The sequence below is a fragment of the Idiotropiscis lumnitzeri genome, chromosome 10 (assembly GCF_059441095.1).
Source record: "Idiotropiscis lumnitzeri isolate Australia: NSW breed Sydney's pygmy pipehorse chromosome 10, RoL_Ilum_1.0, whole genome shotgun sequence".
Lineage (NCBI taxonomy): Eukaryota > Metazoa > Chordata > Actinopteri > Syngnathiformes > Syngnathidae > Idiotropiscis > Idiotropiscis lumnitzeri.
In genome coordinates this window covers 3021302-3162098 of record NC_142400.1, presented here as the reverse complement: position 1 = coordinate 3162098, position 140797 = coordinate 3021302, and the positions used below count along the sequence as shown (strand labels likewise).

The 140797-nt window shown below is 42.5% G+C and overlaps 8 protein-coding genes, 2 long non-coding RNA genes and 2 other non-coding genes across 28 annotated transcripts; 8 read left to right on the top strand and 4 right to left on the bottom strand.

Moving 5' to 3' along the window:
* The first annotated feature begins 13978 nt into the window (after positions 1 to 13978).
* gnl2 (G protein nucleolar 2) lies at positions 13979 to 19979 on the top strand. Its single transcript, XM_088305930.1, has 16 exons — positions 13979 to 14247; positions 14806 to 14887; positions 14983 to 15077; positions 15305 to 15444; positions 15560 to 15744; positions 15839 to 15905; positions 15987 to 16145; positions 16220 to 16333; positions 16412 to 16540; positions 16910 to 17014; positions 17102 to 17260; positions 17340 to 17447; positions 17529 to 17989; positions 18400 to 18464; positions 18974 to 19062; positions 19348 to 19979. The coding sequence occupies exons 1-16, from the start codon at positions 14184 to 14186 to the stop codon at positions 19492 to 19494; spliced, it is 2169 nt and encodes a 722-aa protein (XP_088162056.1). The 5' UTR covers positions 13979 to 14183; the 3' UTR covers positions 19495 to 19979.
* On the bottom strand, positions 18486 to 21544 carry dnali1 (dynein, axonemal, light intermediate chain 1). Its single transcript, XM_088305934.1, has 6 exons — positions 21449 to 21544; positions 20915 to 21033; positions 20676 to 20845; positions 20373 to 20551; positions 19765 to 19929; positions 18486 to 19706 (listed from the first exon to the last, which is right to left on the bottom strand). Exons 1-6 carry the CDS (start codon positions 21527 to 21529, stop codon positions 19671 to 19673), a joined length of 750 nt encoding a protein of 249 aa, XP_088162060.1. The 5' UTR covers positions 21530 to 21544; the 3' UTR covers positions 18486 to 19670.
* Positions 21545 to 21836: 292 nt separating this feature from the next.
* Positions 21837 to 24200, top strand: snip1 (Smad nuclear interacting protein). Of its 2 annotated transcripts, none has more exons than XM_088305931.1 (4): positions 21837 to 22172; positions 22359 to 22488; positions 22874 to 23418; positions 23729 to 24200. In XM_088305931.1, exons 1-4 carry the CDS (start codon positions 22027 to 22029, stop codon positions 23985 to 23987), a joined length of 1080 nt encoding a protein of 359 aa, XP_088162057.1. In that variant the 5' UTR covers positions 21837 to 22026; the 3' UTR covers positions 23988 to 24200. The 2 variants fall into 2 exon arrangements, with proteins under 2 accessions (XP_088162057.1, XP_088162058.1); XM_088305932.1 differs by having other exon boundaries at positions 21842 to 22172; positions 22877 to 23418.
* Positions 24201 to 25088: 888 nt separating this feature from the next.
* Positions 25089 to 38416, top strand: LOC148328625 (mitogen-activated protein kinase kinase kinase 5). 4 transcript variants are annotated; one of them, XM_088305928.1, is made up of 28 exons: positions 25090 to 25705; positions 26691 to 26830; positions 26966 to 27153; positions 27373 to 27541; positions 28274 to 28380; positions 28482 to 28652; positions 28711 to 28823; positions 29017 to 29176; positions 29464 to 29614; positions 30070 to 30174; positions 30441 to 30490; positions 31534 to 31629; positions 32395 to 32479; positions 32644 to 32777; positions 32850 to 32977; positions 33753 to 33889; positions 33971 to 34076; positions 34212 to 34369; positions 34559 to 34757; positions 34825 to 34996; positions 35129 to 35294; positions 35351 to 35533; positions 35604 to 35709; positions 35767 to 35974; positions 36045 to 36151; positions 36995 to 37092; positions 37194 to 37270; positions 38122 to 38416. In XM_088305928.1, exons 1-28 carry the CDS (start codon positions 25345 to 25347, stop codon positions 38216 to 38218), a joined length of 3972 nt encoding a protein of 1323 aa, XP_088162054.1. In that variant the 5' UTR covers positions 25090 to 25344; the 3' UTR covers positions 38219 to 38416. The 4 variants fall into 4 exon arrangements, with proteins under 4 accessions (XP_088162052.1, XP_088162051.1, XP_088162054.1 ...); XM_088305927.1 differs by having other exon boundaries at positions 36992 to 37092; XM_088305926.1 differs by having other exon boundaries at positions 25089 to 25705; positions 35604 to 35974.
* trnai-aau (transfer RNA isoleucine (anticodon AAU)) lies at positions 27616 to 27689 on the top strand. Its single transcript has one exon. It is a non-coding gene; the product is annotated as a tRNA-Ile (tRNA).
* Positions 29643 to 29716, top strand: trnai-aau (transfer RNA isoleucine (anticodon AAU)). The gene has a single exon. It is a non-coding gene; the product is annotated as a tRNA-Ile (tRNA).
* A 5014-nt stretch (positions 38417 to 43430) lies between the features above and the next one.
* map7d1a (MAP7 domain containing 1a) lies at positions 43431 to 67465 on the top strand. Of its 9 annotated transcripts, none has more exons than XM_088305952.1 (19): positions 43431 to 43753; positions 50436 to 50597; positions 53366 to 53434; positions 53797 to 53817; positions 55498 to 55661; positions 55865 to 55970; positions 56322 to 56426; positions 57864 to 57986; positions 58540 to 58688; positions 58756 to 58886; positions 60215 to 60456; positions 60666 to 60903; positions 61003 to 61183; positions 61813 to 61917; positions 62766 to 62816; positions 62907 to 62976; positions 64694 to 64751; positions 65013 to 65221; positions 66818 to 67465. In XM_088305952.1, exons 1-19 carry the CDS (start codon positions 43723 to 43725, stop codon positions 66829 to 66831), a joined length of 2229 nt encoding a protein of 742 aa, XP_088162078.1. In that variant the 5' UTR covers positions 43431 to 43722; the 3' UTR covers positions 66832 to 67465. The 9 variants fall into 9 exon arrangements, with proteins under 9 accessions (XP_088162078.1, XP_088162083.1, XP_088162080.1 ...); XM_088305957.1 differs by lacking the exon at positions 43431 to 43753 and adding an exon at positions 48816 to 48947; XM_088305954.1 differs by lacking the exon at positions 43431 to 43753 and adding an exon at positions 49168 to 49445.
* Positions 46823 to 50280, bottom strand: LOC148328624 (uncharacterized). Its single transcript, XR_015845547.1, has 2 exons — positions 49527 to 50280; positions 46823 to 49435 (listed from the first exon to the last, which is right to left on the bottom strand). It is a non-coding gene; the product is annotated as an uncharacterized LOC148328624 (long non-coding RNA).
* On the bottom strand, positions 66730 to 115855 carry LOC148328620 (uncharacterized). The gene is made up of 3 exons (XR_015845546.1): positions 115659 to 115855; positions 100609 to 100759; positions 66730 to 66900 (listed from the first exon to the last, which is right to left on the bottom strand). It is a non-coding gene; the product is annotated as an uncharacterized LOC148328620 (long non-coding RNA).
* Positions 88839 to 102301, top strand: thrap3a (thyroid hormone receptor associated protein 3a). 4 transcript variants are annotated; one of them, XM_088305946.1, is made up of 11 exons: positions 88839 to 88973; positions 94595 to 94758; positions 96524 to 97393; positions 97515 to 98159; positions 98251 to 98423; positions 99185 to 99296; positions 99506 to 99590; positions 100372 to 100535; positions 100656 to 100791; positions 101057 to 101188; positions 101267 to 102301. In XM_088305946.1, exons 2-11 carry the CDS (start codon positions 94622 to 94624, stop codon positions 101492 to 101494), a joined length of 2682 nt encoding a protein of 893 aa, XP_088162072.1. In that variant the 5' UTR covers positions 88839 to 88973; positions 94595 to 94621; the 3' UTR covers positions 101495 to 102301. The 4 variants fall into 4 exon arrangements, with proteins under 4 accessions (XP_088162072.1, XP_088162070.1, XP_088162071.1 ...); XM_088305944.1 differs by having other exon boundaries at positions 100626 to 100791; XM_088305947.1 differs by lacking the exon at positions 88839 to 88973 and adding an exon at positions 94896 to 95069 and having other exon boundaries at positions 94638 to 94758; positions 100626 to 100791.
* On the top strand, positions 103807 to 114000 carry mnmip1 (manchette microtubule inner protein 1). The gene is made up of 17 exons (XM_088307616.1): positions 103807 to 104369; positions 105111 to 105268; positions 105359 to 105416; positions 105485 to 105594; positions 105883 to 105973; positions 107142 to 107203; positions 107278 to 107317; positions 107704 to 107798; positions 108134 to 108235; positions 108762 to 108813; positions 110826 to 110876; positions 110961 to 111078; positions 111670 to 111835; positions 112128 to 112196; positions 112280 to 112476; positions 112924 to 112987; positions 113079 to 114000. Exons 1-17 carry the CDS (start codon positions 104366 to 104368, stop codon positions 113109 to 113111), a joined length of 1470 nt encoding a protein of 489 aa, XP_088163742.1. The 5' UTR covers positions 103807 to 104365; the 3' UTR covers positions 113112 to 114000.
* Positions 115856 to 116369: 514 nt separating the features above from the next.
* eva1ba (eva-1 homolog Ba (C. elegans)) lies at positions 116370 to 136375 on the bottom strand. 2 transcript variants are annotated; one of them, XM_088305958.1, is made up of 5 exons: positions 136164 to 136374; positions 129182 to 129476; positions 120779 to 120936; positions 118795 to 118877; positions 116370 to 118451 (listed from the first exon to the last, which is right to left on the bottom strand). In XM_088305958.1, exons 4-5 carry the CDS (start codon positions 118859 to 118861, stop codon positions 118006 to 118008), a joined length of 513 nt encoding a protein of 170 aa, XP_088162084.1. In that variant the 5' UTR covers positions 118862 to 118877; positions 120779 to 120936; positions 129182 to 129476; positions 136164 to 136374; the 3' UTR covers positions 116370 to 118005. The 2 variants fall into 2 exon arrangements, with proteins under 2 accessions (XP_088162084.1, XP_088162085.1); XM_088305959.1 differs by lacking the exon at positions 129182 to 129476 and having other exon boundaries at positions 136164 to 136375.
* Between the last annotated feature and the right edge of the window lie 4422 nt (positions 136376 to 140797).

Sequence of the window (140797 nt, the reverse complement as noted above, 5' to 3'; positions counted from 1 at the left end):
CCAAAAATCTGCTGCCAACAAAGAACATTGGGTGAAACGTGATCAATCAGGATACTCTCTCTTATCTCTTTGCTTTTAACGGCACTCAACGCAAAATCCAACTGGAAATGCATCTGAACGGAGAAGTCTCCTGCTTTGAAGGGGTCACAAATTTCAACATTTGACAGAATAGGACCATAAATGTCAAGACAACAGCAGCAAGTTGAGTCATTATCAATTATATGCCAAGATGTTATCTCAATTATCAAAATGTAAATGTCACGCTCAAATCTGTGAGGACTCGTTACGAGCTGGAGCTAGCTATGTGCTGTTTTAATCCATCTTGAATTCAATGTACCGTATTTTCCCGACTATAAGCCGCTACATTTTTCCTAGATTTTGAACCGTGCGGGTTATACAGCGGTGCGGCTTTTCTGTGGATTTTTTTTTCTTTCTCCATTAGGGGGCGCTCTATAGTTCAGAAAATACGCTAAACAAATCTCGATTATTATTATTCTTTTTTCCTCTTGGGTCTGTTCTGTTTTAATGAGCAAAGTTTTTGCCGTGTTATAAGGCACTGTTTTAAGAATCTTATTATGGACCTTTATGTGCATTCACAGTACAAAATTGTTCTGTACATGGAGTAAACAACAAATTTTTTTCATCATAGAAAAAAAAATATATATATATATATAATTTTTTTACTTTTTTTTTAAGTCTTTTTTTTTTTTTAAAGAGTTGCTGCGGTAGATACAGGTGCACTTATAGTCTGTGCTTACTGATTTGGTCTTTTGGAAACTAAATGTTCGCATTTAAGCACAACTCACGTACTCTGTATTTTCGTGTGAGTTCATTTGATTGATGTTACGATAACAAAAGGGAAAATCAATCTTTTTTTTTTTTTTACATTTTCAGCCTGCTGCTTTGCTGTCATAAACATCAGGAGTACAGCATTTTATCGCAATTATTCAACCTCATAAAATCATAAAATGCCAAGTGAAAATCTGATTATTTTTCTTCTTCTTTGGAATCATTTCCCGTCCAAAAAGCACATTTTTTATCACATTTCAAACGACGTGCCCAGGAGACTGCTAACATGTGTTTGCCATATTGGCGTTCACGGACTCGAGTATCGCCTTACTGCGAGACGTGCTGCTGGCCCTTTAAATGTTGCACTTACTGTTCGGTCCGGTCACATCTCGTGTCAAAATCACTTAAGCTTTTAAAAAAAAAAATAGGCGTTTTGACTGCCAGTAGACGTCAAAACCTTGAGGCTTAAAATGTATAATGTATCATAGCGGACAGTTTTTTGTTGGTTTTTTTGGGGGGGGACAATTTATTTTCTGAAATGACTAATATGCGGTTTGGCTTTGATTTGTTCAAAGAGAAATTTTATTTTAGTTTACACCAGGTGGAGGGAACTTTAATTTCTTAAAGGGGACGTGTACGCTATGATGAAACATGGTCTTTTTAATGTCTTGAATAAAAAAAAAATAATAATAATAATTGGTACCCTGACTGAAGTCAAGGCATAAACTGAAATTGATTGAGTCTCTGGGATGTCTGCTTTCTGTTTAACAACCAAATAAATATTTGTTTGTACATTTTGCCAGACTGTGGTTTCACAGGTTGGCTAATTTGCATAACACGGAATGTCTTCACCCAAAAGCACGATCGTGCGCAAGGTGAAAGGTAAGCAGAGCTGCAATTTTAGCCCCGATTAGCACTAGTTAACATCTTGTCAACGATATGTATGTCTCGCTCTATAATAACCACGCCGTAAATCACATTCATTGTCAAGTGTAATTCGCCGGCTTGGTTTTGAAGCGCGGCACTCTACCAGTGAAAATACGCTCAACTGATAGAATTTCTCTTGCGGTTAAGACTGCTAACGTTGGGTCAGTACGATATAACTTTGTGCAATTCCTGAGCTCATAAAGCAATGTGTAAAACAAGTGATTGCATAAGTGAAGCAAACAGGTCACATTTAATAACTGGTGAATGAGAAACAAGTGGTTTTAATGTGTTTGAGTTAAAAAACAAGGCCATCGCCATAGGACGGATTACATTTTAATACCCTACTCGATTACAATACCCCAGATGTTTTCATGGCTTTTCTTGGACTTTTTTTTTTCCCTCTCTCTCTCTCTCACACTATTTACACTTTCTTTTACCGTGTGCCTGAGTTCTTGACACTGTAGTATTATCCTTACGTAGTCTCCGTCGAGCTGTAGCGCGCTTTGTTGCCGTTACTCTGACCTCGGATAAAACAAAAAAATAAATGAATCCCCTTACCAAGAATAGCAAATATAAACAAAGACTGATCATGATTAATTTTTTATTATCATTCTTTTTTATTTCCAATTGACTATTGTTGTTCAAATTAACTCGTACCAGCCGAGTTAAAAAAAAAAGAAAAATGTATCTTTGACGCCTTTAGCCGTCAATGGTAGGAAATGTGTTAAGAATTAATTAATTACTTTAATTTCTTCTTAGAGCGGGTTTGTTACTTGTTGTAAAATAAAATCCCAAAATACTTTGTTGTAGTTTACTTTTTATTAGTTTTAGTATTTATTTTTTTTTTTTTTAAAACTATCAAAGATTCTTTAAAAAAAGTCACCCGTAGTATTGTTATAAAAAAAATGCCCAGATAACCAAATATTTTGTCGTCACACCGTTCGGAAGTCAGCCCCGAAAGCTCAAATCTGAAATTAACTGACAAAAATAAACAATTTCCTGTAATTTCTTAGACTGAGTTTGTTTTGTAAACTTAAAATGCCGTTTGTTTTTGTGAAATTTATTTTTTGAAAATGTTCTTTCCAATTTTAATTTGAGTTATTTCACATTTCGATAGCAATAATAACTTTGCTTCTTATGGCTATTATTATTAGCCATGCATAAACTACAGGGCAACTGGCATATTGTGATTTATTTTTATTTTTTTTCAAAAACCAAGGAAAAAAAGTGTTATGTGGTAGAAACAAACCACAAAATTTAGCAAGTAAAAGAAAATATTTGAAATATGAAAGAATCAAGGCCTGAAAGAAAACACCCGTTCCTGCAGACAACAACAACTGCAAGATTCAAACAAACGATTCCCCATGTCTTTTTCCACAATAATCCTCCTCAAGTTTTGCAAAACTAGCTCCAATTACACCTGTTGTGTATCTTGCGTGATTTATTTCATTTTTTGATGATTTAATTGAAGTTTCTTCTTTTTTTTTTTTTTTCATGATTTGCTTTTAAGTGAAGAAAGACGTACCATACTCTGCCAGATGTGAAGTAAACGTCTATAAACAGCCCGGGTGAGTCACACATGTAGCCTTTGTATCAAAATTGGATGGTGTTGTGGTCGTCTCTCTTTGATTGAAGATGGCGTGTACAGATTAACCGGCAATTAGCTGCCCCCTTTTGCCAGAAATCTATTTTCCGCCTTTTTTTTTTTTTTTCCCCCAAATGTTGTCCGGATGGATTATTGATCCAAAAAGGATGAAAGCCAGTCATGACATGAAAAGGATGACGTTTTGCTTGGTGTTAAGGAAGGAAGACAATATGAGATCAAGGTTATATGCAGTATAAAAACAGACAAAACGTCATGTGACCGTCTCCCTTGTGCATGTTTAATAAAAACAAAGGGTCAAGCAAATCAATTTTTTTTTCTTTAAAGTAATGACTGAAATCCATCCATTGTCTCGTTAGCATAAATTAGTTTAGCACCCCCCCTCCACATATAATTGACACCCTGTTGAAATGCATTTGGATTTTATATATATATATATATATATATATATATACATATATATATTTCAGCAAACTCAAAAAAAAATGCTGACAAATATTCATCATCTGTTGCTATGAGAAATGCAAGTAAATGTAATAGACGACTTGGGGGGATTCGTACATAAAGTTCCTCCTTGGAGGGGGGGGGGGGTTGTTGGGGGATGAGCAATGTTTTCACCAAACAACTTTTGGAATTATGGTAAAAAAAATAAAAAAAAATGACCTTGGTTTCATCGCCCCAGAACAGCCAAACACATGTGTGGGCAAAATGTTCCTGCAGCCTGAGATTTAAAGCCATGTCTGGTGTACAGCTGAAATAAATCGGATGTCTTAAAATCTTCAAATTGGCTGCCTCTTGCGTTTGAAAAAGGATGATGTCATTCATTTATTAAAGACAAGTCAATTCTGTGCTCCTCCAAATGGGTAGATTTCACTCGAGACGCGCTTTGTTTCTCCCAAAAATCAAGCATTAAAGCGCTTTGCGTCTTGGCGTGTCGTCCAAACCGAAGTCTTCCCGCCATATCGGTTTGAAATGCGGTGCGGTTTTACGCGCTTGACAAAAATACTATACATTTGAAACTTGAGATGTTTTCGTTATCAACACGAGCGAGGAACAGATGTTCACTCTGGCTTTTGAATTTCAAGCATCTAAAAAATGCCCATTCCATTTCAACGCGGGTGGAAGGAAAAAAACAGAGTTGCTCACGTATAGAACATGAATTCATTCGGTCATCTGCAGTCTTGTTGCTTGGCGCCAAAGGAATGTTTGTCGAATTGATCAAATTCACAGTATTTGTTGTTGTCATCAATAGACCTTTTACGAAGCCAAATTGTCGAACAATAATGCAATATATATGTTGTATATATTCATTCATTCATTTTTTCCTATTATATTAAAATTTACATTTTAATACAATACATTTTTGTCACACCTGCACTGCTTTGTTTGTTTTTTATTATATATTATTATTATTATTGTTATTATTATTATACATTATATATATATATATATATATATATATATATATATATATATATATATATATATATATGTGCGTGTATTTATTTATTTATTTTTATATATTATAATTTTACTTTGAAATTAACAATTTAACCACATAAAAGTGCACTTCAATCCCCCCATTTATCATGGGCAAGAATTCTTACTGTAACCAACTTTATATGTTAAAATTCAGTTCCAACCTCAAAGCTGACAATTCCAAATTATTTGTTGCCTTGTGTGTGAGTTTTTAAATCCCAGCAAAGAAACACAAAAATCTTCATTGTTTTAATGTTCCCGGAAAGAGATTATGAGTCACTTAAATTGTCGACAAATTGCTTCCAGGCCAATAATGGAGGAGCCCAAAGTACTGCATAAGAATCGAATGATTACATGCACATGAGAGTACCGAAGAATAGAAGTCCAATTTGCACAAAAAAAAAATAAAATAAAAGTTCCCCGTGCATATCGTTTAAGCATAATTACCTTTTAAGAAGAGAAAATGTACGGCTGGATTCAACGGAGCACTGCCCCAAAATGTGTCAGAGGCTTTTCTGTATTGCGTTATGAATGGTTGGTCTGCCATTCAGGGTGTGACTTTGTGAAAAACAAACAATTTTTTTTTTTTTTTGCCAACTTTAAAAGTGTTCACAACAGCCAATTTAATCGCCCTGCCGGTTAAACGGTTCGGCCCTAATTTAAATATCAGGAAGGTGTGATGTACTGTAAAAATGTCGATATGCTTACAATGTGTTTTTAAAAATGTGTTTTACTACTTTTCAATGTAATTACAGAGTGTGGTTGCAATTTTTTTCCCATGCTTAACCTCTAAAACAAATATTTTAAAAGGTCTCTCTATTATCTGGAACGCATTCCCCACGATGAACGGGGATCACTTCACAATGCAGACTGTTGATTTTCTTTAGAAGTCTAGTCACTCGATTTGTTGATCATTTGCTCACTGCACTGGCCAAACCTAGAAGCCTGGAAAGTGTGATCTGAGAAATTTCACGTCCGTATGCCCCAAATGAAATGGCGCACAGATAATGTAAGGCTTCTGACCGTAGTTCGGGCATGAACGAGACCATAAATAGGCAACCGAGCGAGGCATATTAGGCAAAGTTTAACAAAACATGACCCCAACGCAGGAGTACGAGAAGCAGCAGCACCAAAAAAACAAAACAAAATTATGGCACCCTGCAGAGACAATGGCAGAGTTTGCCAAAAACTCTGTTGCATCCAGCTCGAGAGCGCGTTGTTAGATCGCTTTGGTTTGGACTTTGAAGGCAGCAAGTCTAATTTACAGGTCCTCAGGCCCACCGTGGAGAGTGTTGTCGTTGGCCAAATGGCCGTTCCCATCACCACGGTTCGGGTCAGGCAGACTGAGAGGAAGGTTCGCAGCAGTAAAACAGCCAGGAGTTCACGCGAGAAACGCGAACCCTCCGAACCTCGGTGTACACCAAACCCGGACCGAGACGACCTAAGAGGTGGTCTTGGTCCATTTGCAAACAATATCTGGTGAGATTCCTCTCCTCGCAATCAAGTGTGAACCCTTGGAACCCTGATTGTGCACTAAACATACGGACCACTACGCTTCAAGAGGTGGTTCTGGTCCATCACTCGTTCTCCCATCGAACCCCGACCGTTAAATCTAGTGTGAACCCATCTAACCTTGGTGCGGAACAATCATGCCGTCCAAAACCACTTCAAGAGGTGGTCTCATTCTGATTACAATTTCTCTGATCTCAATCAAGTGTCAACCCTTCAAACGTTGGTGTTCACCTAACCTACAGACCAAAACCATTTTGAAGACGAGATTAACCCTTTGAATGCTGGTGTGTACCAAACATGTTTCAAAATCACTTCATCGCTTTGAACGTTGGTGTACGTCAAACTTACGGACCGAGACACTTCAATCGGTGTTTCGCATAGTTTGTAAACAAACTCCAGTGCAAGTTTGATGATCGTCATAAAATTTGAACCTGGTATGCGCCAAACATACCAAACAAAACCACTTCTCTCGTTTAATCCCAGCCGTTTTCACGAGAGGAAACATCTCAATCACAGCGTTATTTTTTTTCTGGATTTTGACTGATTTTGCAAGTCCTATAGAATAATAGGGCGGAGAAAAAGACGTAAAAATACGTCTTTGGGAGGCGAGGACTACCATTTTGAAAACGTATCTATACGTCTAATGGATTAAAGGAGTTGAATCAGTTGAGTGCAGCTACGACATGGACCAAGGACAGAAATTAGGAGAAAGTCATACTCGTCATTGACTAGAAATATTTTGCATTGGGATCAAAAGATTTTTTTTTTTTTAAATCATCTTTTATTCTCAGGTCATTGCAGGAAAAACAATATTCATTCAGTCGTGTTGTGTGTTGAACCCATACAGCCCATGCAAATCCAATCAATTTTTCCATTTAAAACATCTGGAGGGATTGGTCACTCCCTCTTGTGAGTGCAAAGTGCAAAGATGACGCGTTTATTTTGTCACGATCACCTTGAGTGCGCTCGTTAAATGACTTCAAATGACTTTAACCGGCACGGGTCTTTGCTCAGCCTAATTTCAATGATTAGTCAGTTTTCCATCGCCATTACCACGACTTCTTTCCAGGACTTCATCTTCTTCGTCCAACTTTCGTTCCACTCCGTAAAACGGTCACAGTGGCCTTCCACCGCCGACTCTTCTGGCCGCTTTCTCACCACCACTCAAGAGTACCTACCTCACAATAGGTCGTGAAAATCAAATGGCCGTGCAAAGTGGCCCGCTGGGTGTCGTTTCGCCACAGAAATATGAGCTGGCCCGAAATGGCATTTCTGAGCCGGGAAGCCATAAAAAAAAAAAAAAAGTGCGATCAGGGTCATTTCTTCTGTGATGTAACACTGGTTAGATGCTCAAGGTCAGAAAGTAGGGTCGGAAAATAAGCTGATTTTGCTGTCTTTTCTCAGGCCGCGAGTACAAAATAATATGTTTCCTTTCCACAGGGTCCAAACGTTTTAATTAACAAGCCAGTGAAAGCTTGCCCGGCCAGCAGGGGGTGCTACCTTCCCAAACAGTATGGAACTCCATCAACTGAGACGCCCACACTAGAATTCCAAAGAGTGTTCATGGTAATGGTGATACATTGCATCTCGATTTTAAAAGTTGTTAACAAGTGTTACAAAAAAGAAATCGTAAAATATTGCAGGTACGCCAAGCTACTTTCGCACTTGTTTCCCATTCTGATCATGTTTTTTTATTTTTTTTTATTACCGTATATTCCGGACGATAAGCTGCTACTTGTTTCCTCGATTTTGAACCGTGCGGCAAATACAATGGTGCGGCCTTTCTGTGGATTTTTCTTTGACCACTAGGGGCGCTCTATAGTTCAGAAAACACGCAAAATAAATCTTTTTTTTTTTCCTCATGGGTCTGTTCTGTTTTAATGAGCAAGGTTGTTGCCGTGTTAAAAGGCATTGTTTTAATAATCTATTGATGTAGCCTTATGTGCATTCACAGTACAAAATCGTTCTGTACATGCAGTAAACAATTTTTTTTTCAACACTGCAGCTTATAACCTGATGCGGCTTGTATATCTTTTTTTTTTTTTAAAGCTGCTGCGGCTTTAAAAGTTAAACATTTTTAACCACGCTGAATGGGCAAATTTTCGGTGCTTCGACCCATCGCTCCAAATGCATTGTTCGCGTTGCCTCCGCGTGAACTCGATTGACTTGAATTCAATGGCGTCGCTGGAAAACACTCGCAACGGATTTGCCGTGATTAGAATTAGAGCACATTAGAAAAGATTTCTTGTCAGCCCTCCGCTATTCCCAATGGATCTTTGACTTTGAATGTGTTGTTTGGTCGTCTTTTCTGTCCACCAAGACCAGATTCATGTCAGATCTCATTCTTTTGTTTTCATAAATAGTCAAAGAAGCACGTTGAACTCTCCCTTTGCCATCCGTGTCGACCTCCTCTTGCACAAAACTCTGTCCCAGGCCAAAGTACACTATTGGCCCGAGCGATAGGAATTCTGGCCCGAAATGTTCCAACGCATTCACTTGCTCTTGTTACAACCCTTGGCAGAATATTTTTAGACGATTTCCTTTCATAAACATTAGTGCATTTGTCGATATGTCGAAGAGGGAGAGCTCAAATAAATACATTTCAAATGTGCCGTCGACGTTTATTTATGGAGCTAATAATCGATCCAAAGTGCTTTTCAATCAACCCGAGAAATTAAGCACGAATTGCGAAGTGACGCCGAGAAATTGCCTTGTCCTCTTCTCCACTCCGCTGGGGGAACTCAACTTTATTTTACTGACAACGCTTTGTATCCATCTATCTATCTACCTATCGGTCGAGCAGGAAATAGAAGCGCCTGTGACTGGATGCCAAGAAACAGTCCGCTCTTCACGGTCGCTCCCGAAAAGGAGGCTCCTCACTCACAGCGCCTGCTTTCTCACAGACATCAGAATGGAGAAGTGGCTTTTCCCAGATGCCCTCGACCCTCCGCAGGCCGCGTCCGGTGCCAAGACAGCCTCCAGGTGGTCTCGCTTTTGATCCTCACCAGCCCGGATCTCTTGGAAAGATCAGCCGGTGTAATCGCTTGTGTTTTTGTGGGCCGCTCGGAGGAAACGGTAGCGCCTGGCTTCCCCTGACGAGGCATGACCTCAGCAGTGGCAGCTCGCGGCCTCGCCGGGACGTGGACCCGCCCACAAGTAGGCCTCTCTGTCAAGTCTATCTAATCGAAAGGGCAGCGGAGAGACGCTGAAAATGGGATGCCGCCAGGGAGAGGAAAGAGTGAACACTGGTTGCATTCAGCTCGAGAACATTGCTGGCAAGAGGCAATCTGGCATGCAACACAATCTTCAACTTGCTGTTTATGTTACCGACAAATACTTCGGTACTGTACTGAAGTTGATTTTTCATGTCTGGGTTTTGTGCATACCTTCATTTGAAAAGAAAAATGGGTGACTGGAAAACGTTTTGATGCCTATAGGTCAAGGTAACGCTCGCTCGATGGAACGTGATTAGAGTGTATCAATTCATCTATTCATCGACAACTAATTGTTTATCAATAATTGATTGAGAGATCGTTAAGCGAATGTAAAATTCTCCAAATCCTCACAATTTTAGCCTCTCAACAGTAAATTATCTCAGATTTCTATCGTCTTCAATTAAAACCTGACTTCTTATGTTTGTGGGGTCTTGTTTCCCAATATAAGGTATTTGCAATTTGGAAAACAAAAATTATTAACATTTTTGCTGATTTTCCAAGTGATATTACGACCAAACTCGTAACTGAATCGGAATTAGTTTGTTTGTTTTTTTTATCAAATTCAACGATTAATTGACATAAGTTAGTTGTAGTCCTAAAAAATATTTTTTCTTCTCCTTTTTAGCCTGAGCACTATTTTAGTCAACGAAAGAGGGAAACTCTTTTATTTTGCCAAGGTACCAAAAATGGCTATTTGATATAAATGACAATGAAAAAATTAATGAATTTTTTTGGTTTGTTTGTTTTTGTGAGTCCTTGTCCCATCTCTGCCGGCTAGTCCCTGACATTCAACTCCCTAACCCCTCGCCCATACTAGCTCATTAAGATTCCGGGACGGAGCAAACATCACGACATAACAAAAAACGACAGCCGCAGCTCATCTATGGACTTCGGAATTAGAGGAGAGGTTTTCTCTTGGTCTTGAGTGAAAGTAAAAGAGTCATTCCGAAGAACTTTGTTTTAGTGTTTCTGCCAATTTGGACAATTGTCGATTTTACAGGTGTTGCTTGAAAATTAGTCTTGACTCAGTCTCAGCCACTTCAATTTAATTATTGTGAGTAGTTCTCAGTCCCTCAAAATCAAGATCTTAACTTAGTTTCTTGTTCTTGGTCTTGGCCACAGTCTCAGCCTCGAAGCTCACAAAGCCTGTCGAGCTGCTATCATTGTTAGACTGGACTGCAATATTATTCCATTCATATTGTTTTCAACTTTGGTTGTTTATGCTGCATGCTCATTTATTAATTTCCCGATGGTCAAGCTAAGTCTTAAAAAAAAAAACTGTTCGAATTTGATCACGGAGTTCACCTGGAGGACTTGATGGGGCTGGTTTCGTAATGAAAGATTTCTTTAACTAACACCAGTCCTGGCTCACAGTCTGATCGTGACGATGTGCTTAAAGAAGTGCTCTGTAAGTGATTAACAACACATTTTCCACTTTGTCACAAGTACTTGCCTGGACTAACTCTCAAATAGTCCCAGTTTGTTTTTCTCTCATGGTTCTTGGTGAGCTCACAGTCAAACAACTGAATTCTTTCATACCAATCACCAACATGTAACCTCACTTAAGATTTGAACATCACTAATGGTCATACAAATAAAAGATTAATTTGAGTCTGAGTGTCAATCCCTCAAAATTTTGGTCTTGACAACTTGGTCTCAACCAACGTTGGTCTGGTTCTTAGGCTCAACTTGTTATGGTCTTGCTATTAAATCTCTTAAAGCTCTTGAAGGCCTTAAAATCTTGCTCTTGACTTGGTCTCATCTTGGGTCGGTCTTTGGCTCAGTCTCAAGCCCCTCCAAGTCCCGGTCATGACTGGTTGTCAATCTACCTTGGTCGTAGTGTCTTACAACCCTTTAGATGTTAATTAACTTCGTCTCAACCTTATGGCTTTCATCTTGGCTAGCATGCGCGAGCTAGCATGCGCGAGCTAACATGCGCGAGCTAGCATGCGAACACATTCCAAGTTTTATATGGAATGCTTTTTATGTAACAGCGTATTGGTAATATCCGTACCGTATTATCATCTAAAGTACTACTGCTTGGTCGAATTAATATTTACTATGAATTGATAACGCATCGAAACAATTGCTTTTACTGGCAGCAGTTTGCTATGTTGCAATCTAATCCTTTTAGCCACTCACTGTACTGAAATTTCACATTTAGATTTTGTACAAAAAGTCCAATTTTTTTTTCATATTTTGGTCAGTTTGACTTTGGACGTTTAATTGTATTGTATGTTACGAATTAGCAAAGTATTTAACAGAAAAACATGTATCGCATAATCTACCATTTGGGTCATATCAACATAATCTTAATCGATCATACCTGTCATGATTCACAGCTCTTTCGTCTCATTATTTTTTTTTTCTCAAGTACAGTCAATTCTTGAAACAGTGGGTGGTATCGCCGGACACAAATGAGGTGTCACAGATAAAGACAGGAGCTCTTCGCTTTCCAGTGCTTACAAATGGTTGGGGGGGTAAAAAAGCCTTTCCAATGAGTTATGTGTCCGCTGTCAAGGAAATAACACTTGGATGGCGTTACAAAGTGGCTTTTAAGTTTAAAAATACTGAAAGTTGATTTGTGGTGTTTTTCCTTTGAGAGCTCCACAAATTGTTTGATGCAACGTAGTCCAAAAAAAAAAAAAACACTAAGACACATTGGTGACTGTCAGTCTTTCTGGTCCACAACGGTTCTTTAATTTGGAACCGATACAAAGCTCATGCTGAATTTGTACCGTTGTTAACTTAATATAAGAAATGAGTCACTTTGAATGATTCGGTTAACGAAGGAATGAATGATTATGGCTGCTTATCAGATATATAAAATATCAATCAAAAAATATAATACAGATAATAAAATGTTGAGCCTTTTATTGAATTCATGAAGTAAAACAAAGCAAAACGTGTTTGTACTTAGTGGAGAAACTCTTCTTAGCAATTTCAGCGTTGACATATTTCTTGTAATTAGTCACCAGATTTTCGTCTCACTCCTCTTTCCAAAAAATCTCAAAATCTTTCAAGGAACGCCAAGCTTGCGCTAACTCCAATCACTCTATTTCTATTGGGTTGAAGTCTGGGGATTGACTATAGGCCACTCCATGACTTTAATATGTTTCGTCTTGGTTTTAATTTTGAATTTGTTTCATTTTTGCTGATGGTTTAGTAACTCGTTCCCCACTTGACGACTTGTGACATCTCTTTTGCTTTGTTGTGATCGGATATTAATCGTCGGATTGTATACAGCTGTGTGCCACCTGGGCACCTGCCAATCGTGGTCGTCATAGTTCTGGCTGACTCGTAAGGGATCAAATTATTGTATCCCGCTCAATAAAATGCACATTTCAAAGCATTTATATTGTGTTTTTCATGCATTTTTGACTGACTCGTTGTACAATCATAAAAATTAAACAGCCATAAAAAGTAAGGTGACTTTCCCTTTTTTTTTAAGTTAACAAACTCCGCAGAGGAATGACATCATTATTTCCCCTCACTTTGTATGCTTTTCATTTCAAAGGCGTGCAGTACTAAGTGGCCTTCATCAGCTGTCAGTCATTGTTTAGTCCAGCATGTCTGAGCCCGCCTGCGCTCCCCTTTTTTGACTCAAAGCAGAGACTCTGCAAGGGCTGAAATATTATCCACAAATGCTCATTTTTACTTGTATTTTAATGTCACACTGACCTTGTGTAACTAAACTGCCGGCCACAACGGCGTTGGGATTCCCAGTACCTCTGCCACACTGAAAAACATCTGGATCATCATATGTTTGTCATATGTCCTATACTGTTTCCCAAGCAAATTCCCACTGTAGTAAATAATGTCCTAACTAGGAGGCATTCCACAAACTGCTGTTAAACTGCGTTGTTTATTATGCCTTGTGTGCTGGCTGTAAATTTGTGGCTGTTCACTTACTTGTGTTCTCATTATTTTATTGAAAGTTGCAAGTATGCACGTATCTGCGCTATTGAATTAGAATTAGAAATCCCTTTATTGTCATTGTACTCAAGTGTGCAACGAGATTAGAGGGCTCCCCCCTCCAGTGCAATACAACAATAATACAGACAAATATATAAATTAGATAAATAAATAAATATAAAATATAAAATACAATATTGTGGTTCATATGTGATATGCTTATGTTGAGGCATTGTTATTCAATTGAATAAATTTTTTAGAAGAAATTAATTGAGGAAATAAATATGTAACAAATATTTGCAAAAATGTATCATTAGCAGCAATAATAAAACCTTCGAGAGAGAGAGATTTCTATGTTCTTCTGGATTGGGATGGTCTTTATTATACTGGTTTACATTATATATATATGAAACAAAATAATTATGTATTACTGATTTTTATTATAGATACAGATATCTATATTAGTTTTGTTATTTAAAGACAAATTATTTTATTTGTTTTTGTTTTTTTCTGAACAATTATTTGCGTTCATTGACAGGCTCGGTGAGGCTTGCTGCTGTCTGATTGGCCGTCTTGTCGTCGCTCTTGGATGACGTGTTTCCTGCTACATCCCCGTACACGTGTGTCGCGCTGCCTCACTGACGAACGGAAAAGGGGGACAACTTTGTCTTTTGGGCACATTTATTTGTGTGCCATTGTTTTTTTTCTATATCGTTGACGGCGTCGCCGGATAAACGGTCAAGATGGTGAAGCCTCAGTTCAAGGGGAAAAGCTCGATCAATCCCTCGTCGTCCAGCAGCAACCCGGGTAAGTAAGCTAACTTCATTAGCCACACGATTTGTTGATAGTTAGCCGACTGACATTTAAGATAAAGTAACAACGATGGGCAAGATGACAACGTTTCTGCAGCAACGATGGATATGGGAAATTTCAAAAATGAGCATGTAAAGTGGACAACTAAAAAGATTAAAGTTACACGCTTATGTGGTTGATTGTAGCCCATCGTAGTTTTAATAAAGTTCACCGACTAATCTTACCTTGTTGCCACTTTAATGGAATCTGGCACTGTCGATTCTGTACTGTTTATGTATTTTAGTTTGCAAACTGACAAACATCTGTCACGTACACGCACAGCCAGCACACAGCTATCTCTTACACATAAACAAAAACAATGGCTGCTGTGTTTATTTAGTGCTGTGGTCGTGTAGTTATACACTACTGCAAATTACAACCACGACATCTTTGCGATATGGATCATTCATTTGAAAAGTTACAATATTGTTATTACAACAATTGTTTTATTATTGCTATTCTAATGAACTGATAATTATAGATGGCATGAACTAATTTATTTGTTTTTGTTAGATCGGGTCAAGGGTGGCGGCAGCCACATGAGGGACCGTGCCACCATCAAGCGTCTGAATATGTACAGACAAAAAATGAGATGGTAATTGATTTGTTCTGTTGTGCCATTTATTAGAAGCTCCTGCAGTTGTGCGATGAGTGTTCATGTGCTTGACTTGAATCTGTCTTTGTTGCCAGTAACAACAGAGGTAAAGTCGTCAGGCCCTTACAGTACCAGTCAACTGTAACTCCCGGGACAGTGGCTCGAGTCGAACCCAACATCAAGTGGTTTGGTGAGCTCACTGACAGATTTCCTATTCTTAATTTCATTCACTTTACACCAACATAATTGATTGGTGCTGATCATTATGTGATTTTTTTTTATTATAATTATTAACATACTCTACAAGTTGCATTGTGTCATCTGTTTAAATTGTATTCACCAAGGTATGTAAGACATAAGAAATTTCATTCGTTTGTATGACAGGTCAAGTTTAATTTGAAACGTTTTGCCTTACAGCAAACACACGCGTGCTCAAGCAATCGTCCCTGCAGAAGTTTCAAGATGAGATGAACGCCGTGCGAAAAGATCCGTACCGCGTTGTGATGAGACCAAGCAAACTGCCCATGACGCTCCTGCATGACCGAGTCAAAGCGCACGTGAGTGCAAACCAAGCTCATGTTATAAGTGGAACTTCAAAGGCCCAACACAGTTCTTTTAGAATACGTACTAACACGTGAATAAAGTTGTGACCTCCATTGTTTGTATTGACAGAACTCCAGGGTGCACATTTTAGACACAGAGGCTTTCGAGACCACGTTCGGACCCAAGGCTCAGCGGAAGAGGCCCAGTATTGTGGTGTCCGACATCAAGGATCTCTTGGAGCAAGCCGAAGCTTCGGCCATGAGCTACAACGCCGACAAGGACAAAGACTTGGTGACGGAGGACACGGGCGTGCGGTAATGAATAATTGCTTTTTCGCTTTATCTTGTGGGTGAGTAAAACACTTGATTTGTGACGACTTTTTTTTTTTTTTTTTTTTTTTTGCAACAGGGATGTAGCCCGTGAAGAGATCTTCAAAAAGGGTCAATCCAAAAGGATTTGGGGAGAACTTTACAAGGTATTGTTTCATGCAGATTATTATTTTAAAGCTTTATGAGCATCCCAGCACTCTTGTTTATCGTGACGTGGGCCTCAACAGGTGATCGACTCGGCCGATGTCGTCATCCAAGTGCTGGATGCCCGCGACCCAATGGGCACACGCTCGCAGAGCATCGAGGCTTACATCAAGAAGGAGAAGTCGTGGAAGCACTTGATCTTTGTGCTTAACAAGTGCGACCTCATCCCCACTTGGGTCACTGTAAGACTTCCTTTCTTTAAAACACTTGACTCTTGATCAGCTTTGACTGTAACGTTTGGCTTTTGTTGAACCAGAAACGTTGGGTGGCGCTATTGTCCGAGGAGTACCCCACCCTGGCTTTCCACGCCAGCCTCACCAACTCGTTCGGTAAAGGCTCGCTTATTCAGCTCCTCAGGCAGTTTGGAAAGGTAAACCCACGAAAGCCCTTCGAACACCGCCCTGGTTAACTGAAAATTGACTTTTTTTTGGTTTTGTTTTCCCTGCAGCTGCACACGGACAAGAAACAAATCAGCGTGGGCTTTATCGGTTACCCCAACGTGGGCAAAAGCTCCGTCATCAACACGCTACGCTCCAAGAAAGTCTGCAACGTGGCGCCTCTCGCTGGAGAAACCAAGGTAATGGTTCCGTTTTAAAGCCCAAATTACTCGAAAGCAAATAATCAAATGAATGAATAATATTTAGGATACATTTTGTTATTGTAGAATTCAACTCAAATTTATTTATAGCGCACGTTAAAAGCAATTGTGACTGAAATAAAGCATTGATCACAAATGATGATTGACTAATGAAATAATACATATATTTTCATGAAAAATCTTTAAAGGGGCGGTCAACTCTAAAATGAAATGTTTCAATAATACGTTCGATGCATTCCCACTAGTGTGAACAAAGCATTCTAATTAATACTGCCTTTGTGGAATATGAATCGAGCGGATACGATCGGCCAAACATTCATCAATTATTTGAAAATGGCCTCCTTCCAGGTGTGGCAATACATCACTTTGATGCGCCGAATCTATCTCATCGATTGCCCCGGCGTGGTCTACCCTTCGGAGGACAGCGAAACTGATATTGTTCTCAAAGGAGTGGTACGTTTCACTCCCTCACATTTGTGTTGTGTGAAAAGGCTCATGGCTTAAAACTGCACTCCTTCACCCCGCCCTCTCTTCATGAAGGTGCAAGTGGAGAAGATCAAGAACCCAGAGGAGCACATCGGGGCGGTGCTGGAGCGGGCCAAGCCCGAGTACATCCAGAAGACGTACCGCATCCCCTCGTGGAGCTCGGCGGAAGATTTCCTCGAGAAGTTGGCGCTCCGTTCTGGTAAACTTCTGAAGGTATGGGAAGGCAGTTGGAAATGACACATCTGTATGGAAGGAGGGAAACCATGATCTTTTTTTTTTTTGTATTGTGCAGGGCGGCGAACCGGATCTGCCCACGGTGTCCAAGATGGTGTTAAATGATTGGCAGAGGGGGCGCATCCCTTTTTTTGTGAAGCCTCCAGGCCCTGAGGGTGACCAGGAGGTAAACCTTAACCCTATTAAACCTTTTCTATGACCACAGTTCATTTGATTTGATTTATTTATTAAATTGCCCTTTCGCCAGGAACCTTTGCCAGTAAAAGCTCCCCCACTGGCAGTGGAAGGCGTGCAGGAAGTCCAGACAGAGGAGCCCACCCTCACCCCCGCCGCCCCTGACGACGAAGAGCAGCAGAAACAGCGGCAGAAGGAGGAACTTCACAAGATTTTGTCCAACGTGCGGCAGAACTTTGGCAAGATCAACGTGGCGCCCGAATTCAACGATGAGGACCTGATCCCCGTGGAAATGCCCGACCTGGACATCTCCGGCTCGGAGGCCGAGGATGACGAAGGGGAGGAGGACAGCGAGGAAGAGGAGGGTGTAAATGAAGAGGAAAAGGAAGAAGGAGGAAGTGAGCCGGCCGCTGAGGAGAGTCCCGTCGCCGGGAAGAAGAATTCCAAGCAGGTGATCCGAGAGCTGGACGAGAAGATCGCCAAATACAAGCAGTTTCTGGACCGGGCTAAATCCAAGCGCTTCTCTGCTATCAGGTGAGTGAGCCCGTAACCAAACGTTTTCCTTTTCTTGGGTAGTAGCCATGCGAGACATGTGGGAGGATGGCACATTTGAACTACAGGAAATACGAACTAGGAATGTCTGATGTGGGACCCGACCGATTAATCAGCCTGAATTAGCTCTTTTGAAATGGCCCCCAAAAAATATTTATATTAATAAATCGGAAAAATTTTATTAGAAATGCTGCAGGCATGCACATTATTCTGTTAAGTAATGCAAAATCTTTTTTTTAATTCAATCAATGAGATAATTGGTAAAATTGTTAGCTGCTGCCTTATTGAAGCTCACAGTAGCTTGTTTTCTTCCAGTTGTTCATAATTTCAAGAAAACGCAAATGGAAACTAACTTTATATTTTTTTATGTATTTATTTATTTATTTTTACAGGATACCAAAAGCTGATTCAGACAAATTGTTCATGAACATCAAGACACAACAAGCGCAGATGAAAGGTAACAAACATGATTAGCGTTTCTGGTCAGGATAACAATTATGACCACAGTAAAGGGGAAGTGTTGCCATTTATTTCTTCATTTTTATGTCTTTTCATATATTTTTTTACATTCTCATTCACTTTTAATGTGTTTGTAACCACTTGGAAGTTCAACGCCAGCCAAAAATTGTCTCTCTTGATAACATTTTTTTCCCTCTCATAGTCGTTTAAAAAAAATGTATGATTGGAACAGGATTGTTTGTCTGAACTTTAAGGTGTGATTTTCATTGTCCACGAGTGTTACGTCAGCTCCCTCTAGTGGTAAATGAAGGAATCAATGCCTAAGTTCTTTTTGAAGTTCAATACATTTGCATTTAAAAACTGTTTATTTTACAACATTCATTGAAGTACAATTTTTGTTGGGCTTTTGCATCGTTATTTAGTACCCCCACCCCCATTGAGTTAGCATTTTTATTGTCATTTAGTGAATTTGCTCATATCATTTTTATTTTTTTATTTTTATTCTAGCCGCAACTCAGAAAAACCGAAAGAGGAAAGCTGACGACGACGAGGAAGATGACCAATCTGCCCGACAGCCCAAACTGACATCCAAAGAGGTAGAAAACACATTTTCACCCACTCCCAATTTATGTTTTAGTAAATGTCTATACTTGAAATTATGCTTGTCCATTCATTTGTGTAAATGTTTATCACAAAAAAAGGGGAAATAGGATCTATGTATTATGCCTAAACATATCTGTATTTGTATATGTAAATATCTTTATATGTAGGTAGTGTTTGTGTTTTTTTACAATGTTTTGTTTCTGTGGTTCTTGAAGAAAAAAATGACCGAATTAAAAGAATTTTACTATCATTCATTCATGTATATTTCTCCTCAACAGCGAAGAGCGATGGATCGCGCCCAGCGGCCGAAGAAAGTCGGGGCGCGCTATTACGAAACGCACAACGTCAAGAACCGGAACAAGAACAAGACGAAAGACACCCAAGCAACATCAGAGGGCAGGAAAGCTAAAAGAGCGAAGCGCTAAAGGCTAGCAATAAATTATATTTTCCCCAAAATAAATAAGACTTTTAATTATGTTTTGTCCCTAATCCTTTTTTTTTTTTTTTTCTGGCCTCAACTTTAAACGAAACCTACAATCTAAAGATTTGCCTCCATTTCTAGTCACATAACGTAGCGACAGGACGCTTCGCAGCTTGAAGGCTACTTCTTGGGGATGACCATCGCTTCCAGCTGGGCCTAAACGGGAATGTAGATGTCAGGAAGGGAAGAAGTGAAAGGTCGTCGCGCTCTCTACCTTGAGCTGCTGGTTGGTCCTCTTCAAAAACTGAATCTGCTCCGTGTGCTTCTTTTCCTGGGCTTCCCGTTTTTCCTCATCCCTCTTCTGGCTGGCGACACTTTCGGCCTTCTGCGCATTCAGTCGCGTCGTCAGATCTTGTTTCTCGTTCTCCAGATCGTCTATCTGGATGTGTAAAAAGGGGGGAGGGCAATAAATTCTGTGTCATTTACTAACAGAGATACTTTATGCTTTTTTTGCAGAATAAATCGTTTCCCAGTTGTCTCAAGAGGCTATGTGTGACAGTCATCTGCAAAAATAATCCAAGGATCAAGAATTGTATCACACTTGACATATGTGATGTCCTCTCTCTGAAATGAGCCTGTTTTTGGCCCTATGTATACATAATTTGGTTACCATGGTACCTCTCTGCATAAAGACAGTATAGCTGCTTAAAAGTGTCTCAGGATCCTCAGCCAGCCTCGCCCCAAGTCATGAGAAGAGTGTTGGGTTTACGTAAAATAAATTAAGGCTACCATCTGCTGGCCGTGCAAGGGAACTGCAGTTAATAAATCCCAGGGCCAGGAATAAACCCTTTCTAGTATCTAGACTGAAAATCTTTTGCTTACTCTTTGCCGCATGTCCACCTTGTCCTGCTCGGCCTGCAGGGCTTTCCTCATGCCGAAGACCACACTGCTCTCGTACAGGGTCTGGTAAGCGGCGATGGTCGTTTGGATCTCGTCGCGCACGCGCAGCAGCAGGAGGCCCCGCTCCGCACAGTTGATGCACACCTGCCGGATCAGCTCGTCTGAAACCACCGTATAAGGAATTGTTATTTACTGTACGTATGATGGGATGCATCACCGCGCATTATATGATTTCTTTGACGTGATTTGCAACAAATCCTCAAGGTAATTGTCATAATTAGTTACCAAAGCACTGAGAGTACAGCTCCCTGCGCACGGGGCAGATACCCGTCTCCAAGGCCCGCCTCTGCTGCAACTTCCTGTCCAACAATTCCTCCAGGTTGACCACATCGGCACGTGTACATGGCGTACTGGACACCCGCTGCGCCCACAGCTGGTTGCCCTCCATCCATTCCCTAGGAGGTTACAATGTCGGTGGTCGTTTACGGTGCTGTAAAAGGGATTGTTGGAGGGGGGGTACTCACCTGGGCGGGAACATGACGTTGAGGATTTCCTCATTTTCAGGTGACCCTGATTTGGTTTTAGGGGGAGGGGGCACAGGTGAGTCAAGAGGCTGATGCGGACTCACTTTGAATGGACGACCCTGCAAAAAAAAGTCTTTTCAGTTAGTTAATAAGGTTTAAGTGCTTAAACTGATTGGATCATTTACATAAGAGAAATTTCGCAAAGCCCCCTGAACATAACTTCCACGTGTACCTCTAAATGTCATAGATGAGAATTTAAAAATGTACATTGTTCAGACGAAAAAAAAGTTGAAGTATTATGAGAATAGTCATATTTTCAAGGGAAAAGTTGAAGACCGCAATTTGAGCACCACTTTACAATACAGCTCACGCTAACAAGTGTTAAACATTAAACAATCACGATCCGCCAGGAAAAAATGTTACATACAATGCATTGACCATTTATTATTAGATTTAAGCTATATTTTTCAGTTGTTGGAAAATAATATAGTTTATTTCGTATTTTTCCATCATTAAAAAAATGTATCCACTTACCTTTACTGATTTCCTAACGGTTCCTTTGTTGATTGAAACCGGAGTGTCATATTTGAGAAGGGACTCTGTGGGCTCACTCATCTTGGATGATATGGTAAAATATGTTTTTCTAGTCAAAAACTCCAGCAACAGGTTAGTTTCGATTAAAAAAAAGTTCGCGTTGACGTTTTCTGTCGTCATGGCAACATTCTCCTACTGGTGTGCATTTTATTTGATCCGGGTGGGGAACTTTTTTTTAAAACCACTCTTTTATTTCGTTTATATCCGACATAAATCAAAACAAAAGTCGGTTTGTATTTATAAATGTAACATGTTTTGGTATCGTATTTAAGTAAGAAGAATTGTATTCATTTTAAAATATTATGAATGTGAAACGGAACCTTCACGACACGTCGTGATTCGCCAATGCATACCTCGGAATTATTTTTTCCTGTTTCAACCGGAAGTGGAAGTAAAGCGTACATAACGTATGCTAGCAGAACTGCTCTTCTCTCAATTTGTTTTCGAGGAAATGGTCACGTACGCCTAAGCCAAAGTGCTTTACAACTTATTCGAGTGATTCTTTTTCCGGAAAGCAAATGGCCAAAGAAAAACGTCACAAGAGACGGGACTCGCCCGAAGTGAAAGTTAAGGTGAAGCAAGAGAAGCTAAGCCCCGCGAGGCCGCACAGAACACGCCGCTCGCCCAGTGACAACAGAAGCCCACAGAGGAGGAGAACCAGCAGGTTCGTTTCTTTTTTGTTTTAAATCTCCTTTTTCGTTCATCTAAGATACCGCGTGGGGATTAAAAAAAATGACAATATGCTGACCAAGTAGTTAGCTTGGCTAGCCTTTAGCATTTGTTGCGCAACAATACAAATGAGTCAATGTTCCGCTCTTTAAACTTGTTTGGTATGTGCATGTTAATGCAGGTCGCCTGTCAGGACAAGGGACGACGACCGCACGGCCGCCAGGAGAGAGACGTCACCCCCTGCCCGGCGAGGCAGCAGATCCCCTCGGAGAAGAAGTCCTCACCGCAGTGCCAATGTCAAGTTAAAGCGGGTGATTTTTTTTTATTTTACACAAAATGAATCCGTGTTCACTTAAACATCAGTATCCTAAACAGTTCAGAACACTGTAATTATGTCTGGTTACCCACACATGCAATTATACATTAACTGTTGGCTAGCTGAGAATTTGGGTAAAATACTCGCACTACAAAAAAACTGAAAACGTTAGCACAAAATGAAAGTTACCAGTATTTAGGCGTAGGGCTGCTCGATTATGATTTTCGATTCATCGCACAGCATCTATTTTAGCCGGGTTTTTTTTAAGTTTGCTGTCGTTATCTAGCAGTGGAGTGCTGAAGCTGCCAAAGCAAAACCAACCGAAAGATTGTTTCATCGCATTTAAAAAAAAAAAAAAAAAAATTTTATTTATTGCAAAGCAGGAGCGCGACGAGCATCGTTCTGGCGGAGATGAGCATAGAAGACGAAACGAGCAGCCAGAGGAAAGGCGCAGCAGATGGGAATCGGAGCGGCCTCAGGAGAGAGAGCGTAACGGCGAAAGACGCTGGGAGCGGGACGCTGCCTCCTCACAACAAGCAGAGCGGCGGCGCCACGACGAGCAGCGGCGAGAAAACCGTCAAAGGCGCGAGGAGAACCAGGAGGCGGATTTTGGCCGTCCGGAGAGCGCGGGCAACAGCCCGACGGAGCCCTCCGCCGACAAGGAGAAGCCCAACTTTGGCCTGTCGGGAGCGCTCACGGAAGACACCAACACGTTCCGCGGAGTGGTGATCAAGTACAACGAGCCGCCTGAGGCGCGCATTCCCAAGCGGAGGTGGCGGCTCTACCCGTTTAAGAACGACGAGCAGCTTCCTGTCATGTACATCCACAGACAGAGTGCCTATTTGTTGGGGAGACAGCGGAAAATCGCAGACATTCCCATCGATCACCCTTCCTGCTCCAAGCAGCACGCAGTATTTCAGTACAGGTAAGGCCGAATACATTAGACTAGAAGCTGCACTATAGAATGTCCTGTAAATGGATCAACTTGGTATTCAAACATTTTCTGGGGGGTAAAATAACCTTAGAGTTGTCTCACGTTCACACCTACGGACAAATTAGGGGACGTAAACACAATTGAAGACTGTTATTTGGTTTATTCAGGCCCGACCGGTTAATCAGCCGTCTGATTTAATGGGCCTATATTAGCTATTAACATTTTTTTTAAATTTACATTAACAAGTTAAACTATGGCTTTGTGGCAATCTAAAATGAATTTTTATCCTCTACTTGTTCAGAGTGGCGGAGTTCACACGAGCGGACGGCACCACGGGCCGCCGGGTGAGACCATACATCATCGACCTTGCTTCGGGCAACGGCACTTATCTGAACAACCAACGCATCGAAGCGCAACGCTACTACGAGCTCAAGGAGAAGGACGTGCTCAAGTTCGGCTTCAGCAGCCGCGAGTACGTCCTGCTGCACGAGTTCTCCGACACCAGCGAGGTGGACGCCAAGGAGGAGCCGGAAGAGGAGGACGAAGGCCTGGATGAGTAAAAAGTTGATGAAATATGTGACATTTTAGAACGTCATCTTTTGTGTTTCAAGACGGGACCTGATTAATGATGCAGTCAATGGTGACGCGCTTGTGTATAGATAGACATACACCCCCTTTTTTATTTTCTCACATCAGGTGGGGGGGGTCTTGCCGCAGTCATGTAAATTTACATTTTTGTACTGTAAATAAAGACTGTCAACTCTTGGACCGACCGCCGCCAGCAAATTATTGACTTGTGCTATCTAATCGTGAAATAACTAGATTTTCCCTTTTGGCTTACTACCGAGGCCACTAGCAACAAAAATGAAAAAATTTGCACATTTCTCAAAATCAAGTTTGAATAAAATGGTTTAGAAGGAACGCGTGTAATATATATATATATATATATATATATATATATATATATATATTTTTTTTTTTTTTTATTATTAAATTATAACCCAGGTTCTAGTTGTGTTCAAGTCTCTTGGATGTGCAATTTAGACGTTTTTTTTTTTTGTATTTCCCTTATCCTTGGCATCTAATCATAACAGTAGTGGGCAAAAAAGTGCTTACATCGTTGGACAACCACATACGTACAGTACCATTGAACTAAGTATGGATACAATTTAACACTTCAAACCGTTTAAGATTTAAAAAAATATATTTTTGTATAGTAATTCAGGACTGTTATGGGTATATTTTGGCTATGAAAAACGCATAACAAATGTATATATATATCATATATATTGGTTTATTTTCGGCCACAGAAAAACAGTCATGCTGGGGAGGATGTCGTTGAAACTAATTATAAAGTTCAACTTAGTTTTCGTGTTTTAACTGTGCTATTGTTCTTAATCACAATATGTTCCAATTGTCTTATGGATTATAGTTGATTTATGCATAGCTCTTTGGTGCAGCTGCAGTTGTTTTAGAAGTACTCTATAAGTAAAATGGAGTTGAATTTAGATACATAAATGTAATTCAAAGGGAGTCAGTTGAGTGAAAGAAAAATAATGGAGTGAGGTAACATGTTCAGAGCCAAGAGGCACTCCCTAAGTATGTCGTCTTTTTCATGTGAAAAGTAGCAATTATTGCCCAATCCACCACCACCCAGAACAACGAAAGGTTACCGCGGAAGTTAACAATACGAAAAAACTTTATTGAAACATTGTGCCAAAGGAGAAAGAACACAAGAAGCCCGGGCATCCGGTTTCAGGATATGTGACGTCACACCACTGGGGTGGAGTTTCGGGAATGTTCCTCGATTTGACAGAACCCGAGCCTTGTGGGCGGCCACTCACGCACCTGGAGGGTCTCAAAACAAGAGAGAAAAGCTGAGCAAGACACAGACACGAAAGAAAAAATAAACGACAAATGTACACGACGGAGCGGAGGCGGATGAGCCTCCGGCGGGAGCCCGCCGCCTGCCTACAGGCGTCGGCGGGAAGTTTGTGGCAGGACCCGCTGGCCATAGAGCTGAGCGCCCGGAGCACCGCCTCCAAGAACAGCGTCGTCTCGCCGCGGAGCCGCGGCCGCGCGGTGTCGGTCGCATACATCGCCAACGACGAAGAGGACGAGGCGGCTGCGACGGCGCAGGCTGCCCCGGCCGAGCGGCGCTCGTCCCTGGCGTGTCTGAAGGAGGCGTGTGCCGACACGCGGGCGTCCTTTAAAAGCATCCCCTTCGAGAGGATCTCCATGGCGACCACGGACGTCCTGGATAGCTTCTACAACGCAGGTGACTTTGGAAAGTTTTAGTGAGCCCAGGCTTCTGGTGGCAAAAGTATTCGAACAATGTACTTTAGCTGAAGCAGTAATTGTGTAAAAAAAATGGGACAAGCTGAAGTTTCGAAAGCTCCTTATATGAAATTTGAAAAGTACAGACTAAACTGTTGTCTAAGGCATTAAGTTGGGACAGTAATATTCACACTTAATTTAAGTGGAAGTGATAAGTGTTAAGATAGAAAATACTTAGAGTACAAGTACTTTTTACTCAAGTAAACAAGTACATTATCCGAAATGTACAAACGATTTTCTTTCGTGTCGCTTACAATGGTGTAAAGTAACGAAGTACAAATAGGTTGAGGTTAGGTGAACTCCAAATTTCAAGTTGGGCGATTCAACAAAATATTTTAAGTTTTGTTAATGTGAATATTGGCTTTCCCACATTTTCAAATAATCAATTGAATTGCCCAAGAGCATCAAGCTATAAGGAAAAGCGACTCAGCAAATTGTTTTGGAGTGAAACTTGCTTGCTTTATTGTGCTAACATTGTTTCCATATGTCAATAGTTGATATTTTAAAGTTGTTCCAACTTAAATTTCAGTTTTACTTAAGTCGTGTTTTTGTGCCAGTGTACGAGAGTATTTTTCTCCCCATGTTAGAAAACGCTTATCTGTTTTTTTTAAACTAATTTGGGAAAAGCGGCTTGTAGTTTTTTTTTTTTCAACCTCTGTCGAAGACAATGCTACAGACTTGTTGTGCTGGTCAAACTTAATTCCCTTCTACGCAACCAATCGGAGGACAAAAAAAGGCTGACGTTATTGTTGACTGACAGCTGACGCTATGAGGCAAGTTTGAAATCGCTTTGGTTAAAGGAAAAAAACAATCCTATTGTTAATACACTCATTACATCAGTTCAGTTCAGTTCAGTCCAGTCAGCAAAATATTTATTTGCCAACACTGCCTATCTCCACCAAATTGTTGACGACATTCCCCAACAGATGTGGCCGTGGTGGAGATGAGCGACTCTTTTTGCCAGGCATCCCTCTTCTATCACCTGGGAGTGAGGGAAAGTTTCAGCATGACCAACAACATCATCCTGTACTCTTATAAGGAGGACACAGACCTGCAGGCTGTCAAAGTAAGATGGTGTCCCTCAAGGATCACTTATAGGGGCTTTTTTTTTTTATATTCGTCAACCAAATCTTAGCTTAATGCTCTTAAACTGCGTTATAATATGCAAAGGTTTGAAAAAAAAAACAATCCTGTCTTTCAGGAGCAGTGTGGAAGCTACACATTCCTCCCTTACGTGGTGACGCCTCAGGGCAAGGTTTTCGCATGCGACGGGACCGTCATGACGGGCATCAAAGAGCTGATGCAGCCGAATTTCCAGCTGGACTCGCTTCTCACCCCTCTGGCGGAGAGACTCACCCATTTGCTCAACAACGTGGATGTGCAGTCCAGGTGAGCCATCTCAAATTACGCCCACCGTTTGTATTCCTCTCACTTTTGCTGTCATTGTATATTTCGCTACCAGGGACTGTGTGGGTTTTGCAATAAACTGTTATGTAGATTTTTGTTGTGCGAAAATGAGCTCGTGGTGGTTGTGTTCAATTGGCGTCGGAAAATGTTCTCCCACGTGGCCTAAAAAAGCTTTGCCAACCGCTCTGTATTCTCCGACAGCGAATATTTCCGGGAGTCCATTAGGCACGACATCCGCATGGCAAGGGAGCGGTTCAGCGGTCGGGCCCTGAGCGAGGAACTAAGTCGCATCCAGATGCGCCTGGACAGCGTGGAGCTGCTCACTCCTGATATTGTCATGAACCTGCTGCTGTCCTACAGGGACATTCAGGTTGCGAGTTCATGCTTTTGCGTAATTGCAAAATGTGGTTGTCAGAACCCTGCTGTAAAATAAGAGAATCATATGGCCGGTTAGCTCAGTTGGTTAGAGCGTGGTGCTAATAACGCCAAGGTCGCGGGTTCGATCCCCGTACGGGCCACAAGCTTTTCACGTGACTTTGCCTAAAACTGGATGTTAGAATAAGGACATTTTTTTACTGATCTGGATAGCCTTATTTTTTCTAATTAACCAGATGTATTTTGTAGTAACTTAACATGACCCGCACTTTGTTCCATTTCATTCATTTCATTTACCACAGGGTTCACTTGCTAACGCGCTGGCAGTGGAACTCTATTTCGTGCAAAAGTCAGAACGTATCGTAGTCTATCATAAAACTTACAAATAAATGGCTAAAAGTTCATTTGAATAAATGTACAAAGAATGTGATCAAGACTTTAATCTTTGCTGAATGTAGCGCACCCTCAACGTACATCTCTGAACAACAGACTTCCTTGACACCAATTGCTACCTTGGACATGAAGTTAACATCACACATGTTGCTTGTCCTCTGCATTTGCGAATCACATTGATCCTTCAAAACGTTGCTCTTCCGATGCCGAAACCCGGGACCTTTAGATCTTCAGTCTAACGCTCTCCCAACTGAGCTATTTCGGCTTGCCGTCACCGTCGTGCATATTCATTTTGGGGAAAAGGTCGCGTGTCAATTTAGTCTTTTTTTCGCAGGACTTTGATGGCATGATAAAACTGGTGGAGATGCTGAACAACCTACCGATGTGTGTCGTGGCCAAACACCAAAATATTAAGTTTCACTATATTTTTGCTCTCAACAGGTACATTATTTGCATTGCATTGTTGCATCATCACATGTCATCGTCTTATCGTAGCTTTTTCCATATTTTCATATGCCTCCCCTCCGCTCGCATGTTAACAGGCGGAATCAACCGGGTGATCGTGCCAAAGCTTTGGAGGAGATCCTTCCGATTGTGGAATCGGGAGGCAAAGTGGTGTCGGACGTCTACTGCCTGTGCGGTCGCATCTACAAAGACATTTTCATCAGCTCGGGCTTCGCCGACCAGCACAGCCGAGATCAAGCTTGCTACTGGTGAGTCTTTTATTCGTCTGGCTTTTGCACGGAAATGCCTCTTGGTTTTTTTTTGTAGGTATGGAAAAGCCTTCGAGACGGAACACACTCTTCACTCGGGTATCAACAACGTGGTCCTTCTCATGGCTGCTGGGCACGAGTTTGATACGTCCATTGAGCTGCGGAAAAAAGGTGTGTGAATATTTAAGCATTTTTATGGACCTAAGGAAGGTTGTATTTCATCACAGATAATCTTCCTGTGGTTGAAATGAAAATTTCCCCAAAAATGACTTTTTTCTTTGAGACTGCGCCGGAAAATCCGAAAAATACAACCGCATTGAATCAAATGACAATTTCTATTTTTTTTTGTTTGGTTGGTTTGTAGGTGTGACCTTAAGCACTCTGTTGGGTCGGAAGGGGAGCCTGGAGAAGATGAAGGACTACTGGGACGTGGGCTTCTATCTGGGCGCTAACATCCTGGCTAATGCGCACAAGAAAGTCATTGAGGCTTCAGAGAAGCTCTACAAGCTCAAGGCTCCCCTTTGGTGAGACCAATCAAGATTACAACTACCATAAATACAGATTGAATAAAAAAAAAAAGCTACGGTAATTCAACTCACTTCACAAGCAGAGTTTTAAAAACTCGTCCCAAAAAATTGTTTTCTGTTTGACTAAACATAAAACAAAGACAATCGCATTTTGTTTTTAAAAAAAAAAAATTGCTTTAAAGTCTACTGGCTTAATGCTAACGCATAATTCGAAACGCCCAGCAAGCAACGGCTTAAACGAGTGATGTTGTTTTCCTTTGCGTGTCAATTTGTTCTTCTTTCAGGTACGTAGCATCCGTGATGGAGACGTACGTTCTGTATCGACAGTTCGCTAAGCCTCCGGAGGCGAAGTCTCCCAAACAGGACACCGTCGACTTCTGGATGGAGTTTCTCTCGCAGTACTCGAAACCCAGCGTCTGCACCGACCGCTGCCCGGTAACACGACACCGTTTTGGGCATTCGTGGCCGGTTAGCTCAGTTGGTTAGAGCGTGGTGCTAATAACGCCAAGGTCGCGGGTTCGATCCCCGTACGGGCCACAAATATTTTCAACGCGTCGAAGGTGGTTTATTTTGACTGGTGTCCAACGCAACATGGTCAGAGGTTAAAACTTGTTGGGATTATGTCTTCAATTCAGAGTGTCAAGTTTCCAAAAACACACACTCATTGCATGTTTTTTTTTTTTTTTTTCCACGCATAATCACAGCAAGTGCCGTGTCGATGTTGAACAACGTCCAACAGATGATGCCCAACGTATTTTCGGCAACAGTTCCTCTTCGTACCGCCAACTTTTCACAATTTCACAATAAACGTCCTTCAAATTGTCACATGACATGGTCGCACAAGCCTCCACTGATTTTGAATCTTAACAATCATCAAACGTGTTTTTCAGGTGCTCATTCTGGAGCCCAGCAAAGTCCTTCAGCCTGCTGTGGTGTCGGTGAGCGAGGGGGACGGAAGTCGCACTGTCCAGTTGAAACACGTCACACCCTTCAAGGTATGCCGACCATGTGACTGCACACACGCTAAACGCTTCAGCTCATGCATTCTCCTTGCGCAACATAAAAAAAAAAATTGTTACAAGGGACCATTTGCAGTTCAGTGACGCGAGGGCGCGGTTTTGGTGTGTGGCAACGTGTGTCATACCTCAGGATGTTTACTCTTTTCCTCGTGTGTACACGCGACACCTGCAAAACACTTAAGAATCTGCCCACATCACATTTTTCATTTCATTTCTTATTTTTTCCTCTTTTGACGCAACAGAAAGGCTTACATCAGTGGACTTTCCCGGCCGCTGCAATCCGGGGAGTGAGGTATGCCACTGCGTGTGCTGACAACTTTCAAATACCTCCTCTCGTGTGTGTGTGCGCGCGTGTGTGCGTGTTCAAAGCCTGCAGCGACGCAAATGGTGAAAAAATGTGCTGGTTGTCAGTGGCAAACTCTTGACTTGTCTGACCGCTCACGTTGCTGGTTTGATGTTGGGAGCAAAAACTGTTCAAGAGGACACCAGTGGGGGGATGTGTCTCATCAAAAACAAAGAACCACAGCGAGCCACCTAATTAGATTGGAATCCGGCCTCTAATGCCAGCTGGATGTCATCCAAGCACACCGAAATGTGACACCTGCGTTTGCCAAAATGACAAATAAGTGTGGTTTAAATGTACGATATTCAACGTAGGACTCAACTGAATTCAATAAATGAAGTCTCTTTGTGCAAATAACTTTTTAGAATTTTTTTTTTTAAGAGGCTTTAATGCAGTGGTGTCCAAACTACGGCCCGCGGGTCAAATGCGGCCCGCCGTCCATTTTTAATTGGCCCGCTTGAATTCTTAAAAATAGAACCGAATATGGCCCACTCTTCAACTTTTGCCCGAGTGTATTGCACTTCTCGGTTTTAACACCAGGGGGAGCTACTGTTGATCAAGGCAGTTGCTCCAGCAAAAAGGACCAGAGGTCAAAGAAGCAGAGAAGAATCAGTTAAGATCCATGCTTTGTTTTTAATTATATTCAAAATTATAACATATTTGTCCACTTTTAATTGATTTTTCCAACTTTCATACGCTAGAGTCAAGGCTATATCGCCAATTTCTAGTAAGTGGCCTAGTTCCTTGAATATTTTTATGCATGTGGCCCTCAGGGCACCGCTTTCACTAAGTGACGATTTGGTTATTATGTGGTTTGGTAACTTTTCCATTCCAGCAGGTCTGGTGACGCGTTCTCCCAAAAAGTTGAATTCCCTCTAAGAAGGAGACACCATGAACGGAATCATTGTCTTTCATATGGCAAGAAGCGAGCCAGTTGGAAGGAATCAAGTCTGCTCGATGTTGTCAGTAACACTGCCTTCTCCTCCCTCCAGTGCGTCCAAGATTGACGAGCGGAGCTGCTTCCTGTACGTGCACTACAACTCGGATGACTTCCAGCTGTGCTTCCCCTCGGAGCAGCACTGCAAAGGGTGAGCGGCCAAACAGATTGATTGACGAATGGGCCTGCAGATTGGCTTGCAGTGGGATCGGGGAACATTTGGGGGGGTCTGCGAGGTGTAGCATGGGGGTCCACAAAATAATTTGAAAGAAATAATTATTTTTTTAAAAAGTGCAGATGGAAAACAAACTTCTCCCTTTAGTTTAAAATTGTGTTAATTGTGGCATAGCACATCCATCTAAAAATCCCTGCGTTCATTTTTTTAATTACATTTTTTTTAGAACAAAAAAAATTCTTATTACAGGAAAGAAATCCCATTTCTTTTTAATAAAGTTTATTGTTTTTTTTTTTAATTTTCTCATTATATCATTTGATTTTTAAAATATGTATTTATAACACCTGTTATTACAACTTCATCTTGGAAATATATTTTATATATGTATATATATATATATATATTTTTTTTTTTCATCCCGCCATCTCTTGAAATCTTGAAAAAAAAAAGACTTAATTCTCATAATACTACAACTTTTTTTTTTCTGTAGACATTTCTGCATTTATCGTAACATTTCAACTTTTTGTTCTAATTTCATTGCATTTATAGTGGATTGGGAGGTGGTGCTTGGTAAAATATCCCCTGTTAGGCGACCCAAAATGTTTGAGAAGCGTTGCCTTCAATATTTGTCATTATGTTGAATGCTTGTTTTAATAAATGACTCACAGATATTATATGAATCGATTCTCCAGTCGTGCGTCGTGAACTTCGTTGAAGTGTCGTTTCCTTTTGTCTCCTCAGTTTCTGTGATCTGGTCACTTCTCTGCTCCATAAAGCTGAGGACTCCTCCCAGGATTTGAATCATCTCAGTGAGGGAATACTCGAGGTCGGGTCACCACCCACATTCCCGTCATTCCTGAGTTGTTTTGAAAATGAATTCAATTGGATTGCGTTCGAGTGACGCAGCATTTGACCTACTGCGGTGTTTCCCAATCTTTACTTTCCATCCCAGAAAAAAAAAAAATTCTAATTCCATTCTTCTTCTCACAGTACGTCTACGAAACCAACGAGAACGGCGACAAAGTGGTCCTGGGGAAAGGCACGTACGGCGTCGTTTACGCCGGCAGGGACGTGAGCAACCAAGTGCGCATCGCCATCAAGGAGATCCCAGAGAAGGACAGCACGTGAGAGGATTGTTTTGTTTCCTCTTCAAATTCTCTTTTTAGTGCACACGCTAACGAACGCTTTCCTCACAGTTATTCGCAACCTCTTCATGAGGAGATCTGCTTACACAAGCGGCTGAAGCACAGGAACATTGTGCAATATTTGGGCTCTGTTAGTCAGGACGGCTTCATCAAGATTTTCATGGAAGAAGTTCCAGGAGGTTTGTATCCAAATGATACAAATCACGATACAGTATAATGGAGTGAAAAAAAGTCTCATTAAAAAAAAAAAAAAAAAAAAGGGAATTAAATTTCAACTTAAAATGCCTTTTTTTTTTCGAATTAGAATCAGATTTATTTCTTGAGTATTGAAGAATATTTGTATTGTTTTATAAATTCACTTTCTCGCATATTTTTTTATGCAACGTCTCTCCGGCTATTCACGGAAAAAAAAAACACCTCTTTACATTTTCGGGCTCTTCTGATACGACCTGATAATTGGTCCAAGAAAGTCTGTTGGAGTGATACATCTTCTCAAGAGACAAGCTTTGTATGTCTCAAAAGTGCCACATTTATTTATATATATATATATATATATTTTTTTTTTTTTTTTAATAAATCCAATTATCCGTAAGGAATTGACTTTTGTGGGTAATGTTGTAAAATGAGTTAGAATTTTTTTTTCCTTTTTTTTTGTTTATTTATGGTTCAAACTACTATTAGTAAACGCAAACTCATTTTGAAGTGTATTGCAATGGGGAGCGCTGAGACATTTTTGAAATGTATTTTGATGAAGAACACGTATGTGTTTTTTTGGGTTAGCAATATATTAACGCATGTATTATTTTTGCTTTTTGAAAAATTTCACATTTCTGTTTGATCACATGACAAAGCTGAAACCCCAAAATATTGCGTAATTTAAGAATCCCAGCGAAAGATGGTTGTTTCATCGCTGAACAAAAAAGATTTCAATCCAATATCGTATCATCCCGGCAGGAAGCCTTTCGTCCTTGCTCCGTTCCAAGTGGGGCCCCCTGAAAGACAACGAGGCCACCGTCATCTTCTACACCAAGCAGATCCTCGAAGGCCTGAGATACCTCCACGACAACCAGATTGTTCACAGAGACATCAAGGCGAGACTCTTTGGACAAACATGTCTTCTGTCCCTGCGTAACTTCTACTCATGTGTAGAAATGTGCGATTGGTCGCTGCAGGGTGACAACGTGTTGATTAACACGTACAGCGGCGTTTTAAAGATCTCCGACTTCGGAACCTCCAAGAGGCTGGCGGGTATCAACCCCTGCACTGAAACCTTTGCCGGTAAGACTGCTGCTTGAATGAAGTCTATCCAAATAATTGAAAGGAATGGAAACGCCATCAAGACGTTCCAACCCCAACAAAAAAAAAAAAAAACATCATCACGTTTTGGCATTTTTCTTGATGACTCGTCAATAGGAACTCTTCAGTATATGGCACCGGAAATTATTGACCAGGGGCCTCGGGGCTATGGCAAGCCGGCCGACATTTGGTCCCTCGGGTGCACCATCATCGAAATGGCAACAGGCAAGACGCCCTTCCATGAGCTGGGGAGTCCACAGGCAGCCATGTACAAGGTCAAGACATTTTGAAACAACCGTTCAAAAGAATAGAAAGCTCGCCCCAGTACGGGACGATTAATTTATTCAGGCTCCAAAGATGAAAACGGCAATCAAATTGTCCTTAATTTATTATTATTATTTTTTTTAGCCAAAAAAGAATGAAAATATCAATTATTACTTTTTGTCACGTGATCGTGCTTCCAGGTCGGGATGTTTAAGATCCACCCCAAGGTTCCGGAGTGCATGTCGGCCGAGGCCAAGCGCTTCATCATGAATTGTTTCGAGCCCAACCCGGACGATCGGGCCACGGCCGCAGACCTGCTCAGGGACGCCTTCCTCAGGTTGTCCCCCAGGAAGAAGCCCAGAGCCCCGCAGGAGTGTGACCTGGAAGACACCTCCGCCGGTGGGACGAGTACACGTAAAGACGCTCTTCACGAACTCGTCGGTGCCATTTTTGTGGTGTTTTCCAGGTGACTACCAGCGCAGTCTGTCTGTTCCGGTCTCCATCCTCGTGGAGGACGCCGACTCCTACTCGGATTCGATCGACCTGTCCTGCTCGCTGGACTTCAGGGGGACGCAGCGGTCTGTGTTTCGGGCGAACCATATCTCAGAGAGCCCCCCCGGCAATAGACGATTCCTGCCGTGAGTGACCGTACGATATTTTGAGAACGCCGTTTTAAAATTCATATCTTTAAATCTTCAAGTCAGACAATCATGAATTGTCGGAAACGTGCGAGATGGACTTTTCGCTCCCTCTCTCTGCCTTGTGTCCAGCGTGCCGGAGGAGTCGGCGCTGGACATGAGCAGCCCGGCGTCCACGGACGAGAACATGGGCTTGTTCATGTTGAGGAAGGACAGCGAGAGGCGGGCCACGCTGCACCGGGTGCTCAGCGACTACATCGCCAGCGTGGTGGCCAACATACAGGAAGCCTTGCCGCCGGTACGCCACTGCACTTCATTCCTCAACAGAACCTTTTCTAATCTCTCGTCTAACAGTGGGAGAGGTCGTCGCTGACGTCGGACCACATCACCGAGCTTGTTTGCTGCCTACGGGCCAACATTTGCTCGCCAGACAAGAAGCGGCTGACCAGCAGCCTGCGGGATCTTCGAGGCGCGCTGCTGTCCGCCACCATACCCCTCAACGGCCTGCAGGCGGTGCTGTTCAGCTTCCAGGATGCAGTATGTTGACTTGAGAAGAGTGGTCAAGCTTTTCGTTGTGCACGTGATGACGAGCTTCTGCTTTGCGCAGGTGAAGAAAGTGTTGAGGCAACAGCAGGTGAAGCCTCATTGGATGTTCGCTCTGGACAATTTGCTGAGACAGGCCGTGCAGGACGCCATCACCGTGCTTCTCCCAGGTTGGAATTGTTGGCTTCAAATGTCGCGGTCATTATACTTCTCCTCGTGCCGCTTAGAACTGAAGCTCCAGCTGCAGTCGTCATTCGAGACGGAGGACAGCACTCCCGAGGAGTCGCCGGTCGACACAAATGGCGTCCACCGTGAGGGGGAGGCGGCAGAATGCCAAAGGTCCGAGTCCGCGGACAAGAGCCCCACGGACGCCATCTTGGACAGCAACTGCCCGCTCAGTGACGAACTGAGGAACCTCCGATTGGAGACCAGAAGGTGAGCCAGATGTTTGATTGTGACCTGAATCTGAGTTTCACGTTTTGTGTACTTTTTTTTTGTTTTTGAGACTGCTGAGGCTGCTCAGTGACAAAGAGAGAGAGTACCAGGACCTACTGAGGACTTGCGTCCAGAAGAAAGAGGAGGACATTGATGCTCTCAGGGGACACACTCCAGGTACAACTTTGGCATGTTTTCGTTTTGTCACTTGTTTTATAAATATAAAAAAATATTGTGTACATCACACAAAAACATGTGCAATGCAATTTGTATCAAATTTTTATATTCCCATATTTTTTATATATTTATTATTTTTTTGAACATTTTCAGGATTTTACACACCGTATATTTATGTAATATTATTCAAATGTAGTAATTTAATTATCAATACATATGTAGTTATCCCTTTTTTTTTACATTGGTTGTTTTAAAGTTGAGTTGAATGAATATATTGTATTCATTTGATGTCGTATTTTCTTCTCCCTTTATTGTAGTCGTTACAATATAGTGCAACTTTATTTATATAGTGCATTTCACAACAGATGGAGCTGTAACAAAGCGCTTTCATCGTTTTAAAAATATCTAAGAATGTTCAGGAAATATTAGGAAAAAAATTTAATATTATTAAAAAAAAATGTACGTATATTAGTTCTTCTTTTATTTTAAATTTTTTAAATGATTGCCATCAAATATATTTCAACTTCATATTGTATGATGAAAAAATATATATTGAATTGGATTTTGCAAATTTTTCAGGCCATTTATATTTTCACTTTCACAGCACTGCCACCTGTTGGTCATTAGTGGAGATGTAAAAGCAGAAAACAACTAGTTCTTTCTTTTTTTTTTTTTCCTCTTACAAATTATTTGCCTCTAAGCTTTTGTTTGACCTTGGCGGTGCGCCTCATTATTGTGTATCCGTCACTCACCTCAGGGCTCCGGGCTTCTGCCCGACCGGTTTCTGGCTCTTGATTATTCCGTTTTCATAACATGATTTGTTTGGATCATGTATGCAAGTAGATGACGGGTCGACTGCACAGACGTGCCGTGATCCGGACGTGAAGGACATGGTAGCGTGGCTGGAGACCATCCCAGTCGACCAGCACACTGTTCGGAAGGTAACTCGGCTCCACTCGCAGCGTGATAGCTGAGCTTTGATTGCTCGCTCTGTCGTCGACTTCCTGTTTATTCTCGGTGTGCGTCATGTTGTTTTTCCCAGTTGGTGGCTCACGAGTTCACGTTGGATTGTCTTCTGCAAATGGCCTGCAGGGACGACTTGATGTACTGCGGAATAAGGTGAGCGTGCGCTAGCAAAATTATTTAATTATGATGCCCGGAAGAAAAAGATCCCGCTACTAGGACTTCCTTTACCCCTCCTAACAATAAGGCCTAATTTTTGTCTTCAGAATATGACAAATTTTCAAGTTTTTCACAATAAAATTAAGACTTTATTCTTGTAATATAAAGACTTTATTTTGTGAAATACTTTTATTGTGACATATACGTTACGCTCATAATATTATACGTTTATTATTTTTTTGTAATATTGTATATTTATTTTTATAAGAACTGACTTTCGTATTGTAATAAATACTTTTACTTTTTTTTTTCAAATTTCCCAGAATAATAAAACTTTTTAATCAAAATCGTGTAACTTCTGTCTCGCAATATTATTTATTATTATAATAATAGTAATTCTATTCTCATTCAATTACAAATATATTCTCTGAATATTAAGACTTTAATTTTAACTTTATTTTTTTTCAGAATATTACAACTTTTTTCCTCCTATAAAGCTGCAATTTTACTATGATAAAGTTATTACTTAATTCTCAGATTACAATTTATTAAACCACATCATTTAAAAAAAAACAGTTTTTTGCATTTTCTAGTAGTGTTATAGTTTTAGGTGCAATGTGACATTTTTCTAGTCATTATTAATGTTATTTTGTCATTTAAAAAAAAACATTTTTCTAATTATGATGACATTTATCTCACAATATTTAATCTTTTTTAAAAGTCATTTTTATATGAGAGAAACTTTTGTCCACTTTTTCAATTCCCTTGAAACAAAAACACTCCCAAACTCTCAGAAATCTTGACATTTCTTTCTCCCAGACTTTGAAGCGTCACTATTTGTGTTTCAGGGGAGGCATGCTGTGTCGCATGTGGGCGGCCATTACGGCTTACAGGAAGTCGCAGCGTGGCACGTTTGACCACGACAGCCACGGCGCTCTTCTTTGACACGTTTTTTTTTTTTTTTAGTTTAGTGGACAGGCTGGAACTGTTTCACTGTGATTTTTTTCTTACTTGCCTCTTTGTACATTTCAATGAAAATATGTGACATTTTCATATACTGTATACCTCAACGTTGCCTTAAACTCTTTCGCTCGAAAGTTAGTACTGCATATGGTGGGAACAAATAAACAAATATCAGGCCGATTGCTGTGTCACGTCTGTTCAAACTCATCCCAGAATCAATCAATCATTTCAACATTAAAAATAGTTCTTGCTCGACAACATCTCGTCATTAAAATCTTGGCCAGGGGAATCTTGAAATAAGAATTATTATACATGAAATCAATAAAACAAGGAGGCACTCTTCCTAAATTGAGTCAAATATTCAAGTTGCATTCTACGCCACCACTTACTTTTTCTTTCCGATACTTTGTTTTTGTTAAATTACTTGTGTGACGTAATTTACAAAAATGACGAGATTTATTTTTTTCCCCTTCAAAATATTCAAACCGTATTCCAGCAGTATTATGTTGTTTTGGCGATTGTCGAGTGGAGCAGCTTTTTGGGCGAGGGGGGGGATTTCAGTCAGGAGGTTTATTTTATTTATTTTTTTGGGGGGGATTGGGGACACCACACTATGTGGGCCCCACCCCAATCTCTGGGATTAGCGACATCACCCACATCAGATCACATATAAGAAGTCATTACGTTGTTTTGGACCAGCACTGCATGACAAATCGGTGCTATTGCAACACAGTTTAAGGTTTGTTATGACTTTGAAATGTGTGCGTGCGTGCGCGCGTGTGTGTGTTCAACGTGAGCTCATTCATCGTGTCGCTGTCACTTCTGAGTGATGACAACATGTCTCCTTGTGGGAATTTCGACACACACACAAACTGACACGATAAAAAATTATTGCTCTGTCTCCTGCGGCGAGGAGCTGTTTTGAGGTTCTGAACACTTTCAAACGCACTTTATGTAGAGTACAATGAATTGTTTTATGCACCCTAGCTAGGATTCATCCTATTTAGAATGCACCCTACCTAGGATGCAACCTTCCTTGCGTGTGCCCTACCTACACTACACGTCACATATTTGAAAAAGTCTTTCTATACATTGTCAATTCATAAAAATAAATACTAAATGTTGCCATTCAGGTCTAACTGTACATCATTTTCCTATCAAAACCGTGTTACTCAACATTATGTTGACTTTTCAAATGTTTTACAACAAATCTTAGGTAAATACACACCTCTTGCAATACATCATTTAACAAGGTCAGGCCTGAGCATGTCACGTGACCAATTGTCTGCCACAATACATTTAACAACCATTCCTCAATACTCACTACTGGTGAGACGTTCGCATTTAATCCTTCTTTGTTGAATTAAAACCACTAATCTGTGTGTGTGTGTGTGTGTGTGTGTGCATTACTGAGCCAGAGAGATTGATCTTTTGTTTAGAACACATTTGAATTCACCTGAGATAGAATTTGTCATTGTTGTATTATTTCAAACTGCTCTGGAATGACTTCACATTTTCCCATCACAAACATTCAGTGTCATTGATGTCTGTAGACGTCAATGATCCATTTTTACTGATGAATTGACAATTGTATTTTTGCATTTTCACTTCAATTAATGAATCCCAGAGTCCAAGTGTCACCCTTTTAAACCATTGAGTGCTACGAATAAATAAAACAACAGATTTTATGCTCTGGAAATGGAGCAAAGAAGCCATTCATGACCTTGTGCTATATTCAATAGCAACTTTATGCTAAAAATGATATTTTATGAAGCGTCAGAAAATTCTCATTAATATTGCACGCTTGGAAAGGTGCATTCGACGTAGGGTTGCGTGCATCCTTGATCAGGAGCATCTCAGGTCACCAGAGTTTAGTCGGAACTACTTTACCTCTTTGCCACCACTTGGATCATTCTGTGGCATCGTCACAGAAAACGCAAAACACACTTGTTGAGTTCAAAGTGTTTATTTTGCCACTTTGTCAGACGCCCAGCTGGAAGCACTCCATAAGCCCCGCCCCCCAATTTCAGAGCCCCGCCACCCCCTTTAAAATGAACCCAGAGGTCGAGGGAAGACCCATTCACATTTTATTTCCTGCCTCTGCTCTTTCCCCTCCTCGCTCACTGGCCATCCTCTTTCTCTCCATTGTGGGGTTGTCATGGAAATGAAAGCAAGTTGGAGGGTGGCGGGGCGGTGGGGGGAGGGGCTTCGGGGGGTCGGACTGGGGGCTTCTATTATTGAAGCGGTTTGGTATTGGTAGCAGACAGGAATGGAGCGATTCACGCTTGCATCAACAAGAGAGTGCGCTGGATCAGAAGGGGGCGGTGGGTGGATGGGTTGGGGGGGGGGGGTAAGTGAATGCGTGACGAGGGGGGGGGGGGCTCTGATAGTGAGTACAGAGGGGACACATGTTTCTTGGCCATGATGTCATAGTTGGCTGTGGGATGACATTCCCATTGTGAAGGCCTACATGACAGAAGTTTAATTAAATTGGGGGGGGGGGGGGGGCGTACATGTACTGTTTTCCGATACTTCTCTCGTGTATAAAAATATACAAATGAGCCCATTACTCACACACGCATTCTGAAATCAAGCCTTAAAAGCAGGTATTTCAAGGCTTAGCTTTCGAAGAGTTGTCGGTGGAAAGCGGGCGACGCTTCCCGTCCGAGTCTGGACCCCTCTCAAGTTCTGTTACGTCAGGTCACAATTAGTTGCATTTCACCACGGCCGAATAAGTTTCCCATCCACGGCATTTCAACATCTCGCAGGGCATCCACGGCAATCACGGCTCGCTATGTTCGCGGCGTTAATGCGGTAAACATGCAAAATGGATTTGTTTAAAGGGATTGTCGCTAAAGTATTTCAAGAATCTGAATATTTAAATTGGAAAAAAAAGAAATGTGAATTCCATAGCATCGTGTCATTGGATGCTGTGTTTGATTAAAGGACCATTGATGATCTGATGAGTCAAAAGTGGAATCAATTTCGAAACAAACCTGAGTGACTTCATCACTTTCAAAAACACAAGCGTCCTGCTCAGCGGCTTGACCTCATGATCGTCACTGACGCACTCCTTCGAATCAACTATTCAATCAATCCAAGAAATCCTTTCTTGTTCCAGTCAAAGTTCAAGAAACTTTTACTTCTGGAGCCTTGTAGTTACTTGAAGGAAAAGGATCCAGTCCAGAATGTTCGGCACGGCAAACAACATCCCAAAATATTTTGGACCTATGGAAGTTAAGACACCCTTACCATTCTTCTTTATTTTATACCCCATTTGTGAATTAGAAGGGGCACTCCCTCAAAATCTGCTTGGATTCCACAGGTGCAGTTTTTGTATTGGTATTTTTTTCCGGAATTTTTTTTCACATTTACACCCCTCCCTTTACCGAACATATAATGGTTTATTGGCGCTTTCTGAATATTTTTTGTAGACCCTCCCCCAGATATCCTTGCCCGCCCCCAAGGGAAAAAAATCCCAGGTAGTTGAGATGATTCACACATGAGGTAATAATCCTCAAAAAGGATTTTAACGACTTCTTCCCATTCAGGAAATACAAGTGGGAAAATGTTCTCAAATAAACAATTTTTAATTAATGATAATTAAAATAAATTAAAATGAAAAAACATTTTTTTGCAGTACACATGAACTGTTTTCGATTTATCTCCACTTCTCTTTCTGGCCATCACTTCAATCTTCTCCTCCTTGACTGACATTGTCGCATCCTTTTGCCCTCATTCCTTCAAGCACGAGCACTGATGCAATCACTATGCAGTTCCCCTTCACTAGCACCTAGTGTGTGTGTGTGTGTGTGTGGGTGTGTGTGTGTGTGTGTGTGTGGTGCAGCTGCATCTCCAAAATCAAGCCCTTTCATTCAGGGGGGGGGAAGTCGCTGTGTGCAGCTTCCTGTGTGCAGAGGCAACCTTAACATAATACATGCCCCCCAGCAGAACCCCCCCCCCTTTTACTTGATCCAGTTGTAGTGACAGGTGGCTGAGGGGGGATGGGGTGGGGGGTTCTCGGGGGTCAGCACGGCTCAACAGCTGCACAATAGAACCCTGCCGGGATCCTTTCTCCCTCTCAAGCGTGCTGATCACCCCAACTTTGGACAAAACGTGACCCCCCCCCCTCCCCCCATCATCTTTGCAGATGCTTCCAGAGATCCACAGGTGGTCAATAAGAAGACGGCAGTGAGTGTTACGTAACAAACATTGAAATTGCGTAGCAACACTTGGAAACAAGTGCGGACTGACTTGTTTTTTTAAGAGGATGCAAAATACAAGGAGCAGGAAAAGCAAGCGTCGTCTCCAGGGAAATTTGACATGCGCGTGTATTTAAGTAGATGATTATTTGTTCACTAGTCAGCATTGTTGCAAGTAAAAGCTGCAGCATCGTTTCATAAACTCTTCACTTGTTAAGTGTTTTGCACATGACAAAATGAATGTTTAAATGTGTTAAAGGAGAAGTTCTCAAACTGGGAATCTTGAGTCATTGTCTGGGGTGCGCAAAATAATTTGCTGTAACTTTTCATGTTTTATCATTTTAATAAAGTGCAACCAGGCCTGTAAATTCAGAGAAATAGTTACCTGTTACTACCTTACGAGAGAGACAATTGAAAGCTAGGGCATGACAATATACAAGGAATAATATGAGAATAAAACTAAAATATATAATTTTATTCCCTCGTGTTTTTTTGTTTTTGTTTTGGAAAAATAGAGTATGTTTTTGTTTTGTTTTTTTATCCCCACATTTGTGTTTTATTGTGTTATATATAAATATTTGTTAAAGCAACATTGCAACTTTGTGTTTTCTCCCCCCCAAAAATCCAGTCAGGTGTAGGCGTTATGGAGGGATGCTTGGAAAAACAACCTCTCGTCAAAGTTTAAGCAACAACTAGGAATTTGGAAGTTTGCATTCAATGGGAGCAGCCTAAAAATGCATTGTTGTTCAGCGGTGAGGAAAATTCTACAGAAAAGGGTGAGAAAAGCGCTTAATCAAACTATTTATTCACTTTGTGCGTACAAGTGATCATAAAGACGGTCCAAAGAGTTAAAATGTAGCTTTCAATGTCATCACGTATAATGTATGACTTTTTTCATTCTCGAATTATCGAGTAAAACTTGCTAAACATTGACGATGCACCCCGTCATTGTAATGGTACAGTCCAGCCCGTCCAGAGTCGGCGGGAGCTCAGCTCAGCATCATCAGCAGCGACTAGCGAGCGGAACAGCGAGCAACTTCTTCCTCCAATTTCAACCCAAAAAAACATTTAAAAAAATATATCCATACCGGTGTCTTTGAATACTTCCAGCGTGGGTTCATTTATCCTTTCGGTCCATTTCCCGCTCGGCGTGAAAAGCTCCGTGACACCACCGTCAAGTTCTCCCCGTCCTGCGTGAGGGATGAGCGGACTGCCGGGCAGCAAGGAGCCGGTGCTTGGATAAACGCGACGACGGACAGCGAGGGGGTCGTAACCACCGCCGAAATGGAGAAAAATAAAGGAGCAGCAGAGACATGTAAGTCTTACGGTTCACATTTGTGCACTTTCGGAGCGGTGAGGGAGCTGCTCTTAAATGAGCAGAAACGTTCGGTGGAGTACCGCAATGTGTCTTCTTACCTCGTTGTTACACTTGCAAAGCAGGATGAAGAATAATCGTCAAGGAGGCTGGAGGTTGTTTGTAAAGCATTTTTCTTGCATTCTTACCAGATCAGCCTCTTTCCAAAAACCCATTTGCACTATGAGCTCATCTGTCTGCCCCCCCCCCTTCCTTCTTCTTATGTTCACAAACTAATGATGCATCCTAAATGCTGAGCCACTCAAGGACATTTCCACAAATATGAGCTACTCCTTAATCAGCCGGAATTGGAGATGCATTGTAAAGTATAAAGCGGTCATCATCTAATTTCCATCTTAAATTGTGCTAATATAAGCACAACAACTCATTTTGTACCTCCTCATTCCACACAAAGATGAATTAGGCATGCCTGCTATCTGCAGGATGATCTCGTCCGTGTTTATGCGTGCCTGAGCATTGTGGCTTGACACGTTGCCTGCGTCCGGAAATTTTAAAAAGGTAAGATAGGACTCACAATGTGACCCAATGACAACAAGAACACTTCCTTTCCTGTTGGGAAGTTGAGGGGCTCCAAAGTTGGGTGAGGGCGGAATGTTTTGGCGTCCGATCAAGCGGCAGGAGAATTCAACTCCACCCTGGTGTTGGGAATCTTTGAGGACAATCAGTACGGTTGTTCACAGCACAAAAAGCAGCTCTTCATGCGGATGGCAAGAATAAAGCGCATCAAAACGACACAAACAAAATATTCCCGTGTAATCTCATTAAATAATCGTAGAAGATTGAAATCTGAGATGAACGATCAATTAAATCCAAGTCTTCCCATCGTCGGACCTTTCTTTTTTTTTTTTAATCGGAAGAAATAATTAAATTGGGATTAGACACACTTTAAAAAGTACAATCTCGTGTTGTTTAAAAGTGTCTCAAGAACTATGAATTTTTGTGTACAAAACCTTGAATGTAGAAACAACGGCGAGAATATTACCTTCCCATCAACAAGCTCTAAAATTGCTCTCACAATTTGTCTGTAAAATCCAAACCGGGAACATCTGATCAATATAATCACAGTTCATGTTTGACGACTGTGAGGGTTTTTTTTCATGATAGTTAACATTATTTAGTTTAAGTTTTAGTTAAAAAAAAAAAAAGAGTATTGGTCAAGTGCAAGATAAAAAAAACAGTAACTCCTTTGAGCGTTCGTCTTTTTTACAGCCATACCAAAATAAATAAATTTAAAATGAATGTTTGAGATTAATAGACAAGTTTTGCTGTCGTTAGTTTTAATTCATTTTTTAAGCATAAGATGTCATTTCAGTTAGTTTTCGTTTTTTCTATATTCATTTTTGTTTATTTTTGTGTGCAAAAATATTTGTTCCTCTTTAGTTTCCGTTAACTCTTGCAACCTTGCCTGACGACAATTCCAATTTTGACAGGACTGTGGCGGCGTCTTGTGACAGCCTAGAAAAATGAAAATAATAAAAAAATAATCATAAATAATTAAAAAAAAAACGTGATTTGGTGAGTAAATCAGCAAAAAAACCCCTCAGATTAAATGCCACGGACAAAAACGGAAATAGATACTTTTATGAATAGCTAACAGCGAAATTTCGGGGGTACGATATCGCCGCACTACGAAACCTGAAATTGAAAATAAAACGAAACATGACAAGGTTTTCAGTCAAGATTGTCGACGACGGTCAGCCTCGTATTTCGATGCAATGTTTGGAGGTCACCGTAACTAAGAATCATCCGATTTCCCAGCATTCTTGAATGCCTCACAAGATGCTGCACAGATGTCTCACTTAACAGGCCCATGACATTGCGAAGGCATCTGCTTCGTCTCGGTAAAATATCGCCAGCAAATTATCATCAGTCACTGCCCTCTCTCTCTCCGGGACAGAACGTCTGGACTTTGAAACGTGTTCTTTCCAACACATTTGAAAATATCCCCAAACGTGGCGGCCGTGCGCGTCTATTTTTAGAACACTTCCTGTTTGGCCGAAGGGCACGCCTCGCACTTTGTATACGTTGTCGTCCGACCATATGTCATCATCAGCCGTCACGTGAGCCCGCTCGCTACTTTGTTGGGAAGGAAGGTTACTTAACAACGCCACGTGCCGGCTTTATGTCACCGAATGATCGCTGCCACGTTCGCCAGCCTTGCACGTGGGGAGACAAATATTTGCATAATTATAGCTGACGGGGTTAATTTGGAGTTGAAGCCATGTGAGATCGCATGAGATTTTTTGCCCAAGGTGATGTTTGAGTAAAACAGCCGCGCAGGAACAAAATGTCAGCGTTGTTTTTAACTTCAATGCTCCTCTTGTGAAGACGTCATGTCTTATTGTTGTATTGATATTTTATTAACGAATTGTCTCAACACAAAGTTACATTTATCGTCAATATTTTGGATTGGAAATACAATGCAAACAAATTGCTCAGTTGAAAAATACATGTTTTAGGCGTGTAAAAATAAGAAAATTTGAATTTATAAAAATAACATGACACCTAATCAAATAACAGTAAACTGAAAAAAAATGTGCTCTTTTTCAAATTTCCCCATTGTGGGACTAATAAAGGACATCTTTATCTTTATCTTTCTTCCATCTACCAAGGTCAATCAAGGTCCAGAAACAGATTGCTAAAACAGTGCCTTTTAACACGCCAACAACTTTGCTCATTAAAACAGAACAGACCCAAGAAAAAAAAAAAAAAAAAAAAAAAATCGAGATTTATTTAGCGTATTTCCTGAACTATAGAGCGCCCCTAGTGGTGAAAGACAAATCCACAGAAGCGCTGCACCGTAGTTTTAGCCGCATGGTTCAAAATCAAGGAACAAAGTAGCGGCGTATAGTCCGGAAAATACGGTCGTTATTTAAAAACTGAAGGAATACCACAACCTGTTTAGCTTTGTGCAATCTAAAAATCCAAAAAACGTTAAACTTACTTTTCATTTCTGCAAAGCTCAAAGTTTGTTCAACCACAGATGACTACAAACTAATAAAAAAAAAATTTACCCCCTTTTGCCCACGTGACGTCAAATCAACGTCATTTAGCCGAGTATGCTCGCTAAGACTATTGAGGAGCATCATGTAAAGGTTGTTCGTTTGTGTTTTTTCAATTCACCTCGTGACGACCGTTGTTTATGTGGCTTGGCGTGCGCATGTCATGAACACTCAGCTACTCTGGACCTTTAAACAAACGAGCTGGCGTCGAGACAGTGCTGGCTTGTTTGCACTGCGCTTCCTATGTGTCTGGGCCCCTTTGCCCCCATTACGTCATCCTAAAAAAAAAAAGGGGGGAGGGGGCGTGGGGGGGGTTTAAAGTGATGAGGTAGCTCATGAGTTGTGCTGGTTCCATCCCAAATGAGATGCAGATGATCTGTTTTTTTTAAATTTCTTATTCAGTTGACGCCCCTTTGCTTCATCGGCACTTTTCTAATTTTATGATAACTATGATGTATTCTTCTTTCGTAAACTGGAATCTTGCAGGAGGTGCTTATTTTAGCTGGTGGCTTCATGAATATGACATGTCATGTCCAGTGGTCATGCATTTTGCATTTCTAGTTTGAAAAATCGGCCGCGAGTATTTTTGGATCATTCCGTCACGTCATCATTAATGTGCATATTTCTGCGCTCGTTATGAATATTCTCTGGCCGGGAGAGCGCTGCATAAAGCAAGCGGGTATTTATAGCCGAGCCGGGCGAAACAATACGGCGTGAAATTGGATTGGGGCAAAATCGCTTTCACTGTGGCAGCATTCGAAGTTGTTCCAGTTTTAACGAGGCTCTTTAGCCCCCCCCCCCAATGTCACCGCACAAACATTCGCTACGAAAGTACATTTGTGCTTGAACACGCAATAAAATAAATAATAAATAAATGTAAAGGAAGGCGTAAAACAGGAATATTGAGTCGATTAATCTGATCACGATTGCAGATGTTAACAGTTGAAATCATAAACTCATTTTTACAACATTCCCCATCAAGATTAATTCCAGTGCAGATTATGTATGACCTCACCATACTCCCTTTGCACCGATTACTGTACTACTTTCCTATTTTGATATCTTGCATCAGATTTTCTGTGGATTTTTCTTTCACCAGTAGGGGGCGCTCTATAGTTCGGAAAATACGCTAAATAAATCTAGATTTTTTTTTTTTCTCTTGGGTCTGTTCCGTTTTAATGATTAAATTTGTTGCTGTGTTAAAAGGCACCGTTTTAATCTGTTTATGTGCATTCCCAGTACGAAATTGTTCGGTGCAATGCAGCAAACAACTCATTATTTTCAACATAGAAAACTGCGGCTTATCGTCAGGAGCGGCTAGTATGTCTTCTTTCTTTTTCAGAAGGAGTTGCTGCGGCTCATATGCGGGTGTGCCTTGTAGTCTGGAAAATATGTTCATAAAAGACCTGATTTTGTTGACGTTATTCAGTGAATCAGTTCAGCTTTAGTGAAGCGCGGCCATACGAGCGTTACCAGTCAACCGTAAGCGATCTGACATGCTGGAATGGTTCTTGACACCTGCTGCTTGTCAACATGGCCATGTCATGCGTGCGTGCCGTGTGTGTGTGTGCGTGCGTTGCAGGCATCCATCCGCCTCTGCAAGGGGCCTCCCTTCTGTTTTGCCCCTTTCTCAATTGATGCAGTTTCCGAGCGCTTCAGGCGTCGTCCTATTGTGCGCTACCTTCGGCGAGAACTCACACGCTGCGCGGATTCCTGAACCTTCTACGACCCAATTCGGGGCCCCATGGCTGTCAAACTGTTTTAATGAGACGCAAAAGTGGTTTTCATGTTAATAGCACCTGTTGTGCTTGTGGTGCGTCCCCCCAAAAAAAATTTCTCAGGATGGTTCGTGCGAAAGTCACATGCGCTGGTGGCACACATTGCATAAATCAGCCCTGGTTTCAGTCGCTCTTGCCAAACAGCAGCAGTATTTTTCCCCGAGCTTCCATTCCGGAGGGCTTTGAGTTTCTTTGGTCGTCGTCGCCGCTACCTCCTCCCTCGCAGCGGTATGCGACTTCCTCTTCATCACTGTCGCACTGGATTCGAACTCTGAGGGGGATTGAAAACGTGTCGTGTTGGTATCAAAGGAGTAGTTCTTGTGGGGGAAAAAGAAAATGCTTCCAAGCCTGACAGTAAGAACGTCATCCATTATTCCCTCGCAACGTTCCTGCCACCGCCGTGTTTTGGCTTCACTTGGTCGCCAAGCGCAGACAACAAAAGCTCGTCTCTTGTCAGAGGGAATCGCTGCTTGCTTAATAGCGTCACGCTTTGACAGAGGGGAAGCTCCACATATGTCTCGTCTCTCCTAGATGAACTCGTTCATGGGGATGGTCATGGCGCCCGATAGCGAGCTTGGCCTCGTCCCGGTCGGGCGACAGAAGGGGGGGCGGTGTCATCTGTGGGCGATGACGTAGCTTTTTCGCGCGCCTCGATGAGCTCAGACAAGCTTTTTCTTCAGGCTCGCTATCTCACTGAATGCCTCAAATCATCTGGAATGGAACGGGATTATGCGGATCCTGGCATCGCACCGTTTGGAGTTTGAAGCTCATCCGGAAATATAACGTCAGCACGACCGCTAGCCACGCCTCGCCTGGAAATACGGACTCGTCGCTGCGTATTTCTGATGCGGGGTAAATAGAAATGAAGCAATCAGCGAAGAGCGAACGTGAGGTAAAAAAAAAAATAAATAAATAAATAAAAAATGCCGTCACCTTTGATTGGACGCCACGTTTTGAACTTGGGCTCAGCCGCGGTGGACGGGAAGGCTTTTCAGACGCACTTTCTTAGTGGGTGTGGCTTACCAGGCTCATCCACGCCCATCTGAAAAAAATCAGCCGCTATCGCTATCTGACAAACAGCCTAAGTCGTCATCATCATCATTTTCCTCTGCTTATCCGAGGTCGGGTCAGCAGCTTCAGCAGGGAAAAAAAAGAAAAAAAAAAAAAAGAATTTCAACTCCTCTGCGATTTTGATTTTTGTGTCACATTTGTGTCCATTCAGTGGAAAAAAAAAACATGTCAGTTCTGAATTTAGATTTAGATTTTGAAATTCGAAACTTGGACTGGCATCCTTCAACGTGCACACAACCAGTCATGTGACCTGAGTTTGGACAGCAGTCTTCTTGCTCCTCAGCGATGGCGTCGTAAATCTCCCACGCCGTCCCGCTCGGCGTGACAGCCTCCTACCGACGGAGCACTTTCCGGCCAAAAATCTCGCAATGATTTACAGACAGTTGCTGCGGCGTTTACCCAAATCGAGTTCCCGAGCTGAACGGACCAAAGCCAAGCAGCCCTCCCCGCGAGGCCTTTTGTCCGATCGCATTGTCGAAGTCGGAGATTCAAGTTCAAGTTGGCCTGCCAAGCGTGAGTCACCATCTTTGGCAATTATTGTTCCGTTCACATCCGATGATACCGACTGCTCCCGGTCGGGAGATTAGCGCGGTATCGCAGTCAAGTGTCCGCAAAGAAAGCCGAGCATTCCTCACTTGATGCTCGCCGCCGAGAGCGCTGACATCATCTACCGGAATGAGGCTCGACCGGTCCAGGTCTCGCGCGGCTTCAACATCCTCCCTGTCGTTTACTCCGTTGTTTTCTCTCTTTGTGATGTTCTGTTGGGATCAGCTCCTCATGAAGTACTGAACAGGAAGACAACGAGGCCCGATGCAGAAGGGGCGAGCAGTCCCCGTCGAGCCGGTGACAGAATGGCATCGCCGGCCAAGAAAGCTGACGTGATCCTTCGAACGCCGGGCTCGCCGGCATCACCTGCGCCGCGGCCCAAAAGAGGTAAACGCACTCGGTTCTCCCGCACTCCTAATGGACTCGGCTCAAACTTTGATGGTGAGTGCTGTTACGTTTGCACTTTGCCAGAGTGCTGAGAGAGCGCTTTTGCTTTCAGACCCGCAGCCAAATCCGATACAGGGCGGACGTCTTGAAGATTGCTCATTGGCTTTTACGCAGAGATGACAGAAACCGAAAACATGCCGTCCGGTTTCTACCGCGCCGACTCAAATTTGCTTTGACGTCGTAATGGCGGAGTTTATCGTTAAGGTAGACGAACTAGAAACTTTGAAAAGAAAATTGGGCGGTTCAAAGATAGCATCGTTATGTTGTGTTCTCACATAGTTGTCGCCTCTCCAACGTTCGTCTCGGAGTGAATTTCTTCAGATGTTAAATCGAATTGCTTGTGCTGAGAGTGCGAGGCTTCGCTCCTCTTGAGGATTTTGCAGAGCATAATTTGCACTCGCTTTTAGTGTTGTCATCTGTGGTGTTTTGTGTGCATTGGCCTTTAGGTGGCGGTGTGGAGCAGGCATGCCAATAATTTGTCGGGGTCATGTAAAGACAAAAAAAAAAGCTCATCTGCAATATTCTAGTTTTTTTTCCCGCAAATATATTTTGTGAGTGTATCAACCTGTTTGTGTTGCTACGACGTTATCGTTAGAATGAATGCTAATTCATTAGCCTGTCTATGGTGTTTCGCATTATGTGTTAGCTTTAAGCTAGCGGAGTTTCGCAAGACAAAGCTCTATTTTCGATTCCCTTTTTTTTGTCTCATCTTGTCATTAAAAAGCTTGAAGCAAGCACATGTTGACTTTTTTTGGAAAAATTGTTCACCAACTGCCCAACTACACACCTCACGAAGGGCAGAATCAGAGTCACGCCAATGTGGCAACGTGTCAAATGAAACTACTTTCCACCATCGTCCAGGCATTTCCAGAATATAAAATCGCTCTGCCGTTTGACGAAAACTGGTATGCTGTAGTCCAAAAGTGCAGTTAGTAATGTTCCACTCCAGTACTGTAGGGGGCAGTAGTACACAGTTTTTTTTTGTTTTACCCAGCAATGTCAGGTCTTTGTTGCAACTGTGAAAGCCGATGAAAATGTGTGAGAGGTGGTAACTCATGCTCCCACCCCAACGTGCCCGTAATGTCGGCTATCGTTAACTCCTGCAACCATTAGCCTCCAACCCTTGCGTACTTGAAGAAACACGTTTGAGGCTTTTGAAAGAAAATGTAAGCTTCTTTCCTCTCTCTGCGCTCTGTTCTTTCTTTTATCCATGAATCCATTTGCAGCGGTCTCTCACTTTAGGCCTCCGAGCGGTTCTTTTTCTGAGAAATAAACCGGTTGAGTTCCCCCCTCCCGAAAAAAACAAACAAAAACGTAATGACCTCCTTGTCCTTCAGGTTCCTTTTCTGGCACAGTCAAGCTGGTTAATGGTGGACTTTTGTGGTCTCCAGAGCAAAAGCACTCAGTCGCCCCCTTAATTAGACCAAGTGAACAGTCAGGCTATTAGCGGGAAAAGAGAGACTGTTTTTGTGGTGTGATTACGCGTTGGTTCTGCGGGCTGAGAAGCGATTTGCTTCATGTGGCACTCTGACTGATTTGATTGTTCCTCTCCATCTTTGCTATGAAAATAATTACGGGTAAAAGTGCTTCCGTTTTAAAATTACACTGCAATTCCTTGGAAGCTGCATTTACAAATTGATCACGGAAATAAAAAAATAATGGTGGTCCTTGGAATTAAACAATGCGGGGAGGGGGGGGTGTTCATTTTAAGACAAGCACCGCCTCAGAGTCAGAGTCACACAAACGTCCTCTTCCACGATCTGAGAAATTAGGGGTGAATGATGACCAAAGTGTTCTCAGGCTACATATCTCTACTCTCTTTTTCAATCCGGAAAACAAAGCAGGCTGCGACTAACTCGGATCTCAGGTGACTTAATGTGAACCAATCATCTCATTTGAACACTTTTGCTAACCAAAACAGCAGCAGGAGCTACTCTGTATGATTGTTTCTCTATATGTGTCTTGCGGGTCTCGCCCAAGGCCTGTTGGGACCTGTGACCCTCATGAGGACGAGAGCGATAGAAAAATGTGGAAGTGAAAATTGTCTCAGTGCACTTTCTCATCGTGCACGTGATGTTATGATATACATGCAACACCTCACTGGGCTTTCTACAGTCCTATAAATACCAAAGTGGGTCAGGGTATTTTTATTTATTTTTTTCTCCGCTCTCTCCCTGGCACTCTGTTTACAGTTGACACCTCTTCCAGTTAGATGGTGCAGATGTAGCGTTGTGTTTGATGTGAAACATCTGGACTGTGAGATGAGATAAGGCTCTCCCAGGACGGCAGAAATACGCTGCGGGCTTCTGCTGACTAATAACTCGTTACAATTGCACATGAAAAGAGCGGGCATGTGAGAATTTGTACATTCTGCACTGTAAATGTGAAATTAGCGCTGTAATAAATATACTCCAGCTAACAATCATAAAAAATCATTTCAGAACTCTTAAAAAAAAAAACACCAAACCTAAAAATTGTAGAATTCACCCAAAAATATATCAAACTTGTTGGGACGATTATAAATAAATAAAATCTTAAATAAATGACAAAAGAAAAACCCTCCTGACATTTCTATCACGAAAGCGTCATTTCATCTTTATGTCGAAATTGCTCTTGCGGGCCACACATTGCCCATGTGCCATAGGTTGTCGAGCCCTACGACGAGTGCAACCCTCTCACAATTTCTCTCTTGTGTTTGGCAACACCAGACACGATGAAGCCGGACGAGAGGCAGCAGCTGGCTAAGGAGCGGCGAGAGGAAAAAGCCAAATATCTGGGTAAGTGCAAACAGACGAGTTTAAAAACATCTTCACGCGGAACTCTAGCGCCCCCTTGTGGTGGGACGAAAGCGGCACGACCGCACCCCAAAAAATGCATGCGTGCTCACATTCTTGCATGAGCTTGCCTGTGCACTGAAACACGAGGAAAAACTCAGAACTTTACTTGTTGCATGCATACAACGACACAACTTGTACGCAACGTAACAAAAAGCCAATTTCCCGTACGATGTCTTTAGAAATGGCGCATTTGACTTTATTTTGGATCGCTTCTGAATCTTTTGGTAGCCACACCGAGCACTGCTTTGCATGATTGACAGCTGCTTGTCTTCTCTCTCACCCACCTTCCCTCCCCCCTGCAGATGAGCTCAGCAAGCTGCAAGGTAAGTAACCTTTGTGTACATGCTGCTGCTGGTGGTGGTCCCAAAATCTTTTTGGTCATCCTGCTCATTTGATTCCTTTGCTGGGCAATACACCCAAAAAGTCTTCTAACAATGCGTCTGACAGACTCATTGATTTCCGGTCATTTGTGTTTTATTTTTGGTCGTATTGTCCAGCCCTTCAACTGTTCCATTCATACATCGCTTAAAAAAATTCACGTTGCCTTGTCAAAGTCTGCATTTTTTTCCCACCACTTTATCCGTGTGGCCGATTGTTTGTACGGAACATGACCTGGCAATAGTCGACTTTGTGAGCTGTTTCTGGCAAATTGCGAGATGTTTCACACCTGACTCTCACGTCATCCCACACGCAGACGTCAGGTAATCAGCTGATTGGATGATGCCGTGACGCTGCGTGGAAGCGCGCGCAGACGCGACGATATGCCGCTTCGCTACGTTCTGTTCTGTAGAAAAGGCAAAGGCGGGTAAAATGCTGCGTTTTCGCTTCTTCTGATTTTGTGGGCTTCATGTGTGAAAGAAGTTGAAGCTCGTCCTCATTGTGAACGTCCATGCGTCTCGCCATCCCTTCTCCAAGTGAATTTAAGCCTTGAGTGTCTTCACTGCTGAATTAATTTCTGTGCGATGACGTTACAAAAATAGCAATTTCAATTTGAAAGCGTGGCCTATTAGGGGAAAAGCCCAAAGTGGGTCACAGCGCTTCAAGTTGGTCAGAATCCCAACTTCCACTTTTTCCATTACGAAAAAATAAAACATAATGAAAATAATTTCAATAATGTGGATGATCATGTGCGCTCACGCATGTTTTCCCTCTCTGACTCATGCATATTTTAAAGGAAGCTTAAACGATCTTGAAAGAATTATGGTTGATGTTATTTCACAACCCTTTTTTTTTTTTTTTAAATTGCACTCAAAAATACTCCCAAAAAATAAAAAACTAAAACTAAAACTAAAACAAAGCATCTTATAAAAATATTGAATATAAAATATTGAAATATTTAATTTAATTTCCACTCCGCTCTAACGGTGCAGCCGTTCAATTCCTTAAAGTCGGCCACTTTCAGCGGTGTCCCGTGGCCTAATCCAGCTGTGTTGAGCTTGCTGTGTGGATCAGTCTAATTGAGGGGTTGCCAGATGGCACCCATCTAATACCTTCAGTCCGTCTTGGATGGAACGAGAGATAATTCCAAAAGGGCGTGTTTACAATATCAGCTCTTGTCCAAGAATGCCTGCTTCACATCGGATCTTTGTTGACATGCACGGAAGTTGCGATTGTAGAAACCGCGCCTGTCTGCGCCGGCGAGGGTGGCATCAATACTTTATGTTGGCCACTTAAGAGCTGCCTGCTGCTCATGATTAATTAATGCCTTCGTTTTGATCAAACCTGATCGGAAATTTCAGTTTAGCATCAGAGGTCCTAAAATAGACACGTTCAACTCAATCCACTATTGGACAAAATTACGCGACTGTAATATTAAATGTAACATAACCATTTCTGCGACAATCCAACACCTCAAAGGAATCACGCCCACCTTTGCAGAAAGGGCTTTCAAATTTAAGTACTTTGAATAGATTTCATGTTTCGCTCAAGTGAAACCAGCAAAACCTTAAAAAAAAAATCAAACGTTCCTCTGACCTTGTCTGACCTCTTGCTCCTCACCTCAGCGGCGAAGAAGAGCCAGTGGCAGGAGAAGGAGGAGAGGGCGCGGCAGCTGAGAGAGCAGCAGCTGGAGGAGCGGCGCCGGAGGCTGGAAGAACAACGCGTCCTGACGGAGAAACGCCGCGCCGCTCTGGAGGAGCGGCAGAAGCAGAAGCTGGAGAAGAACAAGGTAGGGGAGGTTAGCCAGGTCCAACGCTTCAAACAGGGATGACCTCCAAAGGTGTGCAAACGACAGCCCGGGGGCTCATTTGTGTCCCGTCATCCATTAATTTAGCGGCCCGCTTCATGAATCTTATCCCTTGAAAAATCCAATTTTATTCTCACATGATAAATAAAACAACTCGTATTTCAAACAACTGTTCTCATTTCCAGGAACGCTACGAGGCGGCCATCCACCGCTCCGCCAAGAAGACGTGGGCCGAAATCCGCCAACAACGCTGGTCCTGGGCCGGCAACCAGAACGCCAACCAGAAGGAGAGTAAGTATCCCTTGCGGGAAATCAATATGAGAACGTGGGCGATGTTGTCCATTAACGACACAAATGCTTTTTGCTTTGGTTGGACGCTATTGATCGATGAAGCTGCTGAGAAACAATGCTCGCTTCACTGTCTGCTGAGTTTTGTGAAGATGTATCCCACTTCGGAGGCTCTTCCCTCCTTCATTTTCAATGATGGCATACGAATACGCTTTGGTGGCATTTTGTGCTCTGAGCGCACGGGTGTCTGCTTCGTGGGTTTTGCTCCTCCAAATCGATGCCGCCTGTCAACTTTGTATGCGTGTGTGCGTGTGTGTGTGCGTGTGTGCGTGGGCCGCTCTCTTGGCTTCTCAGGCAGATGCTCTCTCTCCACCGTCAACCTGCCCAAACACGTGGACTCGGTCATAAACAAGCGACTCTCCAAGTCCTCGGCCACGCTGTGGAACTCCCCCAGCAGAAGTAAGACCACGACTGGAGCGAGCAACCCCCCCCCCCCCCCCCCCCAGAATTGTGTCCATCACAATCCCCACCACCGCCTGGGAACCATCAGTGTCCTTGTTTCATTCTTCAGTTGCTTCCTCCTGATTTTGATACCAAGTCCCTCTACCGTGCTTGATGCTTGACACGTTTTTTCCCCCCCCAACCGCTTTTCTTTTCATTTTCAAGCTGACGTTCGAGGTTCTGGTCCACAGCGTCTGCATGATTGTGTTTTGCGTTGTGCTCATTTGCTGTTGTGTCGTCTTGTGGTTGCTTCATCATGTGGCGATTTCATTCCCCAACTTTTGACGACGGGCCTTTTTATTCAATCGAGAATATCCCGTCATTCGGGGAAGTAAAGTGAGTGAGAGAGTGAGTCAGCATTTTGAGGCGTGCTAGATAATGTATTCCAAAAATAGATCGGGCCTTGTTGCAGCAGACACACCTTTTGTGTTTGGGAACACTCCTCTACGAAGATAAAAGCTGCAGAAAAACTGATGATTCACTGTCTCGACAAGCATTTTAAAGGACTTCCAACTGCTGGGCTTTGTTTCCACCCTGGTTCACCTTTGCCATGTTTTTGTTGTTGTTGCTGTTTTTTGTGTGTGTGTGTGTGTGCCTGTCTTGAACCCCAATTACACATTCAGATTTTTAACATCATAATCTATTTTGATTGTGAGAGATTTGGCATGCGACCAAAATGGCACAACACACACGCACAACACTGTCTACTCATTTAATTGTAGTACTACAATTGACCTGCTAGAGGCAGCAGAGCGCCACATGGAATCCGGACTACCGGAAAATGCAATTTAGTCGCAACCTTTTATTCACATTATGTAAATAGGATCCGATTTACGATGGTAAACGTTGAACAGGTTTAACATTGACGATTGTCAGCCCTCAATCGGAAGGTTTTGGGATAAAACACTCTCGATCTGAATGTACACTGCTTTAACGGACGGGACGGATTCCGGTTTGCGTGATACCACAAATTGTCCGTCTTACAAAAGAAATGGTCCCATTCAGGTGGAGTTTATTTGAAATTATTTGTTCCAGAGTCCAAACTCAATTTGCTTCGACTGACAGCCCTATCCCAGCAGCGCGAATGCAAACTAAAACGAGATGTAAACACTTTCCAAAAATAAGGCTGCAACAACGTTATACAACATATTCTATATTCTTATCCTCTATTTTCTTTTTTTTTCTCTTACCATGTTGTCCTCGAAGTTATTCCCTTGATGCTGGCTTGAAATGAGGTCTCGTGATTTTTCATGTCCAAAACTGAAGGCATTATTTTTGGGGATGAATTGGGCCGAACTGGGCCAACTTGCTCGAGCTTCGAGGCAGTCCTGTAACACCACAAGACACAGATGTTAATTTCCTTGCTGTTGTTTCCCCCCCCCTCTCTATTTGCAGCCCGTAACGTCGCACTGAGCCCGTGGGAGAGCAGCATCGTGGACCGCCTGATGACGCCCACCTTGTCTTTCCTGGCTCGGAGCCGCAGCGCCGCCAGCGTGCTCGCCAACGGAAAAGACGGACGTAAGTCGTCCTTGTCGGACAGTCCGTCTAGCATTCGCTCTGCGATTGGAGACTGAAAAATAAAAAATAGTGACGGCTTATTTTGTTGAAATACACGCAGGCAGATGTTAAGCTATTTAAGTTAAAGTAAAGAGAAAAAAACAGACTGAAATGGGCAAAAAAATTAGTACTGGCAGTTTCCGGAGAGTACAAGTCATTAATTGTAACAGCAATGTGGAAAATTCGAGGACTGCCACAATTACCCATACACAGCTGGAAAAAAACAAAAAAACATTAACCTAACATGAACTTCAACAAGATGGCGCAGAAATACATAGGTTTACACGTCATCTATTACTTTGGCCAGACCACAAAAAAAGACAATTTTCCAGTCAATAATGGTGGGTAGCTTCCAAAATCCAAACTACAAATGTATAACTGCAAGTATTTGGGCTTCGCTGTACATTTTGTACATCAAGATGCCACCAGGTGGCGCCAAACCATTACTGTTACTCATTCCAGACCATAACTAGATCCTATTTTGCAGTTTGTAACTCCATGTTCTCCTCGGCAGAATCCCCGCTGTGCCCCCGTTCGTCATCCGCCAGCCCCCTGACCCTGTGCGCCCACCAGCCCCACCACCACCGCTGCGCCGATCGCTGGAGGGTGACGTCCAGCACGCCCGACATCACCCAGCGCCAGCACAGACGGAGCTCCACACCCGTATGCTCGACACAGAGAGGCATGACGCACAGTATGTATATTTACTTCCTTACGTTTTGCTGCGCAGATGGACAGGACCAAAAAGGAGAAGAAAGACAAGGAGCGGGAGAATGAGAAAGAGAAAAACGCCCTGACAAAGGAGAAGTTCCTCAAGAAGAGGCAATCGCTTCCCAGCATGAGACACAGAACAGACCTGAGGTAAAACGGGCACCGGATGCAGTATGCGGAAAAAGAAAATGTTTCTTTAAAAGAAAAAAGACAACTAATGTAAATGTTATGTACATTATTTCAGTGAACTTCCTAATATGGTCTCTTAAAAAGGGAAATATGAAACTTTTTTTTTTAAACCAGATTTTTAAGTTGGAAAAAAGATATGATGAAAACATATATAATAGAGATTTTATATAAATATTTGAATTAAAAAAATGCATGCCATTTATTTGTTTAAAAAAATATTTAATTCAGAACAGTTCTGAGAAAAAAATAATACAAAATTTATTTATTTTTTGCTAAAAAAAAAAAAAAAAAAACAATAGGTGAAGTGGGCTACTTACAAGCAAAATTGTAATTCTAATATTAGCACAGAGAACAAATTTTATCCCCAAAAATATGCTCGCATTTTTCTCATAGGCGTTAAACGTTTTCACGGTCGTTGCTCGGCAGAATTCCACAGAGCGCCATCTTTTGTGTCCCGTGGGACAATTAAAAAAAAATGGGCAGAAAGCAAAACGTAAAAAATGCTCTAAAAACAACAACAATCTATTTGTTTTATACATTCAAACACTACTTTGTATTACATAAATTAAATTAAAAGGAGACAATTGCGTCATCAGGTGCGACATTTCCTCCCCCTACATCGTGCAGCTCTGTAGTATGATCACAAACACGTCTTACGACTATTCAGTCTGCGTGGTTTGTGTGCAGAGCAGAGGCAAAACGGGAAAAAGAGCTTTCCCTCATCCCCAGGCCACACGATGAATGGTAACCATGAGAGAGGCGATGGGATGCAATAGGAGGGGGGGGCGGGGGGTCGCATCCACTTCCTTTGGCTTGACAAACAAAGCGCATGAGTAAGCTGTCGGTGCCTGCGGGCCGAAAAGGAGAGTGATGTCATCCCGAATGGCCGAATGCACTTCAATGGATGATGTCACGTTTCACCGCTTTGAGTTTCTCCACAATGTCGACCTCATACGTTCAGTTTACGTTATTGAAGACTCCAAATGTTACATTAGTGATACAAGGTCTCAAGTGAGAATGAGGCGCAGGTGCTTTAGTTTGGTCTCACACTCTCTTACACTGCTCACCTGAAATTCATGATGGCACCGCCTGTCATCCTAGAAGCTAAACGGTACATTTCGGAGAGGACATTTTACTCGAAAAAGACTTGATTTGGTCCGAGTAAAATTCTAAATTTTAAATCAGTACATTTTAAACAGATCTTTTTACTAGGACCACATATATCGATAATTACAATATCGTTACTGAATATTTTGCAAACTAAAAGACGAACTTCATGTGTCGCCCAGTCCTAGCCCGCTTTCGAGACCGCGGCCGTCGTCACCCGCCACGCCCAAGGGCAGGACGGCCTCGCCAAGTCCGGCCGCCTCCCCGAAGCCCCCCTCTACGCGAAGCAGCCCGTCGACCCCCAAAGGACGGCCCAGGAGGGCGCGGACCCCCGCCAGGGTGGAACATCGCACGTCCTCCCCCATCCAGCTGGAGCGAGTGAGGGAACATCGCAGGCCGGCCACCCCCGAGAGCAACAGTCGGCGTGAGTAGAGGAATTCATCTTTTTCCGGGATTATTTTTGGGACAGGGGGGGGGGCTTTGTTCACAATTTAAAACCGTTTCGAGGTGTCAATTGTCACCCAAAGCATTGGTCCCCCGTGCCATTTATCGTATAACATGTCCTCCATTGCGTGTGGAATTACTTTGAGAGCTGAACCGGGCGTCTTGGTCATCCACGTTTCTGTCCCGCAGGTTCTCCTGCCGTCCGAAACTCGGCGGCGTCCACTTCCAACATCTCGGCCTCGCCGTCACCCGAGCCGCCCGTCAAGGACGCTCCCTCGGCGCCCTCCCCGTCCGCGTCCCCCAAGCCTATGGCCGGCACCAACGACCCAGAGGAGGCGGCCCGCATCCTGGCGGAGAAACGGCGACAGGCTCGCGAGCAACGTGAGCGGGAGGAGGAGGAGCACCGCGAGCAGGAGGAGAAGGACAGGTCAGACGGAGATGAAAAGATCAAACTGAGTTCATTTTTATGCCTTGTTTCCATTTTAGTTGACGTGTGTGTTTCGTGGGATGTTATTTGGACGTTCAGGATTCTCAGAGAGGAGCGCCTGGCGAGGGAAGAGGAGGCGAGGCGTCGCCGCGAGGAGGAGGCGCGCGCCATGGTCGAAGAGCAGCAGAGGAGGGATGAGGAGCAACGACTGAGGGAGGAGGAGGAGGCCAGGGAGAGAGCTGTGGCTGAAAAGGAGGAGAACAATCGCCTGCAAAAGCAGGTGCGCGCCATGCTTCAAATCATTTGGGATTTTTTTCAGCATACACCAGTTAGTTCTTATTTAATTTGAATTTTTTTTCAGATCATTTCAATTAGTTTTTACAGCTATTTTTTATTATTATTTTTAATGCTTTGTTTTCAATTAGATTCAATTCATTTTTTCTCTCAGGGTTGTAATGACTGTGAAAAGCATTCAACGAAAATAATCATATAAGCATTCACAAATTCACAATCAATTTTTCTTTTTTTAAGTTATACTCCATTATTTTCTCCAAAACTCTGCGGTTTGCTGTTTTTTGTGATCTGGTCAAAGCAATCAAAGCAGCTGCCTCCCCCCAAAACATGATCTGCTGTAGATTGAGTTTGTAGCTCGCTGCCGCCCTCTTGTGGCCTTTTACAGAAATTGCATTTTCAGTTTCACACATTTTTCATAAAGACAGCTTAAGTGTCCTCGTAAAAGTAGGTTTCTTTTTTCTTAGAACCAAAATATCGCCTTTGTGGTCCGTCGAGCGACTGTCAGCCATCGGCCACACCCCGCGTGCAGCCTGCCGACTTGGCTTAAACCTCCGCTCCCTGTTGTGAGTCTTATGAATGATTGAAAAAATAAAAAATCTTGGATTCTGTCCTCAGAAAGAAGAAGCCGAGGCAAAAGCTCGCGAGGAGGCGGAGAAGCAACGTCTGGAGAGGGAGAAGCACTTCCAGAAGGAGGAGCAGGAGAGACTGGAGAGGAAAAAGGTGGGCTTGGCCTTCTCCTCTGTCGTATTTGTTAACCGTTTCCCTGCCCGAGTCCACGGCCGCCTCATCCCAAACGCTGTGATTGACATGACACGAGAATGCCGGCTGGTAATCAACTGAAAACAAGTTCTCCTTCCCTCTAGAGGAGGTATCATATTCTCGGGACAACGTTGGCTCTGCTGAATCTCGGGAACTTGGATGAATGATGTCTCAGGCTTACGCGGGATCGGCTGTCGGAATGCTGTCATTTAATAGAGCTGCTTTAATGAGCGTTAAATATAAACTATGTGCTGAGAGGAGAGTGGTCATCTGAGGCCAGCACGCTCGTGGCGATGGACTGAAGGTGCTAATTCCAGCCCGCTTGAAATAATGAGAAAAGTTAACGGAATTTTGAACCGGTTACCTTTAAAGACGCAATGTGATGAAAATAAAGGAATAACGGCATGAAAATGAATTAAAATTATTCAGAAAAAAAAACACCATTACAAGAATAAGGTCACATTTGTTGAAAAAAATATAATATTAAAAGAAAAAAGTACGACTGTATTTAAGAGAAAGTCACATGAAAAAAAGTATTTTTCTCATATTAGGAAAAAGTCATTGTGAAGAATATATATATATAATAAATTAAAATAAATATAAAAATGATTTGAAGATAATTTTTTTCAAGATTAATATTTATATATTTTTTTCAAATGTACAGACATTACTTGTAATTTTTCTTTTCCAACAAGCCTTTATTGAGGCTGCTCCTTCCCTTTGGGCCCCAAAAAGACAACAAAAAACAAAACACCCCACTGATGCTTGTGGATTGCACTTGGATTTACATTTGACCTGACTTTTCCCAGCGCCTGGAGGAGATCATGAAGAGGACACGCAAATCCGACGCAAGCGACAAGGTACGCTGGATGAAAGAAATGATTCATCACAAGTGAACTACAATATTTGTAAGGAATCAGAATGTGACAGCTTTTCATTTTTCTCTCCAGAAGGAGACAAAATTAGCAGTGTCGCCGCCGCCGCATCCAGTGAGCGAGAAAGAGGTGGAGAGCAGCAAAGGTCAGCGACATCATTTCAAAGTGACGCATGGTTCCCAGCCCTCTTAAAAGTTTTCACAAAGTGTGAAACATTGAGGAAAGCCAAGAAAACAATGCAATTCGGAGAATAAAGATTCAGATAATAATATTCCCTTTATTAGTCCCACAATGGGGAAATTCGAGATTCGAACCCAGGCCTCCTGGGGAGACTGGGTCCTGAACGCGGCGCCTTAGACCACTCGGCCATCCTGGCATTCAGAAAACCTTATTCGTCCATGTAACTATTCGACTATAATGAATAATAATTTGAGGGGAAAAATGTTTTTTCTTTCATATATCTTATGCTTCGAGGTTTTATTCTTTTTTTAGGCAAAAAAAAAAGTCAGAAGTAAAAGCACATTTTAACCTAAAAGATAACACAAGAAAAATAAGCAGAATTTCTTTTTTGTTTTGTTTTTACAGAAAAAAAGTACTAGAAAAAAACTATAATATATATATATATATTTTTAGGTATGAATTTTAAAATGTCAGATTTATTTATAGAGTCGAAAAGGTAACATTAATCAGGGAAAAAAGTAATTTTTAAGACAAAAAACATTTGCAATATTTTTTTTCACAAGTAGAAATTCTTGAACAAAATGAAAAAAAAAAAGTTTTCAATAAAGTCCAAATTCTACGAGAAGAATGTCATTTGTTTTCCATAATCGAAATCAAATATTCAGAAAAAATATATATTTAGAGGAAAAGCATATTGTCCCCAAGACAGGTTATAATACCATGATAAAAAACATGGCGGGAAATATTGATCAAAATAATTAATCTTAATTAATTAATCTTGAAAAAAAAATGTATGAAAAAAAATATTGAGAACAAATTATAGAGAATGTTGTGACAATAATGTGTTGTTGCAATGCATGAGCTAAAGAAAAGTTGCGATGTACTAACAAGCCAACCAATTTCATAAAGGAGGTGTTTGTAACCGACATTCTGGTGAGCGCATCAATCCGCAGAGGAAACGATGTGCTACCTCCACGAGCAAACGCGCATCATCCGCATGCTTTGCGTGACACACGGCCGTTTGTCCCGCTTGTGCTTAATGCGCTTCTTTTTTATTGCATCGCTCATATCCTGCGCAGCTGCACGTTGTGTTCTTCTCTCGAAGCGTGGGGGCCCTCGCATTTACTTTGGAACGCTTCATGAAAGGGGCACTCGCCTAATGCAGCGGAGTGCATCTACACAGCTTCTTCGCATCGGAAAAGAAGCGCAAGCGGCGTTTGCACAACCACCCGCCGTGTTACGTTTGGCACAGGGAAGCCGGTCCCAAAAAAAAAAAAAATTTAATAAAAAGGTATATAACACCTCTAGTGGGTGAGAATGGGAAGAGATGTTTTGCCAAAAGCGAAGGAAGACTGGCAAGCGTGTTGCAAAAAATTGCAATTTAATGAGAGGAAAGTAATTTAATGAAAGTTGTTTTGTTTAGAGAAAACCATGTCTTTTCTTTTCAAGAACGTTTTTTTTTTTTCCGTCCCAAGATTTGTGAGAATAACATTTATCAGACAGTTATTTTTTTTCGTGGGGGAAAAAAGTTGAGAAAAACTCTTGAGGTGTATTAGTCCAGCTCCCGTGTAAGCCTCAACATCATCACCACCGATTTGAAAAATGAAGAATATGAAATGAAGCACAATTGTTTGCGTTCTGCAATGGTGAAAGTGTTAACTTGGCAGATGTTTGTGTTGTAGAATGTGAGGTCAACGTGGACAACAACAACAAAACGGAAAATGGACACAGCCGACAAAGGTGACGCTCAAACTACTTCCTTGTTGCTATGGTGACGCCAAGATAGGGTTAGCTTTGTTTGCTAGCTTTTAGAAATAGCAATATATTTATTGTGGAAGAGGGTTTTTTTTTTTTTGTTTATGTGAGACTTTTGCATTCAAGTTCCCACAAATGCCAAACTCCATTAATGTGAGAGAGCTTCTCAAAGATGAGACGGTCACAAATTGGCAATCCATTTGTGCGAGTCACCATAACAGTTAAACGTGCGCGTGTTCTTTGCAGCCCCGTGGGCCAGACTAAGCTCAACGAGGTTCAGCCGGGCAGACGCGAGCACAACGGCTTGTCGGCCAAAGTGGACGCGGCGCATTTGGTGGAGGATATCATCATCAACGCCGCGAACGGCGGCGGGGCCGCCGACGACATCCTGGCCTTCGACGGCGACGACGCCTTCATGAAGAAAGCCGCGCCGCTGAAGACGCAACACGTCGCAGGTACGACGTCAAAAGGAACCGCGTAACACGGCGCTCTTCTCTGATTGGCCGATTTCAAAGAGCTTTTCGTCTCAACAATTGTCTAAAGCATGAAAGACAAAAAAAAAATACAAACTATTGGGTTTGAGAGGGGAAAAAAAATAGTCTTGTGTTCTGTAAGAAAAAAAAAAAGGTCAGAAAATGTGATGGATTGTCTCCTTCAAAAAAGTTGAAGTCATCAAATTAAAATAAAAAGAATTGAATGGTAAGGCAGGTACTTTTATGTTGGTAACATTGTCATCCTTTTGAACTATATTTACAAACCATAAGCAGTCTTTTGTTGCGCGGGAGGTTTCACATGCTCTCCCGCGGGGAACAAAATTTGATTTCAACCAAAATGAACATGACAAGTGTGAACACTCGGGACTTAAAATGAAAAAAAAAAAAGAGGCGCACGTCTTTAGGGAGCGCTCTCCGGTTGAGCAGTGATGGATGGTGACAGGTTATTATTATTATTATTATTTTTTTTGTAATATACTTGGGCATACTTCCAGAGTGGAATTCCTCGGATGGCAAAAGTGATGAGGAGACGCGATCCGCGAGGAGCTTAGAAACCGGACTCTGGTGCAATTAAGCGCCGAGTGGGACCTCCCACCCGGACTCATTCTTATCTACTTCACCTGTTGGGCAACAGACACAGCCATCTGTCTTATTTCGTTGCCCATCTGACTTTGCTCATCCACTTGTCCAATAAAATGCCCCCCCCCCCCGTCTACTTTTCGCTCGGACGAATGCGACGGACACGTGAGACGGCGGCTTTGACCCGACAGCTATTTTCAATAACGCCGCGGAGATGTGAGCGCGCTTTTTCGCAGATTAAATAGCTGCTGCAAAGGGAATGTTAAACGGTTATCGAAAACATTGTCTGTTTAATCATGTCTGTCCCATCACCAAGAATGTCAGATTTTTGGCGGGGGTGGAAAAAAAGCTTTGCTTTTTCCAAGAAAATTTTCACACTAATTCAGAGAATTTAATTTTCAATAAAAATATATTCTATTATGAAAAATCCCCCCCCCCCAAGAAGAAATGGAAAAAAAAATTTAAGGAAATTTGAGACTAAATTGCTTTTTGTGAAAGACTTTTTTTAAAGAATAAAAGTCCCTTTTCAGTTTGAAGGAGTTGTAGTTCCAGAAAATATTTTTCTAAGAATGAATTTTTTTTTTTTTCAATAAAAATTCTAAAGTATTTTTCACCAAGTGATATTTAAAGAGTCCATTTTCAGGAGAAAAAAAAATAAAACATTAAGAACTACATTTTTTCAAGTCCTATATCTTCAAGAATTCTCAAAAATAATATTTGTTTTGCTTTTTAAAAGTTGGATTTTTCAAGAAAAAGGTTATGAAAATTAAAAAAATTCCAGGAAAAAAAGCAGCAATATTATTGAGACATTTCTTGAAGGTGTTTCCCCATAAAAAAAAGTAATATTACAATAAAATCCATGTAATGTAAAAAGACAATAATTAAAGCATTCTTGTGAGGAAAAACAATCATACTTTTCCTAAATTTTCTTCAATTGAGTTTACATTCACCTTTTTTCCATGTTGTCTTTCCTTCTAGCAGAAGTGCTGTGACGCGGCATCGCGTGTTTGGCGAACGGTGCCCTGCAGACAGCCGTCAGTGTCCAGCCACTTTCACGCAACCTGGGAAAAATAATAATAATAAAAAAAAAAACAACAACATAATTTTTCCACCTTTGGAAGCAAAGCGGGGACGACGCCTGCTGCTGCATCATGCGAGGAAAGAGATGTAAAGACCCCGCGTGCAACTTCTCCCCAGACAAGCATCATCCTCCGTACACACGACAAACACAAACTTTTAGCTCGTATTTAACTGGAGGGAAATCTTGTTTTTTTTGTGCCTGTAAATAAATGAGGGAAGAAAGTTTGTCAAGTAAACAACTGTTCATATGATTGATTAGACGCAATAATAATAATAATAACATTGCACAGTTTAAAAAAAATGAACTCACTTCTATAAAGCGCAAATTCATATAAATACAAATTTACTCTCTATTTAAAAGCTTTTTTTTGTTAGTTTTAAATAATTCCCAATGCGCATGACTAAAATGTTTGCTCATTTGCTTTGGGACTGATCTGTGTGTGTGCGTGTGTGTGTGTGTACACACTCAAAATATATTTTGATGTGCGCTGTCCACTCCATGAGGAGTAGTTCAACAAGTCTTATTAAAGACTAAATTGTACAGTTTTTGCTGTTTGTTTCATTGAAAATATAACAAAAGTTTGCAGAGGAATCTCATTTGGGTCACGTGATCTTATGAAAAAAAAAAAAAAAAAAAAAAAACCGTTGTGGAGTTAATCTTGCGGTACTGAAGATTTCCCCAGAACATAAAAATAAAAACAGCCCAACGTCATCCATGGTGGCCTTCACACCCCCCTTCCAAAATCATCTTGGTATCGCCCATCTGTTACTCATCCTCCTGAACACGGAAGTCGTCTGCCAACTTTGTGTGTTTTGGAAACAGCGCAGCCTTGGCCGAGGCTCTCGTTTCTAAATATGGGCATTAAATCCTCGCCCTAAGCATCACATTTAAAGCTGCCTCGGACTTTTTTTTGCATGTAGAAAGTATTACAATAAGAATACAGTAGCTGGATAGGCAGCCATAAATCAATCAGGTCACAAGTGTCAAGCGAAAGCATTTCCAGTCCGCCACACAGCTGACTTGAATTACCGTTACCATTATCGCATATTTTACAGTCGCCATTATATTACAGTACGCATATTATGTCCCCTCCTAAGAGTGCCAAGATGTGCTCATCTGATCGGACTAATGCACTTTTTAAAAGGGGGTGGGGGGGGGGGAGGGGTGGGGGTGGATTATAGGGCTCTATTTTTAGGGAAGTGTCAGTGAGGCGGCGCACAGTTGCGGGCTGAGTCGTGTCGAGGTTTCCCCATAGGGGAGCATGAAGGCCAGAACAATCATAAAAAGGGTGGAATTTCTGCTGGAGGGTGGTGGGGTCACCAGTGCTTGGTGGACAACAAAACAAGACTGCGTTTGGTTTGAATACAAATTGACGGCAATAAGTACATACTAACAGCAGCTGAGGCAGCCGTCTATTAAAAGGACCAAACGGAATAATGTGAAATAATGTTCGTGACGCAAAAATTCATGTCAAGTTAAAAACTTATGTCCTGAAAGTGGAGTTGTGAAGACGTAGAAATGCTAATGCTAACGCTATATGCCAAGGGTGCAACAATAAAACGAGAAGCTACTTTACACAATAAGTGGCCGGGGAGGTCATGTAGCGACAATGGAAATGCTAATTAGCATTAGTGCTAGTGCTAACAACATGAGATTTTGACAAAAGCTTGTCCACCAACATTGTAGATGGCAAAAGTATTGTTGATTGGGTGTTGTCATGACAATGACATCAACGCTAATGTTAGCATTAGCAATAAAACAGCACATGGGGGTGGATCTAACAAATCCTCCCGCTCAAGAAATGTTTGACATTAGCTGTCTGTCATCGACTAATTCACTAATCCATCACTTTTAGATCAATTTCACGATGCGCCAACCTCAATTATTAATTAATTAATTAATCGGATCAATACTAAGCTCTTAAATATTGACGAGAGAAACGATGTTAGCGTTGAAGCAACACAAGGCTGCTAAAGTTCATTCCAACGCGCTACAAAAAAATTTTGGGGGAAAAAATGATTTTAAGGTGAATTTAAGACGTATTTTGTCTTTGGTCTTCAGCCTGGACCACAATTAGTCACTTTTATTTTTTTATGTTGACCCAAGCTGGCGACTGTCATTCGGTGATAAGATACGAGCGTGCTAGGATGTCACTTCGATCAAAAACCTAGTGCTCAGTGTTTATGCCCGGACCCCCCTCGGACCTGCGCCCACTCACGCTGACCCGTGTGTGTGTGTCTGCTCAGCAACAGGCAGCGCTGCTCTCACATGACAGAACATTAATGAAAGGCCACATTTTAATGTCGGAGCATGGGGGCGTTATTTCCATTTAAAAAGAGGACCCCCACATTTTACGGGTGGGCTTCAAAGCTGTCAGAGGTGGCGGCAGCTGGCTCTAAACCGGCAGCTGAGGGGCAGGGGTCGAGACATTGTCGCAACCTGAGTGCTTTTTGATGAGTGTTCTTGACGCGTATTTCAGGAGTCTGAGCTGGTCGCTCAGAAGACGGGCTAGTAAGAATTATTTGGATTGGGCCACATTTGTTTTCATGAATGATGGTCGTTACTATTTCTTTTGTTCTGTGCTATTTAAAAAAAAATCAGAAGGTCAGGCTAAGATAATGTCACGACCCAAAATGGATTTTTAATGCTTTGGACGTGCGCATTGGGAAATACTTTAAGTCCACTTCAGTCCATGCAAAAGGGTGTGTTCTCGGAAGGGAGAGTGACGGATTATGTTAGGGTGGGGAAAAATGATGAAAAAAATGCTAATTAGGCCCTAAAAGTCACACGGATTTAGGACTAAAGTTTGGGATTATGTTTAGTGTTTCGGATTAAATTTGGAGGTTGGGAAACATCCAGACAAAAGCATTCAACACACACACACACCTTCTTGTATTTGTTACCTTTTTAAGACCACCCATAAAATGCCTACTTTCCAGCACCGCCCCCACACCCCCCCCCACGCACACGCACAAACACACGCACACACACTTCTGCACAACTTCTATGAACCGAACGCAAACTCCGCACAGAAAGCTCTTAGTGAGATTTGAACCCAGAACCTGTCCACTGTGAGACAGAAATGCGAACCAGGACTTGTTAAAATGATTACTGCTTGTTGGAGCGGCCAATTAAAAATAAATCAATAAATTTGCTTTCTGTTGTGTTTCCGCTAAGTTGCGTTTGTGCTATTTGAGAGCTTGGTGGGAATGTGATGACTTGTGCAGATATGTTATCGTAAAACAAACTTTAAGGAATCCCAAGGGAACCACACCAAAAGGAACAAAGTAAATTCCAGGAGTCGGTGACGGCGCACGTTTGACAATTTAAGAAGCACTAAATCGAGGAAATTTCCCATCGTCTGAGTCGCGATGTTAGCGGCGAGTCGTAGACGTCGCCGTCAATTAGCACCAAAAGCGACTGAGTTTTGCAGTCACGCATTGGCGGTTATTTTTAGCTCACAGGAGAAGCAAGGCGACATGAATCCGAGCTACGCGCTAAAGCTAAAGTCGCCGTCCCGGATTTTGGACTCGTTCCTCTCAAGGACAGGAAACGAGATCTCGCAGTAACACCGGCTGTCCGATCACGAGGGAGCCTTCCAGATGTTGTTGGAGGAGTTTTTGTTTTTTTCTTCTCGTTTGTTCTTGGACTGAGGCCACCTTTTGTTGTGTCTCGGCGACTGCATGAAGACGCGTCTGTTTCCTGTTGCGATTTTGACTTTGAAGCTTCTTGTTAAGAACAACAACAACAACAAAAAAAAAAGGGCTCCATTTGCAAACCATGAATTACCATCTTGAGTTACTCTCCAAGCAAAGACTTTCTTTCTTGATGACTTTCATTTGGGGCAGCACAATGCGGGGTTTCGTGTTTAGCTCATCTGCCTTGGAGTTTTGAGGTTCTGGGGTCACAGCGGGTCTTCCGCCTTCTTGTGGCATTTGCATGCGAAATGTGATGACTCATCAGAAAAGACAAAACATGAAAAAGTCCGCAAGTTTCGAGCCACTTTCAGCTCATCAGCTAGCTAACTAGACAGAAGATACAGGCCATACGTGAACAAGTCTAAATGCTCATCATTCCCGATCGTGTTTTATAAATACGAATAAATATGACACAACCAGTGATCCAAAAATAGTTACTTTCAAACTTTGGTTACATCTGCCTTCAAAATGAATCGTTTACAGATCATTTAATTGAGGGAAAAAAATGAAGGCTCTCCTAAACTTCCATTAACGAACCAGGCTAAACTTAGTTCTCTGACGTACATCAAGGCTACAGATTAACTTTTTTTTTTTATTTTAGGGGCGAAGTCGAAAATGTAGGGTCGGTCACACAGTGCAATTTGACGACTTAATTCAGTTAAAAAATAAAAATCTGAATATTTCCACTCATTTGAACAATAGTCATGATAAATGGGCTGAATTGGAGAGCAGCAAAATTCCACCATTTCGGGGCAGTCTGGAACTCTGACATTGCTTGTTTAGACCCTTGTTTAGTCTCTTCAACAGTTCCTTGACAACAATGTACTACTTTCCTATTTGACATCTTGCAGCATGTTGGGGCATTTAAGAAAGAGCACAAAAATGTTGACTAAAATGGGATTAATGTACGGCTCGTAAATTTGATTTTAAAAAAATAAATAAATTTTTTAAAAGTGGAATGAATTAGCCAACATACCTCAAAATGAATGAGATAAATCTATTTTCTTAATCCGAAAAAAAAAACAAACTAGTCCCATTCATGTAAGAAATATTACAGGACTCTTCGCGTTACGCTTCAGTTCAAGTGTTTGCATGAAACGTGACAACAGCAAGACGAGCTCCAGTTCAGACAAAGAGGGGAGTCGAAAGTAGCATCACGACCCCGAGTTGTCAAGCGCGGTCAGAGTAAAAGCATTCCGCCGCACTGGAAAGTCCAAAGATCAACTAAATGGAGCGGAGGGAACGTTTCGGCCAGAAAGCGAGACCGAAACAAACACATTTGCATAAAGGCCCAGGTGAGAATGTTTGCTTGAAATTTGCACCTGGACAGAAGAGCGACAATGACGTCAAGTTGGCTCTCGCTTGGCTTGCTTAAAAAAGAAAAATTAAAAAAAAATGATGTGTGTCCACACAAATAACAAAGCATTCTCCTTCTCAAAGCAAATCCCAAGTGTTAAAGATTCTCCCCACGGGAACATCACACGCAGCTGCTTCTCACTCTGACAAGTGGAAAGTACCGTGAGGAGGCTTTTTTTTCACTTTATGGTTTCTTCATGCTCAGAAGTGAGACGACCGCCCTGGTCTTTTTTTTTTTTTTTTGCTACAGTGCTGACTGGGCATTTTCTCTTTCTTTCTTTTTTTTTTTTTTTTTTAAACTCAGACCTCCACTTCAGTCAAAAAACTGGAGGCGGACTGCTGGCAGGGCCTGGACACATGCTTCCAGATTGTGCGATTAAAAAAAAAAAATGTATGAATGGACTATATTTTATACGAGGAGGGCCAAAAGTATGAATGCACTTTTTACAATGACTAATTTGAGGAAAAAAGGAAGGGAGGGAAAATCATTGAAAGAAAGGAGGGAACGAAAAGTGAGAGGTGGAGGGAAGGAAACAAGGATTTGCAAAAGGAGGTTGTAATGAGGGAAGTTAAAAAAGAAGGAAGTGAGGAGGGATCAGGAAAAGGATGTAGGAGTGAAGGCAAGGACGGAAAGAATGAAGGGAGGGAAGATGATAGAAAGCAAGGAAAGGAAGAAGTACAGAAGTTTGGGAAGGAAGGAAGGAACAAGGATGCTATGGAAGGAAGGACAGAAAGTGGTATAGAAGGAAGGGATGAAGGAAGGAACAGGGGAAGGGAGGATGAAGCATAGATGAAATGAAGAATGGATAGAAGGAATGGAACTAGGAGAGGAAGGAAGGATAGACACGAAGGCGTATAAAAGGAATGGTGAAAAAAATGCAAGCAAGGTAGTAAGAAAGGCAAGAAAAAAGGAATGCACAATGGAGGGAAATGACCAGAGAAAAGATTCAGAGACAAAACCAAGATGCACAAAAGGAAGGAAGGAAAGCAGCAAGGAAGGAAAGAAGGACAGGACAAAGGAAGGAAACAAAAAAATTATAAAAGCAAAGAAAGGAAGGATGGAGGGCAAGAAGGTACAAAAGAGGGAAAGATTTATAATAGGAATAAAGGAAGGACGGAAGGAAAGGGCAAAAGGAAGGAAACAAGAAGAGGAATGAAGGAAGGATGGAAGGAAGCATAAAAGGAAAGGAGACTAAGATGAAAAAGAAAATGAAGAATGCAAGCTAGGAGACAAGTTACAAAGGAAGGAAGAATGGCAGGAATGAAACTACGACACACAAAAAGAGTGAAAGAAGGAAGGATGGATGGCAGAATCAACTTCCAAGTTGACACCGTGTTCACTTAGTAAGAGCAAATCGCACGAGACGAAAGCTCAAACGAAGCTAAACTTGAACAAGTCAGACACCTCCGAGCATCCCAGAAGGTAACTTTTAGACGTTTGAAGATTTCGCCCGCGTTGAATTGGCTCCAGATGCAGCGTGCATGAAATCAACCCTTGGGCCATCACTGCGTCCGCTCACAGCGTGTCTAAAGGAAGGTAAAAAAAGAAAAATAAAGAAAAGAGGCAGGAAATTCTGGAGAAGGCATCCACTTGGAACAACTCGGATCTCATCTGCATGTTGTGACCATTCCAAAGCAGATGGACGCAATAATAACTCAGCCCCCGAAGCAGGTTTCACTTAGCAACACGACATTTGGGAGGCATGTCATGAGTAGGCCCACAAAAAAAAAAAAAAAAAAAAGGCCACAGAACGCCATGCCCGAAAAGATGGTAAATGGGCCGTTTTGGTTTGAAGTGGCCATTTTGGGGTGAATATTTTCTTGGAGTCCTTCAAAACCGAATTTCGTCAACAAGGTCAGAGCCAGCTTGACTTTCCACTTTTTTAGGGCTCCTTAAAAGACAAACCATATTTGCAGACTCATTTTAGCGAACTTGCAAACATTTCAAGTTTTTGTCGCCATTAAATTCAGCTCCACAAAAAAAAATAAAAAATAACGGAATTGATGGAGAAATGCTTCTAAATTTCTCTTCAAAATCCAACATTTACTAGAATAAGAAAAAAATCAGTAAATCCATATTCAGCGTTACTCAAGCAATTCAAATCATTCAAACGTCAACATTTTCAAAATCTGCAACGTCCCTTTTGCACTTTTTGAGAGAATTCCCAAATTATTTAAGAAATGTAAAAAAAAAATAATTGCATCCTAAAAGGGCTTTTTAGATTAAAATTTTTTTTTTTTCATTTTTAATATATATTTTTAAAATCATTCTTTTGTATTCACATGCACATTCTAGTTTGCATTTTACAAGCCTTCTATTTAAAAAAAAAAGAATAAAACATTTTCTTGAAAAAAAATTCTTGAAAGATGTAGAAATTTTCCCTTTTTTTTTTTTACTTATTTTCTCCGCAATGTTTTGTTCCCTAAATTATTTTTTTACCCTCCCTCCCCTAAAAAAACCCCAATATTCTCATTGAATCATTTTCTTCGTTTTTTGCCTTTTTTTTTCACAACATGAATTTCCAATTCATTCTACAGCACGACATTCCAACACAATACCGATTTTTTTTGTTTGTTTGTTTTTTGGGAGGCATGTGTCAACGTCTCAAGCGGCTCCCGCAGCATGCAGTCAGGCTTCCAACACACACTCATCTATCGGCACCCGTCCCCTCCGTCCCATGTTGTCACGTTCTCATGTGAAGTGCGTTTCGATTCCTCACTGGCAGCTGATCGCCCCCCACTCGGACCTCCGTACTTAAATCCTCAGAAGAAGATCTCCGCAACATCATCACTTCTAAAACCCTCAAGGCCCCGTTTTGCTCGGCAAGGCCTCAGGTCAATTTTTCACGGTAGCTCATCACAACAAGTGGCTCACATCTTGACTTTGTTGGCGAAGGGAGGCACGCACAAGGAAATGTGGTCAGAGAAGCGCAAGAAGGTCACTCTGGACTTGATTGACTTTGCCGATTTTTCATCTTGGAAACAAAATTTTGTGTGTGAACTCGCCGTGAAAATCTGTCTCCCAGTAGCTTCGATTTAATTGGCGCTAAACGGCGCATGTGGTGTTTTTATTTCAGTTTTGATAGATGTAAACACTCTAATCATAACCAAGTGATGTGGCGTCTGAGGAGATTCGCTGAAAAAAAAAAATATTCCCACGCTTGCAGCATTTGCTTAAAATGAGCCTCAATAATCACAGTTCAGTTTATCTGCGATCTGATTAAAACAAAGGTATTGCGCCACTTCTGCACAAAAGAATACGGTTTTGACAGCAAAAAGGAGCACATCTCCAAATGTTGATCATCTGGTGTGATAACGGCAGCATTGTGCAGAAAACACCGCTTGGGGAAGAAAGTCAAGAGGAACGTCGAATTCAAGCAGCCCTACCAGGGGAGCAAAAAATAAATAAATCAAATAAAAAAATAAAATGCCTCCGAGACTGACCGTTTATCGACCGAATGTCTGACTAGTGCAACCCTTGTGGGAATCGCTAAGATCTCTGGACCAAAAACCCAAATCCAGTTTGTCCCAGCCACCCACATCTTCCCCCGAGGAGAAAGATCAGATCATGGTTCCATGACGAAGGTCTCGTTTACAACTGCAACAGCTTTCCAGGCACACAGCAAATCCATGTTTTCGTGATTCTGCGACATTTGCTGAATCAAGGCATCTCGGCAGTTAGAGCGTCAAGGACCTTGGCGGCCGTTCTTGCAGGACATCTGGGCCGAAGCATGCAGAATATTACAGACATTGAAACAAAGTATTCCGTATTTCAGATATTTGATCGAATCACGGAGGAACCACAGTGATGTTGTTTCCCGTCTTTCTTAGACAAGAATTGGGACGAGCCCCCGATCGTTCTATGTGGCTGTGAGACTTTCAACATTGACTGGACTTATTTGGTACCAGGTACCGAAGGGAAATCCTACGGTATAGACTGGGACACTTGATGGAAATGATCAACTTCTACGAAAGTACGGCCACTCAACACATTTTCCGGAGACGTATTCCGAACCTTGACCGAACTTGACAAGCGGTCATGACCCAGTGGGCCGCAATGGAAGAACTAAATAAAATATTTTGGGGTGAAATTCGTAGTCACCATTCCAGGCCAGTAGTTTATCCTGTGCCACTGTGGAGAAGGACAACAAGTCGGAAATTTGGCAAAAAGATCAAAAGGCACAAAAGAACATTTCGGACACCGGTTCCGGCCTTGTATTTGTTGATGGTAAGAGTTTGAAAATCACAGACAAGTAGGGAGTCAGACAATCACACTTTTAGTGACTGTGATCATGAAGTCACAGGACAAAGAGGAAAGAATTTCCTCAACTATATTTGGTCCTTAATGATCCGGTTGAATGAAAATACCCAAACGCACCCACCTTAAGATATTGACAAAACTTTGTGAGAAGCAAATTGGTGTCGCCTTCCCCAAATAAAAAAACTTTGCCCACGTGGGACGCCTTCAAGATGATAATCCTGAACCTTTCTGCGTTGGCATAATATCATCACGTCAAAGTTTAGCAAACGGACCAACAGATGGAATGGAAACGCCTCGATACTGTTGCAGCCGCGACACTTTATGAGAGGAGGTCAAGTTTCTCCTCAGACGCCGATTCGATCTCAGCATTCTACGATTTAATCTCGATGATGAGAAGAAAGACTTTGGGAGCACCCGGCGAATTTACAGCGGGGTAGAGTGTCACTTGAGCTATTCCTGAAAACTTACAGCGCCCTGAGCCCCTTTAAGTCTTGGATGCGCCGTTGACGTTCTCGCTCGCCGGCGGGAAGCCCTCCCGACGTGCGATGTAGCATGTGGGTCAACAACATGGCGGCATTCAAGAGCGTCAACACACCCAGCGCACGTGTCTGCAGACCAGAGATAAAAAAAAAAAAAAAAAACGTGGAGGGGAAATGCCACTTAACCGAAAGCTGGAGTGGAACCAACACCCACAGAAGTGCACCAGCAGAGCAGCCTCGTCGGACTCAGAACACAGCAGAACAGTAGTTCTATTCAAAGCTAACCGGTTTTTTTCCCCTGGCAAACATTTTCTCCATGGGTTTGAAAATGAGATCACTTTTTGCTTGCACAAAAATGCCAGAAGAAATTTCAAATGAAGAGAGAAAGGAAAGTATTTTTCCACCATCCTTCTTAGAAAAAAAAAAAAAAGCCTGACGGGCACAACATAGAATGGAGCATAAAATTCAAAGCAAACAAATAATGTTGGGTGATATTAAGCTGTCATGGCTTGACTAATGGTGAAAGACATCCTGGCAACGCTTGGAACACGAGTCATAGTTTGGTGTGGACCTCAATTTGAAGGTCACGGCTCGGAGGAGTACGAGAACAAAATGCGAAATATCAAACCATGTGGCATTTCTGCGCGGGATAGGTCACATGTGCAAGTCATACTTAACGTTAAGCTACGTTAAACATCTGACCGCCAATCGGTGCACTAAACTGCTAGCGTAGCTTTTCTGTTTGTCGGCGTATTGCGGTGACGGCTCAAGTTTGATGGCGTAGCGCTTGTATTGTTCATTTGTTTATCGTATTTCAAAGAGCGACACAAATTAGCAAACGTTGCGCATTTAAATGATTTGCCTTACGTGTGCGATTTTTTTTTTTTTGGGGACAAGCTAACCTTAGCCTCACTGGTTAGAAAAAAGTGGGGGATGGGGTGGGTTAGGATGGTCGCGAGGAGCAGGTACTAGTCGCTAATGCTAACAGCTAGCTGTATAGTGTAGGCAAACTACGGCCCGGGGGCCACATGCGGACCTGTTAAACGTTTTGATCCGGCCCGCCGAACTTGAAAAAAATTAAATGAATAAACCTTGTTAATGTTATATTTTCTAAATACTCTGGTGTGTCTAACACAGATATTTTGTTGTCATTGTTTCATCGTCTCACACTTGGCAATGTCGACGAGACTCTTCCAGTATCTTACAATTAGTCATCGGAATAAATCAGATAAAAAAAATGTTAAAAAAAACGCTCTAATTTGGGATGATTCACATAATCTTCCACTGTTCTGCCAAGGCTGGATGAAAGACGAAGAAAGACGGAAAGCTGGCTGTGAGTAAATGTGAGGGCGAGCAAGTCAACGGCTCGACTGTATGCGAGGTTACACTTTTCATTATGCTCTGGCACATCACACAACATCCTGCTTGGCCCACGGTGTGAGGAGCAGGAGGGGGGAGGGGGGAGGGCGGGGGCTTGTGGCAACTCGGTTTCAGTGACTCGGCACATGTACAGGAAGTGCTTTTCATTCGCCGGCGTCTGACACGCCTTCACACCGCCAGCTTTTGGAGTGCTTGTGAAGGAAGATTATGTTTTGCATCAAAGGCGGCGAAATAAATGCGAGTCAGTTCGGTCGTCGGGTGGCAAAAGCCAAAGCAAATGGAAGAGCTACACTGAAAGTATTTTGTTTGTCCGCCAAAATGAGTTGTGAAGTCGACTATAAACAGGAAAGTTTTTGAATTTGGGAATTTTGTTGACAGATCAACAGGCGGATTTGGGTGAGGATGGAAAAAAAACTGAAAAGTTGTCAAGCGTCATACGCTTCACGTTTCACGTACAGATGTGTCGGAACTTGTTTCTGGAAATTTGTTTGGAAAGTTGCATTTTCTATTAATTATGTAAATTAAATTTTTAATAAGTAGGACCCCAATTTTTAGTGAGGGAAGGCGAGAGCCAGCAAGCGCAAGAAGCTAACACAAAATTTTGTTTGAAAGCCTGAAGTCGTAGATTTTAGCCAAACGAGACCAAACTGTTCGCGAAGTGAAAATGCAAGCTAGTAAGCACAAGAAGCTAACGTAGCAGTCTTCATCCACACTCAGCAAAAATTTTGGTCGAACTCCAAATTTTTCGCAGCTGACCAAAATTTTATGCAAATGAAGATGTACCAGAGGAGAAATGGCAACGTTGCAGCAACTTTGCGTGAAACATGCATCTGAGAAAATACTAGTGTGCTAAACTGGCTACATAAAAATGCTGAGGTGGCAAAAGCACTTGCAAACTGTACTTCATCGGATGCAGATACAGATTCTGAAGGTAGAAATGCGGATTTAAAAAAAAAAACAAAATAATAATTTCCATAAATTTCAAATTTTCTTTCCCTTTTTTATTCACTCTCATAGGAACTAGCCGTTTTTGCTAAGCTAATATTGTACAATGCTAAATTAGCAGTAACAGAAGAATTATGCACTCCATCTTCTTTAGGAAAGATAAATACTCAAGTACAGATACTGGTTAAAAAAAAAAAACAACAAGATTTTAAGGACAGAAACAAAGTCTTAAGACAATGAATAGATGAGTTGGACTTTCTTTCATATGATTTAACACCGTGAAGTCCCAACTGGTAAGGGAGGAATATGTGTTTAAGAAAAACATATTAATGTGTGATGTCCTTCTTTAAAGAAAATAGGGAGAGGCTCCTTTTCATCCATCCGCCGAATCATGTTGACTATCCAAATAAAAGTCAGCGGGTGCCAAAGTTGACCATCGCTCCCATAGCAATGGGGCCCAGATAAGCACGTCTTCATGTGTCAAAAAGATGCCATGCACATGTTAGCCAGAGGATACAAATGCATGCTCATGTGTTTTTGTGACTCACTGTGGTATGCAAAAAATAAATAAATAAATAAATTGTGCTTCCCGTAATAGTCATATAGCAGCGTGGCTTTGATTGTTGTTTGTTTTCTGATTTGACTTTTCCTTGGTACGGTCATGGTTGTGTGCCCCCATATGAACCTCCATAGAAGGCATCTGCTTCCGTTTAGCCGAACAAAAGGTTCACTTCAGAGCCTTCGAGAGGGTCGAAATGATTAAAAAGGAGAAGCAACAGGAACAAACCGGCAAAATGACCGCACACAGAACTGCATTGTTCTCTGACAATTAGCGTTACAAAATGTCATGATTATATTCGATAAAATGTCAACAGCGTGTGGAACCTTTTGAGTTTTTTTTTTTTTTTTTTTGACAAATAAATAAAATTGTTTGCCATCACGCAAGCTTTAGCTCACTAACTTTCAACATTCACTTTGCCCAATTACTTTAAAGCTTAAAAAAGTTGGAGTTCGACCAACAACACGACCTAGGAAGCAGATGTAGCATGCTAGTCGTTAGCTACTCAGGCTAACCCACTGAAAATGTTTCTCCAACTCCAAACTGAACAAGTTCGGAGGTGGTTGACTACAATTTTCAGTGAGACAATCTGTAGACTGCTAGGTTAGTTCCTTGTGAGAGCTAGCTTACATCTTCATTCCCTGACAATTCCTGCAAAATCAACATTTTAAATAGTAGCCTGTCATGTTCGCTAGGTGGCATCAACGGTCAAATTTGAAACATTCCGAGCTCTTTGTTGTTTGACAAATTCAAAATTTTCAGTGAATCTATTTGGGACATCTTTGTTAGCTTGCGCTAGCTCAATGAAAATTCTCGCCAAACTCCAAATTTTGTAACCTTTAAGGTGGTTAGCCAAAAACGTAAAACATTTGAGAACCAGTGGCAGTCGCTTGAATGTGGCTGAGCCCACTTGCCAAATCATGAGAAGAGAAGCTCTGAAAGGTGAACTGTAACGTCACAAATGGCAAAATTCGTAGATTTACAAAAACCATATGTTCCCGTGATGATGTTAGCTAGCGAATACGCAAAGCTCATGTAGCATCGTATTTCACGAAATATATTTCGCCATTTGATGATTTTCAAGGCTTTGGAGTTGTTGTTGTTCATTCCCAAGACGAGCAATGACATTTCTACACGTTAGCGTGAAGAAATGAAAAGTCTAAAAGCGACGTGTTCACTGGGTGACAGCTCGCGTCTACTTACATGAAGAGTGTCAACTTGCAGAAATCCACAGCTGCTTGCACATAAAAAAAAAATTAAAAAAAAATAGTCTGAGCACCTCTTTAATTTAGCTGGCAGAGGCCATCTTGGCAGACGAGACGTACTTTAGTGCGTGCACGTGTTTTGGGGCAAACCAGAAACGGAACATGTCATATAACGTACGGACCGCTAGATGGAGAAAACCGAGACAGAAGCAAGGAAAATTATTATTTTTTTTTTATTACTGTTCATATCCTGTTTTTCTTCTCAGGTTCTGTGGGAAGTAAAGTGCAAATATTAAGCGACTGAACTTAATTAGATTTTTCAAATACCAGTACTTTTCTCAAGCAAGCAATTTGAGCTTTTTGATTAAATCATTTCAATTATTTGCGATCTTCGGGGGATTATTAGGGAGGGGAAAAAAAACAGGGACAGCAGAAAAAAAAATCAAAATACTCATGAAATTTGTACTTTTTTCATCCTTCTACTTGAGTAGAGAGTGAGTCTTTCCCACCTCTGGCTCACTTGAATTGAAAGTGCCGACAGCCCCACAGTAAAGGTTGAGCGGATTTCCACAGGCTCTAATTTTACCCTTGGTAGACCACAGATAAGGACTACGCCTGATTTAACCCATGTTGGTATCTAGCAAAGAGACTTTTCACTTGACGTCCAAAAAGCCACAGAGAGCAACTGGGGATAGGTGCTGTTTTTTTTGTTTTTTTTTCCTCTCTTCTTTTTTTTTACTGGTGTAACAGATCGCAAGGGAGTAAAATGGCAGCCTCAGCTGTCGCGGTGAGGCCTGTCCTCAACATCATCGGTCTGGCGCAGCTGCGATGGGAGCAGAAGTGTTTTTCCGCATGCATCATCAACTCCCGTGAGCGGGTCACATATGCAAACTTGTTGCATGTTTCAGTCTTCCATGCGTGGAAGCGCGCCGAGAAATACGGCCTATGTCGCTTAAAAATGGTTCAAGAGTGAAGAAAAATGACTCGAGAAATACAAAAGGGTCTCGGACAATAAAAATAATTCATGTTTTTTTTTTTTCTTCTCACAATTCGTAATAGTTTTTGTCAAAATACCACGAGGATCAACAGCACACCAAACACAAACAAACTCCCCCCTAGTCTAGACTTAAACTCTCACAAATAGGAAAGACTAAATGTGATGAAAATGAATAAGCATTTTCGTCCAAATGACAATCCAAAAACAAGACTGGTCATCTGGGATAAGATTCAGCACCCTCAACCCTGAACAGGATTAAGCGGTAAAGATGATGGAAGGATGGATGACGTTCCAACTCTTGAAAAATTCAGAACAGCTCACTCACCGACACATTTTTAAACCAAATCTAATGAATGAAATAATAGTCGAGGCATAGTCAGACAACGTGGCACGACAATCCTCGTTGAATATAAAACGTGAGAGACCGCAAATGACAAGGAGCCTCTCGCCAACGGGATTCAGTTGCACGGCCCAGGACGTGTTTGGGAAGATGCCGCAAAGGGTGAAGTGTGGCCTACGTGACCTCTCCTTAGCGCGGCTCATTTATTAGCCCGTGAGTGGCATTGGTCGGTTCTTTATCAGCAGCACCTGCCACCCGTCCTCCGGATGAGGCTGTCGTAAATCTCACGGCGTTAAGAGAAAAATGGCAGCGACGCAAGCTTGGCCTCTTGCTCCAGTGGGCGCAGGGTCACGCATTTGGCTTTGCACTTCAAGCTCAACCATTCCCATTTACACGTCTCCAAGGTGCCACACCTCTGTTCTTGTGATCTGAAACTGACACAGCGCATCACAGTGACACTTGATTTAAATGTGGACTCTAGGCTGAGACGCTTAGGTAAGGGGCGAAGGACTCAAAGTCGGTTGAAAGAGGGAGGCCGGTGAGGAAAACCAATCCGTCCTCCCGCACGGAGAACATTCTGCCAAGGACTTGACGTTTGGGGGATCTAATCCAACTGCAGCTATGAAGGCAACAGAGGAGAGCTTGTACAGAACAGGCACAGTGCAGTGTGTGAGGACTTTGGACTAAAACGGCATTCGCTGCCTTGTGATCACAAACACAAAAGAGAGGACAAGACCAGCCGTGGTTATGGGCCACACGCTGCTTCGCCACGTAATCGTAACTCGTTAATTTAATTACATACACAACTAGCACTAGCATTAGCATTAGCTTTAGCCAGTGTCCATTCCTACTACTAGGTGTGAAATGAGTATAAGAGTAATCTAAGTTGACAAACATGTTAGCGTTAGCGGTAGCTTGCGTCTTTCAGCCATCCACTCGCCTTTCTTTTTTATTGAAGTGTGAATGCCATCATTTTACTTTTGTCCTGAGTAACATTTATATTGAAACAAGAGAAACTCCACTTAATCCTAGCAGGGTGGTTCCCGGTATGGCTCGTGGTTTGGTAAAAGTCAAATATGTCTGGCAACGGTGATTCACACTCGTATAAGGTTGAGGTCCTTCAATAAAAAAAAAAAAATTAAAAAAACTTTTTTTTTCAGTTTAAACCGACAATAGATTCATCACTAGGGGCACATGAACATGTGAGGCGAAAGTCCAAACGATACTGGACATGCCAAAAGCATGTTTGAGACGGTGGGTGCTCACTCTTTGGTTTCAAGGAATGGCACACTCGTAAAGCCGCGCTCTACTTTTATCTCCTCGTTTGCCCACTAATCAAAGCGGGCTTTTGCTCGTAATCGCGGCTCCGGAGGGAGCCGTCTTTAGCTTCTCAAATTTTTCTTGCTGACGCGTAGAGATTTGACGAGTGAGGGCGCCATCCAAGCCGAAATATGGAGAAGGCGATAATAGACCCCCCCGGTCGTGGTGTGCGGTCACGGAGGCGCTCTGGAGCCACTCGGCAGCTGTCTTTGCATGCGTGCTCATCTCTGCAACCGCGCGGTGTTGACAACAAAGAGGACAAGCGAGACATCCATCTTGCATTTTGACAGGTGTCAGATGACCCGACGGTTGTGGCCACGCTGTGGGATTGACAAGACGGAGGTGGCATGGGCCAGTGTCTTTGATTACTTTCCAAATGCAATCCTTGATCGGGATCAGCTGGACCGGCACAGAAATGCCAAAGCCAACGAGACGATGAACTCAAAAATATGATGGCCGGCCCGTCAACACTTTCTTCGTTGGCCGTGATTAACGATTTCAAGTTCAATCGGCAGTCCGATTGCACATTAGTCATCATTACTGGAGTTTTTTCCGCTCGCTGTTTTGCGTGAGTTGCGTTAAGCGGGATTTTTGTAAACCGTTCTACATGGACTATTGTGTGGGGGGGGTTAACACAGATTTTGGTCGATCCACAACTAAATGATTATGACATGTTGTTGTAGTTCTTAGTTGTTGAATTTCTAAACAGCCTGGATGCCAAGTGGCAAAATGCTGCCCAACACAGGCCAGTCTTGGTATTACAAGGGCCATCTGGTTCGGGGGAGGAGGTGTCGGTGGAGTTATTGGTCCTTTTGAGTACACAACACACTGACTAAGCACTCATATGAGCTTTCTCTCACATTTTCAAAACCAGTTAAGATGTTGAAAACCATTTACGCGAGTCCCCTGCTGAGCAAAACAGTCGCAGATTGTAAACAAAGGGAAGGTTTTCTCCGTCACCATTCAAAGAAAGTTGTCAGTTATTTTTACCCGTAAAGCAGCAACAATTAAAGGACTCTTTCGAAACAATCGAGTCTATTCTTCAGATGATGATTCATGGTTCAGCCGGTAAGAGAAGCTTGGATATTTACAAGCGGTAACAACAACCAGATGCTCCAAAACAGAGGTAGTTTTACATAAAAAGGGAAGGTTTTACCACACGGAGAGTTTGTTTCTGCTCTTTTCAGACCCGTGCAAGACTTCACCTGATTACGCAACATAAAAAGTACAGATTCTTGTTCAAGAAGTAAAAAAGTAGAAGTACTGATTCAAATTCTGTACCTAAAATTTTTTTTTTTAAAAAGCAGACTGAAATGCACTCAAGAACAGAGTAATGACTTAATTTTATAGCTTTACCTGTTTTGATAAAAGTAGTAAAAATAAAGTTTTTTTTTTTTTTAAATCTTCAATTACACTCTCGGATGATGACGTGCACCATCAAGCTCGTATTTGCTCGACTGTAACATTTTCATAAGCTTTGCTGTGAACTGGGTAAGAAAAAAAATGCTAACTGAGCCAATGTTAATGTAATTTTTATACTTTCATGTGTTTTTTTTCAGATGAGACTTAGAAATTTGGCAAGTCTAAAGTTGAATTTTTTGGGGGGCCTTTAACGCTCTATCTACATATTTTTCATCACCAGGTTAAAAAAAAAAAGCCTGCTTTGACAATATAAGGAGTAGAACAGGGGTGGGCAAACTACGTTTTAAACGTTTTAATCCGGCCCGCTGAATTTGAAAAAAAATTAAATCAATAAACCTTGTTCATATTTTATTTTCTAAATACTCTGTTTTTTCAAATACATATATATTATTGTATTGCTTTTGTTCACTTTCATATAAAATTAAATGTATTATTTCTATTTCTCCGATGAGGTGAGGTGACCAAAACACATCCTGGTCTGGCCCTTCTATCAAATTTTAGAACCCATTGTGGCCTGCCAATCAAAAAGTTTGCCCACGCCTAGAGTAGAAGGTACAAATAACTGTTTTCAAAAGTCAACGGAAAAAAAAAAGTAAACACCAAAGTAAAGACCAGATACCAAAAAAAAAAATGTAAAGAACTTCTCAGCACTGCTCAAGACATTGTCCCTCAAGAGAGTTGAGTTACGAGGTGCCATGCTGAAAGAACGTTAGCAAGGAGCCGGACACCTCCAACAGGTGGCGAGGATGCAAAGTAGGGGCTGTGCGGGGTTGTCAACTCGTTTATCCAAACACAAGACAGGGAACGGAGATGGTGTCAAGGGGATGCGCCGAAAATAGCCCAGCGTGGCGTCGACAGCGTCCAGACAGCAGGCTGGTTAAACGGTCACATCGAGACCGATCCGACGAAAATTTTAAACGCTGTATGGAGTCAAGGTTGCACATTCACGTCCACACATGAAAGTCAAACGTAATGCAGAGGTGGGGGATTCGAGTCACATGACCCGACTCGAATTAGACTGAAGTGACCAATTTTAGAACTTGGCACTCGTTTGGCTAAAGTCGCCCCGTGAACTTGGGGTTGTTGTTACATGCGTGTTGCATAAGATGATGAGAATTAAAAAGTTTGTCGCAACTTGTTTTTGGATGAAACCATCTATTAAATATATATATAAAAAAATGTGATGCCCTATTTTGCCCAAGACATGAAAAAATAGCTCAGATAGCTTCAAGAGCATATGCCTCATTTTTATATCAATTTTATAATCGGATCAATTAATATTTTATGTTGCTCCATTGCAAATATTTGTTTTAATATGTGTCAAGCTCACCAAAGTGTAAAATTAATCTTGTGCTGTTTGACATTCCGTGTGGTGGAAAAAGAAAGTTTTCTGGATTGTTTGAAGCTTCCTGTTGTTACTACTGTGTAATAAAAAAAACGTTTTTTCATCAGTCTTTCCAACATTATCTCAATTTTCTTGATTTAACCATCAATGAAAAATCACTTTTAGTGGACATGGGTCAAATTTGACCCAGAAATGTGTCAGTGTACACAAACGTTGCAAAAGAATTTTCATTTATGTGGATTTTGAGTCCTTTGAGGAAAAGTCTTCAATTTCAGGGCGGGGGGAAAAAAACATTTTTTATGCATTTATATATTATCAAAATGGGTCAAATTTGACCCAAACAGTATGAAAGGGTTAAAAATTTGAACACAGCGTATCCGACTTGCCTGCTGCGTAAACAAGACCAGTACCGACTAATTAAATCTCAAGCACGGTGGTCTCTCGTTCTGTCTGGCTTGGTTGTGATTTTTCGTAATAAATGAGGCATCAGTGCATCCGTTTTCAATGCCACTTGGACTCAGCGTCATTGAATGAAGTAAACAAATGGAAATGTTTGAGCTTAGCAGTCTTTGCAGGGTTTAATTCGGTCTCCTGGTTTTTTTGCTTCTACGCCCCCCATTCCACGGTTTACGATGGAGTCCTGTTGCTATATATTGTTTTGAAAACACACTAGTTTTATTACACTGTACTTACTGTAATGCCCACACAGTTAGCATAGCAGCTAACAGAGCTAGCAAAACCTTTAACATGAGCATTGGTTTACAAAGCTGTCATTAGAGTTAGACGAAAATTAAAGGAGTAGTCCAATGAAATTTAACAACCTAACTGTAATAATTTGTTGACTGCACGTCAGTCAGAACTCTTAAGTGTCAAAATGTTGGCAGCGTTCTAAACCGGGCACACCTTTGATTTAGACTGTCACCTCAAATTAGGAGAGAAAGATCGTCGCCGCAGTGAGCCACCGTTTTGACCGCCGCGTGGTGCAGACAGAACATCAACAATACTTTAAATGGCCAATATGGACGCAAATGAGCCAAGACAATGACAAGATAAGAAGCTCGGAGCTAAACATTTGTCCCGCAGACTCGATGAAACGCTGTAACAACGCAAGCGTTCTCAGCCTCCATTTAGACGTCAACCGATAAGCTGCGGCACTTCGTAAAACTTGCCCGATGAAAAGAAAGCGCGTCGGGGAAGCAAATCCCTTGTCAGCGTCAATATGCCGAATGTTGAACGACAAACACATCCATGTACGAAAATCTCTTAACGGAGGCCTTGCATGACTCAAGTCGCAACTGAAACCGCCACTTCCTCACGCAACAGTTGTTAGTCGCTTGCCGTCATTTCGGTCACTTTTTTATTTTATTTTTTTTCCGGTAAGTGTTTTTGTTGTTTTTTTTATAGGACTTTGAAAAGTTTTTTTTCCCCACAGTACAGTATGCTATTGAGAGTCTTGAATGGATGCAATGACGTAATCGCTAATATCGCACAACTGCAGTCAATTAGCAGTCCGACTTTCAACTGTGGTGGAGGAGTTGTGACTTTTTGCTTCCAGCGAACAGCAAAAACACTTTTGGCTTCCCGCCGGCAGAGTTTTTTTTTTTTTGGGGGGGGGGGGGGGCATTTTCCGTGTCACCCTTGTGGCTGAGTGGCTGCCACAGACAAGACCAGGTTAAGTAAGAGGTCTTAATTACCAGCATGTGTTGATGGATTGACTCATTGGATGATCATTAACTAATTTAAATAATCTCCCCCAGACGATTCAGATTTTATCAATTTGTTCATTTAATCATTTTTTGGAGATTTTTTTTTGTTTCATGCAACATGTCACGTTTATTGTTTATAACCTTTTATTGCAAAATATCTTACTTTTTGGGGGATAAAAAATGTAGAAAATTTCACATTTTTAATTGAACAGTGATGATATTCAAAAGAAATATAAAATTAAAAAAACATGACGACTGCAACTAACATCAGTGACAATGACCGCAACAATGAAAACAATGATAACATTAGTAATAATAGTATAATACTGGAAGCATTGCATAAAATGTACTATTTACCATTTCTTTTAATTCTAAAAATATATACAAATGTGGCAAATTAGACATTTTGAGGGTCTGCAGCCTCTTTCTGGTCGGTAGGAGACAGCTGGACAAAAAAAATGTAACTGAATATTTCAAATAAAATATATTAAAATATTTTATTTATTTAACATTTTGAAAAAAATATATACCAGCAATTTATATAATTTTTTTAATTTTATGAATATTTAATTAACGAATTAAAATGCATATTATTTCAGTTATTTCATGAAAGATTTAATTACTTTTTTTTGTTTTGTGCTGTATTTGATTGTATTTTTTTGTTTGTTTTAGCTTTTTGAGTATTCATGCTAAATCCACATCTTTTTGGACCGTGATGTTATTCACACAACCACACGCACACGCACACGCACGCTAAAAGGGAGCGCAAAGGCGACTCCCCCTTCTCGGTCGCATGCACACATGCATACATCCACACCCACACACGAACACTCCCACTGACACGTGCACGCGCACACGCTCGCAGCCATAAGTGAGCGAGTCGCGCCAGCCGATCATACACACACGCAAAAACCACACATCCGCTCGGACGCACATGCAAGGAGCACTACCGTGGGACGACTTTTGACACTTTCAAGGGCTGCCGAATATGAGGCGACGTCAACGCTGAACAAAAAAAAAAAAGAAAAAAAAGCTGACCGGTAAGTGACTTCTTTTGTGCTCCTTTTAGCGAATAATCACTATGTCATAACATGACATTTTGAGCATGCTGCCATCAATTAAGAGATTGTGCGCAGTGACGTGTGAGCAGGCAATTAGAGGAGAGGGGGAAAAAAATGATGAAGTGGGACGGCATGAGTTTCCCTTTGTGGTTAAGAGGAGTGAGGATGAGCTCCAAGTCAGTTTGTACACTATGAATCACACGGCAGTGGTTCTCAAAATGTGGGCGGCGGGCTGAAAAGTGGTCTGCGGATGCACTCTGGGTGGTCGTTGAGAGCTGGTAATGAAAACTAAATGAATAAATAAAATTATTAAGTGCATTCCGTGTCTTTTCACATTATTTTTTTCCTGGTTTTGGATATTCAATGGCTGTTATTTGATCACTTTTTAACTTTATTATACATTTAAATTATATATGTATCTCAATTTGCATACATAATCGCTTTAAAAATACTTTTAGGATTACAAATGAATTTTAGTAGCATAATGTTTAAAATAAAAATATTTAATAGTGTGTGCCTTCGCTCCACGATTTGTGGTCAACTAAGTCGACTCATGTAATTTCCTTTTGGGAAGCCGGATTCAGTTTGATCTGTTTTGATAAGCACCAGCTGTCCATGAGAACACACACATGCAAATACACTATGATAAGGAGTGTCTGTATTTACATATGCTGGCAGACTTGTGGTGTATTAATGTGTTTTCATTTTGGTCCGGTATCCTGTTGCAGCGGATCAAACGATAACTGTAACATTGAGCTCATTGTTTGTCAGAGGCAACACGAACACGACACGACATTACAACTCATAATGAACTGAAACAAAATATATAAAATTATCCATGTCAGAAAGTTAAGCTAATAATCACGCTTGTCACAGTGTACAATTGTGGACTGACACGAGCCTGCCTCATGTCTGCCCACACATCCAACGTAAATCTAAACAACCAAAAAGAGTCATTCTAAATTTGGTCCCACTGTGAAAAAACAGTGTGACCAGTTAACATATTAATCAATGCCTCGCCAAGTTTCTCTGCCCATGACCTGCCAGCTGGGCTGGGCAACGAGGAGTTGGTTGACGTCAATTTAATAGCACCACCTGCTGGCCTGGCATGCACATTGCCTATATTAATAGTTCAAACTACATAAACCACAAACTATGTCTAAAAATTATATGTTAATATAATTTAAAACTCCTATTCAACATTGCTCTGAAAAACTAAAAATGTTGGTGTACATACGTATGGCGAGGACTCCATGAATTTCATTATCAACCCAGGCTACACTTGGCTCCTCCCAGTTCTAAAAAATGTTAATCCCTCAGTTGAAGAGCTTGACTTCAACATTGAGTACTTCCTTGACATCATTTAAAGTAACATTTCCACAAGCCGGCCGGGGCTTAGAAAGCGCAAAAATCAGATTTTCAACAAATAGCTCAAAACAAACCATGAAGTTTATTGTACTGCATTTCAGTCGTATGACGGCAGATCATTAGAATAAACGGCATCGTTTTTACTTGGTAGTTGCTCTGTCAGTTCACCCAAAAGGAGTTTAACAGGCACCCTCCTCCGACCACAATCTTATCTCCATGCAGACTACAAGGCCCAAAGGGAAAAAGCAAATGGCAACTGTGCATATTTTGCAAGTATAAAGCTATAACTCATCGCCGGCGTGTTGCCGGCAGACCAAAATAGAGAGCAGCGACTTCAGCTGATGGTGTCCTTCTCGTGTGCGAACACGGCGCCGACAGATGCGTTGGGAAGCGAGTCAACGCAAGGATGCCTGTGTGACACTCGGCCGTACTTGAAATCTCGCAAAGCGCAGACGTTAGGCGCGCAATAAGATGTTTATTACGCAGTCGTAGGACAGTTTCGAATGTAATGGAATACGTTGGAATGAGAACGATGGTCAAGGCACATGAAACAGACAAGATGGCGGGCGCGGTTACCACCATCCTGACTCGCTTTTGTTTCATTTGTTTTAATATATTTTCTAGAAGTGTTTTTTTTTTTCATACGAATATTTACTGTACCGTATTTTCCGGACTATATGCCGCTACTTTTTTCCTCGATTTTGAACCATGCGGCTAATACAACGGTGCAGCTTTTGTGTGGATTATTCTTTCACCACTAGGGGCACTCTTTAGTTCAGAAAATACGCTAAATAAATCTCAATTTCAATTATGATTTAATTAATTTGTGACACAAACGCAGGTTACGTCGCCTTTGGCATCATCTTTAAGTGTTCCACAAAGAGCACAGGTGAGGTTTTCCGAAAATAGCTGAAGATAGGATCCGCCAAAAATAAATAACTAAAATTCTGAATCGTGACGTGCAAATAGGCGGGGATTTACTGCCGTTATTTGTCCAAGGCCTCATCAGTTTACAACGGTACTGCAATTGAAAATCGGGTTGAACAAAGAAGTATGTTGCGACACAGGACCTCCTCTGAGCTCTCAGCAGACTGAAGCGAAGCAGTTGTTTTTGTTTCATAAGGCGAACAGGAAGCAGCGTGGCTTATCTTCTCGGAGGGCCTGTTGTCCGTCCTAACCGCTTCAGTGTGTCTCGACAAGGAGTGGGAGAGTGGTTGCATTTCAAGGAACCAGAGATGGTTCTCATGGACGGTGGCAGTTGTCCCGACGACACGGCGGGCTAAAGGCAGCTCAGGGGGAACTTTAAGATGGCAAATGTGACTCCAGCTGCTCACCGTGACATCTCAGCTAGAATGATCTAGTCCTTGAAAGGAGTGGACTGTTGGTTCTCGGCCACTTGGAGTTGCGTATCAAGTTGCAGGTCCATTGTTCATGACGTGAAATTAAACTACAGCTGTTACAGTGCCTGTTTATGTAAGGACCACTTCGGTCTTACTCCCGGGTCTGCTTTGATGTTTTGTTCCAATGACGGCGACGTAACACAAATCTCCACCTATTCCAAAAACTCAAAAGTTAGGACACTCATAAGTCCAGTTGTACTGCCGCGAGAGACTAAGACCTAGCTGTTGTGAAATGCGCTATACAAATAAAGTTGCATTGGATTGTATTTTATTGTACGCATCATCTTATACGCCAGTTCCGACCTTGTTTACACGACACGTTTCTTCTGTTTTCATCATTTAAAAAAGGTAACCAAGAACATTTTGTTGCTTGGAGTTTATCGCTCATTATTTGTGCTACTGTGAGTGTCATCACGTTGTCAAAAGTGAGGTCTTTAACAAGATCACTTCTGTTATTTGGAATCCATTAAAAGGTCCTCACAAGTCCAGCAGCGGTCCGCGTTTGTCAGCAAATCCAGAGTTGACTGATTAAAAGACCAAACAACACCACAGGCTCCCTTAAGTGGCTAAAATCTCGGTGATTAGGCTGCCGACAATATGTTGTGAAGCCGGCGGAACAGCTGTACATGGTTCTCAATTGAGACTCCGCAAGTGAGCTTTTAATGATGTGACAAGGAAGAAGTTATGTTTTGGGTAAATATGGTGCACCTTATGCATAGTAGCAGAGACTTTGGTACTTTAAATTGGATAAACAAAACAAACAGGTTGCAAGAAGTAGGTGGATCTTTGGATTTTAATGATTATGTCCAGTTGCCATGATGTTTTTTTTTTTAGCCTAGACTTTGTTAGATGCTACACCAGAGGTAGGGAACTCCAGTTAAACGATCCTGATTATTTAAATCAGGTGTTTGGAGTAGGGAGAGAGGTAAAACAGGCAGGATATGGCTCTCCAGGAACCAGAGTTCCCTACCCCTGTGCTAGACCATTAATAAGAAATCTCGGGGTAGAGGGATCTGAAGGACCAGGGGTGAATCCCAAACGTCATTGGGAGAGAGAAGTCGATAGCGTGCTAAATTGACACATCAGAAAACGTGAGAAACCTTGAGAAGGGACCACAGATGGGGGAATCGGACGACAAATTACCCAAATAAGAAACTTCACACCCCCGTTCTAGGACTTAGTTACACCCATCCAGCCTAAGGCTTGGATATAACTTCAGAACGGGGTAATATTTATGCAATGACTTCAACCGCCCCTTTATTCCATGTCAGTCGCGTTTATATTGACCACCAGAAGGCATTGAAAAGGTTGCTAATGGGACACAGGCCGTCACTTCTGTTATGATACTACATTCTGTCTTCGTCTATGAAAAATAAACATGGAAAAAATGATTACTTTTACAAGCACTGTAATATGGTACATCATGTACAGATGGCAGAACTGATACCGTGGCTCCATTCTCAAAAAATATGCATGATGCCAAAAGGTAGAAGTTGTGACAGTTCCCAGTGAACAGAAGGCCAGATCTGACATAGATTTCAACCCGTAACTTTTTTGCTGTGAGGTGACACTGCCAACCGCTGCTAAATGTGGCGTATGGAAGGAAGGTTTCTAATTGCAGTAGGCATGCAATTTGAGAGAGGAAGCTTATTGTCCGTCCGTTTTAAACTTCCTTTTCGACATCGTCCAGATGTTCCAGAATAACGACTATCACGCAAGTGAACATCTCCAAGGGGGCTCTGATATGTCAAGAAGAAAAACAGCCCACCATTTTACGACTGAACGGCGCAACATGTGAATGCCACGCTCTTGAAATATGCAGGCTAAGCTTAGTGGATACTCAGTTGAGGCAGGGAGCCTTCAGAAAATTACACCCTGGAAGCCAACGACAACAAAGTGCCAGGAACAGGGAGAGCAGCGTGCTCGTAGCGCTTATGAAAGAACACCAAAAGGAGGCGGGGGTGGGGGTTGGACAGATCGGTTTCAATCCTTTCCAAAATAGTAGCAAGGATATACACTGGGACCACCAATGCGATAGGGTGCACCACTTTCGAAATAGCAGTCGTAGGCAGTCGGTAGTTTTCGTTCTGGCCGAAATCCAGGAAGATGACCCTGGTCATTTGATCCCTCGTGGATCTCAGACCTCGGCCAAAAATCTATAGTTCCTTGTCGTTTGAGTGTTCTGTTATCTTTGGATAGCGCAACACAGACCATTATTGTATATTCCATCGCTTTATACTGCACGGCTAGTTTAATGTGGCATAAAAACAAACATGTTTGACAGCTGCATGTTTCATCTGGACTTTGTTCAAATGACTAGCGTTTGCAAGCATAATAAATGCAAGCTAATATTCTCATGTTGGGCTCAGCTGGAATTAACTTCACAACGTCCGGCCAAGTCAGTGTTTTTGGGGGCTTTGGAATTCATATCTTCAGATTTATGCATGACAAAGAAATTATAGACTACAATGATCGGTTGCGCAAAGCCCGACTTCAGGCAGAGTGGTAGTGTGGTAGTCAGGTGACCAAGGGAAGTCCGCCCACTATGCAAATGAGGAGCAGTGACTAAATAAAAACAGCATGTGTTTGATGCCTGACACTACTACGCATTGCCTTCTACTCTATTTCGAGGCTGCTCCTTTACTCTCATTTTTTTTCCCAAGTTTCTTGTATTTTCAGTTGAAATATCTTTTTCCGGGATGGTTTTGTTCTCTGACAATTTTTTGATCTTGCCTTAATTTAACTCTAGAATCCGACTGAAGCCATTGAAAATGTTTTATTAGCTTTTTTTTTTCCTGACCGGAATGGAATACTTTTTTTGTTCTATGAAAGTTTGAGGTGCCTGCCCTGCCAGTGGGGATGTCCAGAGCCACGAGATCAGCCTCTAGGTCTCGGAGTCGCTCGAGATCCCGGTCCCGATCCCGCTCCAGATCCCGGTCAACCTCGCAGTCTCAGAGAAGTCACTCGCGATCCCGCTCCAGGAGACATCGGTACAGGTAGATTTCACCAATTTGCACGACTTGTAAAAAAATAAAATAAAAATTTTGTTTTGTTTCTGCCATGGGCTGACAACATTTTAAATATCTTTTCCCGATTGATCTTGGCAATAATCATCTCTCCACTGATTGGTTAGCCGTCATTACCGGCAAGCATAGAGTCAAACAGGATTTGAGTAGAGCGCTCCTCCTCTGTTTGGCCCATGTGACACAACTGGAGTGTAAGCGCAACTCTTTGCCATTAAGTGTGCAGAGCAGCTCAGTGCGCTGCCTTGTGAATCGCTCGGTATTCCAATGAAAAAAAGGACGCGGTGAGTTTTTATTTGCATTCTGCCGATCTTTCATATCTCTTTTACATCCTTTCTGTCTTTTTTGCTGCCTTTGGATGAATGAGTTTGTTTTGGCATACTTTGATGGTTTGTTGAGTTCAGTCATATAACATTTCCACGGATGGTGGAAACGGGAGTACAATACGATGCATGGTAAAAAGACGGTGGGGAAAACTCTGAAAACATTTACAGTTTGATGTCTACACCAAAAGCCTGAAACAGAAGATGTTAATGTCTACGCCAGATGTAAAACATTCATAAGATCAAATGTAACCGCGGGGAGTCCCAAAATGTGGCTGGCACACATATACTATAGCGATAACATACTATAGGATCATGGCGATATATTGCACACTACTATTTTATGCTGAAGCGAAAGTAGTGCAGATGAGGAGCACCAGAGCCACCATGTGGACTTTTGCGCCACTACACGGTGTTCTGATTGTCCACCTTTCTGCAGAACAGAGGTGTTTGGTTTCAATGGTAGCACAGAAATTGGGATCTGGAAGAACCGCTAGTGCCACAAACGTACGTTGTAGAGTAGTTATAGTGAGGAGAAAGAAATCACTGAACATGAATCAAAACATGACTCTGCCAATGTTTTTAAAATACTAAAAAGAATACGACAGAAAACAGACCATACCTCAGGGGTACCCAAGTCCGGTCCTCAAGAACAGGCTGCGTTTTAGATGTTTCCCTCTTCCAACACACCGGATTTAAATGATCAGGGTTGTTATCAGGCTTCTCAGAGCTTCTTGATTAGCTGATCGTTTGAATCAGGTGCGTTTTTCAAGAGAGAGACATGTTACGCAAGAAATTCATTACTTTAAGGCTGGCACAAGACAATGTAATCACCAAGAATATACATTTTTTCTTTAATCAAATCAAACAATTCTCTGAAAACGGTGAAAGACTGCAAGCCTAAACAAGTTTGGTAAATAACAACCTTAAAAAAACTTTCTGATATAAAAGAACCCATCATGTTTAATCAAATAATTCTCTTGAATAAGGCCGTGGATTGGAATAACTTTCTTCCCCGAATCTGTTGCATCAACGTCCTTAATGCTCCCTGGTTCAAATTACTCCATCGGTCCCAGTTTTATACACCAGGAAAGTCCCCAAATTTGTTTAAATCTTTATTTCAAATTTTTTTAAGTCATGTCATCATCCACGCAAGTTGAAAAAAGTAATGATCCTATTTTGACAAAGTAGGGAGTAGAACGTTCATAAATGAGTTTTTAATTGTGGCAAGTAAAAATAAAAAGTAAAAGTGAGAAAAATGGATACCCAAATCAAAAATCTACTTGATTGCTTTCCACAACTTCCCAAATATTATCAAAAGCACATCGGCTTCTTCTGAATATCAGGCCAGGTGTAGAGATCAAAATCAGACTTTAAGTGTGATTTATTTATTTATTTATTTTTTGTTGTTCTAGCTCAAGGTCACGGTCTCGATCACGGTCCCGGTCAAGATCTCAATCGCCACTTTATAACCGCGACAAGAAATACCAGAACAGCCGTGAGTTCCGAGGCTACCACCGCGGCTTTCGGAGGCCGTACAACTTCCGCGGCAGAGGACGGGGCTACTTCTCACGCGGACGATACCAGCGTGGTGGTGGAGGCGGCGGCGGCGGGAGAGGCTACAATAACAACAACAACAATCATTTCCGGAACAACTGGAAAAATTACAAGCATAATCCTCAAAAGCAGCAAAAGCAACATCACCAAAACCAATCCAGAGGGCGACCCTACTTCCAGAAATTCTCCGGAAGCCCCCCTCCTCCTGGACACTCCCGCTACTCTGACCGATCCCTTTCACCATTATCCAGGCAATCACAGCATTCTAACGCTTCCTCTCACGGCTCTCCCCCTAAAGCCTCTCTGGTGGCTAATCAAAGTTCCAACAATGTAAAAGAGGAACTTTTGACCTCCAAGGAGGCCCAGAAAGAAGGGGCAGATGCGGAGCAATTCGAGGCGGGAGATGCCCAAGAAGGTCAAAGTGGCGAGTCAACAGAGGGGGGCTGGAAAGTGCTGACGGAGTGCAACAGCAGTCCAAAGAAAGCCAGTCCAGAAAATTTTGCTGTCAATGTTCAGAACAGCCAAAACTCAAACCAGGCTGGTACCTCACCCAAGAATTCGAATGACAACAACAATGGCGCCTCCCCTTGGCAGCCCATGTGTAATGCACCCTCTACAAAAATGTTGTCACAGGAAGCGCTCAATCAAATGCTCTCCAGCCTTGACATATTCAAGAGCGAGGAATTCCCTGATGGAGATAAAACGGCCATCTCCATTGCATTCAGAAAGTAAGACGGATTTTATTCTTATGTTCGTGATAACCTTCATCACATCTTTGCATGCACGTAGAGTTGCTGTATGTAAATTTGCGTTAGCTTTGTCTCTCTCTTTTTTGTTCCGTTTGTCTAGGTTTCTGAAGGAGCACAATAAAAAAACAAACCCCGCTTGGGAAAACAGGAGCACAGAGGCAAATACCGCAGAGGATGACCAGGCCAATATAAACGGTCCAGCACCTGCCAGTGTCGCTGAGCCACCGTCCAAGCGCCACACCGAAGACCTGAATGGCAAAGTGACTTTAAATCATTTAATAAATGATTCTCCTTCCCCGTCTGATGAGGCAGAGGACGAGATACTCCTCAAGCCTCACTCCAAGTCACTCAATAAAGACAGGCACAATGGAGACACGGACAACCGGAATCCAAAGGTTGTTCTTTCATTCAGAGAGCCGTTTGACGAGTGCTTTGACAGATGGCAAAGCGTAAGCGTGGCGTCCTCACAAGGAGCCAACGGTCAACCCAACGTCCTCGGAGACGAGACGTACACGGCTCATAAATCGGCTGCCATTTCTCGGCGGGAAACCTTTGAAGAGTTGGGTAGCAAACCCAGCAAAATATCAAAATCTCCCTCAACATCATCTCCTCTGCCACTGTTGAGGCGGAACTCAGACAGGGAGATGTTTATGATGACACAAGAGGACTCATCACTGTCGTCCTTGAGAAAACCTGAGCCCAAGATTAATGTCAGAATGGATTTCCTTGGAGACAGCTTGATAGGGTAAGTTCTGCTTTTCTGGTTTGGACACTTTGCTATGAATGCTATGCTGCATCCTGGATTTGACTCACACAATAATTTTGATCATGTTCAGCACTTCAGAGATTTTAGCTCAGGAACGACAGTTGTCTCAGGACCTGGTCCAGTCCTCAAAGAGGGGCCAGGAGTTCCGCTCCATCTTTCAACACGTTCAGACTGCTCCCATGCAGAGAACTCCCTCCGAGTTATTTGCTCAGCACATTGTGGCCATCCTGCACCACATAAGAGGTGATCTTAGATGTGTACGACTCCATCGTGTTTAACCAATCTCGTAATGTTCAAGGATTGGTTGAAGGAACGTAATCTGGAGGTCAAAAGTAACTTTTCAAAATGACTGTCAAAGCCGTCTTTGGCTGTTGGGCGTGAAAGTTAGCGACTCATTCTATACTTGATAATAAATTGAAATGACCTCAAAAACTTCCAAACTCCAAAAATATTTTTTTTTGTCCGTAGTCCAGTTGCAAACAACGTCTAGACTCGGCCTTTTAAGGATTTTCAGACTTCCTCCTCATTATGCGCCCAGGTTTCCTGTTTTTTGAACGGATTTTACGGACTATAAGCCGCTACTTTTTTCCTCAATTTTGAAGCATGCGGCTAATACAGCGGTGCAGCTTTTCTGTGGATTTTTCTTTCACCAGTAGGGGCGCTATATAGTTATAGAAAAATACGTTAAATAAATCTCGATTTTTTTTTTCTCTTGGGTCTGTTTTGTTTTAATTAGCAAAGTTGTTTCCGTGTTAAAAGGCACTGTTTTAGCAATCTGTTTATGTACCTTTATGTGCATTCATAGTATGAAATCGTTCTGTACGTGCAGTAAACAAATCATTATTTCAATATAGAACACTGCGGCTTATAGTCTGGTGTGGCTTATATATCGTTTTTTGTGGCTGCGTCCAGAAAAACTGACATGGGCATGATCCATATTTTTGCACGCAATCAAATATGGAATTGAAAAGGAGAAAAAAATAACGCCTTCACTCTTTACACAGCTCAGCACTTTACGTCTTCCCGATTGACTCTTAACGAGCGATTCACCGTCTACCAAAGACAAGCTGCGGAGAGGGAGAGCATGAAGCCGAGAAAAAGCCCGGAGATTCACAGGTAGAGTCGCCCTCGTGAGCGTGCTGTGGCTCCGCCTCCCATTTTAAAAAGCAGCCTTCAGGTATTTTCCTCCACTGTTGTTTGTTTCCGGGTGGAGGTCAGTTCTTCGTTCTTCATTGTCCTGTCGGATGTTCGTCTTCATAGCTAAGTGTGGCTACGGAACAGCACGGCACGGTGTCTTAATGGTATTGTTGTGTCATCCCTTGCAGGAGAATTGACGTATCACCAAGTGCTTTTAAGAAACACTCACAGGTTTTTGAGGCAATGAAAAGCTCAGAGGATGGCACTAACAAGGTGACTGACTATTTTGCACTATGACGTATAAACAGGGCCAAACAGAACGGCGCACCAGTGAGCACGCCAGATGCCTTTAGAGTGCTCGCCCTCTCATGAGTGAATGTCAATGCGGCATTTTGACTTTCTGTTGTGAGTCGGTTATTATGTTGGCACGAGCCCAACCTGAGGCTAATCAATAAGATAAAAGTCAAAACGTGGATGCCGCCGTGCCCAAGCTGTTCAAGGGACTAATTGTCTTTGTAAGTATCAAAACTATGGAAATATCCCAAAAGAGCAAGACATTGAATCCATTTACGATTACATTTAGGAGTAAACCTTACAATTCATAATGATTAGAACTAAAATGATGATTTGATACCAAATATTGCTTCCAACTTTCAAACTCAAGTTTGGGTTCCCATCTTGTGTGCAGCAATGGATTTCAACACGATTCGAAATCTTGAGTGACTCGTTTGAATTGGATAATACAAGACTGTCCTACAGAAAATATATATTTAATCACGGCCCCAACCAGTGAGGAGCTAAAATGATGATGACTGATTCTACTACATAGTCTAGTTGAATTCTCAACGCATTCACTACCAGCCGAGTAAAAACAAATGGATCTTTGACGTCTTTAGCCGTCAATGGCAGTAAACGAGTTTTAATTGTACTCTGACCGAGCTTGTTCCCATAGAAAGTTCAGTTTATCTTACGAACCATCTTGGCAGACTTGACAACATCTGCATGCTAATCCAAAGTATGTCCACGACACTGTGTTGTGTTTTGCATTACTCAGGATGTTGGGGAAAAAACAAAAGGTGACCCAATGGACCTACGCTTGGATATTGAACGGCGTAAAAAGTATTCAAGCCGCGAAAGAGATTACTATCAGGAAAGGGTTGGCAATTCCCCAGAGACGAGTCCAGAGAAATCGGAAGAAAAGTTTTCCAAGAAATCAAAGTACGTGCGACACCTCGATCCTTTTTGAGATTCTCCAATAAAATTGAGGAAGATTGTTGGAATGTGCACGTACCATGTACCCCCGTGTAGGATCAGTGAGAGCAAGTTCTCTCGCTCCAGGTCGTCCTCATCGTCGTCTTCAAAGTCTCATGTGGATGACGTGCCCAAGCCCGAGCTCAAAAACGACGGCTTTAACAGGGCTCGGCTTGCTCCGACTGAGACGCCTGCGGAGAAAGAAACACAGTGGAGAGAATTTGTGAGTTCCATTTGTTTGCTGTCTACTGTGACAACTAGAACTGGGCAATATGTCAAATACAGTACAAAAAAATATATTTTAAATTTTTTGCTTCACTTATCCAAAAAGCAAATGACAATGACATTACTCAAACATGGTTTGCCCTTTTGGGATAGATTTTATTATATATATATATATATATATATATATATATATATATATAAATATATAAAAAAAATTTTTTTTTTTCCCTTGTGAAAACACCGCAATTTCTTGTCTATTGTAGCAAGTAAAATTTCGCGGAAGGGGCTGGAAGAGGAGCCACAACCAGGAAGACTGCGATCCAGACATGGGAGGAGCGCCAAAAAACAAAGACTGGGATCAGGAATGGACCCCAAGGAGCCGAACATACTACTTGGTAGGACATGTTTCTTCCCATTTTCACTTCAATTCTCATGACGATTTAACAATTCTGTATTTGTGTCTGTTGACCAAGCACGACGACAGAGATGGCGAGGTAGAAGCCAGCAAGTGGATGGATAACCGAGGAGGGCAAGGACGCGGCGGAGGTGGCTTTTCACAAGGACGGGCGAGGTTTATCATACGTAAAGCCAACGCCGGCGGGTCGAACACCTGGACCCAAGATCGGATCCTGGTCAACGGAGAAAAAAGTGGCATGCAGGAAGATCAGTCAGAACGGGACCAGAAAGACGGAAATACCTGAGTGACGACATCTTGAGAGAGCATTTCCTTATGGGACTTACATCCACTGGAATATTCAACAAATCCAGATTGCAGAGGTTTTACATCTGATTTCGCTTCTTAGAAGATGACTCACCGGGACTTGACAGTCGTTACACGGTGGATTACCGTTTCCCACCATACGTTCCCTGGTCCTAGTCACACTTTACAAAATGACTGGTGGACTTTTTGGAGTGTCAGTCCCAAAAAAATAAATAAATAAAATAAAATAAAAAATCTTGTTTGTGCCCTGAACCTTTCAAAATGACAAGGATTCCAATGAAGTTGAGACGTTGTGGTAAACAAAGAAAAACAGAAGAGATGAGAGAGCAGTGCGATGCTGAGAGGGACGCATATGCCCCTGGCTAACATGCTTTTTTTCCAGCTGTACAACAATAAAGTGTAATTGCACATCCACTCCAGTAGTTAGCAGCAGCGCTCTCATTGTGCGTGCGAGTATTAACTCTACGATGTAGGTTTGTTTTGCGACAAAAATGCTATTATTTATATTTGCGGCGTAGAGTGGGTGGGGAGCGTGAATTGTTTTCTTCTTGCTGGGGGGCGTAACAGAAAATAATTGAGAAGCACTGGTTTAACACAACATCCCAACTTCATTGGAGTTGGGTTTGTAAAATCAAAAGACTGCTGGGGGGAATGTTTTTTATAGTTATCGTTGGGATTTAAAAAATAAATAAATTATAATAAAAAAAATAATAAAAATCACATTTATGCCTTAAATGTTTAAATTGTAAGACTTTTTGTAGTTCTGGTGTCACATACTGTAGGGATTCAAGAGCATCAATCTGACAAAGGGACCAACCTGGAAAGGGTCATCAAAAAGTCAGGTCGTCTATCGGATTTACAGTAGCTTAGCATGAAGCTAACTTTTACGACATGGGTCACATTTTGAATTTCTGTTCACAGGAGGAGCTGTAGCCAGCTCGATATAAGGAAAACACGTACACGTTTATATATACAATTGGATTTGTGTGTTCATCAAACAGGATTTATATTTGCTTAGAAGATGATAATTTGCTTTTTATCTTTAAAAAAAGATCTCATTCTGTGATAATGGGGCAACTTTATCCGGTTACATTTTTTATACTAGATGATGCAAGAACATTTAACCCAGAATTAGAATTTTTTTGTTTGCCAAAGTATCTTTAAAGAATGAAAAGAATTTGTTTACGTCTGCTGGTTTACGCAAGCAAACTCTGGCTTCCGTAGTAGGGTGTTTACATTATTTAATTCTAAAGATTATGCAAAAGTCGTAATGAACAGCCGCCAGTGAGTGAAGCGATGTTCAAAAGGGACAGTTAGTAGTATTTGTGTTCACCTGGAGTGCCTGTTTGTGTTACGCTGGAGCTAAATGGCTCTATAATAATCTCTGTTACACGGGTGGTTGTGTTTTTGAAGACTGTTTTATTAAATGGAACACTGATGACAACTGAGTCCAATTGAGCGCCTCTTAATTGCATTATCTGTTTGATTCGCATGAAAAAAGCAGAGAAGGTTTCGTAATATACAGATTTTTGCTGATGTCAGAGTTGTGTCGGGTTTCAAAATTATCCAGACTGCTACATCCAAGACGTGAGATGCATGTTTTGTGTTAATTGTATTTCTTAGTTTCATTGTTCAGTGATCGTTTTGGTTTTGATTTAAAACTGTGACTCTAAGAAGTGTGGTGACAAGTGATATCCCTCCCCATCCCTGATATTGATGGTTAGCTTAGTTGTCACTTGAGCACCTATTGCATCAGTGGTACTGTCATTGACAAAGCTGCTTTCCTCTAAATCAGGGCTAGCAGGCGCGAGCTAGCAGGCGCGAGCTAGCAGGCGCGAGCTAGCAGGCGCGAGCTAGCAGGCGCGAGCTAGCAGGCGCGAGCTAGCAGGCGCGAGCTAGCAGGCGCGAGCTAGCAGGCGCGAGCTAGCAGGCGCGAGCTAGCAGGCGCGAGCTAGCAGGCGCGAGCTAGCAGGCGCGAGCTAGCAGGCGCGAGCTAGCAGGCGCGAGCTAGCAGGCGCGAGCTAGCAGGCGCGAGCTAGCAGGCGCGAGCTAGCAGGCGCGAGCTAGCAGGCGCGTTTGTTCTTTTTCCAATGTATTGTTGACATAACGCATATCCAAATTGTGCCATGTGAGAGAACAAACAAACATCACATTAGTGTCTCTTGGGTCATACAAAGAGAATCCAGGCATAATTTCAATGCCCATTTCCTATCGAACACGGCATCATGACAACTAAGTGGTGGATAGCAACACTACTCGGGCTTTTGTAACATTTTACAACAAATTTCTACATAAGAGACTTGTAGCTACGTAATGGAAGTGCACGTATGGGAGTGAAAGTTCCAGTTTCCGATGACAGTATAGTATTGTATTGTTCCGATTGCAAGTACAGTATACAAACTCATGACGCATCATGAGTCACGTGGGAAGACGCAAGCCGAAGCCGCACAATGGATGCACAACATGTACTAACTCCATAAACACATGACTGAGACTTATAGGGATGTTCACAGCAGGTGACTTTATGGCCACCTTATTCAGTGCTGAATGTTTCTGTCATTGCTTCATCTCCTTGAGAACAAGCTGGTAAACACTTATGAGGTGACTTGGCTCAGCTGTACCATTTATAAACCTGCCTCACCTGTTTTTCCACAGACCGTAGCCTTCCTCACTCCCTCCCTCCCTCCTTCCTTCAAGTTCTCACTCTCCCCTCCTCTCTTTCGACTTGCAATGACAAGCCTCAAGAAACGCTGAATGTTAATGTTTGACAAGTAGGAAGAAGGTCACAGACGACGGCGGTATCGAGTTCTGTGACTCACACATCGGACTGAGGAAAACAAAGTCGGACAAGATGGGTGAGACTGCTTCTTTTAGAGATATATGACGTTTCCTTTTAATTTGCTTTGCTAGGATTCAGGGATCAAGACAGGGGAGTTACCGCTAAGTTAAAACTATTTGCCGCTCAAAAAATCGAGGAATTCCTAACTGGACTATGTGCGTGTGAATATTCCCATTCATCCGGGTCATGTCGTCATTCTCAAGACACAGAATCGGCAGAACCAGAATTTTTCCTGATGTTCGAGAACATACATGGTGGTGGCATGGCTCACTTGCTAGAGCCATTTACCATTTATCGCGCTAAAGACACTGAAATATTGAACAGTCGCTGCATATAAGCATATAAGCCGCAGCAACTATTTTGGGGGGAAAAAAAATATATACAGGCCGCAGTTTTCTATGTTGAAAAAAAATAAGTGAGTGTGAATGCACATCAAGGTACATAAACAGATCGTTAAAACAGTGCCTTCTAACACAGCGACAAGCAGAAAAGACCCAATGAAAATTAAAAAAAATAAAAATAAAATAATCGAGATTCATGTAGCGTATTTTCTGAACTATAGAGCGCCCCTAGTGGTGAAAGAAATATCCACAGAAAAGCCGCACCGTAGTATTCGCCACATGGTTCAAAATCTAGGAAAAAAGTAGCCGCTTATAGTCCCGGAAAATACGGTAATCGTTTTTTTAATGTATAATAATTTAATATCTATTGCAATATGTTAAAAACTATGTTTACTTCATCTTTAAATGTGCCGCAGAGGTTCTGGTGCTGATCAACTTCGAGGGTACGATGGGGGACGAGATTACGGTGCGGATGGGGGACGTGGTAAAAAACGTCACAAAGGCCAGTGAGGAAGGCTGGCTGGAGGGCGAGGTGCGAGGCAAGCGAGGGATCTTCCCGGCCAACTTTGTCAAGGTCTGTTTTGGCGACGACATCCCGAGATGTGTGTCCTGGCTATCTGTGTTGACCCGCATTTTTTTGGGTGTGTGGGGGGGGTCTCTCCAGGAGGTCCCTGTATATTTGATGGGGGACAGCAAACGAGAACCAAGAAGCATCCGAACAAGTACGCATCTAAGTCGTCAGTAAATCCGGAGTACTTGTTTTCTGTAAAACTATCTTTCATCTCTTCAGCGAAGAGGATGAAACAAGTAAGGACATGCGAGGTGGTGTTTGCCTACAACCCCGCGAACGAGGACGAGCTGCAGTTGGTGGTCGGGGAGACGGTGGAAATCATCAGCGAGGTGAGGTTTTGTAGTCACTCGGCAGCCGCGAAGCCCGCAGCGAGTTGAGTAAATAAATAAATCACGGGGATGCACTCGAGTTTGCTCAGGTGAGAGTTTTTTTGTTTGGGTACAGCTATTCTTGTCTAGCGTGTCGGTGCCATGTAATCCGGTGACCGGAATTCGTCCCCGGGGGTTTTCTGTGACATAAGAATGAGACGATTGACAGACTGTCATCTGTAGAATGCGTTCAGTTTCAGGTTGGTAGAAAACAAGTGTTTCTCATTGGCGGTCTCTTGAAATTGATAGATTGAAGACGGATGGTGGATGGGAATCAAAAGCGGCAGAGTGGGGGCATTTCCGTCCAACTTTGTACGAGAGATCTTCGTCGCCCCGAAAGGTATGTCTACCAGATACTTTTATTATTCATTACGCCTCATTAACTACTAAATTGGATCTTTGACGTCTTTAGCCGTCAATGGCAGTAAATGAGTGAATATTATTTTACTTGGGTCTTTAAACTGCCCAAAAGATCATCAACATTTGCAAGCTTGCGGAACCTGGTGAAAATGTTCTTATCGACTCATCGCGAGCAAGACAAAGTTCTATCGTAACACGACAGACCCAAAAGGACCCGTGCTCAAATCCAAACATTACGTCAGTCATTTGGGTTTAAGCAGCCATTTTAAGATTCGCTGCTCGTACTTTGACAAACTCTGACCCGGGAATTGTTCCAAATGAAGAAATAGAAATAGAATAGAAATCCCTTTATTGTCATTGTACTCAAGTGTGCAACGAGATTAGAGAGCTCCATTGCAACCAAATATCCCAATTTGGGTGGAGGACGGTGTCAAATGTCGACCATCATTTGGAGGGCTCTTAGAGAGGGTGACATTTGGCAAACATTTGCGACCGCACGAACTGTCGTGAACCCTGACTTGAACGCAACCTTCGCTACCTCGGCAAACGTTCGCCCGTCAATAAGATTTGGGCTTAACGGATGTACTTTGTCAAAACTCCAACGTTCCAATCAAAAGCAAGTATCCGAGACAATTGCAAAGCTTTTTGCCTGCTGCATCTTTTGACGATTACGTAGACGTGAAAAAGACCGTTCGGGTTTGAGGGTCACTGGAAATTTAAGAACAAAAAATATGATTTAGTTGTTCTTCCTTTCTTCGTTTCATGAACGTATATCTGAACGTTACGGCATTTGACTTGGGCCCACCTACATCTCCACTTCTTCCTTTCTGCGTTTGACCCTTGTACCTTTCGTATACATAAGTAAAGGGACTGGTCGCCCACTTGTTCCTCGTTGGTGGTCTGGTTTCCCGCTCGTTCCTGATGGACGGCACCTGATTCCGCTGCGACCAATAAAAGTGCTTTTGTTCTGCTGCTCGGCATTTTGGTTGACAAAAATCTCGTGAGCTTTGTAAGAGTCTGTAATTGTCACGTAGTAAACTCGGTTCGGATCTTTTTGTGACTATCGTTTCTACAAAACCTACATCATCCTAAAAAAAAAAAAAGAATTGCGAAATCAAATTCAATATTGTGGTGTGCGTTTCTTCCAGATGGCAAACACAATGACAGTAAGGTCAGACCCAAGCTAAGCGATGCAGTCTTCAGCAAAGAGGTACAGCTCAACTATTATCATCGTCCTTGTGATCCCTCTATTGGTCATCTTTTTTGTTTGTGTTCATTTTACAGATATCTCAGAGAGCAACAGTGCGCAGCAAAGCAAAAAATGGTACGTTGCACTAATAACACTAAAGTGATGTTCAGGTGGTTGCAGTTTTCAGGAATAACAGAAAGAGTTTCAAAAAGCAGATAGACAGGTCTATTCATAATCTTGCAACAACATCCACAAGCGAACATTCCGCAACTGAATTTGTTGTGCTTGAGGTCTTTCATATTATTCTTAAAGTATTTGACACAGTTTGCTTTATCTCTGGGTTTTATCATCTGGGGTTTTCCAGCGTTAAACTTGAAAGCTCAAAATCCTGATTGAGTTTCCGCACCCTTGACGTCAAAGAGACGTTGGCAGTGGATGTTTTTTCTCGGAGATGGGGTCATTGACCAGCACCAGCGTCAAAAAAAAAAAAAAAATCCTCACACGATTTGTACTTTCCGCAGTGGTGGAGTGTTGTCAAGTCATGTTCGACTACAAGGCCAAAGCAGAGGACGAGCTGGATTTAAAAATCGGAGACGCCGTCGTCATCCTCAGAAAGGTTCAAGAACATTTTTGTGTTATGCTTTCCCAGACATTCTTTGCGGATGACATTGCGCTTACCTCGAGGTACTATTTATCTTCCAATGCCGTATTTATCATTTTGTTAAAAACCAGCCCAACCAGTCCAACCTCTCGCCAGATTATCACGTTCCGTGCCGCGAGACGTGTGAATGTTTTGATGAAGGAGCCACTCATGAATGAGAAATTCCACCCCCTCCCCCCAAAAAAATCTTGACAAATAACGTTGATAAGTGCTAACGACGGTTTGGGTTAAGTTTGCTTTCTTGGGAGGGGTCTTTTTGAGGTAAATGCCACTTTCATCTGCTTCTGAAGGAAACCGAAGACGACGGTTGGTGGGAGGGCGAGCTCAACGGACGCTGCGGATTCTTCCCCGATAACTTTGTCATGGTGATACCGCCAATGGACAGTCTGAATGTGAGTCAATCAAGAAAATATATTTTTTTACATTTCCTGTAAATAAATTGTTGGGTTTACACAGTTCCTGCCGATTTCCAAAAATGTCCGTAAGTGAGCGGTTGAAAATTTTGCCGCATTAGTGGGCCCAATTTGCATAACCCCGCCCCTGCACTGAGTTTCTCTGGCCAGATAAACTAGGGCAAGAGTCGCCACATCCAAGGACTGCAAAGAATCACCACCATGTCAAAGCATTATATAACAGCATTATTATTACAATTAATATTGATGTTATGCGCAAATTTACCAATCCCCCTTTTTTTTTTTTTTAAAACTAAACCTTTAAATTTTGGGTATCTAACTCACTGCCAGGATGCATTGACTCAGAGTTTTTCTGACTTTTGGGAATTACTCACTCCCCCCAAAAAAGTCCTTCAGTGGAAAGAGTGTGTTAAAAAAAAAAAAAAAGAACGTGTCTTGAATACACAAAGGGAAGCACTGTAGCTAACTTGAGGTTTGCTTTTTCTGTCGGCGCTTTGTTCTCCAGGCTGGCAACAACAGCTTACCGCCCGCACGCAACATCAACAAGCAAGTCTCAGGTACGTTTTGGAATGCTGCCATAATCAAACCGATTTTATTTGCAAAGTCATGACAGTGCGTCTTGGACTGGAAACTAAATCGGTGGTTAACGGGGTAGTTGCTCGTGGCGTGTGCGGTAACTTGTGCAACTTGTTTCATTTGAGTTACGGACGCTCAGTAAATCCTTGGAGAGTAATACTCGGTTACGTGGAGGTGACACCCATATGACGGACTAAAACCTGTCAGTATCGGCCGAGCATGAAACTGGCAGGAGTGTGTTTATATTTCTTTTTTATAGCGCTAGTACTTATGATACATCAAACTTTAATTAATGTCATTGCGAACAAGGACATTTCTGTCTTTCTGACGCACATGATGATTCACTGATGTGTCAAACGGCTCCAATGTAGCTGCTTAGGAAGACTTACTCAATGTCACATTTTTTTTTTTCTTTTGCCTTAATTATCGGTGGCTGGGATCACCATCCTTTAGGGCTGTGCTTCTCAATTCTTTGATGTTACGCCCCACCAGGCAAGAAGAAAATCATTTGCATCCCCACCCCACCACCACCTCTCTGCCACAACTATAAATGATAGCATTTTCCCTGCAAAACAAACCGAAACCGTCGAGTTAATACTTGCTGCTCACAACGGGCAAGGAGAGCGCCACTGCCACCTACTGGAGACGATGTGCAATTACACTTCATTGTAGTATCTCACGGGTGTCAAAGGGGAACCACAGTCGCCAATGCACTTTGAAATAATTTACTGAACACAGGAGAACAAACAGTACAACACAAACACGACGGGCACACTCGCGCAGGTGCTGCTTTTGGCCACAGCTCACGCGTCGGAAGTCACGGGCAGACTTGGCAACGTCACAGAACACGCCTCAAAAAAGGCAACTTGTTTTTTGGGGGGTTTTTTTTCAATCTTGGTTGTCTTTGGATTAAGTTAGGCTTTTTTGGGGTGAGGGGGGGGGCGATGGAACGCAACACGTTTGGGAGTTTGTGGTTTGTGGTGAGGTTTTTGATGCAGAGAAGGTTTTGACTGATTTAGCAAACATTTGCAACAAAAACTCTCGAGGTTTTGGGGTGATCACAGTTCAAATTTAGAGGCCGTAAAAACAGGATAGGAGTAGTCATTTTGCGAAAGAGGACATGGTTAAAAATGAGATTTATTTTTTTAGGAACATCAAACCCTGAGGCCTATAAATACACGCGCGTAAATGGAAGGTAAAGCACGACGACACTTATACGGTTGGGGTTTAACGTTTTTAGGTGTTACGGCCAAACGTTTTCAGAACTATCTTGGCGGATGGTGGACTGGCGCCACAGTTATTTTTTTTTTTCTCAGAAAGTATCCCAAGCAGTGGGGAGGTGGTGAGCGAGAGGTCATGTGACATTGTTTAGAAGTCTTGCAAGGAAACGGTAGGGTGGGAGGTCTTCTAGCCACACGAGCTATTTCTACAAGCGGCACACGTCGGAGCGCCACTGCTTTGTGAGTGTGCCACACTTGAGAGGAAATGCTGTGAACACCCAAGGTTTTCTTCCTGTGCTGCTGCCACATCGTCGACGTTACCGTATACGCTTCATGTGAGTGTCAAGCGGCTTTTGGGTTCATGTATGACTGGATTGGAGGCAAAGCTTGGCCCCAGGGCTCAACTCTTAATTGTCGCTTGTTGTGACCCTCGGGAGCTTTGACAGCAGTGCAATTGGTTACAGCTGAGACCAGGCGTTGCGCTTGTGCAGCTTCTTCACATTGATGTTTGTGTTGAAGTAGAGACAGATTGCGTTTCTTTTTTTTTTTTTTAAATCTTTTATTTAGTTTGTGGTTTTACAAAAAGATGAAAGAATGAAAGACTTTTAGCACTTGATTAATTATTTATATATTAATTATATATATATATATATATATATATATATATATATATATATATATATTAATGATATATATATATATATATATTAATTCGATATTTATTTATTTATTTAATTTTTTTTTTTTTTTTCATTTTCTTTTGCATTTTGCAGACAAAACAGAGCGCCCCGCCATGGACAAAGTTGTCCCAACAAAAACAAAAGGTCGGGCTGCTCGCACACTGCGTCAAAAGAAAAAATGATTTCACAGTTGGAGTAACATGACATGAATAACATGTTTCTTTGCAGATGAGAAACCCGAGCTTAAGGATTTGCGAAGCCATCCCCCAACCAAAGTCAAGCTTCCGAGCATCAACAAACTCAGCCCGACTCAACTCAAAGACAAAGCTAACAAAGGTTTTTCCAAGTGAGACATTCTCAATTATTCTTTTCACGTCGACCCCCTCACGTTTTTTTTTTTGATAATTGTCAATCTACTTTTTTTCATCAAAAGTTAAATAACGCTCACTAGGGAAAATGTCAGGACCGCTCCTGCTTGGCACCGGGAGACGGCCCTTATACAAATTCAAGGTTTTGGTTGCCACGGTGTCCTTCGAAAAGAATGCCAGGATGCCCGACCTTTAGCGGCAAACAGCGGAAAGTCTAGGATGAGTCAGATCGGGCCCGACCACGCGAGACCAGCCTTCTTCCTGTTTCCTGTGTGAACGTGCGAGCAGACTCAGAAAACCAAAACAAAGACGTCTTCGAGGATCTTTTGTTTCTAAGTGTTTTCCGACTACATAACACGTAAAACACCCAAGAGTTCGCCTCCAAGACTTACCAAAGTTCGAATCTCGAACCTCTGAATTGTGAGGCACAGATTCTTACAATTTGCTCGCCCAACTTGACAAGTCCGGTCTTAACTATAGCGCCACGCAACCCATTGTCTGCTGACGTTGTTATTTTAAGAAATAAGCTTCTGGGCACCATTTCCAAAATATCAAATTTACTCTTGCAGAGCCAACGGCGAAACGTCCCCACTCTCGCCCAAATCTTCAGATGACAAAAACGGCGACCATTTCGACGGGGTGGACGCAGACGGCGACAAGCTGAACCATCCCACAGCCAACCGAGCCAAGCCCCCCCAGAGGAGACCCCCCTCGGGCGCGGTCGTCGGAGTTCAGGTTTAAAAAAAAAAAAAAAAAGCCCGTCTTGGTGATGGCACTTTCTCAGTGCTCTTGAATGAGTTTTGGAATGTTGAGTCACCGCTCAACCGCCAAGTTCATCATATTATTTTTGTGGCGACAACAATGCACGCCTTACTTTTACTTTTGGATGATTGAGCATTAGATAAACAATGTAATCGCAAAGGAATAAAACCAGTTCAGGAGCAAGTTAAAATATTTTTGTGTCAGAATCGAAACTGCTGCCGTCAGAAACATTTTTAATTAAAAATGGCGACATTTTTCTCTACAGACTCCCAACGACCCTGAACCCGAACTGACCAAGAAGGGCCAAACCGATAAACTGCCTGGCTTACAAAAGGTGTGATATAAAATATACAAAATTATTTATTGCAAACTGATGAACTTTTTATTTTCTTTTATTTATTTATTTTTTTAAATCAGGGTGCAGAGCACCTCAAGCCACCACCGGCAAAAGTCGACTTCCGACCCAAGACGCCGCCGCCGGTGCGACCGGCGCCTCCCCGGGTGCCAGCTGAAGTCCGAAAAGTGGCCCAGAAAGATGAGGTGACGCTGGAGAGCCTGCGGGCAGAAGTCAAGGATCTGCGGATGGCGCTGGAGCTTCTGCAGACGCGACACGAGTGAGTGCACATGGACATCTTTAGTTTTTTTTCTTTTTTTTATAACAGTGGCGTCGATTTCCGCTAATTGATGATATTTTTTTAAGTCGACTACCCACACCTAATTGTCATTCACGACAATTCAGTCAAATGTCAACTTTGGGTTTCAGTGAAATCCAATCAGCTTGGAATTGTTCCGATTTGGAATAAAAGTAAAAATAAATAAATTAACTGCCTCAATCCCAAGGCTTGACTGAAGAACTTCCGCATACATCAACCAGCCTATTTCCAGTTGTCATCACCCCATTAGCATTTTGTTCAATTTTTCAAAACTCAGCTTCTCATCGCTACCCTCCAGAAGGAAAATGTAAAAGCTTTCATTTTTTTTCCCACATGACACCTTGCTCTTGTCACACTTGAGTTGACAAAAGTGACCAAATGTGCATGTATGTTTGCGTCCTTAATCAGACATGACATACAGGAAGTGAAAGATGAACTGCGGGACGAGAGAAACAAACGACTGACACTGCAGGTCAGACAAGCGGGGCTTTATGCAAGAATAACCGCTATGATATTCCTAATTTTACGACAAAAAAAAACACTGTGTGTATTTTTCCATGCAGGAAGAAGTACACGTGTTGAGAATGAAACGTTAATCTCAAAGCAAAAAGGATCACGCAACATGTCCGTGGACTGCAAACAAGCTCACAAGCAAGGACTACATTAACCCTCTTGATATGTTGGGGTTAAACAGACCCACACGGAAATCTAGCGAGAGAGAAGATACATTTATTCTGCTGGGCTTACTATTGTTTCTTTTTCTTTTTCTTTCTTGATTTTTTTTTTTGGTTAAGTAATCGACTAGAATAGCATATGCACTTTGTTAGAATGTTTTGGATGATTATATCGATATCGGGTCACATTGACCCATGACCCTTGCTGATAAGAAACAACAGGGGGACAAAAGACAGTTTGACATCTTATTATCATCTTATATATTTGTCCTGGGTTTGATTGTATTATATTTTCTCATATGATGCATAATATGATATGTATGCAGCAGTACAGAGAAGTAAATGTATCACGTTAATATTTTTTTTTCCGAACATGGATGTTATTCTCCTAGTATCCACGTGAGGGAGCCATCGGGCTGTTGAAAGATTTCATCTTTTGTGACTGCTTTTGTGAATGTGAGCTTAAGTCAGATCATAAATCAAATCAAAAAGTCTTAGTGTTAAAACACAATTCACGTTTTACATTATTCATTATTTCGCCATTATTTCCTTAGGGCGAAAAAAAAATAGAAGTACTCGGTAGTCAACCGGCATCGTGGAAAGAAACTGCCGTCAATTGACTAGTGTCACAAAAGAAAAGACCGGAGTGGCTGTTCTGACAACATGGAGATGTTGACTAATTTTTCATTTACGGAAATAATATTGAGGTGTATGAAGATCGCTGTATGAAAGGGACGAGAAGAGGGTTGGTCAAGAAATTTTTCAATTGATTAAATCTGATAAAAATGTATTTTTACATTAATCAACAATATGGTACTGGTATTATTTTATCCACTTTAATTTGCCATTCTCACATTCTGCTGTAGTATCTGTGCAGAGTTAACTGGCTAACCTGTTATCCTATAAACCGAACAGGCCTGGAGTGAGTAATCTGGGGGGGGGGAGTTGTAACATTAGCGTCAGTCCGCAAAGTAGTGCACCGGAAGTTGTTCGATTGCATTTCAAAATAAGAGCACGGGGAGGAAGTGTAGTGTCAGCGGTTAGCTGTTTTTCAAATAAACACTGATTGCAATTTTCTAAATTACTGAACCTAAAGAATATCATGACCATTCCGCATTTTATCTCTTTTCTTTGTTGTTTTTTACATTACCCATGACCAAATGGAACTCCATATTTATTCTAGTCAAAAGACAACTTACCAATACTGCACATTTTCTTTTCATTTTATGCTTGCAAATTTTAGCATTTACATTGTTTTTAAAAAATGTGCTTTAATACGTTGAAATGTGTTTCGATGTGAGAACACATCTGGCTAACATCTAGAAGCCATCCCATCTCTACAACCGCTGTGGGAACGAAAGTTCTATTTTTAAAACAGAGGCACGCTTCCTCTGGGACCAAGGGGGGGTGAAAGGGGGTCACGCCATAAATTTCACCAACGGTTCACAGATATGAAAATGAATAGTCACTGTCTCTCTCCACATTGAACGTAAGTTGTCTTGTGACGAGGGAAGGAAGAAGAATGCGGGGGAGTTCGGGGTGGGGGGGCAGTCTTGACAGATAAAAAATAGAAATAATGACAAGAGTGTGTTCCAACAGACAAAGGGAAGTTTGTCACAGAAAGCCTATCATGTGCGGGACTTCATGGGAATTGACTTCTGGGCCGTTATTGTAAGTCACGAGGGGGCATTGAGGGCACAAAATAGGATTTAAAATATATGTATAAGTCACCACAGAACCACCAATATGGTTTTACTTGTGTTGATACAGTGGAAGGTCAAGCAACACGATTAGTCCGCAATCACGATAATAGCAGCAGAAGAAGTTGAAAGCCAACATGTATGGGCGCATTTTGGCAACTTGAGGTGAAACATGTCCTCAAATTAATTAGAAAGCGTTTTTTTCTGTCTCTTGTCCGGACAGCGTCATTTCGGACAGCTATGTCAAGGAAGCTGCAAACATACTCAACGAACACGCCGCCTCCGCAAAAGCTAACTTCAAAATAAAGCTAAACAAATAATGCGTCGAGGCATTGATAACCTAAGTGGACTTTTACTTTGAAGTTGCCCTCGTGGTGGCGTAACGGCTAATTTGACTTCCGTTCATCGACCATTTGTTTTATCGCGGTTTTAATTGACATTACATAGTTGCCACCAACACAACGCCTTCCCGAAATCAGACTCAGTCGCCAATTTAGGACGCTAACAAACCGCTAGGTAATTAGCCCGCCATTGTATGACACGTCACAAGCCTCCGGCGTTAGTGGCCACTACTGGCTAGTTGCTAGCTGTTAGCATTAGCGAAAAGTGCCAGCTCCCCCGCCCCCGAAATCTGAAACACAATTAAGCCTCAAGCTAGACTTTAGCTTTGAGATACATGCTAACACCACCAAACTGGTTCATAAAACGTCTTAATGTTTAATGCGAGAGCAACGCGGACTCAAATTCACATAAAATCTTGACATCTTACTTGTGAAGTGTTCACTTTCGCCCTCCCTCGACGTCATCACAGCCACGGTCATCTTTGAAGAGGGACCCGCTCTGACGAATGGATTAAACTCACGTGCAGGAGCGTTTGTATTGTAAATACACTAACACGTCGCATAGTCAAACAAACAAACACACATGTAAATAAAGGAACTTCTATGAACTGAGACTTGATTTAGCAAACTGGCTTCCTATTGGCTGATGACTTTTGGTACACGTTTCGTCGCTAGTAAGTATATACTTTTAAACGAAACCAAATTAATACAAATTCAATAATACAAAAGCAATTCAATTCTGAAAACTTGAATGCAATTTGAGTTGCTTTGGAAGACAGTATAATTACCATCATTATTATTATTACAGAAAATGTAGCCTGGTCAATGGAAAGGTACAACCTGATTGGTCAGCAGTAGGGCAAGGCTGGTTTCCTATTGGCTGATGACTTTTGGTTCCTGGTAAGCCTATAAGTTTAAACGAAACCAAATTAAGAAAGTATATGTTATAGCTACAAAATCAATTCACAAAATAACTGAAAAATGGCGGCATCTAATAAACGAAGCGTGCACGTGGCATCATTAAACTTTCCTGTCATCCATTTTAAAGGAAATGACTTTAATACTCAGCGAGCCCACCATATTAGGCAATTTCCTTTTTAGCAACCTTGTAAAAACATTTTTCTCACACAAGGGTTACATTTTTGTGTTTGGTCCCAAAGATTTTATTACAAAGACGCATTTCCATTCAAAATAAGGCACATGCAGTACATTGAAAATGCTTAAAGATAACACTCTGCCAACATTTTTTTCATAAATCCGTCCGTCCCAAAGGCACCATCTGCAAGTGATTTGAGCTCAATGCTTTAATTTCCTTTTTCATTTTAACCTTAATTTGACTGCATGTAACAATATCTACCCCCCCAGGTTAAGTGATATGTTTGTGTTCAGACAATGTCATTTCCTTTATTGCCCCTCTGTGACTCTTTGCCATCGACACCACAGAACTTTGACAGTGTATGTAATAGCCTCTACTCATCACAGAATCGCTTCAAACACTACTAATAAAAAGTGAGGGATATTGAGCTTTGGGGGTGAAATATTGGCTCGAAAAACAACCGGAAAGCCACAGGGAATGTCACTCGTTTATATTCCCAAATGCAAGTACCAGTACATTGGACGCCACCGATTCGCAGATTGTCACTTGCAAATTTGCATGTTCACATATTTTTTTGCCAGAACCTTTTCTTTATTTGCTGAGAATTTCACCTCTTCACTTTTTGTCCAGGCCAAATCAATAAAAGTATTATTTTGGCGCCATCTTGTTGAAATTTGTGGTGTTTACGACGGCGTATTTTCATCTGCCTTTGAGATGTCCAGTTTTACTGGGTGTCCTTGAATGCACCTCCAACGCTGTCAAAAGTGAAAGTCTATTTTTGCTTCTAGCCTGCTGGTGTCGTGTACATTGGACATAAATTGTCTGCATTCCCCAAAATTCATTACTGGGTTCAAATGCCAAAAGGTGAATTTGGGACGTCACTTTAGTTTGTGCTTGTTTGTTGATGCGATTGATGAGACTCATGTGAAGGTTGTATTTATTTGTTAGATAATTTACCAAACGGAATAGATGTTTCAATAACATGAGGCATGGTGTTGATACTTTGCTAATTGTTTTTCCTGTCCCTCCAGACATCAGTAAATAAATCAATCCAAACACAATATCAATGTGTTATCTTTTAGGATTCTCTCTGTTTTAAGTGCTTAGTCTTTCTTCAATCATATCCACAACAGGCAAGTAACCCCTTTTGGAGGTGAATTTTACTCTTGGCGGCATGGAGTTTGATGTACAATGAACTGAAATGTGTTCATCATTCACAGATTTCTGGGAAGAACCTGTTCTCTGTTATTGACTGAAAAACTTGCATATTGGCCGTCTGGTGGCATTTTGGAGTCAAGGAAGTCTGTTGAGGTGAGTTGAGACAAACACTAATAATATTTAGAAATACTACAAGCAGTGCTTTGCCGCCAACTCGTGGCATCTACAGTGTGGGGAATCAAAATGCATTTTTTATGGGGTCCAATCCGATGGAATGCTGAACGACGATGTAGTGGCGGATCGCCGCAGTACAATAAGTTCATTCTAAAATGTCACCCAAAAGCTCATCATCCCAAACTGTGAACATTTCATGTCGTTAAGCACCAGACTTCAAGTGTCATCAGCTCCATTCATACTGCATTGTTATGTCAATATGGATTCATTAGTCTGTAACAACACTTCTCGGTATTGAAACGTTGCAGCACCACAAGCCTTCCAAAATCTTAAGTGCCTCGTCTCTGTTAGTAGTAATGCGCTCTCCCGATGGTCCCCGTTCCCGATCCCAGGATGTCCGGCTGTCCGTTCCTCCAGATTTCCCGTATGATCCGCTCCCGCTCCTCCAGCCGCTGCGCCCTCTCCAGCTCCTCGGCCGACGTGAATACGTTGAGCGTACCGTCCGAGTGGTTGCTGTGATTCCCCGCGGGGATCTCCGTGTTGACCGTGGAGGTGGTGGCGGCGAGCAAGGGGGAGGGCGCTTCCACATCGTCCCTGTCCTCGTCCTCGTCGTCGCTTTCCTGGTCCTCGTCGTCCCGCGGTGTTTTTTTCTCGGGCGTGGACGAGGCGGTGCCCGAGGTGGCGATTCGGGTGCGCGGCTTGCAGGAGATGCGGATGACCAGCAAGCAGAGCGTCAGAACCAGGCCGAAACACACGCCGAGCACAAAGTACAGGCCGAAGCTCTCCGGATTGGCTGCGGAGGGAGGGACACAGGAACAAGAACATGGTTAACACAACAACTTGAATGGAAGTCAAATCACCGACAAGTCTGTCAAAAATGCGTCCTCCAAAGGCGAAATGTGACAGTCACGCGACGTAACGTCCGGCGTCTCGACCGGCCTTCACACGAGCAAAGGCTCTTTCGTCACACACTTCTGTAGCCTACATGAACATCTCTTCTCACGCGGCCTGTCCATGTTCGCCAGTTTAAGCAGTCCGGGCCGTCTACACGAGATGAAGCCTTCGGAGGACACCAGCCTATGAATTTTGAGCCTCGAGCGCACCTGTGAGGGGATACATTTCGATCTGCAACTTACCCTTAATGTGTGCGTACGCGGCAATACTGTTGCTCAGGAGATCCATTTCCTTCTTCTTCACATCCATGGTGGCTTCTTCAAAGCTGGAACAGAAAAAAAAAAACACATTGACGCGCACATATTGAATCGGACTTCACGGAATGGCAAGACGACGGTGGACACAGAACATTCCATGTCAAACCCAGTGGAGCTTCGCGCGCTTGCGGGTGGGCAAGAACACGCCTGCGAGCGTCAAACAAAAAGCTCCACTGTGCACTTTTTGGCTCATGGTAATGCATCTGGCACATGGCGCACCGCCTTATCCTCTTGGGCATGACACACCCCTTGAATAAAGGTCAAGGGTCACTTTTGCGAGTGGTCGCAGAGGACTTCTTCCCGTCCCTGCAAAATGTGTCGAAGTTTAACGGTGTGCAATGAAATTGTTTGCACCGTGTTAACTGTTTTTCATTTGATTTTTTTAATATATAAGGTCTAGAAGGCTTTTTCATACAAATATTGACTGCAACTATGACGCAGATGATTGGCTAATGTGTCAAACTGTCGAGCGGTGGTGGGCGGTCAAGGCCATGAAGGGCCTTATCTGCTGGCCTAACAATCAAGAAATCACCATCATATTTGCAACATTGATGTCATATTATATCCTAGAGTTGAATTTCTAGGTTAGAGTTTTTATCCAATCAGAATTCAGCTCGCGCGTGTTGCTAGGCAGATTTCACAATACCAGCGGCTCGCACTATTCGTCCGAGGCCTTCGGACACAATCGTGCGGGCGTCTGTTCTGAGTCTCAAGGGGGCTTTTACCGTTGATAGACAGTTGCGAGAGCCAATCAGATCACGAGTTGATGACAGTGAGGCCTTCTCGCTGAAGGTGATGAACGTGTCTCGGGAGGGGGCTACGCTGAATCAACACACCTGAAAGTCGTAACTGGCGACCGTTTGAAAATCTAAAATATATTCTTGCTTTTTAAAAAAAAACAATTGTTGAAGGAGGGAAATGCGTGGATTTAATTGCAGATACGCTTGCGCCGCCATTTTCAAGACGGACCTTTCGAGAGAAGCGAGGTCGTCCGAAACTCGCTCAGTAATGCGTAAGTGTGTTTCTGTTTGTTATTTCTCCAGCTGTGGTGTCATAAATGATGGTAATACGAGGGGGATTTATTCAAGTGGGACTAAGTCGGACTTCACTGAAGGCCGACGTGCGAAACGCACGGCCCGCCACTGCTGCAGAGGAGGACTTACTCAGGTGTGTTGTACCAAGAAGACATAAAACACGCAAGACAGCGGAATCGCCCACTCCTGCCTTGTAGAGGTCTACGTGATCATAAACTGTCTGGTCGTGGGTGGCCTTTGTAAAGTTTGCATTTGCACATTGGAACAGAGGATGTGAGACAACAAAAAGCTCTTGTTTTTCATGGCTTCATTTTCCATGTCACTGTTCTGTCTGAAGACACGGGAAGAAAAAAAAAACATGGCGGGAAAATGCCAGCATCGTTACAGAGGGCTTGTATTTTCCACTTCAACTTCCTCCGCCTTAAAGCCACTTCCGAAAGTTCCACTTCCACAACCCGATTCGCATGGTGATGGAAATCAGATGAAAACATGAAATAATTGGAACGAGCGCCCGCAAATCTGCGTGCTCGTGTTAGCACCAACTTGTGGCCGGCAGTGGAAAAAAACAACAGAAATGATGACGCACCACGGATGGCGTCCCCCGCTCCTCACTTGCCTAAGTTGAACCACATGGCACTGGCCCTCACATCGCGAACACGGATGGCTTGAAATTCACGTCTACGTTCACCTGCAAATTTCACCCGCTTGTGACCTCGGCAAAAGATTTTGACGGGGATGTCAATGCCAAATGGGATGTGTGCTTCATTTGGGGTGAGGGGGGGGGGTCGACCCAAGCATCAAATCCACATGTGTAGACCATATGTCATGTGGTGGGTGAGGCACGGAGGTAAACAGAACACAGATGAAGCACTTACCGCGAAATCAAACGACGGAGCCGCTCTTCAGTCGCGGCTCATCGTGTTGGGAGCAAACTCGGAGATGGGAAAAGATTTGCCAATCCTTCTTTTGTGCTTCGCTGCTGGAGCCAGCTTGTGATCTTTGGTCCTCAGGCTGAACACTTCATTTGGCCACCCTGAGACAAGAGCAAACACACACACGCACACACACGTCAAGCCACATTAGATTCAGAGTCACTGACGCGTCTGCTTTGCAAACAACAGGAGGCAGACGGCAGTCTTCGCCGTCCCAAACGAGACCGGAGGGAGCACTTTTGTTTCCGAGTGACTCCGCGGCGAGAAAAGGTTGGCGGTTTCGGACTTTTGCTCTTCAGCGTCTAATCTCTGTTTGCAGTTCTCGTGAGGGCTTTTTGAATCAATGGAAGTGCTTTTTTTTTTTTTTTTTAAGTTGTCCCAGGTAGCATTATCTGACTTCCAAAGAAAAGATCTCCAACCGTAAAAAACGGAAGGATGCTCGGTTTTAGTTTTGAATCTGTTCAAGGCTGGAGTGAAATCTCCAGACAATCTGCGGTGAAACGTGAAATCTGGAAACATGGATGAGGCGCCGTTATCTTCTCGGGAAGGTGTGCTCCTTTTTGAATCTATGGAGGTGAACTCTCAAGGCCTTCGGAGTTCAAACGCGCAGCCAGTCGAGAAAAGAAAAGTAGGACTGCGCCGCAATTTGATGACTACCTGAAAGTCAAAGTCCAAAAAAAATAATAATCCAAGAATGGCCAAGAACATTCTCTTCAAATTTAAGATGATCTTAAAATGCATCGTCATCTTTTCCTCGATGAGGGCCGAAAAGACAAACTATTCCCAAACAGTAACGCAAATCCATTTTCACTTGTCGCCAGCCCGCTTTAACAACCTGTCACATTTGGCCCAGAGGAACTCCAAATCTTCCAACGGCGGCTGTTAAACTCGGCAGCAGCAGAGATCCTGAAAATGGAATACCGATGACGTTGATTACGACCAACGGGAGCTTAATACTGAGAGTGATTTAACGAGGGACGAATTTCGAAAAACATTCCCGCCAAAACATCGGCCATCTATGAGATCCTGACATGTGGGGGGGCTGATCGCAACTTAACGGGTGGGCTGTGAAAAAAAAATGCTGAGCTGGGACCTTTTACAACTTATTCCGCCGGGAGTGTGGGAGGGAGGGGGGTAGGGGGGGCTATCAGTCGAGTTAGTAGCGCTTGGGGGCTTTGTAGGGGGGGAAATTTATGACTCGCACTGGATCCGATGGTCAAAATAATGCGCCTGACATACGGCAGATGTCACGCTACGAAAAATTAATCTGCGACCGGGGGCAGGGAAGGGCAGGAAGGGGCGGGGCTGTGACAAGGTTCAGCGGGACCGGAAATAGACCGGCCATTTTGGTAAAATCAACACATTTCCCCCAAATTCCCCATGGCGACCAACACGTCCTTGGACAAGGTGGCGGAAAAGTGAACCGATAAAATCGTCATCATGATATATATCGTCATGTCGCCCATCTCTAGTTTCTTTGCATATCAATGATCTGGTGGCGCTGTCCAGAGTTTTTAGATATATTGTTGTTACGCATCCTTGGCTCCCTTGAAAGAAAGTTGTCATATAAATCGAAACTAGTAGTAGGTCATTTGTATTTTCTGCAAAATGGGCGATCGCTTGTAATGTCATCCTTTTCTAAAATCGATCAATGACATCATCAACTCGTAATCAATTTGTTGAAATGGATTCATCCATCTTCTGATCAGATAGGTGATTAGCGTATTTTCCGGACGATAAGCTGATCATTTTCTCCTCGATTTGGAAGCATGCGGTGCGGCTTTTCTGTGGATTTTTCTTTCGCCACTAGGGGCGCTCTAGAATTTAGAAAATATGCTAAATAAATCTCGATTTTTTTTTTCTCTTGGGTCTGTTCTGTTTTAATGAACAAAGTTGTTGCCGCGTTAAAAGCCACAATCTGTTGATGTACCTTTATGTGCATTCACGAGTACAAAATCGTTCAGTACATGCAGTAAACAACTCGTTTTTTTTTTTCAAGATAGAAAACTGTGGCCTATAGCCTGGTGCGGCGTGTATATATTTTTTTTTTCAAAAGAGTTGCTGCGGCTTATATGGCGCTGCGCCTTATAGGCCGGAATTTATGTAATTTTTTAAACACCTTTCTGATCGGCGTGAAAATCCTGATGCCGTAAAGTCTAAGTAATAGTAAAGTGAAATGGAAACAAATGAAAAAAACACGAATCACGACGGTCACTGATGATTTTGCTCCTGTGCTACGTGACCACGTATTTTTACGGGAGTTCATACTGCGAAATGCTGCGGCAGTCGCAAACTAACGATATCCTGTCGTGCTCGATGATTGGTCCCCGGAGAATTTTGCAATACGATGCAAGTTATTAAGTGGAATAGTGCGTGTCATTAAAAAACAAAACAAAACGAAAAAAAAATAAAACAAGCTGATAAAAGTTTATTGATGTGAACTTTACCGTGGCCAAGTGAAATGAGAGACACAAACTTTAATTCCTTTAATCCACCCTCCGTTAGCCAAATGGAGTCCAAGAAAGCATTCTTTAAACTGCGATCATTACTTTCTCTCTCAAGGTTAATCAAGTAATCGACCGCCGCGTTCATCAAGGTCAACGTTAACGTCGCCGTCAAGACTCCGAAGTGCAAAAAGACCACCAGGGAGGGGGGGGGGGGATCGCTTCCAGCCCACCTCATTACATCAGCTTGTTGTTTTTGTTGCGTTTGACTTTTTACGGCACCATAAATTATTAACAGACCACATCGTCCGTAATCTCGATTTACGGCCAAGTTGTCCGTGCCAAGTTTTCCTTGCTATTTAAAATTACAAACACCGGCCAATGCCGTCGTTGTAAGAGCAATAAAACCATCAGCGCACACTCTACAGGCTGCATTGTTGAGTGATGCAAAAAAAAATAATTCGCGCAGAGATCCCCCAAAATGTGGCGTCACAGCTTTTTACGCAGAATCCAGCAAAGGTGGAATAACCAAACTGCAATGACTCGTTGTTGCGACCACAAGAGCTGGGATAAAAACTTCCAAAAGACACAAAATTTTCCGGGTTGACGTCAACTCGGTTCTGTAATAGTTTTGGAGTTTGTGCTTCGGATCTCAGCTCAGGCCTTCCCGTTTGGGGTTTGAATGTTCTTCCCGTTGATGCAAAGACGATGCAAAATGAAAGAATGCACGCTGACGGACAATTTTAAAATTCTGGTGGGGGAATCCAGAAAAAGGACAACAACAAATACTGCTCCGTGCAAGGAAAGATCGGCAGAGCTGGGCAGTTTTTTTTCTTTTCTCAGAATAAGTCCCGGAGGGTCGAGGCCAGAACGGTACCGAGATCGCGGCCACGGGGCAGGGACTGACTGTCAAAAAAAGGGTCAAGTGCCCGGCTCTGGAGATTGGATAACCATCATCGTCTTACTTGGCGGCATCGGAACCGGATGGATGAATAGAATTCAACCCTCGCCGTTCCGTGTCTGTAGCGAGAAATGCCGACCTTGGCTGACGGGTTCAAAAGAGTACAGAGTTCACCTCGCAAAAAGACATGGCTTGACTTCCACAATTTGTCGCGTTCACGCGCGAGGAAAACAGGAAACGCTCTTTTCATCCGAGCATTGTTTGCTATCAAGAATCGTCAGGATGAACTTTGAGTATTTTTGGTATCATCTTAAAAACAACAATGGCGCCGTCATCCGGGACTTCCTTCAGCCTCGCACGTTGCGTCTCCAAAGCTCAGACCGTCTGCTGACACGAACGATTCATCCACGACCTCGTAACTGCGGTGAGGTCATGAAGACGTTGGGACTTTGTCGGAATTCATGTTGGGAGTCAAAACGCTTGATGTATGCGCAAATGAAAAGATATCCGGGTTATTTCATCATTTTGATGGCATCAATCATTTTTGGCCACCGGGAATTTCCGTGCAACCTCAACAGCGCTTTCTGCGGTTTGCGAGAAACCGCTTAGCGGACTAGAAATCGATTTTAACGAGTCCAAAGTGACCCGTCGGGTTGGTGGAAGCTGACATGAAATTTTACGGCAACTTGTGTCTTCGCCCGCGTTCATTAAAAAGTTCCTGCTGGGATTCGGCGGCAACCGCCGAGGAAAATTCTGGATCCTGAACCGTTTTTTAATTGCAATGTTGAACATTTTTAAGATTGACAAATCCATTCATCCATTTTCCATCTTTCAAAAAAACAGAACAGTAACAGAAAATAATTGAGAAGCACGTATTTGATGTTAATTTAATTGATTTTAAATATAGAATTAATAAATTAACTTCTTTTTGGTCCCTTAACAAGTAAATAAAAAAAAAAAGGTCTAAATTACAAATAGAGCACTTGACTGTTTCACAATATTTTGTACTCCAGGATTTTATACAACTTTACAACAGAGGGAAAAATTTGTGAGATTTTATTATTTTTTTTCTCCGCTTTTTGCGAAGGGATGTTTACATTTTTCATCTTAAGTTGTCATGTGTTCAAAAATATCAACCGGTAAAAATTGGCCAACTTTTTCCCAACAAAAAAAACAAAAGAGCAAATATTGGCCGATTAAATTAGACGGCCAATCTCTGTGAAAATTCTCAAATGTTCCCAAATGTTCTTAAGGAAGCCACAACAAAAGACCGACCGACATATCCAAGAATCTTCGGACCTTTGTGGGGAAAGCAGCCCCCCCATGCCAAGGCCTCTCCAAGCATGTGGTTGACCCTCCTGACCCCAAAACCAGACCGAGGTCACGTAGGACTTTCAAAACAATCTTCCACTTTGATTTAGTGACAGAGAGCTGACCTTTGGCGAAATATTTTGAAACAACCGCATATCTGTTCGTAAGCAAACCGACACGTGGCGATAAGGCGGCCACAGGGCATACACGGAAAAAAAATATCCAACGCAGCGGAATCGCTAAAGTCAAACACCACTGGGTAAACCTGGATGCGAGCCAGCGTGACATTTGGAGACGAAACATTTCAATAGAACACAGCTATGGAAATCACGACGCCTGCATGACGCCGGCTTGTTTCAGAGTCTCAAATCAATCCCCGGCGTACCCTCGAGTCGTGGGGGTGGGACGTTGGAGGTTCGGGGGTGGGGTGGGGGGGGGCGTTTAACCACAGAGCAGCGCTTGTCCTGCCGAGAGCGTGTTCTGCAATCCCTCGCAGGTAATGGGAGGGTAATGGAGATATGCGATGGCGCTGGGGGTTAGGGCAAGTGCTTAATAGCGGCCAGATGTGCTCCTGATGCGAAGCAGAGCCACGCTGCTTTCAGATGCAAATCACAAAACCGGCCTGGTCTGCACAAATTTCATTTCTCAAGCACCGGGAAGCGCATCAACTAACTCTGGATTGTGTCGGCCAAACGGGGAAGAATTTAAGCGCTGCTCATTGAATTGTGCGAATTGCGTCTTTAAATATTTTGGCGTGAACTGTAAACTGCAGTTCGGAACGTGTGCAGCAAAATGAGTGGCGACAGTGAGAACGGATCGTTTCTGCTTGTGGACCCATTTTTGAAAAACCAGAAACCAACAAATTTTCTTTTCAGCAATGCAATTTTGCAGCTTTTGAATAAACTAAGGCTGACTTGGAGCAAAGTCACAAGAAGGGGTCATGCCACATCGCAAATGACTAAATTCCTTTCAACTCTGCATTTCTTTGTGTACCAGAGCTTTTTTTTTTTTTTTTTTTTTGGTGTACTGTCTCAAGTATTGAACACTTGGGAAGAGTTAAATCATGGGTGTCAAACTATGGCCCGTGGGCCAAATTTGGCACGCAGTGTAATCATATTTGGCCCACGAGGCTATACCAAATGACAACTATACCATTTTACATTCTATATGATAATAGTAAGATTCCAAATGAAAATAGTAAATTTAAAAACTAAACATCGTATTTGCATTAATAAAACCATTTATAATAAATAATTTACAATCGATATTTTTTTTTAATAAAATTTAATAAAAAATGTCAATAAAAAAAAATCAGCATTTTTATATCGTTTTTAAAAAATTAATTGGTGGCCCGTGGCTTTGTTTAAGTTTAACTTTTCGTCCGACGGTGTTTTTGAGTTTGACACCCCTGAGTAAAATGAAACAAGACATTACTTTTATGTCATTGCTGGCTCAACAGAAATCATATATTTCTTTTCGGTAATTGTACGTCTTCCACTAACACTTCCAATTCCATCACTTCAATTGATGCAAGTGAGCACAATTTAGCGCCTGCTATTCAGGATAGCCAAAAATCCTTGCATGTTTTTTTTTTTGACAGGACTGTTACGTTTCTGCATGTTGTGATGGCTTCCCGATGCTTCTCCTGTTCCTGAAATCAGCGCAGGCTTCAAGATCATCAACCCATGATCTCACCCGTTACATCGATCTTGGACGCCGACCCGCGGCGCAACACGGCGTATCAATTACATGGCCGCCACCGCCGCCTATTAGCCTGTGACACACAACACGTGTTTGCCTTCTTTACGTGATTGGATCCCGAGGCGTTGTCGCCTATCATGTCCTCGAGGTTTAGTCCACAAGGTTCAGAGGATGACCGGCTCTATAAAAGGATGCCTTGTGAGCAGAAGCAAATCAGTAATGCCTTTCATACTGCGCTTCAAAACACAATTTTATGCATTTTTGTTCCCGTGCTGCAGTTCTGCAGGAAGCTGACTCAGAAATTTTCGCCGATTATCGGCATCGGACGTTTTTTTTTTTTTTTTTTTTTAACTTTCAAGCCTGGTAAAAGCTGGTTCATTTTGGCTGGCTGCAGCACACATTTCTCTCTCACTCTGCTGTGCTGGTGACCTCGCCTGCAGAAGCAGATTGGCCCGCCCACAGCACCATCTGATTGGTTCCTTGCGCAGTGGGTAGCAGCCAATCAGCAGTAAGATGCCTGTTTTGCTTGAGTGTGAAGTGCAACACCTGACCCAGACTTCTCCTGCCCGGTTATGTTGAACACAATTCCACATCAAGTCATTTTACACCATTCAAGTCATCCCGGCATCTCCTGCCTTTGATAGCTTGTGCGCAAAAAGCAAAAGCAGATATTTGCCAGTAACGGGTATTTATTGACAATTACATTGTCATTTTCACCAAGTTATCGCAAAAAATGGCATACTAGAGACTTTTACCAGTCTGTGCCTTTCACACAGAATCCTGCGACGCGGACGTTGTCGAACGGCTTTCGCACAAGTGTGTCCTGAGCACTCCCCACCTTATTCTCTTTTTATGCAGCCACAAATGGACTTCAATCTCCGTACCTTTCACACAGAACGCCGGGAAAAGCACAACTCGGTTAAAGGGGCTCCATATTGTCACAGCAGGGACACAATAAGAAGCTCGTCAAGGCAGCAATCAAGAATGTCGAGCGATGACATTTAATACGGGAAAACGCTGAGGGCACAAAATCATGTCGGCGACTTCGAGAATGAAATGCAAGACATCAGACAAAACATTCCCACGCCGGTTCCCGTCCTTTAGAGCTTTTTGGGCGTAAAAAGAAACGCTAAACATTTTAACGAGAGCCCGAAATTGCAACGCTCTCCATGAGGACGCTTACGATGGAGGTGGAAGGTGGTCCTGTGGTTCATTTCAGGACTTGGACAACTTTACAACTTTCCATCAACCCGACTGGCACCGTGGGAGTTTAAACAAGCATCCCTAAACAGGACGTGACCCTTCTAAAAAAAAAAAAAAAACAGAGCTAACAAGCATCCTCAGGACAGACGAAGACAAGACAGATGGGTGGGTTGGCTTGGATTTGGATTGATTGGTGCAGGGTGGGCTCTAAATAGCTCCGGGGAGGTCGCAAAGGAGTCAAATGTTGCCGAGCGACCTCGGCGGGGGGTCAGCTAAACACGCATTCATCTTATCAACGTTATCTGATTGACTGGAGGAGCAAGAGTGCACCAAATGAAAGGGGAACCAGACCCCCCCCCCAGCTTTGTTTGCATTCCAAGTGACAAGTCATCTTTCGCCACAATGAGCTTCGCCAACAACGTGCAGCTGCACAGGAAAAAAAAAAAATGCCGTACCCGCCGAGCTCCAAACATAAACGCTGCCTCAGCTCTCTCCTCTCCACACCACGCGCGGTCACAACATCAACTGAGCAGTGACCAGACGGCGGTCGAGTCGGCTCTGCGCGCTCAGCAGAAATAAAGAATTGAAACGGGGGGGGGGGGGGGGGGGGTGTTGGGTTGTATGGAAAAGCACCTTTTGGGAGTTATCAAAACAAATTGTTCGGAGAACGGCACGAAAGTAAAGAATGTTTGGATTACGTTGGAAAGTTGACTCAAACCTATCGTCTATGATTCTCATCTACTATTATGAATAACTTAGTGAATGCAGAGGAGGAATCGTACTCACCAGTGCGTGGAGAGAAGTCCTGTCCCAGTCAAACGCTCCAGAGAGCTTCAGGAACGCTGCACAGACACATGATCCCCCTCCAAAAACTTTGGGGGGGACATCATAAAACGAGCAGCTCTCACTCTTTCCCGGCTCGCTTTGCCGATGTGGTTCGAGTCCTGAAGAGTGTGTGTGCGTGTGTGTGTGTGTGTAGAGTCTGGGAAGAGGTGGCAACTTCCTCTCCAAGTTGGAGGCTGACTAACAAGAGTTCTCTCTCCTCCTCTCTCCTGGCTCCAGAGCAGGAAAAGCTGTCGTACTAAACACACACGCACACACACACACACCCCCACACACACACACACAGTATTCAAAGAGGGGAAGAAAAAAAAAAAAGGAACAGCCTAAAATGGTCGAGCAAGTCAGGGAGGGGGAGAGGGGTGGTGCGCGCATTGTTTGATGGAGGTATCAACTGCAGGATATTTGTTGTGTTTTAGCAACAAAGAAACACGGGCAACGTGCACGGGCGTAACGATGAACACATTTGGAGTGACCAAACGGCAGCGGTGTCGACATGTCGACGATCCACTGATTGAATAGCAACTGCAAAATGCTGCACAGTCAGCGCAGCGGCGAATCGGAGGCCATGAGATGGAAGAACGCATGCTGACTCAGGATTTTTGGAACCCACGTAGAGGGAGAACATGTCTGGAAAACGTATAAAGGTCCCAGTCTTTGGAGAGCTGCTGATTCTGGTCTTGCTTTAGGCAACGCGCATCACGAAATGCGGTCTGGAAATGTTGTGTGCCATTTGATTCCGGTAATATTTTGTTTCTCTGGATTCAAGTATTGCAAACTTTTCGAACTGTGTAACACGGTATCTGTGACAAGCCAGAAGGGGGCGGGGCTGCCATCTTCTGATGGGGTGCCGTATGCTTGTCAGATTCTGTCAAGGCTTTCGAAGGACGGAACGTGGACATGGTGCAGCTTTGGCGAATCGGTGTCAGCGCGGCGGCTAAATTAAACAAATAGTTTCGCTTTGTAGGCGGCCGGTTTGAGATGCTTGGGAATAAACATGCGACCCGTCACGCTACAGACTAGAACTGGGTATCGATTCAAATTTCCAAAATCGATTCGATACACAAGGGTCTGATTCAATTGATTTTCGATTCACTTCGATTGATTTTCGATTCACTTTGATGAATTTTCAATTGACTTTGATTTGATTTTCGATTCCGCTTTAACAAACGAACCGTCTGACGCTTTTCATTTAGTTGGCCTCATTAGCGGTTTGATACGATGCGAATCACAACATGAAGGCATTCTTCCACACACACCAACACCATGTCCTACGCGACAAAACGAGCGCTCGTACAAACTGTTGACATAGGAGCGCGATGTGTTACACTCTCCGCTTTGTGACGTCTCGGCTGTAAATCTGACAAAATGAGACGGGGGGGGGGAAACTTGTATTGAAGACATATGTTTGGGGATGGGGAAAAGGATGTCGCCGACGCGAGATGACATGGACGTAAAATGTACTTTTAATGGTTCGTATACAAACATCAAGCGTGAAATTAAACAACAGAGTTAATCTTTTTAATGGGCTCACTGACACATAACAGTGGCACTTAATTAGAATGGAATTTAAAATCGTAAAAAAAGGGCCAGGCACCATCTTAACTCGAAAGCGATTCTGTTGGCTTAAAAAACATTTGTCTTATTACATTTTTTACATGGTGGTCATTATTCACTCTAAGAACCGTGTCACGTTTTCGCACAATCGCGACACACTTTTTTCTACGACAGCGTTAAGATGGTTTAAAAATTTGAAACTGAGTGAGGACCGGGATGGTTGGATTCCACTTGAGAAATCTAAACATCCAATAGTTAATATTGTGTACGACCAAGTAGGGCTGAACGAGTTATCGTTTAGGACAGAAATCGCAATCTCAGACATCGCAATTTTGAGATCGTCAACACAGTTTTTTTTTTGTTTTGTTTTTTTTAAAGGGCTCTTGTGCCCCACGCTCATAAAGGTCACATAAACAAGCGATGTAATGATTAAAAGTAAATAAATAAAAAAATGGCGCCCGTCGTCCCGGAAGTCATTTATTTCGCCGCTGCTTGACTGCAACGAGCTGCGTGACGCGGATCATCTCCACCGTGGTGATCGTGATACTACTGTTTCGGTTGTAAAAATGGTAAAACTATCGTATTGTGAGTCATTCTGCGATCACTACCTCTATTGTCCTTGGGGCAGATTTATAGCCGGAGCCGAGCGGAGGGAGGGTAAAAAAGAAGAAAGGAAGTTCCCGCCGGGAAGAGGAGGTGAAAATGACTTCACGAGCAACGAGAGCGATCTAATTACAGGGCACCCACACACTTTTCCTGGATGATTCCACACAAAAGAGGTGCGCCTTGCACACCATCCTGATAAGCGGTGGCGGGCCGTACGGGAAGGTGGAGGGTCTCGCCGCCGGTGGGAGATTGAAACAAGATACGAGACTCACTCACGAGGAACAAAAGGCGGCCACGTTTTGCAGGTCGCCCACTCGTTTTTCAAACACGCAGCTTCGCTCGATAGTGACGAAAGCCCCAACAAAAGCTGCCCGAGACCGAGCGTCATGACAAGATGAGATGATTGAAAGGAAATGAAATGCATGTGAGCTTGAACAAACTCCCATCCACGCATGACTCATCTGTGCTGAGAATGTGAGGAGAGGCTCCCCCGAGAAAACCATTTCGATCGGCCTCTAATCAAAAACACACCGCCGCTGCTATCGTCTGCAAACGTGGGGCCGATCGACCGACTGATAGCCGGATGAATTGGTGGACAAATGATTGCGTGATGTGACACAAATGGCTGGATGATGTACGGATGGATGAAATGATTGGCCGTCTTGGTGAAAAAGGATGGAATGATAACGATCCAGATGGATGGATGAGAAAATTGTGGATGGATAAATTTAACGAAGGGACGTCTGGTCGACGGATGGACGGAACAAGAATTAGTGGATGGATGGAACATCTTTATAAAATAACTCGGTGGACTGATCGCTGGATAATGGATGGATGTTGGGAAAATGATTGGATGGATGAAAGACGAGATGAAGCGAGGATGGATGGATGGAAGAAAAACTGAGCAGAAAAATGAATGATAGAACGGTAATGAGTTGGATGGAGCGATGCATAAAGATGGATGAACAAGAATTGGTTGGATGAATGTGCGGAAGAGCGATAGCTGGAAAAATAATACGAGGGACTCGACAGACTGCTGTTCGAATGATTGCTGGATGCAGCGATAATCAACGGGATGGATGGTCGGAAGATTGATTATCCAGATGACGGATGAAGGTACTCCAAAAAGTGAACATTTTGCAATTTATTGGTCTAGCAAGTGCTTAGCAACCTGCCAAAATGACAAAATCTCAAAATTCTGGCCGACTGATTTTCAGCCCTTTCAACAGCCTTAAAAATTTTTAAATGGCAAATTTGACAAACTCTGAGAAAAACTCTTCCGCTCATCTCCATATCTTGCACAACCGCACCTGGGCCAGACCTTAAAATGAGATTTTTGGGATATTTTTGCAAATTTTCCCATTTTTTTTAGGTAATTACATATTCGTTACTCCTCATTGCTAAGAAAATGCCGACGTCTCCCTGAGCGACCGATCCAATCGCCGCGAAATAAAAAAGACACGTCGTTGTTATCGAACTGCAAACACATGTTGCGCGACAACCTTGGCTTACGCCGAGTAGCAATTATGAGCACGTTAAATGGAGAGTGACAAGGAAAACGAGAACAAAATCTTGAGGTGAGAATGTCCTGGGAAAAAAATCTCACCTCCACATGGCAAGCGTGGTGCAAGAAACCACACGTTTTGGCTTGTGATGCCCACGCAGTCCAAAAAAAAAAAAAAAAAAGGACAGCGGCGGCCTCTGCCAGGAGATCGTCACTGGACAGATGGGATTTCGAAGCGGGGAACTCCCATTCTCGGAATCTGTTTTGCAAATCAAAACTCGTCTCCATGTGCACGTTCGGGATGACCCGAAAAACATCGCGTCGATCAAAACTCTCCGGACTCTCGAACAAACTTTTCCTTCGTGCATTATGACAAGCGATTGTCACGAGGCCTCGAAACGCAAACGCTTTGGACGCGTCCGCGTCACATTCCTCCTGCTCAGCACGTCTTTCAAAAGCGTAACATTCTTTGGACTGTCACTAGAATGTTGTCCCGCGAATCGGGTGACGTCCTCTCGCTATCTGTTGCACACAGATGCGCCGCCATGTCTTGACATTCTTTCTTATCACGAAGGGGACGACTTTGAAATGAGTTTTCATCACGATCAAGCTGCACGATGGATGGATGGAATAAGGGAAGGTCGTCGGTGAAACGAAAGCGGCGCCGCCAGTTGGCGTGTTTGCAGAGAATATGACGGGGCGCTCGGCCACCACCGCCAACACTTCCACTGTGTCGAATTGGAAGCGAGACACCATGGAAGAGCCAGGCTAGCAATTACGCTTTAATAGCGGCACGACTCCCAGAAACGAGCTGGAACCTGCAACTTTTGTTTGTGTGAGCTGAGCAAAAAAAAAAAAAACTCACATAAACACTCGGGCACACAGGAGGCGGCTGAAAGCAGCTGCCGAGTGTCCCTTTGAGTTTCGCCGGCATATTTAGACTAATCCGTGTCTTTGGCCGCAGACGTCGAGTCCTTTGTTTGGAGTCTGGTGCGCACTTGTTTAACAGACTAATAGAAAACACAAACGCAAAAGGACGCATGCTAATTTGTCACGCGAGAAGAAACAGAATCGACATTTATTGAGAGCATTTAACAAAAAATTTCAAGGGGCTCGCACCAGAACCTTGTGGCACACCACACATGCTTACAAAAAAGGTTTTCAGGAGGTTCCACATGAGCAATTGGCAAAAGATTAGAAACTTCCTTTTGGATGGGGGATGGAGCCCTCGGGTGAATAGAAAAAAACAAAAACAATGCTGCCCCTAAAAATGGTTTGAATTAATTAAGTATACCGCAAAGGTTTCCAATCCTGTTAAACACAATTCACATTAGCGTCGATTATTCACGGCCAGCTGTTTTCAAAGCAGAGTTCCTCGTATCGCCAGCTGATTAAGTGAGTCTTCGTTTTGCTACTCGATGTGGACCAATGAGGTGCGAAATATTCACTGACGCAAAAGAAAAAATGCGAGACTGCTTATTGTGATGACATACACACACACACTCTGAGTCTCGCTTTGAATCAAAACCTGATGGCATTTCTCTCGCAAAATCGATGTGAAAACCCGAGATTGATCTTCCACTCAAAAGCTGTGCTGATCCCAAATCCAAAACGATGCAACGGCGCCACCTGTTGCCGTCTTTTCATCCTTACAGAGGTTTACAAACGTGAACTTTACAGATAAGCTCGCTGAGACCCTCCACGACGTACTTGACGAGGAAAAAAAAAAATCACCAAAAAAGTATTTGGGGAAATCTGCTTTGAAAACTGAGCGGCGATAAATGATTGAAAGGATGAATGATGGCGACATTACAGTCAGACAGAGATCGATTCTTACAGTGGCTCTTAAAAACGGGACACTAGACTACATACAACTATATAAAAGTTATCCGGATACATGGCAATCATTTAATAATTGAATTTAACGGCGCGATCGGCAAACAAACAAACTTCTTTCGCGGACCTCGTGCTTTCGTCCCAATTTGCACGCTTTAATCGACGTTCATTTTCACATCGGAAGCTCTTTTCTTCTGTAAGGAGTCACTTGTTGGCACGGAAGCCGCCACCTCGTGCCTCGGGTCTCCCAGCTGTTTTCTGGTAAACATCGAATCGCAGAGAGCGTCTCGTGATTTGTCTTTCTCTGGCTGACGCAAAATAGTTTTTCTCTTTCGTCCCATCACACGGAGGTGTTCACAAAGTGCACACAAAAAAAAAAATGTCAAGAGTGAGATCCGAATGTGGGCAGATGGTTAAAAGCCAGAAAGAAGCTTAATGTTCACTTTGGACGTTCCCTCCTCCAATCAGCATAAACACATCCAGACCAAGTGAAACGAGCATCCGCGCTCCCACACGCTTGCACTAAAAATACAAGCTGGGATTTATGAGTGCTGAGAGACAAATTGAAGTCAACTCTTAATGACACGGAGACATCATCAGAACCGAGACAAATGGGCTTGTTTTGCCGCTCACTGCGGGAGCGTGCATGAGGGCCGTAACCGGATTTAATCGCACGCTTGCACGCACAGCAGCCGATGCGGACCACCGGGCCGAGCCCCGCTTGCCAGTCGCGTCAAAGTGCAGGTTTTACCTGACAGCGCATTCTCGGGAGGACAGGACCAGACAGGCCGGCGGACAACCAGATGTGGCTTTTAGGCGCGTAAAACTGAACTTTTTGGGGGGGAGGGGGAGGGGCTGGGACCTCGACTGTCAAAATCCATCACGTCTCAGCTGTAAAAAAAAGAAAAGAAAAAAAAAGCAGAATCCAGCAGCAGCAGTGAGGTCATAAAATCCTCTAGTTTCATGCTCTTATATCTTGAGTGGTCAAAGATGATGTCAAGTATTAATATTTTATGTCATCCTAATGTTTCCTGATATATGGCGGGAATAAAGTTGACTGCTCAGAAAAACTCCCACAAAGAGCACAATAAATGCAAGAATTGTGTGTGGACGACCCAGCCAGGCATCTGCTTCCTGCCCCCCCTGAAGATTGAGCCCCATGTAATCGTTCAACACTTGTGGACTTCCTGTCGCCACCCGTTCCTTCTTTCCCTCCCACCGCTTCAAGGGAATTGTTGACTCACGGTCGAGTGAAAGAGAGAGAGAGAAAAAAAAAAAAAAAAGCTTCAGGGTTGGGTGGCGACTGCTGCGCCGCGGCCCGTGGAACGGAACAACCCCCCCACCCCCGTGGTTGCGGTCAACAAGCGTCCGCACTTATGACAACAAAATGGCCGAACACGCTTGAGAAGCAACTTTTGTACTCACGTCAGCAAAAAAAGCATCAGGAGGGTGAACGTAGAACTTGTAAAGCAGTAACGAAATGAACTTTTCTCATTTTCACATCTCCTCTGTGGACATGACGGCTGGTAGGACAGAAGAGCGCAAAATCGAAGTCTTCGCTCTCATTGACGAAAGACCGCGGCTAATCAACGTCACGTCAAAGGCTATGTAGTGACTAGCGCCACCGATGGCCTGGAGGGGTACTACGTCTTACGCATGCGCAGAAGGTCCGTTGTAGTCGGCTTTTGCGGTGTCATTTTCCGGTCCGACGTGCTGACGTAACAGTTCGCCACGGCGGCCGACATCAGATTGGTGTGTCGAGAGTTTAAGGGGTAAGAATAAAGCCAACAAAATAATTCTGGGGCCATAAATTAATCACAATTTACATTGATTGACTGCCAATCAATCCAGGTGGCAGTCGATCCGCATTTGCGACAAGAAACTGGAGAAAAGCACTACAGATCCCATTTTTTTAATTGAATCTGTACCAGGAGAAATAATTCCTATTCTCATCAGTTTTCCTAGAAGGAAACAAGCTGATGCGACCTTTGCTTCCCTGAACAGGAAAACAAGACCGTGACATCTGCTTTGTCTTTTCAAACACTTTGGTCTGTCATCACCTCCATCTTCAAACACGGCCAGAATCCTTTTCCAGGTTCAAACCGGTTAATGATTTACCCCCCCCTCCCCCTGAACAGCGAGGGCAAGAGCTAACTCGCAAGAGACGCATCTCATCTTTTCCAGAGTATCGTGATGTTGATGTTTCCCCGGGCGCAGCTAGGTGATACATTTACACCATTCAAATGGAGCGTTCCCGCAGATGATGATTCATTGGATCCGTTTTGATTTTAGCACGTTAGTGGCGGATCAAGGTGCTCGATTCATGTCAAAGAAGCGTCGTGTTTTCTGCCTCGCGCGCAATTCTGGTTTCAGCACCGGCGCACCCGCATTCATGGTTAGCATTAGCATTTAGCAGTCAACAAATTGGAAGGTCTTTTCAAATAGACTCAAGTTTTTTTTAAACAGTTTCAGACGGTGTCTCGATTCAAGTCCCTGAGGAAGAAAAAAAATGTATATATATTTTTTTGCCGCCGACTATGATGCATGAAGCCGGCAGGGCTCGGTAATTACTTGTGATTGCAAATTTGCCTTCTCCTCGTCATAAAAACATTCAAACGGAACAAAAACGAGTATTGTGCCTCGGTATGTGTATACAAATTCCTGCGTGGTGAAAGCACTTTGAATGCCTGCGGCAAGCGTGTGATGTGTGATGTCGCCCTCCCTCAGCGTGCTTAAAGATGTTTACCGACACCACAGCTTGACTTTACGGTAAAACCATTATTTTCTCGTGGATTTTTTTTTCCGCCCAACCCAAGAAGCCAGCCTGGCAATTTTGCTGATAAAGCGTTGGGAAATTGCAAGGTTTTTTTTTTTTTTAGATGATTAGTTAGAATTTTGAAGGTATATTTTTGTGGATTTCTATGTAGGGACGTGAGACGTGACTTGTGCCCATCTGTGACCTCATGTGTTAGACTTTATTAAATTAAAAAAAAAAAAAAAGTCAACCTTGAGTGTCAAAAGCTACTAAGTCGCATCTGCAAGAAAGCCCTCCGAAAAAAAAAAAAAAAGCAATAATGAGGTCATGAAATGCTCCACTGTCATACTACAGCGAAGGTCGTAAGGTCAAACAAAATGGCTCCCAGAACGCCGGTCGACCTTCAGATTTTTGAGCGGTGTGTTTTTCCACATCAAGTTCTCAGCTTTTTAACCCTGCCTGTAAATAAAAAGTAATAATTCCTGTCTTTTTCCGTCTTGCAAAGCCGAGGCGGCTAATTGGCTTTGCGTGACAGAACGGACATATTTTGTCTCCAACGTGATCTCGCAGTTTGTATTTTGAGTTGCTGGTCTGCTCTTAATCAACACGCAGTAACGTTCAACAAAATCAAATGGAAGAATTCCGTTTGGCTCATTTGGGACGTGATTTTTTTTTGATACAAGACAGTGGCTGGCTAGCGAGATGATCTACGGACATCAACATTGCGGGAAGTAATAGTCACTTGCTCTAAAGTGAACCTCTGCGATTTATAAAACAAACATTTGGCGTAAAAAACGAAATGCGGGCTGAGTTGACATTCATCGGGCCTCACGTGACGCCGGGCTGGAGGCGAACGCAAGCTTGGACCCACCTCGCCTTTTGCCATGCCAAAGTGTTTACGTGGAGATGGCATTGCACGTAAATGATTTATTTTTGCCTTCATATACGCAGGAAAGGCAATTGAGACATTTTCAACACCTTCCGAGCTGCAGAAAGCAGAGTAAAACGAGCAAAATCAAAGCAAAGGGTGAAAGTTTGACATCATACATTACATTGTAGCGCAAATGAAAAAATAAAAATGTTTCGTAGCATGCTAAAAACTTGCTAACAGGTTAGCTACATAAACGGCGCCGCTAGCCTGTTTGCTAAATTGATGATAATGAATTAAATGTCAATATTCGTGATAGCTCAAACCACAGAAATACAAACTTGGACACCAGGGCTGGGTCAAAATCGATATATCGGTTTTAATCGATTTATAAAATCATATATTGTTACTTTTGATAAGACTTTTTTTCCCCCTAAATTTATGTGACTTAACGCGATATCTTGTCACGACGTTGTGCGCGTCAAAACTAAATGGTGGAAGTACTGAAGTCAGTCAACAAACGAAGGCAGAATTATTTCTTGTTTTGATCAAGTCATGTTAAAAAAACCCGACATAATTAATGGAACTGCAATTCTTCACCGAAATATTTTTACGAAATGCACCGAGTTACACCAAGAAGTTTGTACTAATTGCAGCGTTGTTTTTTTCTGAGAATGATTTCCATATAAAAGTCAGATTGATACGGCGTGAAATGTTCGATCGAATCGAAAATCAATCCAAGTGAAATCGAGAATCAAAAAAAAAAAAAAAAAATCGACTCGAACCCTTGTGTATCGAATCAAATCGATTTTGAAATCGTAATAATGAAATAAAACATGCGTGGATGGACTCACTTGAGGGTTTGGTGAGAAATGCTGAGAAGTGTTTAACATCAACTCCGAGAAATTCCATCGTTGCAGCTGTGGCGGGATTGGTCCCACATGGTTGTTGTGTCTTTGTCTCTCTTGGCCTGAAACATGAGGACGATGCAGGTTTTTCAAATGGGAACGTAAACGCAACAATTGCAAATTGCATCGAATGTGCAGCGGACGTTCCCCAGTGGAGCTTTCGAGGGAAATTTAATGCAATTTAATGCCTCTGTTCAAGACTGGTCGGGAATTATCGTAAAAATAAATCCAATTTCTCCAGTGCATCGCCAACTGCTTGCCTCGTGGCTTTTATTTTTTCATTTATTTTATTTTTGAGGAGACATGTCATTTTTCTAAAAAGTCAAACTTGGAAACAATCTTACTGACACACAAGCGCCAGTAGATGGCAGCATTTTAGATGGAAGCTCAGTCCGGTTTGTGACTCAACTGGAGGAAACGACAGCAATCGGTCAAATGAAGCTTTTCTCAACCGACGTCTCGAACCCAAAAATTTCTCCAAACGTTTCTCGACTGCTGCGTTAGCCTCAGCCTTGAAAATTGTCCGCGACCAAACGGAATGTCCGTTTTTCGATCAGAGTGACTCACATTTGTGTCACCGAGCACCCGGAAAAAGACTTTGCTCATGTTCGGTATGGCGGCTGATGTTTGTGCTGGCGTGAACGAGTTCATGCCAGGACGTAGCCGAGGAGAAAACAAACCGGTGGAGGATCTCAAAGTCTCGGATTGAATGTGCGCGACTTAAAAAGCTTACATGTGCAAGTGTGTACGGGGAACAATAAACATGACTCGAGGGAGCAGCGTGTCGGAGGGCAAACGCAGTGCACACTTTGAGATTCAGCTGCATAAACATCTCGTGTCTAAACATTCTACTGGTTGCAAGCGCCTCATCTTCGGACAGGATTCAAGTCCGGAAAAAAAAAAAAATCGATGGTGAACGAAGTCCAACTCAGACGAGTGAGTTCAGATGAGGTCAACTTTCAGACATCGAAACGAGCGACTTTGACTATTGTCATTTGTTTTGCGACCATTTTCAAATCGTCTGGATCTCAAATCACCTTTGTGCATTGAAACGAATGGGAATGCCATCAATCCGTTGCAGCCTCCCCCCAAAAAACAGCAACAGATTTTTGTAACGCGCCTAATAAAAGAAATAGTCAAAAATACAGATGCAACATAAATAGACAGCAATGATTTAAAAACGTTTTTGCTCCGCTTTGTTTTTTTTTTTTTGCTTTAATTCAAAGGATGATAAACACGCATATGTTTGATTATGAAACACGGTCAAATTACGCAGTGCAAATATGTTTTTTTGTGCTCTGTCTGTATTTGATCTTACGTTTGCTTTCAAATATCAGTTCAAGTTTATTAACTGCCGCGATATTGAGGCTAGTTCCGTTAGCCTGTCCATGAATTTTGTTAGCATGAAGCTAGCAGACTAACAGAAGTTGAGTCACAATGCATTTGTGCTTTCTTTTCATCTTGGGGAAGCCCAGACGACAATTCTGTTCACAAAAAGTGACTTTGAGCATCCGATTAAAGCACTCAA

Bases quoted from the DNA above. Each gene is read 5' to 3' on its own strand.
- gnl2 (XM_088305930.1), top strand. From the start codon at position 14,184: ATGGTGAAGCCTCAGTTCAAGGGGAAAAGCTCGATCAATCCCTCGTCG. The intron at 14,248-14,805 runs GTAAGTAAGCTA...TGTTTTTGTTAG, and splicing joins GTCGTCCAGCAGCAACCCGG to ATCGGGTCAAGGGTGGCGGC. The intron at 16,334-16,411 runs GTAAACCCACGA...TTTTCCCTGCAG, and splicing joins TCCTCAGGCAGTTTGGAAAG to CTGCACACGGACAAGAAACA.
- dnali1 (XM_088305934.1), bottom strand. From the start codon at position 21,529: ATGAGTGAGCCCACAGAGTCCCTTCTCAAATATGACACTCCGGTTTCA. The intron at 20,846-20,914 runs GTGAGTACCCCC...GTAACCTCCTAG, and splicing joins AACGTCATGTTCCCGCCCAG to GGAATGGATGGAGGGCAACC. The intron at 20,552-20,675 runs GTAACTAATTAT...CGGTGGTTTCAG, and splicing joins GCTGTACTCTCAGTGCTTTG to ACGAGCTGATCCGGCAGGTG.
- snip1 (XM_088305931.1), top strand. From the start codon at position 22,027: ATGGCCAAAGAAAAACGTCACAAGAGACGGGACTCGCCCGAAGTGAAA. The intron at 22,173-22,358 runs GTTCGTTTCTTT...ATGTTAATGCAG, and splicing joins CAGAGGAGGAGAACCAGCAG to GTCGCCTGTCAGGACAAGGG. The intron at 23,419-23,728 runs GTAAGGCCGAAT...CTACTTGTTCAG, and splicing joins CACGCAGTATTTCAGTACAG to AGTGGCGGAGTTCACACGAG.
- LOC148328625 (XM_088305925.1), top strand. From the start codon at position 25,345: ATGTACACGACGGAGCGGAGGCGGATGAGCCTCCGGCGGGAGCCCGCC. The intron at 32,778-32,849 runs GTGAGAGGATTG...CTTTCCTCACAG, and splicing joins ATCCCAGAGAAGGACAGCAC to TTATTCGCAACCTCTTCATG. The intron at 37,271-38,121 runs GTGAGCGTGCGC...TTTGTGTTTCAG, and splicing joins TTGATGTACTGCGGAATAAG to GGGAGGCATGCTGTGTCGCA.
- map7d1a (XM_088305948.1), top strand. From the start codon at position 50,033: ATGATTTACAGACAGTTGCTGCGGCGTTTACCCAAATCGAGTTCCCGA. The intron at 50,178-50,435 runs GTGAGTCACCAT...TGTTGGGATCAG, and splicing joins TTCAAGTTGGCCTGCCAAGC to CTCCTCATGAAGTACTGAAC. The intron at 64,752-65,012 runs GTGACGCTCAAA...TGTTCTTTGCAG, and splicing joins AATGGACACAGCCGACAAAG to CCCCGTGGGCCAGACTAAGC.
- thrap3a (XM_088305944.1), top strand. From the start codon at position 94,622: ATGTCCAGAGCCACGAGATCAGCCTCTAGGTCTCGGAGTCGCTCGAGA. The intron at 100,536-100,625 runs GTACGTGCGACA...ACCCCCGTGTAG, and splicing joins AAGTTTTCCAAGAAATCAAA to GATCAGTGAGAGCAAGTTCT. The intron at 100,792-101,056 runs GTGAGTTCCATT...TGTCTATTGTAG, and splicing joins AAACACAGTGGAGAGAATTT to CAAGTAAAATTTCGCGGAAG.
- mnmip1 (XM_088307616.1), top strand. The intron at 105,974-107,141 runs GTATGTCTACCA...CGTTTCTTCCAG, and splicing joins GATCTTCGTCGCCCCGAAAG to ATGGCAAACACAATGACAGT. The intron at 107,204-107,277 runs GTACAGCTCAAC...TTCATTTTACAG, and splicing joins ATGCAGTCTTCAGCAAAGAG to ATATCTCAGAGAGCAACAGT.
- eva1ba (XM_088305959.1), bottom strand. From the start codon at position 118,861: ATGGATGTGAAGAAGAAGGAAATGGATCTCCTGAGCAACAGTATTGCC. The intron at 118,452-118,794 runs GTAAGTTGCAGA...CTCCCTCCGCAG, and splicing joins CGCGTACGCACACATTAAGG to CCAATCCGGAGAGCTTCGGC.